A 144179-nucleotide genomic window follows, 5' to 3' on the forward strand; every position below is an offset into this window, starting at 1 on the left:
AACGCCTGTAGAACCTGCGATGATGCGTGGCCATCCTGACAATGCCTGAGAAGGTTGCTTCGCACGTGGTGGACCCTCTTTCACACAAGCCGGTGGCAGAAGGTGAGCAGAGAGGCTTCTTTCTGCACCAGCCAGAAATCACCTCTGGGCAGTGGGAGTGGATAGTGTGCAGCAGCCTGAGTGTACAGGAGCAGGCAAACACCTCTAGTACTCTAGGCAGTGAGAGTGGATGGGGTACAGCAGTCTGGGTGGGCAGGAACGGACATTCACCTCCGAGCAGTGGGAGTGGATGGGGTGCAGTAGTCTGGGTGCGCATTACCGGACAGTCACCTCTGGGCAGTGGGAGTGGATGAGTGCAGCAGTCTGGGTGCGCAGAAATGGGAAGTCACCACTGGGCAGTGGGAGTGGATAGAGTACAGCACCCTGGGAGCAAAAGAGCACGCAGACACCTCCTTGCAGTGGGAGTTGATGGGGTGCAGCAGCCTCGGTGCGCAGAGGTGAAACAGAGAATTATGCGTGTTCAGTTGTATGTACTCTGTAATTACTAATTCTATACTATCTTTCAGATCACTAAACTTGAGGGTGCACTATGTCCCGGCACGTGGTTGCAGACACACTGGTGGTAGAAAGGTGAGCTGCAAATATTTTCTCCAGTGTCAACACTCCCTCTCTTCCTTTCTCTCTCTCACACTTTCTCTCTCTCTGTCTCTTACTCTCTCTCTCATTCTTTCTTAATTTATAGGGCCATATTATCAAGAACGGCGATAACACTGGCTCTAAGTTGTGAGACCTACTCTTGTCGAAAGGGATCCATAAGGTGCACACTTTCCTACAATCAACACTCCACTTGAATTGTGAGCACTGCTGCCTGTAGTGTTTGCTCACACAACAATGACAGCAGGTAAGCAGAGCGGCCTAGGTGCACAGGGCCTCCAATTGAGTACGGTGCGGCAAGAGGGATGGGGTGCATCAGCCTCGCTGCACAGGTGGGAACAAACGATATTGCTGTGCGCAATGATGTGATCTCTGACCTCATTCAGTCTCATCTCTGTTTTATTTTAAAGACCTGCTGGACCGTACTGTAGGCATGAGCCAGCGGGCAGCGCTACCCTACAGACACCTCTTCAGCGCAGTGCTGTGAGAGGGGTGGGATGCATCAGCCAGACTGCGCACGTGCAAACAAGCGATATTGCCATGCGTTATGATGTGATCTTTGACCTCATTTAGTCACATCTCTGTCTCATTTTAAAGACCAACTGTACCATGAGGTAGGCGTGAGCCTATGGGCAGCGCTGCCCTACAGACACCTGTTGAGGGCAGTTCTGCTGGACGGGTTGGGTGCATCACCCTGAGTGCGCAAGTGTGAAAAAGAGATGATACCGTCCATAATGATGTGATCTCTGACCTCAATCAGTCACATTTTTCTAATTTTAAGGACCTGCTGGACCATACTGTAGATCTGAGCCAGCGGGTAGCGCTGTCCTACAGACACGTGGCATTGGCTTTAAGGGCACTGTAGTGAGCTCCTTACTAAGTGTACATGCACACAGGCTCCCACCACTGCATTACACGCGAACATTATGCTTCTAGCATGCACTCTATTCCTTTGTATGTGACCCTTGCCATAACATATTATTATTTACCCTTGTGTATTCTTGTGCACTCCAACTCCTCTTCAACTACAATTACCACTAACAGTTGGTTGATCATACTTCAAAAACGAAGGATGCACTCAACTCCTATTTTCTATCAAGCTTGAAAAAAACCTTCATTTACCTCCAGACATTTCCTCCCTTAAATTATTGCTCCCTTTACAGAAATTCCATGATTGGCTCAAGACGGGCTGAGCGGGAGCTCTCCCGGCAATGATGCCCTGAGCATTCTAACCCTTTCCATGGCAATATCAAGACACCGTCTTTGGAGACCTGGTCTACCATACAAACGTACCCCGAACTAAGAGCTTGCACCAACACGTCATGGTACATACCAGTGATCGCAGGTGAGCAGTGAAGCCTTGGTGTGCATGACCTACAATTGAGCAAAGTGCAGGGGAAGGGGTTGGGGTGCAGCACCTGGGTGCATAGGTGCATGCAAGCAATTTTCCCGTAGCTAATAATGTAGGACTATATTATCAAAGAACGGCAATAACATTATCACCACTTTAGTGACAGGAAACTGCCACTAAAGCAACGATAAGGGGTTAATAATATGCCCTTGTGAATTCCCATAGAAGCCTAGGTACACACCAAAACCAGAGCTTCTAAGGGAATTCACAAGGGCATATTATCAACACCTTATCACCGATTTAGCAGCAGTTTCCTGCCGCTAAAGCGGCGATAATGTTATTGCCCTTCCTTCATAATATGGCCCATAATCTCTGGCTACATGTATTTAATTTTAAGGACTTCCTAAACCACACTCTTTCTCACAGACCCCAGAGTCCTAGACAAATGGGTGACGGAGGGTAAACACTAATGACAGAGTGCAATAGGCCAACGCTCTGTCTCCTCCTCCCTCTGTTCTTTTGACTCTCCCTCCCCTTCTCCCTTCCACTCACTCCCACTCCCCCTCCCTTCCATTTTCACTATGGTCCTTTCATTCGAACTAGCTTTCTTTACCTCTTCCACATAGCACACATACTTATGTTTAATTTTTTTCTTGCAGGTTTCCTTCGCTGCTTCCACTGGAGTGCAACCCACGTTTATTTTATTATACTGTTCTATTAAAGTTACATTTCGATTTATTTCTGTTTTAATAAAGGTTACTTAAAAAAAAAACTGAGTGTATAGGTCTTCTTTTTCTGGCATCCCTTGTCTATTATTTATTGTGATAATCATCCATCTGTTTATAGGAGATTTTTAAGACAACATTATTTAATATTAAAGTGCACCTACAAAACATAATCTAACTAACTGTTAGACAAATGAAGCCTGGGTAATTGTACAACTGCAAGTTCTATGAGTGTATCACTTTATAACTCCACTAGCAGCCGTCCCGACGTTGTCTGTGGATCAAATGTTATGTGTGTAATGTTTGTAATGGTAAATTGTAAATTATGGTAAGATTTCACGGTATACAACATTTTTGGTGTCATTTGAATGTGGCCGTAGAATAAATTGATTTTGCACATCGCTGAACCTAGAGAGTGCGACGTATAACTGTCCATGAGTGAAGCAGTCTTCTCATAAGACTACGCCTATGACTTTGTATGTTTGACCTTGAGATTTGTTAATGGTAGAAGCAGAGGCAATGTTAATAGGGAACTGCAAGCATTTAAATTGAAATGGTAGATCAGTAGGGATCATGGGGATGCAGGAAATGTGAGCTAACTGCCCTGCTGCAGGCCCAGAGAGAATAGTTGCTTAATGACATATGGAAAAAGATTTGTAACTTGTAGGCGTGTTCCATTGCATAGATTGGGCGGATGTAGGTTCCGCAACAACATAATAGGAATACCAACTTTAATTTGTAGTACATGAGGTGGAAGTCCGGAAGGGTTAAGTGAGTTTAGGAATTCTTGTGGATAATGTACGGCGTCTTGAGTATCTAATACTGTATCAATGGATTTATAGACTTTTGCCTCACCCGGGATTTGTAGTAGTATGTGTTCATTGATATGGTTGACAGTGCAGTTTCTGGGTGCAACTATAGCTCTTTCGCAAATCCATCGGTAGTATTTAGTAAGAATATGTTCAATGTCGGGGTATACATGGTGTATGAGTTCATCTAAGTTAGAGACAGGCGTACCAAAATTTTGAATATTTATAGTCCCATTACTGTTAGGTACTTCTCCATTACCAACTTGTAGTAGAAGATCTGCAAGGTGAGTATCTCCACCTCCCAAATGTGTCCTCATGTTAGTGCGTAAGGTCAGAGTTTGTACTGAGTCCCAGAGGTGTGATGCTTTTAAACATGCTTTTAGTATATCAGCACGTGTTCTTCTTGGAACAACAGGAAGAGTTTGTCTGAAGTCACCAGCAAACACAAAAGTGACACCACCCATTATTAGAGTTGAACTTCTAATATCTTTTAGAGTTGTAATCATGGCATCTATATGTGCGCGGTATGTCCTAGTACATTCGTCCCATATGATAAGAGACACCCTTTGAAGCATCATGCCTAAATGGCCGTTTTTGCATACAGAGCACGTAGAATCCTTTTCAAGTGAAACACTTAAAGGCAGTTTAAAAGTAGAATGTGCTGTTTGGCCTCCACTAATCAAAGTAGCTGCTATTCCTGACGATGCAAAAGCAAGAGCCAATAGTCCTAAAGAGCGTATTTCTGCTAGTATGAGGTTGATTAAGAACGTTTTGCCAGTTCCTCCTGGTGTGTCTACGAAGAATAGTTTGCTTTGCTTTGTTTCTACACTCTGAACAATGCTGTTGTAGGTGACAGTCTGATCAGCAACTAAGTTTGGCAAATGTTGCGCAAGGTATTCATGTAGGTTGTGTATTGAATCTCCGATTTCTGTTTGGTTGTATGGTGTATGGATTGTCCACTCTGTTGCCTGCAGTTTGAAATCTGTTAATGATTTCTCACTTAGGGCTAGATGTAGGTAATTGTAAATTACCGATTCGAAAATACCGAATTTTACCGATTCGTTATTTTCGAATCGGTAATTGCAATGTAGACAATAATTTGGTTAAAAATACCGAATCGGTAAGATTCGGAATTTACTGAATCGGTATTTACTGATTCGGTATTTGCCATTAATTCCTATGGGCCTGGAGGCCCATAGGAATGAATGTCAATTACCAAATCGGTAAATACCGATTCGGTAAAATTGGAAAAAAGTCAAGGGTGGCAGGGTGTCACTTTGACACCCTGCTGCACCCCTGATTAGTGCTTGTGTGCACATGTGGCACACATACATGCCCTAAGGGTAAGTATGTCTGTCACATGGCACAGGTGTAAATGCACATTTATGCATCTACATAGGAATTCCTTTTTTCCCACCAACTAATAGTTGGTGGTAAATAACAAATTTTTAAAGCCCAGTAGCACTGTTTACAGTGTTGCTACATCTCATTTACCGATTCGGTAAATACCGAATCGGTGAATGATGATTCGGTAAATACCGAATCAGTAAATACCGATTCGTTATTTACCGAATCGGTAATATAGCCTTCTACATAGAAAAAGGCTTTTATCAATCAATCAATCAATCAGAGATATTTATAGAGCGCACTACTTACCCGGAGGGTCTCAAGGCGCTTGGGGGGGGGGGGGGGTTGTGCTGCTACTGCTCGAACAGCCAGGTCTTGAGCTTCTTCCTGAAGGAGAGGTGGTCTTGGGTCAGGCGCAGGTCGGTCGGGAGGGAGTTCCAGGTCTTGGCGGCCAGGTAGGAGAAGGACCTTCATCCTGTTGTCGTTCTTCAGGTGCGGGGGACGGCGGCGAGGGCCTGACTGGCTGATCGGAGTTGGCGTTTGGGAGCATAGAAGTTGACGCGGTTGTTGAGGTAGCTCGGGCCTTGATTGTGTAGGGCTTTGTGTGCGTGGGTGAGGAGACGGAAGGTGATTCTCTTGTTGACGGGGAGCCAATGCAGGTCTCTCAGATGTCCGGAGATGTGGCTGTGTTGTGGGATGTCGAGGATGAGTCTGGCTGAGGCGTTCTGGATCCGCTGGAGTCTCTTCTGGAGCTTCGTGGTGGTTCCGGCGTAGAGGGCGTTGCCGTAGTCCAGTCGGCTGGTGACGAGGGCCTGGGTGACCGTCTTCCTGGTCTCGGTGGGGATCCACCGGAAGATCTTCCGTAGCATGCGCAGGATGTTGAAGCCTGACGAGGAGATGGCGTTGACTTGTCTGGTCATGGAGAGGGAGGAGTCCAGGATGAAGCCCAGGTTGCGTGCGTGGTCTGTCGGTTTGGGTGCGGTGCCCAGGGCGGGGGGCCACCAGGAGTCGTCCCAGGCGGAGGGCGAGGAACCAAGGATGAGGACTTCCGTCTTGTCTGAGTTCAGTTTCAGGCGGCTGGTCGTCATCCACTCGGCTACGTCTTTCATCCCTTCGTGAAGGTTGGCTCTGGCGGCGGCGGGGTCGTTGGTCAGGGAGAGGATCAGCTGGGTGTCGTCAGCGTAGGAGATGATGTTGAGGTTGTGTTGGCGTGCGATGGCCGCGAGGGGGCTCATGTAGACGTTGAAGAGGGTGAGGCTCAGCGATGATCCTTGAGGGACGCCGCAGATGACTTCAGTGGCCTCTGACTTGTACGGTGGTAGGCGGACTCTCTGTGTTCTTCCAGCGAGGAAGGAGATGATCCATTCCAGAGCCTTCTCCTGGATTCCGACGTTGCTGAGGCGCTGTACTAGGGTGCGGTGGCAGACAGTGTCGAATGCCGCGGAGAGGTCTAGGAGGATGAGGGCCCCTGTTTCTCCGTTGTCCATCAGGGCTCGGATGTCATCGGTGGCAGGGATGAGGGCGGTCTCAGTGCTGTGGTGGGTCGAGGGATCCATTCGTCTCGAGGAAGGCGGCCAGCTGTTTGTTGACGGTCTTCTCGATGACTTTGGCTGGGAACGGGAGGAGCAAGATGGGGCGGTAATTCTTGAGTTCGGTGGGGTCCGCTGTAGGTTTCTTTAGCAGGGCGCTGAGTTCTGCGTGCTTCCAGCTCTCCGGGAAGGTGGCGGTGTCGAAGGAGGTGTTGATGATGTCCCGCAGGTGGGGTGCGATGACAGCGTCGGCCTTGTTGAAGACGTGGTGAGGGCAGGGGTCGGTTGGAGAGCCGGAGTGGATGGAGTTCATCGTGAGGACGGTGTCCTCGGTGCTGATCGGAGTCCAGGCGCGGATGGTGGTGGTGGGGGGCGGTGGTTCGGTCGTGGCTGGCGTCGGTTGCGTGCTGAAGCTGTTGTGTATGTCCACAATCTTGTTGTGGAAGTAGGAGGCGAGGGAGTTGCAGAGGTCTTGCGATGGGGTGATGTCGTTGTTTCCGGCGTTGGGGTTGGAGAGCTCTTTCACGATGTTGAAGAGTTCCTTGCAGTTGTGTGCGTTGTTGTCCAGCCGGTCCTTGAATGCAGTTTTCTTGGTGGCGCGGATCAGTTGGTGGTGCTTCCGGGTGGCAAGCTTGAGGGTGGTCATGTTGTCCGGTGTTGGTTCCCTTCTCCAGGCTTTCTCGAGGGCTCGGCAGTTCTTCTTGGAGCTCTTGAGTTCATCGGTGAACCAAGGGGCCTTCTTGCTGCCGGGTCTGCTGGGCGGGGTCCTTAGTGGGGCGAGTTCGTCCGCGCAGCTGCTGATCCACTTCGTGAGGTTGTCGGCGGCCTGGCTGGGGTTCGCTGAGCTGGCGGGAGGGAGCTGGCTCAGGGAAGCGGCGAGCTGGTCGGCTGTGATCTTGTTCCAGCTTCTTCGAGCAACCTGTTGCTGGTGGTGGTGGATCGTCATTTTTCTGAAGGTGAAGTGGACGCAGCTGTGGTCCGTCCAGTGGAGTCCAGTGGCGTGGCCGAAGGCGATGTGTTTGCTGGACGAGAAGACGGCGTCTAGTGTGTGTCCTGCGAGGTGGGTGGGGGTGGACACCAGCTGCTTGAGTCCGAGGTTGGCGAGGTTGTCGAGCAGGGTGGTGGTGTTGCGGTCGTTGTTGTTCTCCAGGTGGAAGTTGAGGTCTCCCAGGAGGATGTAGTCAGCGGAGGGGAGGGCATGCGGGCTGATGAAGTCGGCGATGTCCTCGCTGAATTGTGTGCGTGGTCCCGGGGGTGGGTAGATCAGGGTGCCTCTGAGGGTGGTGTTCGGGTTTATGTGGATCTGGAAGTGCAGGTGTTCGGCGGTTGTCAGGGTGTCATCGGTGTTGGTCGAGATGTGGATGGTGTCCCTGTGGATGATGGCGATGCCTCCTCCCATCTGGTTTACCGGTCGGTAACGGCCGATTTCGGCCGTTACCGACCGGTAAAAGCCTACCTACATCTGGCCCTTAGTACACAGAGCGAGTCTTCTATTTCTATTAGTCCTTGGTTAAAAATTTCATTAGTCATTGCCATTGAGTTATCATGTGTTTGTTGACGCTTAGTGTGTAGTATATCTTCACATACATTATGTTTGTATTCGTCCCATAAAGCCATAGGATCAGATGGGTTACAAAACAACAGAATAGTAACAAACAACTGACATAGCTTTGATGGCTAATCTGAAAGTGCAGCATCACCTAATGTATGTTTCCAATGTTCGTCGTCTTCAATGAGTCCGAGTTTTTTACACACTGCCTGACATAGGTAGGCATTAATTGGTCATAAACGGTTAAAAGACTGTTAAATCCTGTAGGTCCCCGAACATGTTGTAAAAGAATGCATAAGTGGAAGCACTCTGATTGGTTTGAGTGAATACTGTACATTCTACTAAGAGCTGAGTCTTTTTTGACCCCAGGGTGTCCTAATACCTCTTGGCCACGTTTCCTACGTGTAAATGTTGAATTAGCCCACGTATAGTATTGCTGTACTTCTTGGTATAGCAAGGTTTTAGCAAAAGTATCTGTGTCACACAATTTGAAGAAGGCAGTAAGTGCTGTGGGTGTAGGGTTTTGTGCTACGTGTTTCATGTTTTTTTCATGGAAGTATACTCTTTGTCCATTTGGTAGATGAACAGCTAGATGTGTGACAGTGGGATTCCTTTCATGAATGTGAAACTCTAGAAAGAGCCACACTGCCTCAGAAGTGCTAATATAGCGTCCATTTAGATATGTTCCTATCTCATTGTGGTTGTTTTCTATAGTAGCAGTTGCTTGATCTGATCCTTTGTTAATATATTTGCAAATATATTTTGTAGCTTTAACTGAATGGCAGTATTCAATATTAATGTGAGCATTAAAAGTGCGAGACAGTACAGGTGAATATGGAACCACCCACTGATTATTGACAGTGAATTCCTGTCCTCTAACAGTCATTGTGACTGTATGTCCACCTTGTTCGGGGCTCCTCCTCCGGTAAATGGGATAACCATTAACACCAGTTTCAGTTTCATTAGTCAGAGGGCGTGGGTATTTCTTAGTACAAATCCCGTTTTTCATACATGGTGAAAGAATGTTGTGTTCACCACATGGACCATGTAACATGTATTTCACGATCATAAAGAGTTGTTGATCATTGACAGGATCAGGCAGCTCTGCGGATATAATGAGATCAACCTCATCTGGCTGAATTTTTGGTTCAAGCCACAATAAGATGTGTATGTGAGGCAGTCCTCTTTGTTGCCATTCAATGATAAATATGTAAGCTTTAGCAGATCCAAATATAGCTTTTTGTGTTATTATATTCATGAGTGCTTTCACCTTTAAATTGAAAACACGTGCGACAATGTCATGTCTATCGCATGATCTTTGTTTAGGAAATAATTGAGCTTTAATTTCTGGCCATTCTGGATTGCATGTGAAAGTGATGAACAAATCTGGTCTGCCATACTGCCTGACGTATGTTATAGCATCTTGTGTCTTTTCGTGCATGTACCTTGGTGAACCTGTGAAGGTAGCTGGTAACATAACGTGTTGTCCAATATCTAAAGCATGAACGATTTGATCTTGATTTAGGGCATCTTTTAAATTGATGTAGTTGTCTGCGCGTAGTTGTGTTTGAATGCGCAAGGTAAAGTTGAGTCTTTCGGTGATCATCTTTGCCATCATAGCCACAATGTATTGATTAAAGAGATTTCTGAACCAATGCAAGGTATTGAAACTTTTGGATCTAACCGTAAGAGTATAGGCATAGTACTGCATGCATGTTACCGTTTTGTTAGTAGCAGAGTGCGCTTGGGGTATATTGAGACAATAACCACCTTCCCCTCTAGGGAATAGAAGTGGGTATTGTAAAGGATCATATGATCTATGCAATCCAGACACTTCACGTAATTGTCCGTATCGGGTATGTAAGACAATGTCACCTGGGCCTTTGTTTTCGTTGACTAAAAGAACTGCAACCTCATCTGTTGTTGGTGCATTATATCTTCCAGGATGTGTATTTGCAGGACGTTGCTCTGCGTGTATAATAATTTTCAACTCTTCTTCATACAAATTCATCTCATAGTTGTATTTCAGTGACTGAATGTAGGTGTTATGATTGTGCAATGTGTCTTGTAGTGCTTGAATAAGCTGTCTGTTTAAATTTGGCCGCATGTGTGAACGTGCGTCTAGTTGTTGCTGTTGAGATAGGAAATATATTTGTAGGAACTGTGGAGGCTTACCTTGTTGTGGAACCAGACTGCCAATTAAGTGGTATGTTATGTTATGTTATGTTACGATCTTTTGTATTGCGCACAGCTGCCCCAGCTAAGGGGCGTCCTAGCGCATGGCAAGAAATAAGCAACACTTACAGGGAACATAACAAAAGGGGAAAACAGAACAAGCTATTCAAACAGAAAGGTCTTTAAAGCTTTACGGAAAACTAAGAGGTCGGTGAGCAGCCGCATCTCAACCGGAAGAGAGTTCCAGAGCTCGGCCGCTCTGACCCGGAAGGAGCGGCCACCAACCCAACACAGCCTGTATCGGGGGTCACCGTAAGAGCCTGGCCCAACGATCTCAGGGACCGGGTAGGGACATACCAGGACAAAAGGTCTGCAAGAATCTGAGGGCTCCCACCCCTCAAAATCTTGAACGCCAGACACAGCACTTTAAACTGTATTCTTGCCCTGATAGGTAACCAATGCAGCGATCTCAAAGTGCCGGAGACGGAACATGTTCGGGGTAGGCCAACAATGGCTCTCGCCGTGGAATTCTGAACGCGTTGGAGGCGAGTAACCTCCGCCACGTTGACCCCTGCCAGGAGCGAGCTGGCATAGTCCAGGCGAGATAGCACTGTGGCCTGGACTATCAGCTGCCTGGTTCGATGGTCAAAGAACTTCAAGACGGGACGCAGCGACCGTAAAATACCGAAGCAGCAGGCCGCGGTTCTCTTCGTGTGGCCCACAAAGCTGAGGGAGGGGTCCAACCATACTCCTAAGTTCTTTAGTTCCGTAACCGGAGTGGGGGCCGGCCCCAGCTCCGTAGGCCACCACCTGTCCCCCCATAGCTCCGACTTCCTACCGACGATCATGATCTCCGTTTTCTTTGCGTTGAGCTGGAGACAGTTGTTCTTCATCCAGCTCGCCACCGCCCTAAGTCCACTCTGAAATCTGGGGGCATCCCGATCCGCATCCCCGCTGATCGTAACCGCTAGCTGGGTATCGTCGGCATATGAGACCATAGTCATGCCCCATTGCCTGACGACCTCAGCCAGCGGTCTCACGTAAAGATTAAACAACGTGGGGCTCAGCGAGGAGCCTTGCAGCACCCCCTGTTTCAGAGGATGGAATTGGGACTGGAACGGTGGGATGGCAACGCTAAAGAAACAATCGTCTAGGAAAGACCGGAACCACTGGAGGGCCAAGCCACTCGGCCCAATCTCCTCCAAGCGATGCAGTAGGATGGGATGCGAGACAGTATCGAACGCGGCGCTCAGATCTAATAGTACGAGCGCCGCTGTCTGCCTCGCATCCATCACCATGCGAAGATGTTCAGCCATGGAGAGAAGGGCGGTCTCCGTGCTGTGCCCAGCACGGAACCCGTTCTGAGTGGGATCCAAGATGTTAGCATGGATAAGGCGGGCCGAGAGAACCTTGTTGACATGGGCCTCCAACACTTTGGTCGGCCACGGAAGCAAGGAGATAGGCCGATAATTTTCAGGTTTCTCTGGGTCCAAGGAGGGTTTCTTTAAAATAGGAGAAACCACCGCCCGCGTCCTGCTAGCGGGTACCGTGCCTGACTCCAGCGAGATGTTGATCAAGGAGTGTACCACGGCCCGGCCCACAAACGACTGGTCTCTAAAGAGAGTCGGTTTGAGCGGATCAGCGGGGGACCCTGATTTAACCTGCTGGGCCAGGTGATCAAACCCCTCGGATGTCAATGGGGGCAACACGTGCAAAGAGGTGGCTCAATAGATGTTAATAGGAGACTCAGCTGGAGGCCCTGTGTAAGGGAACGTCTTGTAGATGTTTTGGACTTTTTCCAAAAAGAACAGAGCAAGGGCCTCACAGTGAGCGGTGGAACCAGTCGTCGGGGCACAAGCTCGCTTTGCTAAGAGATCCTTCATCACTTTAAAAATGGTTTTGGAGGGGTTAGAGCTGTTGCCGAATTCAGCAGCATAATATGCTGCCCTTGCTCGGCACACAGCCCGATGGTAAGTTTTGACGGAGGCGAGATAAAAAGCTTTTTTTCCGTTATCGTACGCCTTCCGCCAAGCCCTCTCCGCTCGCCTGCAACTCCCCTTGAGTGTGCGTAAGGCACCATCGTACCACGGACTTGATTCCCTGGAACTGATCTTACGGGCGGTAATAGGTATGAGGGCGTCAAGCGCCTTGGAGATCCAAGAGCAGAACCTACCGTATAACTGGCCTTGTATTTTAAAAGTAGGCATGATATTTCCTTCCCTTACTTCATTTGCCCCGAAGGATGTCATTTGGAATAGAGTATTGTAACGGCGTGTGTTTGTTAAGAAATGATTCGAAAGTTGGTTAGTGCCATCAAGTAGTTGTCTAATGAGTAGAGGTGGATCTTGAATGTTGATGATAACTACCTTTCCTGATGAGCAGCAAAGGCCTTGAGGTTCAGCTTTCCATTTAAGCGCGTAGCACTTGTTACAGACATTGTCCATATTCCCAATGTTTACCTGTGGATTGTTGATGTAGTCAGTAAGTGGGTTGTATTGGAATGCAGACCTGAGAGTGTGTACAGTGTGCGGTTGTTGTAATAAATGGAGTTGTGTTACTTGTGTTTGAGCTTGCAGTGTTGTATGTTGTAAAGTTGTTGTTTGAGGTATGTTCTGTGTGTTGTGCTGGTGAATATGAGTGAAAGTGTGAGGTATGTGCTTTGGAATGTTGTTTGTGTCTGTAGTAGTGGATGTTGTTGCGTCTGCACTCCTGTGAGCAAGACCTTCTGAATAGCGCCTAGTTTGTTCATTTGACACAGCAGATGTTGAGGGAGCAGAGATGTTTGTAAACATTTATTCATTTGTTGCCATGTTTTGCGTATGCGCTTATTCCTCTGTGCCCGTGTTTTATATGTTGTCCTTGAAAGTTGTGGTTTCCTCTTCACCATTTTTATTTTTTCCTTGCAGTACAGTTGAATTAAAAAATATGAATGATACTGCGGCTGAACTTAAGTGTTGTGTAATTTCTATTGTTGTGTTAATGTGTGTATCATGCAGCGTAGCAACTGATCCCTGTGCTATACGTAATTCTGAATGAGCGCCTGAGGAAGTGTTTTTTTAAATAGAATTTGTTTGTACTAATTGTTATTGTTAGTTGTATTTGTAATGCCTACATTCATCCTACAAGGATATCACGGCGCTGCAAAAAATAACAGTAAAAAAACCAAGGCAGTAACCTGGGAGCAGATTGATTATTCTGAAGTGGGGAATAGTGCAGTTTTTAGTTTCTTCTTGAAGGTGGGGTAGGAGTCTGTGAGTCTAAGGTTAATCGGTAGTTCATTCCAGCATTTCGCAGCAATATAGGAAAAAGCATTTCCGCCCTATCTGGAAAGCTTAATCCGAGTAGTGGCTGCTTTGGCAGAGGCTTGTGAACGTAAGTTCCGCGCTGGGGCATAGAACTTAATTCTATTTCGAAGAATGTAAGGGCCTGTATTGTGAAGCGTTTTATAGGCAATACATAGCATCTTGAACGTGACTCTTTGTCTCATGGGCAGCCAGTGTAAAGCTCTCAGACAACTTGTGGCAGAATCGTACTTTTTTTATTGCAGACAGCTTTTGCTGCGGCATTCTGGACCAGTTGTAATTTCCTAAATAAGTAGTCCAACATTCCTACAAATAGTGAGTTGCCATAGTCCAGCCTGCTAACTAGGAACGACTGGACTAGGATCTGTCTACATTCAAGTGGGATCCAGGGGAAGACCCTTTTCAATCTTTTTAATATGGCAAATCCTTTTCCACATATTGAAGAGACATGGCTTTTCATAGATAGAGTGGTGTCCATCGGAATTCCTAAATTTCTAGCAGACGATGTGGGGATTGGTGGAGAACCTAAAGAAGTTGGCCACCAGGTGTTGTCCCAGAGCTGTTTGGCCCCGCCAAAGAGTAGAATTTCTGATTTTTCAGCGTTCAGTTTTAAATAATGGCCATGCATCCAGTTGGATAGCTCTGACAGGCAGTTATGTAGTCTACTTTTGGCGTTGTTATCTCCATTTAGGGTAACCATCAGCTGAGTATCGTCAGCATAGGAGCAGATATTAATGCCCCATTTCATGCCAATCGATGCCAAAGAGGAGACATATACATTGAACAATGTTGGGCTTAATGTAGCTCCTTGGGGAACTCCATATTTAATCTTACGGGGGAGGAGGTAAAGTTGCCTAAACAAATAGACTGGGATCTATTGGATTGAAAGGACTCCAGCCAGTTTAGGGCTTTACCCTGTATTCCTTTTGCGGCAAGTATGTGGATTAGCAGTTTATGGGACACAGTATCAAATGCCGCTGATAAATCGAGAAGTATCAGGGCGACCATTTTACCTTTATCGACCTGCATGCGAATGTCGTCCATTACAGCTAGTAGCGTTGTTTCTGTGCTGTTATTAGATCTAAAACCTGTTTGGGAAACATCGAGAAGTTTGTTGATCTCTAGATAACTTGACAGTTGTTTTGTTACCAGTCTTTCTAAAACCTTCGATAAAAAGGGGAGCTGTGAGATGGGGCGGTAGTTTGCTGGGTCATTTATATCCGCACCCGCCTTTTTTAGTAAAGGAATTACTGCCAATTTTTTCCAAATTTCTGGAAAGACAGCTTGCTCCAGAGACTGGTTAAGCACTTTTGTGACTGCGGGGCCAATTATGGGAGTCAGTTGGGAAAAAATAAAGTGTGGGCAAACATCCCATGGTGAGCCAGATTTAATTTCTGACATGGCTTTAGTGACCTCGTCTTCAGAAAATGGGCCAAAGGTGGAGCAGTTGGTTTGCAGAGTAGGGTCAATCCGATATTCCACAGGAGCCTGTCCATTGTTTATGAAAGAGGTATATATTTTATCAATTTTATCGCAAAAAAAATCACTGATTTTTGTGCAGTTCTCTTGTGATGGTATCAAATTGGATGTAAGACAAGGAGGATTACACAGTTCTTTTACAATTTTAAAGAGCTCCTTAGACAAATTTTTATTCTGTAGAATTTTTTGAGAAAGATAGTCTTTCTTTGCTTTGCGTATGGCCGTGTGATAAATTTTCAACTGAGTTTTATATATGGCTCTGTCATCGGCGTTTCTACTTATTCGCCATTTATGCTCCAGTGAGGTGCATTTTCTTTTTTCAATTTTTAGGTCTGGGCCATACCATTTCTCTGAGGTTTTTGATTTTAATCGGTTGGTTGCGCGAGTTCGTGTACAGTGGTCAAGTGCTTTCTCTATGTTTTCTCGTAAGAGAGAAATTTCTTCTTCGCATGTCATTTCAGAGCTAGAAGAAAAGGAAAAATTTTCCTTGAATTTTTCCAAAGAGAATTTGCTCCAACATTTAGTAGAGTTGGCCGACTGGGCTAGCGATCTGATGGTTTTTAAATGTAGGTTTAAGGTAAAATCTATCCTGTAGTGGTCAGTCCATGTCAAAGGGGTTATATCCGTAATGTTGGTTTTCGATATGTTTGTAAATATGAGATCTAACATGTGCCCCGCTCTGTGTGTGGGGCGAGCTATTTTCTGTGATAATTGTAGGATTTCCATGTCTGTGGTAAGTTGTTTAGTTAAAGAATTATCAGCTAAATCGAAATGAACATTGAAGTCCCCAATGACTACAATGTTTTTGTGGTTGAGGCAGAATGGAAGGATTTGTTCGAGGAGTTGAGTGCTAAAGTCAGTTGTGCTGTTTGGGGGATTGTAGATGATTGCACATCCAAGGATAACCTGAGTATTGATAGAGATGGAGATGGTTAACACATCGTGTTTACCTAGTTGAGTGACTCTTTCTTGGTGACATGAAAAGCAATCTTTAAATATCATGGCCACTCTGCCTCCTCTCTTAATTTGTCGATTTAGATTAAAGATTTTGTACCCAGTAGGAAGGGCTGCGGTAATATCTGGGGTATTATGCTCACCGAGCCAAGTCTCCAAAATGAAGGCAAAATCAGGTCGACTATCATGTAACATGTCCCATATCTCAGTAGAGTGTTTGGGGAGGGACCTAGCATTAACATAGATGCATGTGTAGTCCTGTGTAGGTGTGACTTCCAAAGAGGGTGTCTCCGAGAGGATACAATTCCATCTACAATAGCGGCAGCTAAAGGGCCCCATGGTGTTGGAGGGTCCAACTTTGGCACAATGGGGGGATGTTAAAGGAGTATTATACATAAGCAACTCACCACGCGAGTATACCATTGAAGGTTTGCCTGGACTACCTGTAGTTGGGGAAACAGGGGTTGTGGCCCCTGGTCCCGGCCTGTCGCGGACGGGCGCAGACGGGCTCGCCTTTGGCGAGCCTTCGGCGTGCATTCATCGCGCCCGCTGCGCTCGTCCGCTGCGCTTCCTGTAGGGACACATCTTTTATATAAGAAGTAGAAGGAGGGGCGTGTCGCTAGGCAGGGGGCGTGGCCATCAATCGGCCAATGGCGATCTCGTTTTAGCTTCAGAGCGAAGGCAATGCTCGTTTGTTAAAAATAATGAAGGATCACAACTATAATACAATTTTTAAAGAATAAAAGGACCAGAGGATCCTACTCCCGGCTGTGCCTCAGGAGGGACTGCAATTTCAAGCGCAGCGCTCGTGTTCAGCGCGCGCTTTTCTAGTGCAGAGGGGCGTGTCGCTAGGCAGGGGGCGGAGCGACGCCGGGAGGCCTTCAATCGGCCAATGGCGTTCTCGTTTTAGCTTCAGAGCGAAGGCAATGCTCGTTTGTTAAAAATAATGAAGGATCACAACTATAATACAATTTCTAAAGAATAAAAGGACCAGAGGATCCTACTCCCAGCTGTGCCTCAGGAGGGACTGCAATTTCAATTCCATTAACGCAAAGTGTGATTTATGCAGCATTAGGTAAGTATGCCAAAATGGCAGAGTAATTGTATGCGTATTTTAACCTTGATGTTCCACTTGGTGTTTTACATCTTGGTATAGGCAAAGGTCAGTTTTTAATGTTTTGGTAATGTCTTTGTCCGGTTGTGCATGGAGTGTTAGTAACAGCGCTCTTTATATGTGCCTCCTTAGCTGTCACATATTTGCAGCTCCTTCGTTCTGTGTGCATCCTCAGCTTTCAGCTTGAAGTTTTTGAGCTTTTGTGTGTTGTGGAGTGTGTTGGTTATGTGATTTCCAAGCCTGTTGTATGCTGACAGTGCCTGGTCAGTTTGTGATGTTTTTGTAACACCTTTGTCCGGTTGTGCATGCACTGTTATTAACAGCGTTCTTCATATGTGCCTCCTTAGCTGTCCTGTATTTGCAGCTCCTTCGTTCTGTGTGCGTCAACAGCTATACGTTTTTGAGCTTTTGTGTGTTGTGGAGTGTTTTGGGTATGTATTTTCCAAGCGCCTTGTAGGCTGACAGTGCCAGGCGTGATTCCGTGCTTGCAAGGGCTGGTTTGAGGCCCCGCGCGTTGTCTTTCACGTTAACGTGTGTACGCTGACAGTGGCCTGCGTGATCCCGTGCTTGGGAGGGCTGTTTTGAGGCCTCGTCTGAGCCCCGGAGTAAATGTAAATTGTGAAGTGGCTTTGATCGTGTTGTACGCTGCCTGCCTTCAGTGTCCACTGGAGGTGTTTGAGCGCGAATGTTGCGGTCAGTGAATGGCGCGCTTGTGCGTCCCTTTCTTATTTTTTTTCCTGCAGCCATTTGTGAGAAATGTACTTGACTAAATGAGTAAAGTCAAATCAAGTCAGAAGATTTATATAGCGCGCTACATACCCGGAGGGTCTAAAGGCGCTTGAAGAAGGGTGGGGAATTATTTGTCGAATATCCAAGTTTTAAGTTGCTTTCTGAATGCTAGATGGTTCTGAGTGAGACGAAGGTGAGTGGGGAGTGAGTTCCAGGTTTTAGCTGCGAGGTAGGAAAAGGATCTACCTCCCATGGTGTTTTTATTGATGCGAGGTACGGTAGCAAGGGCTTGGTTGGAGGATCGTAGCTGACGGGAGGGGGTGTAGAAGGAAAGACGTGTGTTGAGGCATTCGGGTCCAATTTCATAAAGTGCTTTCTGTGCGTGGGTTAGGAGTCGGAACGTAATCCTCTTATTGACGGGGAGCCAGTGGAGGTTTTTCAGGTGACTAGAGATGTGGTCTTTACGCGGGATGTCTAGTATGAGTCTGGCTGATGCGTTCTGGATGCGTTGGAGTTTATTCTGGAGTTTTGCAGTGATACCGGCGTATAGGGTGTTTCCGTAGTCCAAGCGGCTTGTAACCAGTGCATGGGTGACCGTTTTTCTTGTTTCGGTGGGGATCCAGCGAAATGATTTTTTGAGCATGCGAAGAATGTTGAAGCAAGATGATGAAACGGCGTTTACTTGTCTGTTCATAGAGAGTGAGGAGTCCAGGATGACGCCCAGGTTCCGTGCGTGGTCCGTCGGGATGGGTGCTTTTCCAAGGGCCTCTGGCCACCAAGAGTCGTCCCAGGCAGAGGGGGAGGTACCTAAGATAAGGACTTCTGTTTTGTCTGAGTTCAGTTTCAGACGGCTGTGTTTCATCCACTCGGCTACTTCTTTCATTCCTTCGTGTAGGTTAGTTTTGGCGGTGCTAGGGTCTTTGGTGAGTGATAGGATCAGTTGAGTGTCATCCGCGTAGGAGATGATGTTGAGGTTGTGTTGGCGTGCGATGGCCGCGAGGGGGCTCATGTATACGTTGAAGAGGGTGGGACTGAGTGAGGACCCTTGGGGTACGCCGCAGATGACTTCAGTGGCCTCTGAGATAAATGGTGGGAGGCGGACTCTCTCGGTTCTTCTGGTGAGGAACGAGGTGATCCATTCCAGTGCTTTTCCTTGTATTCCGATGTTTCTGAGGCGCTGTAGAAGGGTGCTATGGCAGACTGTGTCGAAGGCTGCGGAGAGGTCAAGGAGGATGAGGGCGACTGTGTCTCCATTGTCCAGGAGAGTTCGAATGTCGTCTGTTGCTGCGATGAGGGCGGTCTCCGTGCTGTGTTTGGCTCGGAAGCCGGACTGTGAGGAGTCGAGGGATTTGTTTGTTTCGAGGAAGGCGGCAAGCTGGTTGTTGACAGCTTTCTCAATGACTTTGGCCGGGAATGGAAGGAGCGAGATGGGGCGGTAGTTTTTGAGTTCGGTGGGCTCCGCTGTGGGTTTTTTCAGAAGGGCGCTAAGTTCTGCGTGTTTCCAGCTTTCCGGGAAGGTGGCGGAGTTGAGGGAGCAGTTGATGACGTGTCGAAGGTGTGGTGCTATGATCGAGTCTGCTTTGTTGAAGATGTGGTGAGGGCAGGGGTCTGTGGGGGATCCTGAGTGGATGGAGTTCATCAGACGGATGGTGTCTTCAGTGGAGATTGGGTTCCAGTCATTTAGGATGTTCAAGGGGGGTGAAGGTCCTGCAGAAGGTTGGGTGGGTTGGTCTCCGGGTCGGTTGTCGAAGCTGTTGTGGATGTCTGTAAGCATGGGCGAATTTTGCGAATCTCGCGTTCGCGAATTTTGCGGATTTGCGAACTCGCAATCCGCAAAATTCTTTTTGTGTTCGCGCGGGTTTCTGCCAGGTCGCGAGGGTTTTTGTACAATTTCGCAAACGCAAACTTACCTGTCTGGTTGCAAGTTTTGCGAACTTGTTGTTTCTACGTGTCCAGCCTGTTTGGTACACTCTTCTTCATCACTGCCACCCTCTGTCACCACATGCCACCCTCTGGCTCACCCATGCCACCCTCTGTTTCATCACAGCATCCTCTGGTTGTCCAGTGTACATTATTGTGGCAAAGTAAAGCACACCTTCCCTGCCTCAAGTGACCTGAATTAATTTGGGGCTGATTAATGTGTCACAGAATATTTTTTTAGCTGGCACCTGCTTCCTTAGTGCCTCCTGATTAGTGATCTTTTGCACTTGCTAAGTGCTTTCATTGTTGCAAAATTAGTTACAACACCTGCCCTGCCCCAACTGACAATAATGAATTAGGGGCTGATTAATGTGTCACTGGATTTGAACTTCCAGCCTGGCTCCTGCTTGTCTCCCTTAGCTGTAATTCAGGACCTTTGTGGCATATGTGTAACTATTCTGAGGGTCAGAGCAGGGTCACATAATAGTTGCAAGTAGGCAACTGAACTCTGGAGGGGCCCCTCAGGAAGCACTACAGGAAATGGCTACTAATGATGAGCTTGAACTTTTGAACCTGGTAAGTAGTTTCAGTTTTGCTAAGATCGTATTTCTGCAATTTAGCGCTTATTCGCGGGGCGCGAAGTTGAACTGGGAAGCCGCGAACTCACGCGAACAGTGCGAGCAAGCCATAAAATCCGCTGCTCGCGGATTTGCGGATTTTGCGGGAAATTCGCGAATCTCGCGGATTGCGAATTTACCGAAAATCCACAAAATCCTCGAGCGGAATGGATTTTCCGCCCATACTTAGATGTCTGCGATTTTGTTGTGGAAGAACGAAGCTAGGGAGTCGCAGAGGGCTTGAGAGGGGGTGATGTTGTTGGAGTTGGCTGAGGGGTTGGTAAATTCTTTGACGATGTTGAATAATTCCTTGCTGTTGTGGGCGTTGTTGTCTAGTGGGTCTTTGAATGCGGCTTTCTTGGCAGATAGGATAAGTTGGTGGTGTATGCGGGTGGCGTTTTTGAAGGCATCCCTGGTGCTGGTGTTTGGGTCTTTTTTCCAGGCCTTCTCGAGGGAGCAACAGAGGTTTTTGGATTTCTTAAGATCCTCGTTGAACCAGGATGCGTTTTTGCTGCCTAGTTTGGTTTGACGTTTTTTCAGCGGTGCTAGGAAGTCGGCGCTGTTGGATAGCCATTGGGTGAGGTTAATGGCTTCCTGGTCGGGGTTTGAGGAGTGGGCGGGGGGGTTTTGGAGAAGCGATGAGGAGATCTGGTCGATGGTGATTTTGTTCCAGTTTCTTCGCAAAGTAGGTTGAGGATGGTTGTGAGTTGTGGTCTTTTTGTAGATAAAGTGAACGCAGCTGTGGTCCATCCAATGGAGAGAAGTGGTGTAACTGAAGGAGACATGTTTGCTGGAGGTGAAGATAGGGTCGAGTGTGTGCCCAGCGATGTGGGTGGGCGTAGTGACAAGTTGTTTGATCCGAGGTTGGCGAGATTGTCCAGAAGGGAGGTGGCGTTGCTGTCATTGCTCTTTTCTAGATGAAAGTTGAGGTCTCCCAGCAGAATGTATTCCTCGGAAAGGGAGGGCGTGTGGGGTGATAAAGTCAGTGATAACGTCGCTGAAATGTGCACGGGGTCCTGGAGGTCGGTAGAGGAGGGTGCCTCTGAGTGTGGTTTTGGGATCGGTGTGGATCTGGAAGTGAAGGTGTTCGGCGCTGGTAAGGTTGACGTCTGAGCTGGTTCAGATGCGGATGGAGTTCTTATGGACGATAGCGAATGCCTCCTCCTGTTTGGTCGGTGCGGTCCTTACGGATGATCTTGTATCCTTCCGGGATGGCTATGGTGATGTCTGGAGCTGATGAGGCGTTCATCCATGTTTCTGTAAGGAAGGCGACGTCGGGAGAAATGGTGTCTAGAAGGTTCCAGAGATCGATGGCGTGTCTGTGGACTGAGCGGGTGTTGAGCCGGATGCATTTTAGGTGGTTGGAGTCAGATCTCGGTTGTGTGATCGTGGATGAGGAGTTTTTCTTGGTGCCATCGAACTTGCAGGAGTAGCAAGTGAAGGGTCCATGGGTGTGTCCAGGAGCGGCTTGGACGCAGTTGGAGAGTCGGCCGGGGTTAAGGGCTAGGAGGGTGGAGGCGTCGTAAGTAATGCGGGTGGGGTGGGTGGGAGGGGGTCTGGCGCTGGGCGCGGGCCAGGCGCGGACGGGCGTAGACGGGCTTACCTTTGGCGCACCTTCGGCGCGGCCGTAGCGCGTGGACGCTGCACGTTGGGACATTGGTCATAAATGGATAGTGGAGGGGCGGAGCGTGGGAGGGGCAGCAGCTGGGAGGCGGTGGCGGGAGGAGGGGAAACAAACAACAAAATGGAGGGTCAAAGGCGAACAGAGACAGGGGCAGCAAATGCACAACAGCGCTGAGTGTGCAGGCTAATTATAAGTAAACACACCAGCCTCAGTGTAGCAATATTAATTCAACCAGCCCCAGCAAGGTTGCGCTAATAATTAAATAATTAAATAAAATAGTGCGGCGCTACGCGAGCAAAGCGCTACAAGGCTGCGAGGGTCAGCCAAACAGAGCTGTAAATGCTACTGGAATAACGATACCGCCAGGAGACAGAGCGAGGCAGCTGCAGTTCAGCAGGACCGTGAAATGAATGCGGCGCCCGTTGGTGTTTGTAGCCGGATGTGTGAGAAGTGAAGTGATGACAACGGCAAGGCGGAGCTTGAATGTGCGTGCACATTGGTGGCAAAAGCTGCGCCCCTTTTTTTGTGTAATGTTAGTGCAGCCCCCTGTGACGACGCTGACGCCCACAAAGTTAGCGCCCCACTATATATGATTAATGTCACATCATCAGAACGCCAAGGTGGATCGGGAATGTGCGCACACATTGCTGGCGAAAGCCCCGCCCCTTTTTATTTTAATTGTGGTTTAGCCCCCTGTGACAACGCTAACGCTTATGCCCTTATGCCCACAAAGGTTGCTTTACACTATAGATGATTAACGGCGCCTGAATGCCAATTGCGGCGCAGCTTGGATGTTTGTAGACGGATGTGTGAGAAGTGAGCATAACGGCAAGGTGGAGCATGAATGTTCGCGCACATTGCTTCTGAAAGGCGCGCTACTGAAGTACGCGGCCATTTTTTAGATTTATTTGTGGCACGCCCCTCTGACAACGCTGTTGTGCCACGCCCCTCTGACAACAGTGCATGCCCACAAAGTAATAATGTGAAGTGTTTGACACGCCCATGCCCACGCCCAAGTGGATTTTGACATGCCCACGCCAACGCCCACAAGGGACTACTTTACCCCTAAGGTTCTTTGACCTTTCTAATGTATATGGTGGCCAGCTGTATAGCCAAATCCATCTGCTGCAACTCCCCTTTACAATGCTTTATTGGGAGTTGTGATTGGTGCTGTACTTCTTGAGTTCACCCGCCTCAAAGGTTTCAGCTCTCTCTTTATAATAGTAGTATAGAAGATAGGTACTGCCCGTGTGATTATAGAACAAATAAGGCGGTGCCTAGGACCACCGAGGCTTCAGGGACTACCGAGGCCCACCCTGCATATTTGAATAAAGACCCAGAGTATGGCGATCCCCAGACTTAAGTTGGCCTCGAACCCCCCAAACAATTCGTAAACAATACCCGGTAAGGAGACGCTCTCCTAGACTGCAAAACGTCTCTGAGCCCTTCCGCGCCCAATTCACATTTGACATTAGCAGCCTGATTCATCATTCTCCCGTTTTGCGAGCCCCTAATAGCGATTCATAACAAATCGCTATTAAGGACTTGCAAAACGGGATTCATGTAGGAATTGCAATAATTATTGCGATTCCTACATGTTCCTTATTTGCGATTAGCTAATTGCTAATCGCTAATAAGGAATAACTCCCCATGCATTCCTATGGGCCTACAGGCCCATAGGAATGCATGGGGAGTTATTCCTTATTAGCGATTAGCAATTAGCTAATCGCAAATAAGGATGCGATTTCAAGGGTGCAGGGGTGTCCAAAGGACACCCTGTAGCGCCCCTGAAATGTAATCTACATTGGTGTTGCGCACACACATGTCCAAAGGACATGTGTGTGTGTAACATGCAACGTAGAAAAATGCATTTAAATGCATTTTTCTAAGTTTTTGCTATTTACCGAGAGGTCTGACCTCTCGGTAAATAGCGGCCCAAAATTGCCATTTCGCAATTTTAAAATGCTTCATGAATTGCATTTAAGGAATCTCAAATAGAGATTCCTTAAATTCAATTCTTCGCAAATGTGCGAATTCTTAAATAGCGAAATTTGCATTTGGGATGATGAATCCCAAATGCAAAAATTGCACTCGCAAAAGGCAAGATTCTGAGAATCTTGCCCTTTGCGAGTGCAATTTAGCTTGATGAATCAGGCGGTAGGATCCCCAATCCTACAGAGACCCCACAATACAATAATTGTATTGGCAACAAAACATTACGCACCAGGGGCCTCATTTAAAAGAACGAGTGGGACCCAGCTTTTTTGGTTCTTTTCTCTCCAGTTTTACCATCTGCATCCCGTCTATTACAGTGATACAAGGTTTTCTTCCTCTCGCTTCAAGTAGCCGCACACATATTTGCTATCACAGGGTGGAAGCCATGCACCCGCCCTCTAATAGTAAACACAAATGTCCAGCGAATGCACACCCTGAGACATTGTATGAGCTGCGCTTGAGAGGTTGCCCTCCCTAGGACCATAATGCATTTGTTAGTATAAAGGAATACTAACTACTTACACACATGTAGTACAGTGACAAGAGTGTAGTGAAGAAACAGAGGAAGCACAAAATCTAAAAATATAAATCGTACCAGAAGTCGGATGACATAGTTCAATGAGCCGACGACCCTGGCATGAGTAGAAACAGCTACACGAACAAAACGGGTCTTCGGTACAACGTCAGCAATTTCAAAATATGGGTGAGTGGTGCGGTCTTTTTGCCTTCTTTCGCTCGTCGCCAAATTGATGTACTGAAGAGGCAGACAGCAATGGATCCAACAAGTAAATTTATTAGAAGAAAACAAGACACCTGAAACAACCACCACCAGGAGTAGACAGCAAAGCAACCGTCTAATCCAGCACTGTGCACAAACTCCGCAAGGTTTCCCTCATGACAGCCCAACATTCTAACATTACATACTGAGGGTCATATTATCAAGGAACGGCCTTACAATTATGGCCGCTTCAGCGGCAGGAACCTGCCACTAAAATGGCGATAATGGGCATGATAATTAACCCTGGGCGAAGCACTTCGCTACGCCCACGGAGTGGGAGTAGTGTTGCCTACTGCACCCTTTGCGAGAAATGCCCATGCGCGGGCGGCCACGCATGCGCATTGGTGTCCAAGACGGCGGCGCGATTAGAAGAGGGAGCCCAGGGACGCGACGGACAAGGTAAGTGCTTTTTATTTACTTTTCTAAGACTATGTAACACAAATTAGGTATGTAGGGGAGGGGGGCAGGCGGCGTGTAGTGAGGCTACGCGTTGTGCATAGGTGGCCGTAGTTTCTCGTCCATTTTGCAAAGCTTCACGTAGCCCCACTATGCATACTACGCCCAGGGTTAGTGATAATATGCCATAGAGAATTACAATAGAAGCCCATGTTCTGGTGTTAACATGGGCTTCTATTGGCAGTTTCCTCCCGCTAAAGCGGCAATAATTTTAACACAATTCCTTGATGATATGCCCGTTAGATTCTAGTAGAATTACATACTAACTTTCTACTATGACTTACAGTGACTTACAATACACAGAGCACATGACTTTACAGCAATGAGCTCATGGTTTCATCCACGAGTTTTGAGATCAGTAGGGGTAAGTCTTTCGCTTCCCACTCCCTATATTATATAAACGTAAACTAACACTTCTTCCAGAGCACATCACTTTACAGCATTGAGCTCACAATTTAGGCTCACGGTTTAAACCTGAGTCTTCACACCAGTAAATAAGAAACATGCTTTTAAAACCAGAAACAAGCACCCTATTTTTCAGTGTATAATGTTCTCAAACAGCCAATCATTTCTCTTCTTTTTTCAAAACTGCATCTTATCCACCATTTAAGAAAAATCTTAGTTTTCAAACTGCCCATTTCACATACAGACACCTTCTGAGTGCATCCAGACCTCCCTTCAAGATGCTTAGAGTGTGGATTTTGGGTCACAGCTATATTTTGTGGCGCTAAAGGTATGCAGAAAACAGAGGTATTGACAAAGACCTAGCTTTGTCAAATGTAGACATTAAATGGATTGGACAGAGAGGATTAAAGTGGCACCAATTGATACCATTGGTTAAATCCTTTTTGCATCTCACACACCCTGACCTCATAATTGTGCCCTTTGTTGGCAATGACCTAGGCACTTTGACTGAGGCAGGACTGGAAATACTAATTAAGGACACCTTTGGAGAATTGATGTCACTTCCCCCCAATCTGCCTTTGTCTATTCTAACATTTACAAAAGACAGAAATGGAACTGGTCCAATCAATTTTGTCCACATATCAGTGATGTCATTTGAGATGTCATCAGTGATGTCATCAGTGATGTCACTGACCATGTAATGAATGATGTAATATGTGACATCATCAGCAGTGGATTGCGGGCACGCGAGTTATAGTTATTACAACTAACTAAAACGGGGGAATTTCAATAGTTTTATACGAGTGAAATGTCTAGCTAACTATAACACCCCCAAAACCGTTGTTTTTTTCAGTGAATTTCTAAGGTTTTTTAAATGCTAATTCCTAACTATAACATATCTGAAACCTATGATTTTTTTCAGTGAATTTCAAAGGTTTTTTAAATGCTAATTCCTAACTATAACATGTCTGAAACCTATGGTTTTTTTCAGTGAATTTCAAAGGTTTTTTAAATGCTAATTCCTAACATATGTAAAACCTATGTTTTTTTAGTGAATTTCAAAGGTTTTTTTAAATGATAATTTTTAAATATATTTATTGTTGTTTTTTAAAATATTTTTAACAAAATTATTTAATCTTTTTATTTTTAGCCATGTTATTTTTTTTTATTACCTTACACATATTTATTTTATATATTTTTTTAAATAAAAATAAATATTTTTGTTATTATTTTATATTGTTTATAAGATACAAATTATTTGTATTATTTGTTTTCCTTTTTTTTGGAGTCGCACAACCAAAGCGCACCCTGCTCGTTCACTGCCCGAAACGTGGCCGCCATTGCTGTATAGGATCCGCGTAAGGTGTGAGACGCGTAGGACTTTTCCAACGCGGTTTCTATGCGACTTCTACGCGACTTCTGGCGCTTACGCGAGATATATGTATTACGCGACGTGACGGACACACGTAGCGCGTGACGTCAAAGACAAGACATTATATGAGGTTATTATAAAAATAAAATTCTTTAACTTTCTTAAAAAGCACATTACTTTTTAATGCAATTTTGGGAAGTCGCTCTGGGTGCGAGTACGGTGCGAGCAGGGTGCGTCCCCCATGTGACCTCCAAAAATGAGATTTGATTGGTTCATTAGACTTCCTATTAAAACTATTGAAGGACCCCACCCATTTCAATCACCCTTCTTAGAACTTTTCTTAGGGAAAGACCTGCTATGGAGAACCGCTGTTCCTTCCGGATTGGAGAAGACATGGACCTGGTTCTACAATGGCGACAAATGAACCATCCTCCTCTGAATCAGAGAATTCAACAGAGGAATTTGTTCCAGAACCTCCCGCTAAAGAAAGATACTCAAGTATTTTGTGGAAATTTTTCACATTTCCTCCAGGGCTCAAGAAAGTAAATGCCACTAAAGTTACTTGCTGAATTTGCAAGGAAGTGCTTTCTAGAGGAGACCCCATGAAGAAATACTCGTGTGGTACTGCGAGTATGCAGAAGCACTTGCAACAAAACATCCCGTGAATTTTCCCAGGGAGGAATTGAAAAGACTGCGGGAGAGTCCTCCTGATCCATCGGCGGTGCCAAGTACTAGTTGAGCAACTCCATCAAGCTCATCATCACCTTCAGACATCCGTCCACAATTTGGTAAAGTCCGGATGACATGTATAAAATGCGGTCGTCTCATTGCGTATGGGGAGCAGTCGGTGGATCTGGTGTGTCGAGCCATTGACAACCACCATTGTTAATTTTCTTTTTTCCTCGCCTCCCAGTTTTTAGTTCTGTTTCTCCAGTTCACATTTTTTCCCCTCTTTTAAAAAAACTAAAATACAAAATTGTTAAAAAAAATACAAAACAACAAAAAGAAAAAAAAAGTTATTTGCAGAACTAACTACTCTGGTTGAAGAAAGAGCTCAACTAGTATGCTAGTGTATGAAAGTTTAGATGTATGTATGTGTAGTGCATAATTGACTAAAAATACATGTGTGATGTGTGGGGAATGCACAAGTGCAGAATTATAAGGAAGCTCTGCAGCATGACATTGTAAACTGTTTAACTACAGCATGCTGTGGTACTTCCGAAGCACAGGGATGCAACATATGTATATAAATATGTTGCAGGTCTGTGCTTCCCTCTGCACAGCTGCTTAAACTGCAGCCATGTGGTGACACAGGCACCCTTGCACCATGGTGCAAGGATGTCCGTGTCATGTGGAGAATGTTTTTGTGCAAGAAGGGAAACCTTCCTGCACAAAAACAATCAGTAAAGGCATTTTTCTCCTTCAATATATGCTGTGCATTGTAGCATATATTGAAAGTGAAAAAATAAGGAGAAGTGAAAATTATTTTCTCGTTGTGGGTTGCTACACCAATTGGAGGATGGTGTAGCATTCACAAACATGTCCAGATTTATGATTTCTGATAAATCTGGAGATGTGTCTTGTTCTATGAGTGTTCGGTGCAAACACGCACAGCAAAACCTATGGAAAGCCTTTTTAACGCAAAGTGGTGTGCAAGAAGAGATTATATTTACATGGAAAAGAAAGGTATACAGAATGCCTTTTCCTCACCTTGTAAATAAGAAAGAGAGTTAATGGCTAGGCCAATTGTTATTATAGGAGTACATTTCTGTACTGTTACCAGGAAAAAGATACATTTATAACTACTTACGTTTTAGGCAACTGATAAGACATGTTTATATATTACTGAAGGGAAAGGAAAGGGCCTGATATGACATGTGCAAAAACACTCAGTGATGTGGTTTAAGTTAAAGAGTTTTATTTCTTTTAATTCTGAAATTACCAAGTGTTCTGACCGGTTTTTTGGCTCTACTTCTGAGTGATGTTGACTTTAAGCTTGCTACCATCTTGAATCTCTATTCTTCCCTTGTGTTGGTCCTTTTAAGGCCTTTTTCCAGACCTAGAAGCATAAACTAGAGGATAGCTGTTTAATATGATGATAGATCCCTTATTCTTGACTCTAAACCATCTATTGCCTATTGGCTTTGACATAATTATGTGTCCTTTCATCATCCTACCTATAGTAGAGGGTGGATCCTGTAGTCCTGACTTTATATTACATATTGGTATGGTTTGTGTATGTACTCTGACAGAGCTAAGTGTTATTTCATCCTTCTCAGGCCTACAAGGCCCAGAACTAGAGAGACTCCATTTTGCTTTCAGTCCCTGCAGACTGAGATGCTTGCAGGGTAAAGGTAATGTTTTAGTTATAAGGTGTTGTTCGCTAGGGGAAAACCAGCCGAGGCTGGTTCTTATCGGAAGAATGTGTTTGTCTCCTGGGCCCAGACGTAACATGCAGATGCGCACTGCGGTTGCGCGGGGAGCCATGGAGCTGGCACAGGAATTCGGTGGGTGGCAGCCCTCTGTTGGAAATTTCCATGAGGGGAGAGGATTCCATATTAGCAAAGTGCAGGAGAGGAGGTGTGTCAGTTTGTTCTTGGAGAGAGAGAAGTAAGATGGTTTTTGGAGCTGAAGAGAACAGTTCAGTTCAATTGGTTTTCTGGAATGGAGAGAGAAGGCAGATAATTGCTGAAGCTGGAGAGAGCAGTCAGATGAACGAAGTTGGAACTGTCAGCTGGAGCTGCCAGCTTATCAGGATGCATTAAAGCAGTTACCAGTCAGATGGAGGAGTTGAAGCTGCCAGCTGGAGAAGTTGAGCCAGAGGAGTGAAGCTGTGGTGACGGAGGGAGAGAGAGAGCCCTGATTCCACCAGGCTAGAGCCCCCTATTGTGTTGCTAATCCTTTTTCTTTCAGCGGTGTGCAGTCTATTTACAGTCCCTGTTAGTTACATGTAGGTGTGCAGTATAATCCATTCTCTCTTTAGCTATTTACAGTCAATTACATGTGAATGTGGTATAGTAATAAAGCTTTACAGAGACCCCGCAGATCTGTGTTTGTGTCTATTCCCCTTTTACTCTTCAGGCTATGTGTTATAGTATTGTTATTGTTATTGTAATAAAGATGCCCCAGTTCTTAGTAAACCAGCGTATGCCTTGTTCTTATATAGTGCAGGTAACCTTTTCTTCTAGTCAGGTGTCAGTGCACGAACGGAAGCGACCCCCGATCAGGTAAGTGACCTCTGAATATTTAGGGAGAGAGGAGCCCTTGAGCTAAGAGAATAAGTTATACACTGTGTAATTCGGCCATTCCATAATATTATTGTACCTCTTGTTCTTGTATAGGAAAGGTAACCTTGTCTTCTAGTCAGGTATTACTGCTGGAACAGATGCTACCCCTGATCAGGCAGGCAAGAACTGAATAATTAGGGAGAGAGGAGCCCTTGAACTGAAGGATAAGTTGTATACCGTGTAATTCGGCCATTCCATGATATTATTGTAGTAGTGAACCTCTAGTGAATAGTGAGAGAAACTTCCCAACATAGAGAGAGAGAGCTGAAGGTATTCATAGGAAAGTAATCGTCGTTGGGATGCAGCGTTATACCCACAGGATTGTGGCTTGTTAATGAGAGCACCAGGGAGGACACTGGTGTGTAATGAGATTGTCTCTAGAGAAAGAGGCGTTAATGAGAGCACTGACTGAGGTTAGTGTGTATACCCACAGGATTGTGGCTTGAGGGAGCACTGGTTGTGGCCAGTGTGTAATGGTATATAATCAGAACTGCCCCAGGGTAGATTAGTCTGGGCCCATGTGGTCGCGAGACTATGAGGTATGAGTGTGGTGTAGGGCATGGACGTCCTTAGTAATCAGTGAGTATTCCTAGTAATCCCTATAGATTTAGTGGTGTTTCTAATGATATGAGCTTGTATATTGCTAATTCCCCATCCTCAGGTAGGTACCCAGGTGCCTGGATAGATGGGTCCTGAGGAGGGAGGTGGTTACGTTTTGGCCGGGTTGGTGGTGCTCTGGTGAGCTGGTCCTATCTGGTCTGAGAATCCGGTCATAACACCAAGACCAACAAAACCCCCATATGTGCCAATTTTAGACTGTTTGACCTTACTGGCGCCTTGATGCCCTTGGGCTAAGTTGCACTGTATAAGTCTCCCCTCATTCATTCATATTGTGTACTATAAAATTATCTTGCAGACATGTGTTCTGAAGCTGTCCCCTATTTCATACCTGTCTGCATTGGAATTTTCTAGCACAACTCTAGTCCATCCATCTTCCTTTATTTCAACTGTATGGAAACACAGTCCATTGTGCATTTAAAGACTTACTTAAACTTACCTCAAAAGTAATACACATAAAAAAACACTACACATTTTATTCACTTGTTTTTTTATAATCTAAATTGTGGTCAATTCCATATATTAAAATTAGGATCTGTAAAAGAAAAGAAAAAATAGCTTTAACGTGTAATAATACATTTTTATTAGCACAGCATAATTTTAACATTTTACAAAGTAATTTCTTTGCCTTTTTTGCTGTTCTCAGAATATATTGAATTTCACTAGAAATAGTGATTTAAATCGTACTCATCACATAACAGCGGGCAAAAAAAAACAATTAAAAAAAACAATAATCCATCTATAGTAAAATACTAGATAATACAAATCACACATATATAAAATGATTACTGCTAAGAAAATGTTAACTTAAATTTATAAACACTATAAATGATGCCATTTAAAATTATAAACCGAGACAATGTGCAACAAAAAGTCCATGATTCAAAGAAATACATTTCCTTGAGGCCAAATTGTATTTTTGCTGTCATTTTTATGTAAATTGTCCAATGGTAATGCTATTAAATGATAATAATAAATTCCTCAGACCTTGAATTATCTTCCTAAAACGTTGGCTTTCAAAATATTAGGTAGGAATTTGGTAATTCGAAAGGCAAACGTTGTTTGAAAACCAACTCAGCATCATTACAAAGACTTCAGCCTGTCTTACTTTTTAGATAGGCAGTGTAATGTCCAGAAGTTGTTGAAGGACCATAGTGAAAAATGATTGCTACTGCTACAAAAGTCCTTCCTGATATTGATAGTTGTGTAGCTACAAAATGTTTTATTAAAGTGTCCAATTTTCTTCCGTCGGCTGTACAACGTTGCATCATTAAGATTTTATATTTTTCATATCTTTGTATAAATAATGTTGATACCATTTCTGATTTGCATTGGCTCCCATCTATGTTTTGATTTGCAGCTTTAACTAATTTACTGAAAGACACTGATCAGTCCGTTAATGTCAAATATAGAAATCTTTCACTATCTACATTAGTGCTACATGTATACATACAATTTTCACATTGATGTTCCCATTTATAACAAAGGCCAAAAATATTCTCTATGTCTACACCTTCATTTTCCAATACAGTAAGCATATACATTAGAAATTCTTGAGCATCTTGTTGGATAATTTGTTTAAAAGATGTAGAACCAGAACACACATCTAAAAGATTACGAACATCAGAAACGCTTTGTATTTTACTTTTATCAGTTCTCCATTTTTCATGAACAGAATGCAACAAGGAACAAAATCTTTTTTCCCGATTCTCCATAATATGCTGTTGCAAACCTTCAAGAAAAAAAACAACATTGACAATTACATTAGCACAGTAGTTGACACCAGAACTATTTTCAAACTGATAACCAACAATCTCTTCAACAGTGTTATTTTTCTTTTTGCTTGCAATTACATTATCTTGTTTTTTTCACCTTCCTACACCTTCACTACAGATATTCTCATACCTTCTTTTTCGACCAACCACACACTTTTCAGGCTATTGACCTAAATTAGGAGCATATGTTCTTCTTAACCTATTGTACTTTTTGACACAGTTGGCATCTGCAGTAACCTTTGTATCATCAAAATCAATCAAAAACAACCAGATAATGTTCTGACTCGCAACAAAGCAACATATGCCATTCCCTCTTCAAAACACAGTATGTCCAATGTTTACCAAAGCACTGTCAACACTTAAACCTTGACATTTATGAATAGAGATTGCATATTTTAGGATATTGATTTTTCTAAAGATTCCAATTTTGTCTTAAATTTTTTGGTCGGAATAATAGTGATTCCTTTATGCTCTATTTTATCGATGGCTTCCATTTTTATTATTTCTTCATTTTCCAGTTTCAAAAGTTGTTCGTTGAATATATAGAACACTCCCGCAGTGTTGGCATTAAGCAGATTACAGATTTGTTTTCTGCAATTTTCATGTTTATTTTTTCAGGAACTTTGTTTTCATTTGGAAACGAATTAGAAAGTAATCGAGTCTTCAAAGCTTGTTTGCCATGTTCAGTCAGTAGTCCAATTCTTATATCTTGGAGAATAGTTCCATAATCAACAAAATTTGCCTGTCGCATATTTGTAATGAGTTCTTTGTATTCAAAATATGACCAAATGTTCAAGTTTCCAATACTACCCAGAGACTTTCTAGTGTCTTCATGCACAAGTGTTTTAAATACTGATTGTCCTTTTACAGGAGTCAGTTGCAGTAGATCTCCAAAAACGATGACATGTTTTCATCCAAATAAGACATCATACTCCGTTTTAAGAATTTGCTGCATTCTTAAACGCAAGCATTAAGTTTGATACCATTCTTACCTCGTCAATAATGAGAAGTTTCATTTTCTTCAAGACTCTTGAAACTTCACAATAAGCTTCTCCAGATATCCCAATTTGTTTTCATGCTCTACTGGTAGCATTAGTAAACAATGTTAAGTATTCCTTTAATGTTGTGTGCTGCCAACCCAGTTGAAGCAGTGACAACACAAGACAAATGCGACTCAGTTGTGTTTTTGTAGATAACTAGTCATTTTTTTAAAATTAAATAACTTTTTCCTGTTCAAGCTTGTCCACTCATGTACATTCGGATAGGTTGAAATGACGTGATTGAGCACTCTTTCTTTTCATGAAGTAATCCATGGTCAATCTGTTGTGTCACTTGCTCATATATTTGTTTTTGCTCAACATTTAGTTGTTCTTCCAAGTTTGCTAAGTTTATTACATCTTCTTGTACTTGATGCATTGCTGTATCTACCTCATTCGTGGTGATTGCTGCTTCATTTTCAACAATTGGTTGCCTAGTGGATCTTGACTCAGCGCAGCAGAACTTTGACTGTCTTGAGAACTGTCTCTAGCAATCTCAGCTGCAATTGTAGCTTCCTGATCAATTTCATCGTTCAACATTTTCACATAATTTGCAAAAGCACTGCATTTTTAGCTATCTTTACAAGCATTTCATTAAATTTCATTAAAGGAATCTTCATAGCTCTGGAAATCTCCAAGTAATTCTAGTTCTGAATGCCCTGGTTTGAATAGTTGTAAAAGGGCTAAATAGTAAAATTTCCTTTTACAGCAGTGTTGCAACCCAGCTTTCTGTGATTAATCAAATTTCCTTTCGTTTGTTTCACCAAACATCCTTCGGAACCAATGACTCCATAATTTCCATCATTGGTGTTCTCTGTAGTATTTCATTTAAAAGTGTAGTTTTGCAGCACTTCATAGACACACATGCTCTCAAGATGATGACTTCTGTTTGGGTAATCTGTGTCCAACATATTCATTTCCAAAATATCTGTACTTTCTGGATCTTTTGCTGCTAAATATTCAATTTCTTGTACAGACTTCAGTACTCGATTTCGCATTGCTGCAAAACCTAGACTCACATAAAGGATTCTTCTAGATTTGGAGTATAGACTTGCAGATGATAACCTTCATGTGCTCCAATTTCTCAATGCAATAACATCATCAAACTGAATCTGTATAATTTCTTACTTAGAGTCTTCTAGTGAGAAATCTCTTCCCACATTTCTTTCAATTCTGTCTTTTCTGATTTTGTAATATAGGATGTTACATATCGAGCAACAGCAATGGAATTGTCCGCAACATAGTGAATATCCATGTTAGCATTCCTCATGGACAAAATAACTGGGTTGTAGTCATTTATGTATTTTGACTCTTCATTTCTTCTAAAGTTGTAGGTATTTTTGGAGACTTTCTTGCGATAGTATGTCACAAAGATGGCATAAAACTGTTCACTCTTCCTTTGGACATTACAGGACATGGAAATGCAAAACGACATTTGGTGTAGAACTTGTCCTTAGATTTGTACTTTCGTCGACAGTATTTTCCACATCGGTGGCTTTGGAATCGTAACACTTGTGCTCTTAAGTTGTTTTCTTCTGTGCTTTTGGGTACAGCACATGTTGCATATTGTTCAATAAAACTCAAAACAGTATCATCTGCATCTGTTCCAAATTTGGGAGCATCCTTAATCCATAACAGCATATGTATATGAGGAGCACATCCTGCTTTTTACTCCTTTCTCCAAAAGAAATCCAGAACGTCTCCAAGAGGAGGATTTTTTTTATTGCAGATAAAATACATCATAGCCTCAAATCTATGATTGAAATACCTGCATACATTAACATGATCCAAACAGCACAATTCTCCAGGTGTCTTGTATTCAATATTTTTTGTATTGGAATTGACCTCTTGAAGAAATTCTAGTAAATCATCCCAAGCGTACTCAGCACAGTTTAGGGTAAGGAACCATGTTGGAGTTCCTAAGTTCCGTAGCATATATTTCTGTTATCCATGACGACGGTACCAATATTCATTAGTCCCACGCTGACATGCCATTACATTAATGAGCTGAGATTCGAGATGATCATCTCTCTGGTACACTTTAGCCATCAAATCTTTTGCAGATACCTTTTGCAGATGTATTCTAGTTTTTAGAATATGATTGACTGCATATGAAAGTCCAGACAAGTCACTTTCAAACAAAAGATGAAATATATAAGGGATACATTGTCGAAATCTTGGATCTTCTGCATATATTCTTGTTGTCCGATATTCAGATGCTGGAATCTGCACAGGACGTTCATCATATCTTCCTCCTTTTCCAGTTGGGAACAACTGTGGAAAACAACGAGCTCCCAAGCTCTCTTCCCATACACTCATGGGAGTTCCTTTTGCTTTTTTCATTTGGAACAAATCAATAGAGTTCCCCATCACTTCTTTTGAATGAAGTGGATGCACACTGTAATGCTCATAGATTTCATCACATCTTAACATATCCACTTTTTCAATTTGTCCACTTGATGTTTCTTCTGCTAAAAATATTTCTTCTTCTCCCATATAAACATTCTTATAGTATGTATTGTTCTTTATCAAATACAATGTTGCCTTTTGCACTTTCATAACATCCACTAACTCCTGCCAGATTTTCTTATTCTTAGTCGGCACACCACTTACAAGAATAACTAAGACTTAGCTGAAGAACCGGCAGTAGGGGATACTGGAAGGCCGCACCGCCTAGCTATACACACTTATTATTTGTCGAACACAGATTCAAAGTTGCCTACCTCTTTAGTCCACTGCCACAGGACTCAAACAATTGCTAAACAACATATAACACATAGCGAGGCAACACATCAAAGTTTAAAGCATCAACGGTGGTGAAGTGGTTCTCTTCCTTCCTACAAGACCGAAGACCGACGTCTGGAACCCACCTTTCTCCTCCCTCATGCCTCCCACAGAGGTGGGGGTTCCTCAGGGCTCTATCCTGAGCCCATTATTATTTAATCTATACATGGCTCCTCTCGCCCTGCTGGCCGAAGCGGCTGGAGCCATGATTATATCCTACGCTGACGACACCCAGCTTTTGTTCACCTGTAAGAAGGGAGAGGCTCTGGATGGCAACAAAATAAGGAACTGTTTGAGACAGGTGTTTTCCTGGTTTAGTCACAACCAGCTTCAGTGCAACTCCGCTAAATCCGAAGTTATTCTTTTCGGAGTTCCGGACCAGGATGTTTGGAGACATGTCCCCCCCCCGCAAACCTCGGTGGAAGTAGCCAAAAACCTAGGGGTCAAACTGGACAACTCACTGAACATGAAGACCCAAGTTTGAGCTGTGGTTGGCACCTGTTGCGGAACCTTGAAAATGCTCCGGAGGTTTCTTCCCCTTCTGTCCCTCTCCCATAGAAGGACCGTGGTCCAGGCCATTGTCACCTCCAGGCTGGACTACGCTAATGCCCTCTATTTGGGTCTCCCAGAATGCCTCCTCAGGAAACTCCAGGTCGTGCAGAATACGGCCGCAAGAGCCATCCTTATGGTGGGCCCCAGAGTCCATATCTTGCCCCACCTTAAGAAGCTTCACTGGCTTCCCATCCGACACAGAATCAAGTTTAAAGCTCTATCCACCTCTGGAATGAACTACCTATAGCAGTCAGGCAAGTGCCGGATATTCTGCACTTCAGGAAATTTCTGAAGACTTGGTTGTTCCAACAGTAATTCGGACTTCACTCCGCACTTGTGCCTCCTCCTATTTGCTCTGTTCACTAGCGCCGGGATACTCATCTGAGTAGCTGTGCGCTCTATAAATATGTTAAAATAAAATAAATAAATGCACATGTGGTAAAAAGATCCAAATTCCTTCTTCGTTTCTTAGTCACACTTCTCTTAATCTTGTCTTGTCGTCATACAGAGTGCCAAGAGATGTTACAAGCCCAGCAAAAAAAACGGCCTACGCGTTTCGCCCCACAGGGGCTTCCTCAGGGCAGACTTAACAAAGTTCCCACTCAAAGGGTAAGATATCTCCGATCCCCCTTAAATATTTCTATTAAATCTCCGCAGTTCACACCCTGCAGCCAAGGCTTCAATGACAGCTAAATTGCTCTTAGTTCTCGTATTGTGCTTCCTATTTTCAGGTATTCTTCCCATATAATAGGTTGACGTCTTCGTGTTCCCTCACGTCCACACCGATATGAAGACGTCATCATATCGGTGTGGACATGAGGGAACACGAAGACGTTGTAGCTATCGAAGCACTTTTTCTGGAGTCAACCATCGCAATGACCCGACATCCTACTATGGATTACTGAAGCACTTACGTCCATTTTTGATTGTCAACCTATTATATGGGAAGAATACCTGAAACCAGGAAGCACAATACTTCTTCTTCAATGCTCTTCTTCTGGACCAAAGTACCAAAACTCAATATCATCACAAACCTTTTTCACATCTGATACTGACCCTCGCAAAAGAGCAGTGTTCAACTCATTTAACTTTAGTGCTGGACTTTTTGCATAATACCATCTTCTCACTAACTTCCGCATTTGAGTATGATGAACTGCCAACATCCTGAAATGGTGAAAAACACTTTGACATACTTTCCTAGAAAGACAAGCCAGTGAATGACCATGCAAACCAGTATGTTTTCTCACTCTGCAAGGGTCTAGTCCTTGCAACACTTTAATCTTTTGTTTAACACTTTTTTTTACAATATGCATGTAAGAAATTGCATAGTTTATCACTAGATTCTTGTTGTACACTACAAATGCTACTACAATCCCAAGTGTACACTGGGGCTTTAGGACATCTGCCTAGAACTTCATCAGCTATCACTTCTTCTGCATTTCTAGGAACCATTTGCTCTTTCTCAATTGGACAACCATTTCTAACCTCATAAGCTCGACCACTGATTTCAACTGCATGCAACAAATCATTGCGCTGTAAATAACACTCTTTATTAAAAAAAAGGCTCAGAACTTGAAGTGTGTTTCTATTCCCCTTAGAAAATATCACAACAATTACTTCTGTTAATTACTCTTTTCCTCTTTTACTCTTTCCTCTTACTTGTGGCTTTCATTAAATGGATTGGTTTATCTAGTGATCGAATTATCTTTAATACTAAAATGAATAGTTTCCTCTTTACTTCAAAAGCCTTTTCAACAATGGATTCGATATGCTTCTTCTTTTTATAAAATAGTGTTCTCTTTCTACATTTCTTTGAATGTTTTAGTAAATTATGGAGTACTCTGTTGTAAAAAAAATTTGTGTGCATTTCTTTATATTGATTTTCTCTTGTTTTACTATAAGTTGTATCCTTTGTATGTACATTGTAATTTTTTCCTTTCCTATTCTTTGTACTTTTTTTTGTGTTTGGAACGTTTCAACTGCTTTGCACATTTCCATTTTTTTTCTGAATCTAGTAATATATTTGATGAAATCCATTGTGCTCTTACCAGAAATTTTTCTCTTTTTAGACACATTGGGGCCAATTCCGTTTCGGGAAAAACCACTCCGAATAGCCGTATGGAGCATTTTTCCTGTTCGAATTGTACCCTGCAACGTCCCCGTACATACGATGAAGTACAATTCGTACCAGGAGCAGGACTCCGTACGAATCGTACAAAGACCGTACAACTCTAATCTCCGCACGATTCTCCCTCGGAACATGCTGTACGTGACATCAGTACAGTTCGAAGCAGGTTTTCCCGACCCAGCAAGTACGATTTGTGTCGAGTACGCACCGTACAACGCTTTTTTTATGGGAGCCCAAAACGTCCGGAGAAGCAGAGTTCGCCTCGAAACAGGTACAGAACGCCTCCCCCCGGTACGGTGTATACACCCCATGTCTGCAGGGGTGTACGCACCGTACCCCTGTGATCATGGAGTGTACGTACCGTACGGTGTGTATGTGATTGTGTGGTTGTCCATACAAATCTCCCTTACCTGACGTGGACCGTACGAATCGTGTCCTCATACCCCGGTCCGGATCGTACTCGTCGGGTCGTACAGCATGTTTACAAATCATATGGTTCACTGTGAGGGTCCGTGTCGTACGGTTTCACCCTTGCAATTCGGACGGTGCGCGATGATTTGGACGGATTGACAAGATACGGATCGTACTATGCGATTCGGACGGCCATATACGATTGGTTCGGAGAGGGCTCCGGATATGATTCGGACGGACGCTTTTTTTCCCGAATCGGAATCGGCCCAATTATGTTGGTCTTCCAATACTTGTGGTTGAGTTTTTTCAAGTAAGTATCCTTCTTCTGAGCTTTTCTTCTTTTTTTCTCTGGCAGGATAACTTTTTTTTAATGATGATAAACAGTATCTGTAAAAAATAATCATAAATAAGTATTTATTAATAACTGTAAAATTATACTTTTTTATTACTATACAAACACATTCCATATAAATTCTAACTAAGAAATTTTAGACCTAAAGCACAACTGTGAAGTTGGTAAGAGCAGTACATACATATTACATAACAGTTTGAAGCACTCCATAACACGAAAACCTGAAGCACTTTATGAGTACATGCATATTAAGGAAATTATCACAATACTATAAGGAGAGACACTGAGTGAATTCATAATTTGGTTCACTTACTTTAGTAAATAGATTACTACATGGTATATAAACAGTCATTATCGTTTAGCAACAGTACAGATTTAGAGTTTAGAAGAGTGCAGTGGTGTTTGTGTAGTGTAGGGGGTCGTTGTGCAGTACTGTTCTAGGGTAGTGCAGCAGTGTTTGAGTAGTGTAGGAGGTTGTGCTGGGGTAGTGTTTTAGCGTTTAGGTTAGTGCAGTGATGAATGGGTAGTGGAAGGGATCATGCTGGGGGTATATTTAAGGATTAGGGTTGTGCAGTGGTGTTTATGTAGTGTAGGGGGTAGTGCTAAATTACTCTTTTGGGGTAATACAGTGCTGTTTGGGAAGTGTAAGGGGTCGTGCTGGGGTAAGTTTAACGTTTAGGGTAGTGCAATGGAATTTCAGTAGTGTAGGAGGTTGTGCTAAGATAGTGTTTTAGAGTTTAGGGTAGTGCACTGGTGTTTCAGTAGTGTACAGGGTCATGCTGGGGGTAAATTTAGAGTTTAGGGTAGTGCAGTGGTGTTTCTGTAGTGTAGGAAGATGTGCTACATTAGATTTAAGGTTTAGAGTACTGCAATGGTGTTTGGGTAGTGTAGGGGTTGTGCTGGGATAGTTTTTTTAGCGTTTAGGTTAGTGTAGTGGTGAATGGGTAATGTAGGGGGTCTTGCTGGAGGTAGATTTAGTATTTATGGTTGCACAATGGTGTTTATGTAGTGTAAGGGATTGTTCTGAATTACACTTTGAGGGTAGAACAGTGGCGTTTCAGTAGTGTAAGAGGTCGTGCTGGGGTAGGTTTAAGGTTTAGGGAAGTGCAATGCTATTTGGGTAGTGTAGGGGGTCATTCTGTGGTAGTGTTTTAGGGTTTAGACTAGTGCAGAGGTAAATGGGTAGTGTAGGTGGTCGTGCTGGAAGTAAACTAATGGTTTAGGGTAGTGCAGTGGTGTTTGTGTAGTGTAGGGAATCGTGCTGGGAATACTGTCACTGCAAGAGTAAATGTACTTATATGTCTCCAAACACATCAAAAAAACCAAATCATTCTCTCTCAATTTTCCCAAATGAACACTGACTCACAGTGTGATTCTAGACAGATAACGACGATCCACCACCACCAGCAACAGGTTGCTCGAAGAAGCTGGAACAAGATCACAGCCGACCAGCTCGCCGCTTCCCTGAGCCAGCACCCTCCCGCCAGCTCAGCAAACCCCAGCCAGGCCGCCGACAACCTCACGAAGTGGATCAGCAACTGCGCGGACGAACTCGCCCCACTGAGGACCCCGCCCAGCAGACCCAGCAGCAAGAAGGCCCCATGGTTCACCGACGAACTCAAGAGCTCCAAGAAGAACTGCCGAGCCCTCGAGAAAGCCTGCAGAAGGGAACCAACACCGGACAACATGACCACCCTCAAGCTTGCCACCCGGAAGCACGACCAACTGATCCGCGCCACCAAGAAAACTGCATTCAAGGACCGGCTGGACAACAACGCACACAACTGCAAGGAACTCTTCAACATCGTGAAAGAGCTCTCCAACCTCAACGCCGGAAACAACGACATCACCCCATCGCAAGACCTCTGCAACTCCCTCGCCTCCTACTTCCACAACAAGATTGCGGACATACACAACAGCTTCAGCACTCAACCGACGCACGCCACGACCGAACCACCGCCCCCCACCACCACCCTCCGCGCCTGGACTCCGATCAGCACCGAAGACACCGTCCGCATGATGAACTCCATCCACTCCGGATCTCCAACTGACCCCTGCCCTCACCACGTCTTCAACAAGGCCGACGTTGTCATCGCACCCCACCTGCGGGACATCATCAACACCTCCTTCGACACCGCCACCTTCCTGGAGAGCTGGAAGCACGCCGAACTCAGCGCCCTACTCAAGAAACCTACAGCGGACCCCACCGAACTCAAGAATTACCGCCCCATCTCGCTCCTCCCGTTTCCAGCCAAAGTCATCGATAAGACCGTCAACAAACAGCTGGCCGCCTTCCTCGAGACGAATGGATCCCTCGACCCCTCACAGTCTGGCATCCGAGCCAACCACAGCACCAAGACCGCCCTCATCGCTGCCACCGATGACATACGAGCCCTGATGGACAACGGAGAAACAGCGGCCCTCATCCTCCTAGACCTCTCCGCGGCATTCGACACTGTCTGCCACCGCACCCTAGTGCAGCGCCTCAGCAACGTCGGAATCCAGGAGAAGGCACTGGAATGGATCATCTCCTTCCTCGACGGAAGAACACAGAGAGTCCGTCTACCACCGTACAGGTCAGAGGCCACCGAAGTCATCTGCGTCCTCCCTCAAGGATCCTCACTGAGCCCCACCCTCTTCAACGTCTACATGAGCCCCCTCGTGGCCATCGCACGCCAACACAACCTCAACATCATCTCCTACGCTGACGACACCCAGCTGATCCTCTCCCTGACCAACGACCCCGCCGCCGCCAGAGCCGACCTTCACGAAGGGATGAAAGACATAGCCGAGTGGATGACGACCAGCCGCCTGAAACTGAACTCAGACAAGACGGAAGTCCTCATCCTGGGCTCCTCGCCCTCCGCCTGGGATGACTCCTGGTGGCCCCCCACCCTGAGCACCGCACCCAAACCGACAGACCACGCACGCAACCAGGGCTTCATCCTGGACTCCTCCCTCTCCATGACCAGACAAGTCAACGCCGTCTCCTCGTCGTGCTTCAACATCCTGCGCATGCTACGGAAGATCTTCCGGTGGATCCCCACCGAGACCAGGAAGACGGTCACCCAGGCCCTCGTCACCAGCCGACTGGACTACGGCAACGCCCTCTACGCCGGAACCACCGCCAAGCTCCAGAAGAGACTCCAGCGGATCCAGAACACCTCAGCCAGACTCATCCTCGACATCCCACGACACAGCCACATCTCCGGACATCTGAGAGACCTGCACTGGCTCCCCGTCAACAAAAGAATCACCTTCCATCTCCTTACCCACGCACACAAAGGCCTACACGATCAAGGCCCGAGCTACCTCAACAACCGCATCAACTTCTACGCTCCCAAACGCCATCTCCGATCAGTCAGTCACGCCCTCCCCGCCGTCCCCCGCATCCGAAGAACGACAACAGGGGGAAGGTCCTTCTCCTACCTGGCCGCCAAGACCTGGAACTCCCTCCCTCCCGACCTGCGCCTGACCCAAGACCACCTCTCCTTCAGGAAGAAGCGCAAGACCTGGCTGTTCGAGCAGTAGCAGCACCCCCTCCCCCCCCCGCCCAAGCGCCTTGAGACCCTCCGGGTAAGTAGTGCGCTCTACAAATGTCTTTGATTGATATTTCTTATAAATGGAGTAGTAGGATAGTACAGTAGTTTGGGTAGTGAAAGGAGTAATGCTGTGCTAGGTTTAAGGTTTAAGGTAGTGCAATGGTGTTTGTGTAGTGTAGGAGGTCATGCTGGAAGAGTGTTTTAAAGTATTACAGTGGTGTTTGGGTAGTGTAAGAGGTCATTCTGTGGTAGATTTAAGGTTTAGGGTAGTGCAATGGCGTTTGGGTAGTATAGAAGGTTATGCTGGGGTAGAGTTTTAGGGTTTAGGGTAGTACAGTGTGATTCTAGACAAATAAAAATATTTCTTATAAATAAATGTAGTAGGGTAGTATAGTGGTGTTTAGGTAGTGTAGGGGTCGTGCTGTGATAGATTCAAGCTTTTGGGTACTGCAATGGTGTTTGTTTAGTGTAGGGGGTCATGCTGGGGTAGTGTTCCAGTATTGTGCAGTGGTGTTTATGTACTGTACGGGGTCATGCTAGGGATAGTGTTTTAGGGTTTAAGGTAGTGCAGTGGTGTTTGTGTAGTGTAGGAGGTTGTGCTGGGGTAGATTTAAGGTTTAGGGTAGTGCAATCAATCAATCAATCACGGCATTTATAAAGCGCGCTACTCACCTGTGAGGTACCAGGTTTTTAGGGGCCCGGCGGTGCCATGGGGAACATCCAGAGACCTCTTGAGTCCTTCCTGTTTTGGACCACAGAAACACAGAGCCTTCTAGGTGATGTCAAGGATCGAGTTTACTGGCTGCAACCAAGTAACAAGCGTCCTAGAAGTACAACAGCACGGTGTGTATATTCTCAGGAGACTGTTCGTTTTTACAGAACCAGCCTTCTCATTTTATACAAAAATATCAGCTTCAGGCAAGAATTCCTAGTTTTACAGTTTGGCCATATACATATTTTCACAATAAAGAAAAAGCAGAGTCATGATGGCAAGCCCATATTTAGGTTTGTCCAGTTCGTGATAGATTACCCAGCAAGGCCCAGAACTTCCATCAGATATCGATGAACCCCCAATAAAATCGGGCACCTCCTCCTCGTAAAACAGACCATAAAGAAGAAACAGGGACAGGTGTGTGTGTGATAAGACATGGCTTGTATGTGATGAATGGTTTATGACATGTTGTGCCTTGATGCTAATCTCGCTCGGCCATTGGGATGGGGACTGCCCGAACAGGTTTGGCTTGAGGCAGTGGAGTTAGCTCGCCCAGGTCACAGAGGAGTCAGGAAAGGTGTACGTGTCCTTTCAGATCGAATTCGGCCTTGGTCAGTTGACTATGTAAGGGCAACCACAAGATGGATGCCGCTCACAAAATGGAACCAGAGGGTTCAAGACAGAAACTATGATTTAAGGGTGATTTCGTCACTCAATCATGACGCAAATGCACAGGTATAATGTCCCAATCATTACCGGTCTGCCGATACCAAATTCGTCATGGTATGATGATATTTTTTTGACACGATTGTAGAGCCTCGGTACCATACAATAGCAGGGTCCAGAATTTTCAGTACCACACCCGGGAGGGTCTCAAGGCGCTGGGGGAGAGGGGTATGTTACTGCTCAAACAGCTGCTTCCTGAAGGAGAGATGGTCTTGGGTTCGCCGAAGGTGGATGGGGAGGAAGTTCCAAGTCTTGGCTGCCAGGTAGGAGAAGGATCTTCCTCCGGCGGTGGCTCTGCGGATGCGTGGTATGGTGGTGAGTGCGTGGCTGGTCGATCGTAGCTGGCGGGTGGGCGTGTAGAAGGTCAAGCGGTCGTTGAGGTACTTGGGGCCCAGGTCGTGGAGAGCCTTGTGTGCGTGGGTGAGGAGTCTGAACATGATTCTCTTGCTGATGGGGAGCCAGTGCAGGTCTCTCAGGTGTCCGGCGATGTGGCTGTGTCGGGGGATGTCCAGGATGAGTCGTGCGGAGGCGTTCTGGATGCGTTGGAGTCTTTTTTTAAGTTTGGCTTTGGTTCCGGAGTAGAGGGTGTTCCGGTAGTCCAGTCGGCTGGTGACGAGTGCCTGGGTGACGGTCTTCCTGGTTTCAGTGGGGATCCATCTGAAGATCTTGCGGAGCATGCGCAGGGTGTTGAAGCACGAAGATGAGACGGCGTTGACTTGTCTGGTCATTGACAGGGAGGAGTCCAGGATGAAGCCCAGGTTGCGTGCGTAGTCCGTTTGTTTGGGAGCGGTGCCCAGGGCTGGGGGCCACCAGGAGTCGTCCCAGGCGGAGGGTGATGATCCCAGGATGAGGACTTCCGTCTTGTCAGAGTTCAGTTTAAGGTGGCTGTTCCTCATCCAGTCGGCGAACTCTTTCATCCCTTTGTGTAGATTGGCTCTGGCGGTGGTGGGGTCGTTGGTGAGGGAGAGGATCAGCTGGGTATTCTCGGCGTAGGAGATGATGTTGAGGTTGTGTTGGCGTGCGATGGCTGCGAGGGGGCTCATGTAGACGTTGAAGAGGGTTGGACTGAGTGAAGATCCTTGTGGTACGCCGCAGATGACTTCGGTGGCCTCGGATCTGAATGGAGGGAGGCAGGACTCTCTGGGTTCTTCCGGCGAGGAACGAGATGATCCACTCCAGCGCTTTCTCTTGTATTCCGATGTTGCTGAGGCGCTTCACTAGGGTGCGGTGGCAGACAGTGTCGAACGCCGCAGAGAGGTCCAGGAGGATGAGGGCCGCTGTTTCCCCGTTGTTGATCAGGGTTCCGATGTCCTCGGTGGCTGCGATTAGGGCGGTCTCGGTGCTGTGGTTGGCCCGAAACCCAGACTGCGAGGGGTCAAGGGATCCGTTCGTCTCAAGGAAGGCGGCAAGCTGTTTGTTGACGGTCTTCTCGATGACTTTGGCCGGAAAAGGAAGAAGCGAGATGGGACGGTAGTTCTTGAGGTCAGTGGGGTCCGCCGTTGGTTTCTTCAGGAGGGCGGTCAGCTCGGCGTGCTTCCAGCTCTCCGGGAAGGTGGCGGTGTGGAAGGAGGAGTTGATGATGTCTCAGAGATGGGGTGCGATGATGGTGTTGGTTTTGTTGAAGGCGTGGTGTGGGCATGGGTCGGTTGGTGATCCGGAGTGGATGGACTTTATCGTGCAGGTGGTGTCTTCGGTGCTGATCGGGCTCCAGTTGCAGAGGGTGGTGGTGGCGGGCGTTGGTTCGGTAGTAGGGTGCGTGGCCTGTGCGTCAAAGCTGTTGTGTATGTCAGCGATCTTGCGGTGGAATAACGAGGCGAGTGAGTTGCAGAGGTCTTGCGAGGGAGTGATGTCGTTGTTTCCGGCGCTGGGGTTGGAGAACTCTTTGACGATGCTGAAGAGTTCCTTGCTGTTGTGGGCGTTGTTGTTCAGTTGTTCTTTGAGTGCCGTCTTCTTGGTGGCGCGGATCAGCTGATGGTGTTTGCGGGTGGCGTGCTTGAGGGCGGTCCTGTTGTCTGTGGTCTGGTCGAGCCGCCAGGTTTTCTCAAATGGTGTTTGAGTAGTATAGGTGGTCGTTCTGGAGTATTGTTTTAGGGTTTAGGGTACTGCAGTGGTGAATGGGTACTGTAGGTGATCGTGCTGGAGGTAGATTAAGGGTGTAGTATAGTGCACTGGTATTTGTGTAGTGTATGAAATCAGGCTAGGGATAGTGTTCTGCACGAATACATGTATGTATATGTCTGGAAACACATAAAACAACCAAATCATTGTCTCTCCATTTTCCCAAATAGACACTGAATCCTAGTGTGATTCTGGACAAGTAACAATATTTCTTATAAATGGAGTGTATACATACTGACTGGAGAAATGTAGGCCTAAAAGACAAGTGTGAAGATGCTTAGACTACTACTTGCATAGTGCATAGAAGTTTCAAGCACTGCATGCCCTAAGGCCTGGCTCACTGCAACAGTACGTGTACTTATATGTCTGCAAACACATCAACCAACTAAATCATTCTCTATCAATTGTCCCAAATGGACACAGTGTGATTCTAGACAAATAGCAGTATTTCTTATAAATGGAGTGTATAGATACTGACTGGGGAAATGTAGGCCTGAAAGACAAGTGTAAAGATGCTTAGACTACTTCTTGCATAATATATGGGAGTTTCAAGCACTGCATAACCTAAAGCCTGGCTCACTGCAACAGTACATGTAGTTAAATGTCTGCAAACACATCAACCAACTAAATCATTCTCTCTCAATTTTCCCAAATGGACACTGACTCACAGTGTGATTCTAGACAAATAACATATTTCTTTTAAATTGAGTGTACAGGTACTGACTGGGGAAATCTAGGCCTGAAAGACAAGTGTAAATATGCTTAGACTACTACTTGCATAGTGCATAGCAGTTTCAAGGACTGCATGCCCTAAAGCCTGGCTCACTGCAACAGAACATGTACGTATATGTCTGCAAACACAGCAACCAACCAAATCCTTCTCTCTCAATTTTCCCAAATGGACACTGACTCACAGTGTGATTCTAGACAAATAACAGTATTTCTTATAGATGGAGTGTATAGATACTGACTGGGCAAATGTAGGCCTGAAACAAAAATGTGAAGATGTTTAGACTACTACTTGCATAGTGCATAGCAGTTTCAAGCACTGCATGCCCTAAACCCTGGCTCACTGCAACAGTACATGTTCCTTTTTTGTCTGCAAACACATAACACATCCATTTCACATTTTTCATAACTGAATTTTACTATTAAAGCTAAACTCATTTTGAAAACACATAACCAATGACTATTTTCTAATTCTACCACAATGTGAGAACACAGTACGTTTTTAATCAATTACATGTCAGGAAACACATGAAGTACCAAAATGCTTCTCTCAGAGTGATTCCTAAATGCACACAGACTCACTGTGTGATTCTACTCAAGCAACTCTATCCCTTGCATTTTACCAAAACACATTTACCAGTCAACAAGACTTTAGGTGACTACACATTGCATACAATTTTCGACTACAGATTAGTATAGAGTGCTTCTATCACAATGATTCCTAAATGCACACAAGACTCACTGTGTGATTCTAGACAAACAACACTATCCATTGCATTTTACATAAAAACACATTTCATAGTCTAGAAGGAGTACTGCATTTTAATGAAGTAACTTGAGTCATTTTTCCTAATAAATAAAAAAGAACTGGGTTCTAATTCTACCAAAACATGAGAACAGCATAGTTATCTGTCTGCAAACACATAAAAATACACAAATGCTAATCTCAAAATTCTTTTTAAATGCACACACACTCACAATAAAATTCAAGAGAAAAAAAAGTATTCCTTGCACTTTAGCCGGACAAACACAATAGTCTAATTAAAATCAAAATGCACCACATACATTACCTGACAAATTAATAACTCACCTTTCCAATTGTTTTGAAGAATAAGAAGTATATAAGTCACACTACAGATTTTCTTATACAGAATTTCTGTTTTCTACAGCTCTCACCAGAACCGAAGAATGGCCAGTTTCCCTCTCATTTTGAACACATATACACCTTCAAATCAAATCACATTGCTTCCCACATTATTTCAAAAGCAAACACACATTTCTATTGGTTACACATTTCAATCCTTTCCAAATGACATAAATTTCAACCCTACCCCCAATCTGCCTTCTGCCTGTTACCATAGAAACACTTCACCGAACACTTAACTGAGCACACAGGTCAAAAGTTCATCACACAATCAAAACAGCAAGTGTGCTTGACTTTTCAGCATATCAGCTTATCTTATGTAACATTCCTTTCTATCAGTTGTTGTTAACCAATAAGAATCACACTTTTAAAAAACAGAAACATGCACCCTAGGTTTTAGTGTAGATGTAGCGATCGCTACCATCAACAAGGTACAAGGTAAAGGATTTCGTATATCCAGTCTATGGCGGAAACACTACAAGTCCCAGAAGGCCGTCCGGCGCTGGGGGTTGGCTCAGTGGGAGGACATTATATAAGCTCCACCTCCGGAACTCAACGGGGCTTGTCAATCGTGTTCTGTACTCGCTCATTGTAGATGAGCCTTCCTTTGCTTCAAGTAAAGATCCTGGAGAACAGCGCCGATCAAAAGCCTGCGTGGTCAGTTATCTTAGTCTGCACGATGCCGAGCAACAGCCAGCGTGGTCAGATATCCTGGATTGCACGACGCCGAGCAACAGCCAGCGTGGTCAGATATCTTGGTGGAGAACCTTTGGTCCACAGCCTTTTCCAGTCGTGCAAGTATCAAGAGGAGTGCGGGCTCGCCTCCTCTTTCTTTGTGTATTGTTACTATTTCATACGGCGTCTCTGCCGCCGCCATTTCTTGTTTACATTCCGGGGAAAACCTTGGTGCCTGTTGTCAGTGGCTACTGACAATTTCTGATAATGTTATATTTGTAACCACAAGGAAACAGTGTGTTTATTACGTGGTGGTTCCACGTTACGATAGTGCGTATTTCAAAGGTTTATTTGAGATTACGAACTGAGAGATAGCGGAGTGACGTTAACTCCTCTGTACTTCTGGTCACCTATTTACTAGGGTTCTATGTCTATGTTGAGGATTCCTTTAAGGATACATGGGGTGGAGAAACTGGTGAGTAGAGATAAGAGGGAAGGGATCTTGGGTTCCTGTAATTCTTACTGCGGAAATAATCCTTTGTTCTCTGTCTCCCCTGCCTGCAGTGTCCCGGTACCAGTCACCCCATGGTAACAGACCAGACGATACCTGACGTGCCATTCCCCGATGTCAATCTACCTCCCGGCCCCTATTCGTACAGACTCAAACAGTGGGTATATTCCATTGTAGGGGTTTGTGCGGAGCGGAGTTGGAAGGACTATCGTCTATCGTCTCTGCTGGCCATCAGAGTAAGGTTAGTGGCGCTAGCGTACTCTTGCGCTACTCTCAATCCTGACAGATTGACAAGCCCAAGAATACAGCCCAGCCTAGACGATGGATACGAATGCCACTCTCACCGCCCTGTTGGAGAGCTTTACAGGCCTTCAACAGGAAGTCCAGAATTCCCGGTTAGAGAACCAGGCCTTATATAAAGAGATCTCTGATCTACGTAAAGACGTATCAGATCTAGCCATGAGAGAGCCGGTGGCGAAACCATTGATTCGGCCGGCCACTCTGCAGCCTCCCCCTTCTTTCCAAACCGGGGGTTCACTAGCAGCCCCTTCCACTTCTGCGGAGGCCACACCGACTGTACATATCATCCAAAATCATGGTATACCCCTGGCTCCTCCCGAAAGGTTTTATGGGGACCCACGAAAATTTGAAACCTTTTTGAACCAATGCCGTCTGCATTTTTTATGCAAACCTATGGTCTTCCAGGACGAAGCATCCAAAACGGCTTTTCTGATGTCCTATATGGGGGGGAACGCGTCCAGCTGGACTATCCCTTTGTTGGAAAAAGATGATCCTGTTTTACATGATTTCGCTGCCTTTTGCATAGAACTCAGGAAATTGTTTGACAGGAAGTCTCACATGTTGTCCTTGGATCATGAATTAATGACCTTGAGACAAGGGTCCCAAGATCTGTTGTCTTATATCACGACCTTTAACCGTCTCATCGTGGAAACAGACTGGCCGGCCCAGAAACGGATCTCCTTGTTCTACCAAGGACTCCGGGGTGAACTAAAAGATGTCTTAGCTCAGGTGGTACAATTACCAACTACCTGTGAGGAGTTAATAGACCTGACTGTCCAACTAGATCACCGGCTGTTGGAACGAAAGGGGGATAGAAGAGGGGGAGATTACCGATACTCCTATCCTTGATTTAAATCCCGACAGGGGGTAGATGACAAAGCTAAGACACCGGAAGGACCGGAACCCATGCAAATAGGGGGGATACGTGGGCCCCTTTCCCGGGAAGAAAGAGACAGGAGAAGGAGGCTGAAACTCTGCCTCTACTGTGGTAAAGGGGGGCATTTCATCAATGACTGTCGGGCTAGGAATTACGTCCCTGGAAAAAATCCCCTTCCCCGAGGGCAGGCTGTTCTTAGTTCTGATGAACCGGCGGAAAACTGTCGGTCTTGAATCAGGTAGAGACCTCTGGTTTGAGACGACCTCATGATCCGGTCTCTCCTTTTGTAGCCAATACCTTACACCCTGCAGTCGCCCATATGAATGTGAATGTCGCTCTATGGGTTGCCAACCAGAAACCTGTAAAGGTAGATGCCTTGTTGGATTCGGGGGCAACAGGAAATTACATAGACCAGACCTATGCCTTTCGTATGGGTATCCCCTGTGAGAAGAAATCGATACCTGAAACAGTTAAAACAGTGGATGGTACCGTACTAACGTCAGGCCCAGTGACTTACCATACGTTGGCCCTCTTAATGAGATTCGGTGAAGATCACTGTGAATACATTCAGTTTGACTTGATCGATGCCCCTCAGTTCCGGCTCATTCTAGGCATGCCCTGGTTGACACTACATGATCCGGTGGTGAGTTGGGCTTCCCGTACAGTGAACATGACCTCCGAGTATTGTAAGGAACATTGTCGAGAAGGAATGCATCACGATGTTCCCCTTGTTCCTTCGATCGCGACCTTCTTGGCTCATGAATGTGTGGTGGATGCCTATTGTTGTGCCAGCACTCTTCCTGAAGAGTACATATCCTTTCAGGCCTTGTTCGATAAACAGACCGCTACCCAATTACCTCCACATCGTACATACGATTGTCGGATTGATCCCATTCCAGGCGCTGATATCCCCTGTAGTAGGGTGTATGCCCTAACGGAAAAAGAAACATTGTACCTCAAAACCTATCTGGAGGACAATATCGCATCTGGGTTCATCAGACACTCTACCTCCCCGGCCTCGTCGCCCATGTTCTTCATACCAAAGAAGGATTGCGATGAATTGAGACCATGTATAGACTACCGCGCCATTAACAGGGTGACCATAAAGAATCGCTATCCTCTCCCCTTAATTCCGGTGTTGATGGATCAGCTGAAAGGGGCGCGCTATTTTACAAAACTTGATCTCCGCGGGGCTTATCATCTGGTCCGCGTGATGAAAGGAGACGAGTGGAAAACTACGTTTCGAACAAAGTTCGGTCTCTACGAATACCGCGTGATGCCCTTTGGCCTCTGCAACGCCCCCGCCGCCTTCCAGTTTTTCATGGATGAAGTGTTAAGGGGGTGTTTGGAGACATTTTGTGTGGTCTATATTGACGACATTTTGATCTATTCCGTGTCTCTAGCTGATCACATCACCCATGTGAAAATCGTACTGGAAAGACTCCAACAGAACTCCCTGTACGCCAAACTGGAGAAATGCCTTTTTCATGTCCAGCAAGTAGCCTTCTTGGGGTATGTTATTGACGCTCACGGATTTCGTATGGACATGAGTAAAGTGGATGCTATCATTACATGGAAAACGCCACGGAACGTTAAATCGGTGCAAAGCTTTCTCGGATTTGCCAATTACTATCGGCGTTTCATACAAGATTTCTCCAGAATCATCCATCCCATCACAGCCCTCTTGCGAAAGAATGCTCCCTTCAAATGGGGAGAGGAAGCCGATTCCTCCTTCCAACTCCTAAAGGAGAAGTTCACACAAGCCCCCATCCTTCGACATCCAGACCCCACAATTCCGTTTGTCCTGGAAACTGATGCTTCTCAGTTTGCTCTAGGGGGAGTCCTTTCTCAACGCCATCCTACCTCTGGTCAACTCCACCCGGTGGCTTACTACTCTAAGAAACTCTCTCCTTGTGAAATAAACTACTCAATCACCGACAAAGAGCTTTTGGCCATCAAAAGAGCATGCGAAGAATGGAGACATTACCTTTTGGGAGCGTTACATACCGTGGAAATCATCACTGACCACCGCAATCTTCTGTTCCTAAAGACGGCTAAGGCCTTGACTCCTCGACAATTGAGGTGGACACTCTTCTTTTCGGATTTTGATTTTGTGATCAAATATAGACCGGGAACTCGTAACGGGAAAGCAGATGCGCTATCCAGGTTGGGTGAAGAAGACACAACTACCTTTACGGACCCCCCTTTTATATTGCAAGGAGCCGACTCCACGGATAGAGCTATCGCCTTGATCACCTCCGAAGATTTCCTGGACGACGTTCGGGTTGCCCTAACGGACCAAGATATTACTGCTTGGGTACAGAAAGAGCCCGATAAACGATGTGAAAAAGATCAATTGGCCTATCATTTCCATGCCTTATATGTCCCCAACCCTGCATTACAACGCAAAGTCCTGGAATGGTCTCACGATTCTGTTCTAGGGGGACACATGGGCATCTTTAAGACTATCGCTAATGTGGAACGCTCCTTCTGGTGGCCTGGGGTCAGAAGGGATACCAAGGAATACGTGAAGAACTGTGCTATCTGTGCCCAGGGGAAAGCCAGTCACATCAAACCACCGGGACTGCTACAACCGTTGCCCATTCCACCCAAACCTTGGCACACGTTGTCCATGGACTACATCGTAGAGATGCCCCCGTGTGAGAAACAAACAGTGATACTGGTGGTAGTGGACCACCTCACGAAAATGGGACACTTCATTCCCTTGCCTGGACTACCTTCCTCCAGTGAATTAGCCAAAGTCTTCCTCCAACACATCGTCCGTCCACACGGATTACCGAGAGTGCTGATCACAGATCGGGGGACACAATTCACTTCCCGTTTCTGGAAGGCTCTATGTGCCATATTACAGATTGATGCGCGACTCTCGACGAGCTTTCATCCGCAAACAGATGGCAAAACGGAACGTCTGAATCAGACGTTGGAGCAATACCTGCGGTGTTTCTCGCTACAGAACGCCACAGATTGGACCATTCTCTTGTGGTTGGCAGAGTTCGCCTACAATAACGCGGTACATACCACCTTGGGATGTTCCCCATTCTTTTGCCTCTATGGATTCCATCCTAACATGTTCCCTTTTGAATGGCCTGCTGAATCTTTGGTCCCTGCCATTCATGAACACCATGCTCATCTTCGAGCTATACTGATTGAGGCACGGAACAATCTCGAACATGCCCAAGACTCCCAGAAAACCTACGCAGATAGGAGACGTACTCCTGAGCCTGAATATAAGGTGGGGGACAAGGTATGGCTTTCTACGCGTAATCTACATATCAAAGGACTTACGAAACTGAAACCAAAATATGTGGGTCCCTATGGCATTTGTGAGAGGATAAACGCTGTGGCCATGAAGCTCTCATTACCTGTATCTTGGACGATTCATCCTGTTTTTCATGTGTCACTCCTGCGTCCGTGCCTTCCGAGTGTGAGATTGCCCGATCGTCCCCTTCCAGTGGAAATCGAGGGCCACGAGGAGTATGAAGTGAGTTCTGTTCTGGACTCTCGTTTGGTACGAGGGCGCATACAGTACTTGGTGGATTGGAAAGGGTTTGGTCCCGAGGACAGAACCTGGGAACCCTTGGACCATCTGCATTGTCCCGAGTTGGTGGAACAATTCCATGAACGATTTCCAGGGAAACCAGGACGTCCGCCGGGACGGCGGTCCACGAGAGGGGGTTCTGTAGCGATCGCTACCATCAACAAGGTACAAGGTAAAGGATTTTGTATATCCAGTCTATGGCGGAAACACTACAAGTCCCAGAAGGCCGTCCGGCGCTGGGGGTTGGCTCAGTGGGAGGACATTATATAAGCTCCACCTCCGGAACTCAACGGGGCTTGTCAATCGTGTTCTGTACTCGCTCATTGTAGATGAGCCTTCCTTTGCTTCAAGTAAAGATCCTGGAGAACAGCGCCGATCAAAAGCCTGCGTGGTCAGTTATCTTAGTCTGCACGACGCCGAGCAACAGCCAGCGTGGTCAGATATCCTGGATTGCACGACGCCGAGCAACAGCCAGCGTGGTCAGATATCTTGGTGGAGAACCTTTGGTCCACAGCCTTTTCCAGTCGTGCAAGTACCAAGAGGAGTGCGGGCTCGCCTCCTCTTTCTTTGTGTATTGTTACTATTTCAAACGGCGTCTCTGCCGCCGCCATTTCTTGTTTACATTCCGGGGGAAAACCTTGGTGCCTGTTGTCAGTGGCTACTGACAATTTCGGATAATGTTATATTTGTAACCACAAGGAAACAGTGTGTTTATTACGTGGTGGTTCCACGTTACGATAGTGCATATTTCAAAGGTTTATTTGAGATTACGAACTGAGAGATAGCGGAGTGACGTTAACTCCTCTGTACTTCTGGTCACCTATTTACTAGGGTTCTATGTCTATGTTGAGGATTCCTTTAAGAATACATGGGGTGGAGAAACTGGTGAGTAGAGATAAGAGGGAAGGGATCTTGGGTTCCTGTAATTCTTACTGCGGAAATAATCCTTTGTTCTCTGTCTCCCCTGCCTGCAGTGTCCCGGTACCAGTCACCCCATGGTAACAGACCAGACGATACCTGACGTGCCATTCCCCGATGTCAATCTACCTCCCGGCCCCTATTCGTACAGACTCAAACAGTGGGTATATTCCATTGTAGGGGTTTGTGCGGAGCGGAGTTGGAAGGACTATCGTCTATCGTCTCTGCTGGCCATCAGAGTAAGGTTAGTGGCGCTAGCGTACTCTTGCGCTACTCTCAATCCTGACAGTAGAATGTTGTCAAACAACCAATCACTTCTTTTCTTTTTCCAACCCTGCATCTTATCCACCATTTTAGAAATATCTTAGCTTTCAAACTGCCACTTCATTTACAGAGACCATCTGAATGCATCCAGACCTCCCTTCAAGATGCTTAGAGTGTGGATTGTGGGACACAGCTATATTGTCTGGAGCCAAAGGTATGCAGAACACAAAGGAATTCACAAAGACCTAGGTTTACCAAATGTAGACATTAAATGGATTGGACAGAGAAGGTTAAAGTGGCACCAATTGATGCTGTTGTTTAAATCCTTTTTTCATCTCCAACACCTTGACCTCATAATTGTGCACTGTGGTGGCAATGACCTAGGCACTTTGGGGTAGGTCTGGAAATGCTTATGAATGACACCTTTGGAGAATTGATGTCATTTTTCCCCCAATCTGCCTTTGTCTATTCTAACATATGCCAAATGCAAAAATGGAACTGGTCCAATCAATTTTGTCCACAGATTGAGAAAGCTAGGAAACATGTGAATAAATCTGTTTCTGCTTTTCTCTGAGACTATAGAATGGGGTCCATATACCACAACAATCAGCATTTCAATATGCATGGCATCTATAGGAGAGATGGTGTATATTGTACAGATGAAGGGAACAGAGTTTTCCTCTGGAACTTTAGACTCTGCATCGGTACTTACTTGTAGGTACTAAAATCTCTTAATAAACACAAGTGCTCTTTTTAGAGCCACCTAAGAACTAAACACATAGGCTTGATGTATATCTGAAAAATATTATTTGTTTATTGGCTCAGAGTCTCGCACACAACATGCCAAATTCGTGCAGACAACGCATGCAAGTTGTGCACCACAGGTGCTGGGGTAGCGCACCCTACGGGTTAGATGCTGTGCATCCAAAGCTTGCACACCAGGGGCCCACTGAGCGCCGCGCTGGGTGCATGACTCCTAATTTCACTGTAAACAAAAATAGCCCCTATCACTAATTTTTATTATCCCGGGGGACCCCATCCACTGGGGCTTATAAAAAACATTGGGGACCCTGGGGGGAGTCCCAATGCCCCCACCCCCAGCTGGCTCCCCACATCCAGCGGGCCCGGCATTGCTTTTCCTCTGGGGGAACAGCTAACATGCTGCTACCCCTGAGGAAAAGCAATCTGCTTTCCTATTTGGAAGAGAGAGCAGGTTAGCCTGCTCTCTCTTCCAAATAGGAAAGCAGTTTGCAATGACAGGGTGGGAGCCACGAGGCTCCCGCCCTGTCATTGCAAATGGCAGTGTCCCGGGGTGGGCACCCAGGATACTGCAGGAGCTGGCCCTGTGGGGTGGCAGTCCCCAGGGCCAGCTTGGGCTCCAGGAGGTGGACCATGTGGCCCCCCTCCCAAACTTTCAAGAATCCCCAGGGGGTGGTGGTCCCTGGGGCTGGGGGCCTCAGAGCCCCCCTCAATTAATGTTTTGAAGCCCTGGGGGTGGCAGTCCCCAGGGCTGGGGGGGCCTGAGAGCCCCCAACCCATTTTAAACAAGCCATGGGGGTGGAGGTCCCCAGGGCTGCGGTTGGCCCCGTGAGCCCCCACATATATTAAGTTAGAGCCCCCACATATATTAAGTTAGAGCCCCGGGGGTGGGTTAAGGCTTTCCTTTGCTGCGCGCTGCGCTGTGGCATTTAGGCGCTGTGTAATATTTTAAAATACCCCGTTTTTGTCTTTTAATTTAAAATTATTTTGAAACATTTCCCCTGCTTTTAAATTACTGTCACTTACTTGCACCATAATTGTGCCTTTCACCGCGGCTTCAGCGGGTCCTTCTTAGCGCGCTTCGCGCTCTCTGGGAAAATCGGCGCCATCTTGGGGGTAGGTAGGGGACGCTGACAGGACGCCATTTCAGGTAGTGCTCTACCAGTCAGGCTGACTGGCTAGAGCCCTATGTAGGCTCAACATGCAGGTGCGCAGCGTATGCGCACGGCGTGTGTGCCGCAGTAACGCCGGAGTCACGCCAGAGTCCAGCCCGTCTGCGCCCGTCCGCGGACGGGCTAGATGGCTGGGAGACAGGGCATACCGAAGGTGAGTACATAGGGATTAGGTTTTCTTTTTTTTTTTTTTTGGAAACCTTTATTGACATTTCACAGTTACATTCAAAGTCCATCAACCATCACGGTTGAACAAAGGTACAGAGGTAGTGCAGTCAAACAATGTAGATCAGGATTAATGAAAAAGTACACCTCACAGTATCAATGCGCAACTCAGGAGAGCTGAATAGAACATGGTCACAGGATTAGAAAGGTTTGTTTTTTAAATAAGGGAAAGCAGGATCTGATATCACACAGTTAAGCCTTGCCAACACTAGGGTTACACTTGAGACAGGATATTTACGGCAGGACCATCTTAGGCAGGGTATGCGTAGCAAAACGTAAAATCAGGATATTCAACAAACAGTGCAGAACCCTACCCAAACAGTACCTGACCGCCACGTAATAAAGCAATAGAACAGAAACCCCTGTACTGAACTAGAGAAACGCACAGTGAGTTACCTCTAACCAGACCCACAGAAAAAAAGGAGAAGAAGAAAGAAAAAGGGAAAGAAAAGCCAAAGTAGTAACATGAAAAATAAGGCTATAGAACTAAAAAACGTATCAAAAACAATACCCCACCCCTATCCCCCCACCCTGCACCCCTGCATACGGCCACGGCCTACCCCCCTAGCAGCGTGCCTGCCGCCCACTGTCTAAACCCGAAATATAGAAAGAAGAGACAAAGAGGAGAGAAAGAGACAATATTCAACACAAAATGAAAGGAAAAGAAAAGAAATTAACGAAGACCCCACAAAAGGGGAAAAGAAACTAGGGGGGTCCCCAACACAGGCACCCGACCCCCCCCCCCCGCTGCCCCGCACCCCTGCAATAATATCGTGGTGGATGATGAGATATAAAAACATAAGCAGAGTCAAAATCACTTGTACAGCCCATCCCCGCAAACTATCCAGGCAAGATGGAAAACTCTCCGTGCTGGGGCAAAGGAGCCGAGTGTCATCGTTGTACGTACAGTTCGCCGGCCCGAGTCAGAAACATAGCGCAAAGTTATAAGCGGAAGAGGACTAGTAAAACAGCACAGTGAGCGGGCAGGCCAACTCAAAAGGAACAGGATGACCTGCAATGTTCCAAGTAGCTGCACCGGCAGGAGCGCCCGCCGCCATTTTGCGTATGCATTCCCAAGCGCATTAGATAGGAGAACCAGGACGGCCATTTCGTAGTTGCAAAGCCCAGCATCAGGAAAGACAAGTGAAAGGAAAATGTATCAAATGTGTCCGGCGGACACCCCGAGTACCCGATGTAGGCTTATGATAAAATGTCAAGTAAGCAGTCAATGAAGAGCATACAAGAAGTGATACTTGCGCAGACATTCTCCCATGCCGCCAAGAGAATCAGAGCAGGGTCCCACCACCAAACCTGTGCAATAAAGTCCAAACAATGGCTGCATGAACAAAGTCTCGCACTCAAAATGCCTGCGGCAACGTGTCCCTCCATTCCGGTGGCATCCGGCGCCCCCCTGCATGAAACCATTTCCAGCTCCTTCCCGTCAGCGCACGGGGGACATCCACTCCACTCCCCGGCATTCACCGTGCACACTTCCAACGCATACTGTGGTCTCACCATTTCAAATCACCACTCGCAGGGGAGACCCCAACTCCCAACGCCGCTGAGGCATGGGTCATGGCCGCCTGCCCCAAGTCCGATAAAGGGGGAGTGGAATCAGTACCCCCACACCACTACCCATTAGTGGCTGTGGTCCACTGCGAGGTGAATAAGCATTATCGGGCCCCCATAATCCAAGAGGCGCCTTGATGGTACTGCGCCGCATCCAGTCCCACTCAGCGGAGATATGGAGGCCAGGCACAAGTAGGGGACGAATAAGTCCATCAAGGGGAGAGGGAAGGGGGAGATACCAAACCGGCGCTGAAAGCAGCGTGCATTCTGTCCTCCCGGTGCATGGGTAGTGCTGGAGCCAAGTCCACAGGGGCGGGCTGACCTGTTCAGTTGTGGGGCGGTTCCTCCTGGAGCTCTGCAGCCATTGTTGTCGATCTCGCTGGCGGCGGCGTAAGCACGCTAGGGCCCGGCTGGAAGTCGCGCGCAGGCCAGAGACACAAATGCCCGTAACTCCGCTTCCAAGGCACGGAAAGCGCTCGGAGTAAAACACATCCACTCGGCACCCCCTCCGACACACGGAAGCTCCGGATCTGTGTGGGGCGGACGGGAAATTCAGGCGGCGGGAGAGGAGAGCCGGCGGAGCCGGGCACTCGTGCGGCCATCTTGGTCGCTGGCCCGGCCCCGCCCCATTGGGATTAGGTATTCTTGGCAGGATATGATCACTCTTATGCCTCCTAAGCTGCCATGCCACCATAGGAACGCCCAGGAGTCGCTTCTGACTTCCCTCAGCTGCCGCTGTTTTCGAAATACTTCTATGGTGCCGGTTCCGTCCTCGGACGCTACACTGGTAGGTCCGAATGTTAACTCGGGTAGCAGCAGAGTGATAAGGGATTTCTCGTAAATGCGAGGTCATTGATTAAAAACAATCTTGCATTTAAGGATTTTGTACTGGCCAGAAAACCCTCATGGGTCTTCATTACGGAAACGTGGGCTAAGGACACCTTGGGACCTGATTTGGTGGAGGCTGTACCAGAAGGCTATATGCTGGTGAGGGAGGACAGAGTGGGACGCATAGGGGGGGCACTGGATATCCTTTATAGAGACTGCTTTTCCTGCCATATTATCCCACTATCAGAACCTCAAGACGCTTTTCAGGCCCTTCAGTTTTCGATTAACGGATCGTATGTAGTTCCGTTTACAGGCTTTCTCATCTATAGACCTCCGGGGACCAGAGCAGATTTTGGCCATCATATGCTCAACATTCTAGAGCCACACTTTGGCTGTGAGCACTTTACCGTTCTGGGGGACCTGAATTTCCATTTGGAAAATTTGGAGTCAAATGAAACTTATTAGATATTTTCTCTGGCTGCGGGATGCAACAGCTGGTCAAGGGTCCCACCCATCAGGCGGGCCATACGCTGGATGGGGTCTTCTCGAATGATACCCGGTTGACCATTGAGACTCCCATCCCTCTCTCCTGGTCGGACCATTACGCGGTCCCTATAGAATTAATGATTGCCACTGTCAATAGCAAGGGGAACGAGCCAAGTAAAATGGAATTGAGGCGTAACCTCAAAAGCATAACTAATGATGTGCATGCCCCCAGATTGCCCAGTCTGGCGATCTCCCCAGAGGAGGATGTAGGCTCTGCAGTACTGAGGATGGATAGTGCCATCAAAACAGCTATTGATGAACTTGCACCAGCTTCATTGCGCTACTCCGCTAGGAAAAGTCCATCGGCCCCATGGTTCTCGGAACCGTTAAGACTTCTTAGTCAGGGAGTACGGAGACAGGAACGTCTCTGGAGGACTAGTTGGGATAGGCACGATAGGGATAGTCATAAAACCCTCCTGAGGAACTATAAGGCGGAGGTGATAAGGACTAAGCAAGAGCATTTTACAACTCTTACCACCTCACTCTCTTCGCCGAAAGAGCTGTTCAAGTTCGTAGACACGCTCACTTCATTGAAGGTGCCAGATCCCGTTGTCAGCTCACAGCAGCTCTGCAATGATGTTGCACAATTCTTCCAATCTAAAATTGTGGACATATACTCGCCATTAGAGCTACAGAGGACGTCACTATCTACCTCTCCCTGTTTACCTGTCCCACCGCTAACATCATCCGAGGAGGTGTCCTCAGGGTGTCTGTCCAATTTTCCACCTCTTTCCCTCCAGGAACTTGAAGTCCTTTTGATCAAGACTAGGTCTGGGTCTCCCCTAGACCCTTGCCCCTTGAAACTCCTTAAACAATGTAAGGAGACTCTTCTGCCTCCGTTATTAGAGATCATGAACAGGGCAATGAGGGATGGTACTTTCCCCTTACAATGGAAAAGAGCGGTGGTTAAGCCCACATTAGACCCGGGGGTTCTCAAAAACGTCCGCCCCATTTCGCTGCTCCCAGCCTCTACAAAGATGCTGGAAAACCACCTCAACCAACATCTTGCAGCCTTTCTAGAAACCTCTGGCCTTTTGGATCACTCGCAGCATGGATTTCGGAGAGAGCCTAGTACGGAGTCGGCCCTTACCATTGTGCTTGACAACATCCGCACTAGAGTTGATAAGGGCCAGACTACCCTCCTTATCCTGTTAGATCTCACGGCTGTGTTTGATACCCTGTCTCCCTCGGTGTTAACATCTCGACTGAGGGAGATAGGGGTTGAGGGGCCCGCACTTAGGGGTTCATTACGATCGCGGACGGACTTGAGTCCGTTATTTTAACATTGCCGCGGGTGGAGCTTCAAGCTGTACCCGCAGCAATGTTAAAAAAGCATGCACAGTATTTGCGTGCACAAAGCGGCAGGCACCGCGCGGTGCCTGCTGCATTGTGCACGCAAATGCAGGGGGGTACCATAGGTACCCCCCATGTGCACCCCCCACCCCCCACTACACCTAGGGGGCCCGCAACGGGCCCCCGCAGTGCAGTTACACATGCTTTTCCACGGCGGAAAAGCCGCCGCGGAAAAGCATGTTCAAAAGCACATCCTAATCTGGCTGACGGTGTCTGAGAGACACCGTCACCATTTTAGTGCTTTTCCGCCACGGTTGTATGCCAGCCGCGGCGGAAAAGCTGCGGACCTAAACCATGACCCACCAGCCATCCTAATGTGGCGGTGGGTCCTGGTGGGTCCGCAGAGGATTTTCCGCATCCTCCGGGCCGGCGGTGGCTTCCGCCGGCCCAGAGGATGCGGAAAATCCTCCATCGTAATGACCCCCTAAGTTTGCTGGCCTCTTTCCTGGGCCAGAGGGAACAGAGAGTTAAGCTGGGGGAGTTCCTATCTCCATCCCTTCCTGTGCATTGTGGGGTCCCTCAGGGGTCGGCATTAAGTCCGACCTTTTTTAACATCTATATGACCCCACTTGCCAGGCTCATTAGATCATATGGGATGGAGGTAGTCTCCTATGTCGATGACACGCAGATACTGATGTCTCTCGCCCAACCTGTCATCTCAGCAGCCTCCACTTTTAGACACTGTATGGAGGCAGTTGCTCAATAGATGAATTGCAATTCATTGAAGCTTAATGGCGAGAAGACAGAAATTCTGGTGTTCAGAGGAAAGGGGGACATTTGGTCGGCGGAATGGTGGCCTACATCCCTGGGCATCTGTCCGACACCCACTGCGCTGGCCAGGAACTTAGGAGTCATGATTGACCCTACCCTGGGGATGGGTCAGCAAGTTAACAGGACTATTTCCACATGCTGGGGCATAATAAACATCTTGCGGAAGATTAAACATTACCTGTCCCCACAAGCTAGAAAGCAAATTGTAATAGCATTAATAGGCTCAAGACTCGACTATTGTAATGCCTTATACTTAGGCATTAACAAGGGTCTGCTACTGCGACTTTAAATGGTGCAGAACACCGCTGCCAAGTTTGTATTGTTTCTACCTAAGCGGGCCTCTGCCACTGCTGCAAGAAAGACACTGCATTGGCTTCCGATTGAGGCCAGGATCTCTTTTAAATCCCTGTGTTTGATCAATGGGGCTTTGGCTACAAATAGATCTGGAGGCCTAAAGGACCTATTGGTTCCTTATACCCCCGGCCAGAACTCTGCGCTCCGCCAATAAATCCCTGCTATCAGTCCCCCGTGTTCGTAGAGCCAAGTGGGGTGGCAGAGCCTTTTCAAGTCTGGCTCCAAAGCTGTGGAACACTCTGCCGGCTGAGATTAAATCCCTTCCTTCAATGCAAGCTTTTAGGAGGGCCCTCAAGATGTGGTTATTTGCCAAAGCCTACTCTTAGCTCTGGATTTGCCTTTTATGATTCCTTTTTTGGTTAGGCGCCTTGATGCGTTCAGGCTTAGTAGCGCATTTATAAATTTCATTTCATTCATTCATTCATTCATCCCGGCGAAGTGCGGGGGAGATTGGGTCCCCCCACACTATTTTTTGAAAATGCCCCCAGGATTTGGCACCCCTGGGGGCTAATAACCTTTAAAGCGTGGGCTTTGTTTATTTTTAGCAGCAGAATGCGCGGATCGTACGCACATCCCGTGATTTAAGTATATATATTTATTTCGGCCTCGGGGGTACTTCTGGGACCCCCTGAGCAGACCTAGGGGGTCACGGTGTGTCTACCCTGCACCCTTTTCCCATTTTGCACACATGTTTCACAGACTTCTTCAGCCTCGCTTCTACTGAGGCATAAAATGGCTGCCAGTGTTCCTAGTTTCGAATATTGACAACCACTTGACAGCCAATTAGCATTCAGCGCGTGATCGGGAGGGTACGCTTATGGTGCGCTCACGTTGCACGCAGGGTGGTCGGATCCATCGCAACCATAGATACATAAATGGTTTTAACTGTAATTTTCTCAGGTACTACTGAACAGATCTACATCAAATAAGCAAAAGGCACGAGTCTGAACCAAGGGCTACTTCTTTGCCAAATTTGGTGCAATTCTGTTTAGCAGTTCAGGCTGTAGCTGCGGCTAAAGATCCTACGGGAAATCGCATGGGGAAAACACATAACAGTGACATCATGTATCACATAGTCATAGAAAGGGATAACATACTATGAGTGTTCTAATTTCTCATATACACCATAATGATATACTGATAAGAGTGACTCCGTAATTATTTCTTCCTAAATGCAATACACTATATATATATATATATATATATATATATATATATATATATATATATATATATATATATATATATATATATATATATATATATATATATATATATATATATATATTACCTACTGGCTATCGCCAGTAGGTATATATAGTTAGGATTAATTCCCTATGGGATTTTTGAAAATTCTATGTCTAATAACTTTGGCGTTTGTGGACGGAATCGGCTGAAATTTTCAGGAAAATGGCACATTTTTTCTGAGCAGCCCCTGAAAATTTGGTGGGGTTTCGTCAAGGGGGGGCTGAGAAAAAAGGGGGGTCTCAAAACACGTTTTTAACATTGAGTTTTCCATAGGGCGGTTGGACTCACTTTTAGCTCGAACGGCTGAATGGATTTGCACGAAACTTGGCAAAATTGTAGGGACTGTTAGCCCGATGTGCCTTTGCTAGGTCTCAATATATGTGCTTCAGTGGATTTTGAGAAATTAACGTTTAAATCAAGATATATATCTGTAACAGCGCTCCGGGCAGCGATCCGGTCCGCTTACATTTCGCGTTTCGGAACTTTGCGCGCAGAAAGCTGATTGGCTCTCCGGTGTCTGTCAACATTCTAAACAGTCCGGAGCGGCCGCCATCTTGTCTCTCGGTAGGATCGAGAGAGAAGAAGAGGTGAAAAACGAAGGGGGAATTTAATGAAAGGGGGCAAGGTATCCCCCTCTTGACCCCCTAGGAATGTTGTTGGGGTTATTAAAGGGTCCCGTGGGGAAAAGAAAAAAAAAATGATTTTTCACGGTAGAAGCGCTTCACGGGCCGCGAACTGGGCCGCAAACTGGTAGCGAAACGGGAATTCGCCATTTTGTGCTTCGTTAATTAAATTACTAGGTATAAGGGGGTGCGGGAGACGTATCCTAATCCCCTATGTTTCCTGAGGGTGGCTGAGGAGGCTGATATATGTTGATACATCTCTTCCAGCGGCTGTGCGTGAGCTTTTTTTTTTTTTGCTGCGTGACAGTCCGGAGCGGCCGCCATCTTGTCTCTCGGTAGGATCGAGAGAGAAGAAGAGGTGAAAAACGAAGGGGGAATTTAATGAAAGGGGGCAAGGTATCCCCCTCTTGACCCCCTAGGAATGTTGTTGGGGTTATTAAAGGGTCCCGTGGGGAAAAGAAAAAAAAAATGATTTTTCACGGTAGAAGCGCTTCACGGGCCGCGAACTGGGCCGCAAACTGGTAGCAAAACGGGAATTCGCCATTTTGTGCTTCGTTAATTAAATTACTAGGTATAAGGGGGTGCGGGAGACGTATCCTAATCCCCTATGTTTCCTGAGGGTGGCTGAGGAGGCTGATATATGTTGATACATCTCTTCCAGCGGCTGCGCCATCTTGCCTTTTTTCCAATGCCACAATTTTGTCGTGCACGGCAGCCATTTTAGATGCCAGGCTGGTCCCAGGCTATCACCTACCCCTGCGGATGTAGTTTATGGCCCCAGCTGTAGAGAATTCAGACATGCCAACCCTCCCGATTCAGGCGTGAGACTACTGATTTCAGTGCTAGTCTCCCGCCTCCCGATTTCTGCAAGCAAAAACCCGGGGGCATATTACGAACAACTAGCGATAATTTTTGTCTCTAACTTGTTTAGAGACAAAAATTATCGCCGCACATCGGCGATTTTTATCGCAGATAAACCTTGCTATTATCGCAGAAAAGTCAGCGATATTCATGTATTATCGAGCAAATGCTCTTAGCCATGTTATCCACCTCCCATTGGATAACATGGCTAAGAACTGCTCAGGGCAGGTGTTAGATTTTGGAGATATTCGCGCTTAGCGCGAATATCTCCAAAAGTTGGTAATAGGAGATAGCGATGTTAGGGACTGTTTCCAGTCGCTAACATCTTGGCACGCCACTTTGCATGTCATTAGTGATAAGTATCACTGACATGCAAAGCGGGGCCCAAGATGGTCGCTATCTCCTTTTAGCTGTCACTAACTGGTGTTAGCGACAGCTTGGTAATAGGGAGATAATTTTATCTCTGCTTTCATGGCTTTTAAAGCCAAAAAAGCGGAGATAAACCCCCTTGATAATATGCCCCACGATTCCTTGGGGGTTTCAGCTGACAGGGCTTGGTATTGTGTTACATGGTAATTTTTCCAGGAAACGTCAGAGGGTCGATGCAGGGGTTCTAGAAGAGGTGATAAACCATTTAAGCCTCATGAACAAGCGCATGGTCTTTTAAAGATTTGTGAAGTACTCGGGGCGGCGGTGTGTGTGTGCCCTCTTTCAGGAGCGGGCGGGGGGGCACTGCCAGCAACTTGCCAGGTCAGGTAGTGTTCAACACGTGCATCACCCTTTCTCTGCCTGCTATTGCGCTCCATGCTTCGGAAAGGTAAGAAAAAGAACGTGCATTTGAGTTTGAAATCTCCGATCCTGCAACAGCACACTTCCAAAGCCCACACATGACAATAACCCGATTCAAGGCCCCATTCACCCGTTTTAAAAAAAATAGATAACACTCCAACAAAGTAAGATTATAAAACTTTATTAACTTTTAACTATAATGAACGGAACAAAAACTAAAAACATTTAAACATTTTTCAACCCAAAAAGCAACAATGGTTAGAAGCTGTCTTTTGTGCGAATAGTCCCAAGGCAGCACAACGTGCAGAGTTCTGGACGGCACCCAGGTGATGTCGCCTGGGTGCCGCACTGGTTTTGGGATCCTACAATGCAGCACAGAAAAACAGCGTGGGGCGTCCCGGGTGGTGCGGGGGGAGGCCTCGTCAGTAGCGGTCTGTTGTGCGAATAGTCCCAAGGCAGCAGAACGCGTTGAGATGTTGATGGCACTGTGTCCAGTGTCCCATGGCTGACACAACATGTACGACAGGCACCCACGTGATGTCCAGTAAACTGCCGCACTGGTTTTGGTATCCTACAATGCTGCTCCGAAAATTGGCGTGCGGCGGCCCGGGGGAGGGGGGGGCGTGGGGGAGGCGGCGTGAACGGGCCTCCCCAGGTGGCGGCCATCCAGCTGAGTTGCGCCCGCTCTTGCGGCTACAGCGTCTCGCTCACCATGTTGTTGAGTTGCTCCCACTCTTGCAGTGCAGCGATAGGCGGCTGCCACATGACTCTTAAAATGGCGGACGGCTCCTCGGTTTTGGGCCTGGTCCACTGAAATGGCCCTGGGACACCTTGGAACTCGGACGCTTGCCTGCTAGGGCTTGGGCTCCATTCTCGAAAAGCGTCCCCTCAGCCGTGAAGATTCTACAAAAGTCTTGGGGGCCCCCGACTCCCGCAGGCTTCCGGTGGGGAGCGGCTGCCATGATTGCTCGCGGAATGACCACGACGGAGCCACGAGATGGTGGTGCTCTCATGCTGACGCCAGCTTCAGTCTGAATGATCCAGAAACAAGGTGGGGCTTTCATCGTTTGGGAAAAAAAAATGTTCTAAACCAATGAAAAGTGTTATTTTTAGGTCATATGACCAAGCCTTCCATCTTTAGGAAACCAAAAGTAAAATGAACCAATGAAAAGTTTTATAAACAAGTCACATGACCTGTTATGCGGCATAGGGCTACAAAAAGCGTAGAAAATCCGTTGGCACGTGAGGCGGCGTCAGTAGCGGACCGATGTGCGAATAGGCCGAAGGCAGCACAACGCGCCGAGATCCGGATGGCACCGAGGTCCAGCTGAGTTGCGGTCACTGTTGCGGTACAGTGACTCGAACGCGCCGAGATCCGGATGGCACCGAGGTGGTGTCCAGCAAATTGCCGCACTGGTGTGGCCATCCTACAATGCTGCGCCGAAAGACGGCGTGTCCAGCTGAGTTGCGGTCACTCTTGTGGTACAGTGAGTCGAACGCGCCGAGATCTGGATGGCCCCGATGTTGTGTCCAGCAAGTTGCCGCACTGGTGTGGCCATCCTACAATGCTGCGAAAGTCGGCGTGGGGTGCCCCGTTGGCTTATGAGGTGATGTCAGTAGTGGACCGATGTGTGAATAGGTCGGAACCAGCACAAGGCGCCAAGATCCGAATGGCAAGTCCTGGACGTTGAGTGCCTCAGTTGAGAGTTCTGAGAAGTGCTTGTAAGACTGTCTGAAGCTTATTTGCACCTGCTGCAGCTTCACTATTGCCCTGGTGTGGCCAAAGGTCGCACATGACATAGGCGGTCGGCTCCCGAGGTCCGGCGGAACTTTTTTCCTTTTCCTTTCTGCTTCTTTTCCTACAATCCGTTTCATCTGAAGACACGACCAGGTCCCTGAATGTGTGCAGGGGGACGCTATTGATTGAATGAAATTGGCGGCTTGACACAAAGCTGACTCAAGCGTTACTGTTGATGCTATACAGACAAAAATTGGTTTTCAGTTTGTACATTCTTCAGGTTTTTTTTTTCCATCCAAGTCTGATTGAGAGTTTGTAGAAAAATGGCTTCAGATTTTCCACATACTACTCTTCAACATTCTTCCTAATTGTAACAATGTGAAACTCACTAGGAGAACGGCTGTTTCTGTTTCCTTTCAAAATGCTGCCAACAATATTTTCTGAATGGAAGACACCATCTTGTAGCATAAAGGGCCGAAAGGGGTTCTGGTCTGGCCGATGGTTGGTGGAGACATTTTGACTATATCTTGGACCTGCCCGGCCTCGCCCAAAATGGCGCCGGTATAAATGGGACTCGTAACTCCTTGCCCGCAAATGTATATCTACAAAATGTTATTGTAAGTGGCCCTGTCTTATTTTAATTAAAAAATGTACGTCCACCGATTCCGCAACTGTTAGACACCTTTGTTCTTGCAACCTAATGGCCCGCTCGTTACGTTCTTCTACAGTGTAAATGTCTCCTCATCATATACGATTTCAGTTTGCTCCGTGGCCGGCCCACGTGGTTATAGGCCCGTATTTGTATACTGACATTTTCACAATAAAGGTTTTTAAAACAAAACACGGTAGTAGTATTTATATTGGTAAAGTTTTTACTTTTAGTCACTGTTTTCGAATCAGTAAAAGGCAAGTGAAATAAAGCAGTCCAATTACATGACGGATAAAAGGTATAATATGTAGGAACGCAGTAAAGATAAATGGTCAAGGGCAGTTGTGTTTTTCATGTCTGCAACATAAAGTGATCGATAAGAATCTGATAATCAGGCGTATCGGCGACTAAGACAGCAGGCGGAATCTCTTTTACTCAACGGCTCCGTCATGGAAGGAAGAAACGCCCTTTTTCTCGAAAAAGGAATATATTTTACTTGCAAGACAGTTGTAAATTTTCCGGGAAAGTACATTAGCCTGGAATATTATAACATATGTTTGAAAAAAAAATATTGTTCGAAAACAATAAAAAGCATAATTTTTAGGTCATATGACCAAGCTTTTCATCATTAAATTAACAAAAGTAAAATGAACCAATGAAAAGTTTTATTAACAAGTCACATGACCTGTTATGCTTACGTTACGCGCTGCGCGCCGCGCCTCGGATCACTTCCGGGTGCGCTAACGCAGCGTGTCATATAACGCATTAAGCGACAACGTAGGTCAAGAATATAGTCAAAATGTCTCCACCAACCAGCGTTCGGAACACAACCCCTTTCAGCAGTCCAAAAAGTTCTGTTAAATGACAATAGAGGGGACAGGCAACAAGAACCATCAGTCAAAGAGGGGAGGGCAAGTTCTTCTCTTCCGGGTCATGTTGGGGCGCTACCGGAACTGATCGAATTGGTAGTCTACAGTGTTTCTGGATGTTTCAGACTAAAGCTGGCGTCAGCATGAGACCACTACCATCTCGTAGCTCCGTCGTGGCCATTCCACAAGCAATCATGGCAGCCGCTCCCCACCAGAAGCCTGTGGGAGTCGGAGACCCCCAAGACTTTGGTAGAATCTTCACGGCTGAGGGGACGCTTTTTCGAGAATGGGACCCAAGCCCTATCAGGGAAGCGTCCGAGTTCAAAGGTGTCCCAGGGCCATTTTAGTGGACCAGGCCCAAAACCGAAGAGCCGGCCGCCATTTTGAGAGTCCTGTGGCAGCCGCCTATCGCTGCACCGCAAGAGCGGGAGCAACTCAACTACATGATGAGCGAGACGCTGTAGTCGCAAGAGCGGGCGGTAAACAGCTGAATGGCGGAAGAGGCACAGTGTAGCAAAAGCGGGCGGAATGGCAACTGAAACGGTAAAGGGGCGCCCCACTACAGCGTGTCTTCAGGTCAAACGGATTGTGGGACAAGGTTCAGAATTGAAGAGTCATCAAAAGGCAAAAAGTTCCGCCGGACCCCGGGAGCCGGCCGCCTATGTCGGGGGCGATCTCAGGCTACACCAGTGCTATAAGACTTGGGGAGGGTGTCGGAGCCAAGCGTCTTCTCCGAGTCCATGGCCATCACACCGCCCCTCAGGGGCCTCCGTCAAGCTGTTTAGGAAGGTAACATATCACATTGTTTTCTAATGCAGTCAGGTCCACAAACGACACTCACTTACTTTGAGAATAGTGAAGCTGCAGTAGGTGGAAATAAGCTTCAGACAGTGTTACAAGCACTGCTCAGAACTCTTAACTATGGCACCCAACATCCAGAACTTATGCCATTTGAGAATGGCAGTGACATCGAAGCAACTCAGGGACCAAAACCATTAACGTACTTTCACGTATGAAAATCTTACTTGGGGAGGGGGCAGGAGCGAAGCGCCCCCCTCCCAGTCAGCGCCACCACACCGTATGTTGAAAATTTGAAGCCATCGTTCTACAAAGTCAACCAAACTTGGATTGAAAAATCTAGAAAAATGTACAAACTGAAAACCAGTTTTGGTCTGCATAGCATCAGTAGCAACGCTTGAGTCAGCTTTGTGTCAAGCCGCCATTTTGATTCAACAAAGCACAGGCATTGAAAAAGGCTCAAACTCAGAACTCTGAACTATGGCACCCAACATCCAGGAGCTTGCCATCCGGATCTTGGAGCCTTGTGCTGCTTTCGACCTATTCACACATCGGTCCACTACTGACATCATCTTATAAACCAACGTTATGTAAATAGTTTTTTAATAAAATGTTTTACCCTGTTTCTTTGCTGGTGTGTTGTCTATATTTTTAATATTTGCATAGGGTTTGTCGTTATTTTGTGCGGGATGGGTGATGGAGCCGAGCTGTCTTGCAGCCCTCATGGTGTGGAGCTCAGTTCATCTCACTATTTTCGTATTTCTCATGAAGGGTTGTTCCTAATATTTCTATTTTAGCGAGGTCAAAAAGAGATCCAATTAGTGGCCTACTGATTTTGCTCGATTACTATTATTTTTTTACACGATTTTTCACTATCTGCAAAGACTAAACAGAGTATTGCGACTTTGTGCTTGTTTGTAAATAGAGAATGATCCAAAGAGAACCAATTCTAAAACAGTAAATGCTTGGACAACAATCAATCAAATGGAGAGACAAGCAGGCACGACGGATTACAACGGGGGCAAAGGCTTGCGTTAACTACCGTTCACTATCTGCAAAGAGAGAGTACTACTAAGACAAAAGAGGGGAGGGGGGGGGTGCAGCGTTCAAAGCACATCAGCGTGCATAAATACGAAAATGTTTTTATCTATCACGTACTTGACATTTTAAAGCTTTTCATATTTGCTATTAAAAAACCAATGAAATTCACAGAAAAAACCATAGGTTATAGTGGATATATAGTTAGGAATTTGCATTTACAAAACCTTGAAAATTCAATGAAAAAACCATTGGTTTTAGGCCATATATAGTTAGGGATTTGCATTTACAAAACCTTATTTTACTCGCATAAAACCATTGAAATTCCATATATAGTTATAAGCGCTAACTATATATCGCGCACCCGCAATCCACTGCTGATGATGTCACATATTACATCATTCATGACATGGTTAGTGACATCACTGATGACATCACTGATGACATCTCAAATGACATCACTGATGACATCACTGACATCTCATTTGACATTACTGATTACACCACTGATGATATCATTTATGTGATAATACATCTTCAGACTCTAATATAACCTTAGATACACTCAGTGTAAACAGGCACTCACAGACTGTCACACATCCATGGAGTTACTCACACACCTAGTCAGTCATGCAAAGAATCAATCACAACTCCATTTCCTCAACTATATAGTTATACACACTTTACTTATTCAAACATATAGTAACACATATTTACTCTCTTATACAATCCCTGATACAAGCTCACAGTGATTCATACAGCCACTCACACATTCACTGGCTCTTATCCACAGTTATTTATATATGTCAACTCTCACATGTATTGTGTTTTACATACATACTTACTTGCACATGTAGCACTGAGATATCCATTCACTCACCAACACACCCATGCACAGTCAACCGCCCATATAGCTGTTTCCACATGCACTCTTGAACTCATACACCTAGTGAATCAACTGCTTACACATCTATGCACAGAGTCACACACCTCCCAGCCACCCACACACACACTCAGCCTCCCATTCAAATACTTGGGCAACCAATCAATAACCCATATAGCCACTCTTATAGCTACTGATCAACACATGCAGCAGCTTACACAACAACAGACATACTGATGCACAAATTAAGACAGTTTAGTCACTAACCCATGCACTCAGTGAGACACATTTAATCACTCACTCATACAGTCAGTCATGCACCTACTAAATCCTTCATCCAGACACTTATACATCCACTCATTCTTCAATATGTAAGACATATTTTAACTTTACAGAAACATACAGTCACTGGATGTTGTCATCAGTGATGTCATCAGTGATGTCATTTGAGATGTCATCAGTGATGTCATCAGTGATGTCACTAACCATGTCATGAATGATGTAATATGTGACATCATCAGCAGTGGATTGCGGGTGCGCGATATATAGTTAGCGCTTATAACTATATATGGAATTTCAATGGTTTTATGCGAGTAAAATAAGGTTTTGTAAATGCAAATCCCTAACTATATATGGCCTAAAACCAATGGTTTTTTCATTGAATATATATATATGTATGATATATATGTATGCTTACTCAGGTCACAACAATTTCATATTAATGGATAAATCCCATATTAACCTTATCAGTCAATGTCAGTATAGATACAAAACAAATTACTTCAAAAACCTTGTTAATGAAGATCACTCATACCCTCCCTAAATGTTCTATACATAGGTAACTAATATATACTATTCTATATGACCATAATGAAGTGAAAAATTTAGCAAAGCACCAATCAATTTAAAGTGCAGATAGTTGTGCAAATTTAAGTGCAAAGAAGACATATTTTAAATGTAAAGTGCAAATAACTGTTTGATTTAAGAAGCATATCAATATTTATAACTGTAGTCCATTACAGAGCCCTGTAATGGATTAGTTAAAATCATATAAATAACCTTCTAAAATTCATCAAAACAGTACGAATATATATATAAAATATACACACATATATATACAAGGAAAACATTTCATAAAATATTTCATGTAACAAGACAAGAAATACAAAAGGACATCAAATTTAATACTATATACACATCAACTAATTAATATCGAAGATATCACTTATGGTGCAAAAATAGTATAAATATAGATGTTGAAACATCTTGAAAGAATTATATATATATATATATATATTCACTGAAAACACCATAGGTTTCAGGCCTTATATAGTTAGGAATTAGCATGTAAAAAACCTTTAAAATTCACTCAAAAAACTATAAGTTTTAGGGGTAATAGAGTTAGCTGGACATTTCACTTATACAAAACCATTGAAATTGCTCCTATATAGTTAGTTGTACTAACTATATTTCTCGCAATCCACTGCTGATGATGTCACATATTACATCATTCATGACATGGTCAGTGACATCACTGATGACATCTCAAATGACATCACTGATGACCTCACTGATGACATCATCCAGTGAATGTGGTTTGCTTCGTTATTGGAAAGGGGCGACCACTCGATCCCCCCGAACGTATGGTGGAGTACCCCGATCCCCCCGGGAGGCCATCTTGGGCGGGAGGCGAGTCTCGGCTGGTATGCCCGAAGCGGCGTAGCCGGGGCACGCTTTTTTCCCGCCCTGGAGTGGGTTGTCCTAGACACTGAAGCCGCCAGCCACGCCCCCGGAGGCGGGCGGAGGCGGGTTTAACCCGCCCGAAGACGGATAAAAGGAGCAACAAGCCAAGGAAGCATCCTCTTGTTCCTGTGCTCTGAAGCTGCACCTCCCCGCTGCACGTGAGCTCGAGACGGAACGAAGAGCCAATTTTGAGCGTTGTAATTTTGTTCTTGTTCTTTCAGATATCTTCGTTGGAGAATGCCGGGCAAGAAAGTCGGAAAACGGGTCGGTACCGATCAGATGCTCCGCATGCTTGTAAAGGACATGGCCGAGATGAAAAAGCAGATGGCGGCAATGAACGGGGTTGGAGGCCCGAAGCGAGTCGTCGGACCAGCATTGCCGGGAGTAGTCCCCAGCGGGAGAGGCAAGAGGTCCAAGAGGGGGGCACTTGGGGGGGAGGCCCCGGTTCCCGATACACCGATAGAGGAGCCAATCACGGTTCCGAAGGAGGGGCAACCGATCCCCGTTGTAGTCACCCCGTGAACGGGGAAGATATGCCTCCCGAGTTGGCTGCACAACTGGCAGCGTGGTTGGGAAAAGATAGTGACGGCACCACGGCAGACGACGCCAGGGCAGTAATGAGGCAATTGCGAGAATCTAGAGAGGCTGCGAAGGCACCATCTTCTGTTCCCCCACAGGTTCCGGTGGGTGAGACCGCAGCGGGCACGAGTTCGGCAGCAAGTACAGCTCCTAGTTCAGGTAAGCGGCTATTGCCGATTGCGGGGGAGGGGTCTGTACCCTCACGAAGGGAGAAAGTGGCCCAGCATGTTCCACTCGAAGTTAAGGAAAAGATTTGGGCTGATAAGTATGTGAACATGTTTTCTTTGCTGACCGACCATTACGAGATCGAACATGTGAAGGGCCAAAAAGAGCTGTTTGGCGCGCCAAAATGGCCGCCTTTAAGGTTGATGAGAACATAGGTACCTGGGGCAGGGCGTTTGGCATATTCACCTCAATTATGGGGGAACGAAGGCCTGAGTTGTTGCCCGAGTTGCCCATATATCAGACACGTATCATGGAGTATTCTCAATCATACGAGGGCAATCAGTGGTTTTGCTATGAGAATATTTTTAGGAAGGCCAAAGAGCACGACCCAGCTCTGACCTGGGATTGTTATGACTCCATTTCTTGGCAAAAAATGGAGAATTCAGGCATGTTAAAGGTACCATTGTCGGGGGGTAACGGGGGTGAGTCTTCCCGCCAATCCTCTGGCACACCCTTTCGGACGGGTGCAGGTAACGAGCATCACTCGAAGTCGAGTGGCAACGCAGGTAAAAAGGGGATTTGTTGGAATTTTAACAGGGGAAAATGTACAAGGCCCCAAGGGTCATGCAAGTTTAGACACGAATGTGGGGGGTGTGGACAGTCCTCCCATCCCGAGACCATGTGCAGAGCCAAGACGGGTGATAACGGTGGTAGGGGAAGCGCCAAACAGGTCTGAAATAGTCCGAGAGGCGCCTTTACCTACCCCGGTTGACACCATGGCAATGATTCCTTGGCTCAATGTATACCGGGATCATGTCTCCGCTGGGGTGTTGCGAGACGGGTTCACGTATGGTTTCCGCATTCCAGTGGGGGATTTTCAGGGTAAAACAAGTTGTAAGAACCAACTGTCGGTCCTGCAGCATACGGCGGTGGTACAAGTAAAAATTGAGAAAGAGGTGACTCGAGGGCGGGTTGCCGGTCCGTTCGATTTACCACCGGTTGCTAACTTTGTTTGTTCCCCCTTAGGGGTGGTCCCTAAGAAGGACCCGGGTGAGTTTAGGCTAATACATAATTTGTCAGCCCCACGAGGTCTTTCCGTGAATGATGCGATAGACCAGGAAGTGTGTTCCGTGCGGTACGCATCCTTCGATGAGGCCGTCGCCATGTTGAATCGCCTGGGGCCCGGGGCGCTGATGGCAAAATCAGACATCGAGTCAGCGTTCCGGTTGCTCCCGGTACACCCAGACGATCAGCGTCTCATTGGTTTCATGTTTTAGGGTCGCTATTACATGGATAAGTGTATGCCAATGGGATGCTCTATATCTTGTGCTTATTTTGAAAAGTTCAGTTGTTTTCTGCAATGGGTATTCACAAGAAAGACGGGTTTTCAACATGTTATGCATTATCTCGATGACTTTCTGTTCCTAGGGGCAGCCGGGGATCCAGAATGTGGTCAGGCTTTAAAGGAATTTTGTGGCTTAATGAATCATTTTGGTGTGCCATTGGCACCAGGTAAGACTGTGGGTCCCTCGACTTCACTCGAGTTTCTTGGGATAGAGCTCGACTCGGAGGAGGGTTGTTTTCGGTTACCCAAAGAAAAGGTGGTAAAATTCAGGGCCTCCCTTGAAACATGTATTCGAGCGACTAAGGTAAACTTGCATCAATTGCAGCAAACGGTGGGCCAGTTGAATTTTGCCCTTAGAGTAATGCCAATGGCCCGCCCCTTTTCCCGCTCGATTGCACAAGCCATGGTCGGTCTTAAGGAGGGACACCACCGCACGAGGCTCTCGGCAGAGATTCGCCAGGACATGCGCATTTGGTTGGCATTCCTGGCAGATTTCAATGGTCGAATTGTCTGGAACAAGCCGGCGGTGTCCTCTGAGGAGCTGGGGCTGTGGACAGATTCTGCGGGGAGTATAGGTTTTGGCGCCATATTCGGTACACAATGGTCGGCTCAAAAATGGCCGTCATGGTGGCACGAGTGCGGGCTGACGAGTAACATTGCTTTTCTGGAACTCTTCCCTATTTTGGTGGCCCTGAAAACATGGCCTGAGGGGTTCCGGGATCACTCTGTGGTGTTCTGGTCCGATAACATGACCGTGGTTGAGTGTATCAATAGTCAGGCAGCACGTTGCAAATGGATTCTGAGACTGCTCAAAGAAATTGTGTTATTGTGTATGCAGTTGAATGTGCTCTTTAGGGCAAGACATGTCCCGGGGGTGCTGAACCAAGCGGCTGATGCGCTTTCTCGTTTCCGTATGCAGGCCTTCTGGGGTTTTCTGCCCACAGCGGACCCGGTGGCGGCACCCTTTCCCGAAGCTCTCTGGTCTCTCGGTGCCCCGAACTACAAAACCTCGTGGGAGAGAGTCTAGCACCCAGGACGAGGAAGGCATATGAAGGGGCGTTCCGTTCCTATTGGTCCTTTTTGGGTTCTGCTAGGGGGGAGCTTTGGGGCCAGGAAGAGCTTGTCGTAAAATTTTTGCTGTCTTTACATCAGGCAGGCAAATCAGTAGCTACGGCCCAGAGGCATCGGGCCGCCATTTCCTTTATGGCAAGGGCTCATGGGATCCAGGACCCGACAGCGTCTTTTGTAGTGCAGAAAGCGCTGCGTGGGTGGCAACGCCTTGAGGGTCGCAGAGTAGATGAGAGGCACCCGATAGGTCTGGATAGGTTGGCCCTGTTATTATCCGTACTCCCTGCGACATGTTCATCCCAGTATGAAACCGTGTTATTCCGGACCGCTTTTGCGTTAGCATTCCATGGGGCGATGCGGGTAAGCGAACTGGTGGCGAAGAACAAGCAGGATACGGTGGGGGGACTGTGCCGAGAGCACATTCAGGTTAAGGGGGAGACGATGATTGTCTCGTTTGTCAGGTCCAAGGCCGATCAGGGTGCGATCGGGGATTGCGTAGGCATACATCGGATTCCCGGATCTCCCATGTGCCCTGTTGTTTGTGTAGAGGAGTATCTAGCGCAGAGGGCGGCATCATGGGGGGGGACCTTGTTGAGACACGCTGATGCCACCCCACTGACGAGGTTTCAGTTCCAGCGGGTGCTTACAATGGCAATTTCGGCCGCGGGCTTGGACCCCGGCGAGTTTGGGACCCATTCCTTTCGGATAGGGGCTGCTACTGAGGCTACAGCCAGGGGTCTGAGTGTAGAAAAAAGTGAAACGTTTGGGGCGTTGGTCCTCGAATTGTTACAAAAGGTATGTGCGGTTGCACATGTTGTAAAGCTGCTATCATGTACTCACGCTTCTTGTTTTGGTTTGGTTTACAGTTTCGCAAGCTTACGAGGCGGGGCAGACTGTGCAGTCGACCCGACACCTGGGAACAAGCGGTCAAACATCACCGGCTGCGGAAAAAGTGGTGTGGGTCGTGGGCCACTCATACGTGAGGCGTGCCGCGGACGTATTCAAAGCAGGTGACATGATTCACATGGCTGGGGAATACGGGTACAGGGTGACCTTCTACGGAAGGGGCGGGCTCTGTATTGACCAGTTTCAATCCTTTTGCGAGGGTTTGTTAGGGCAGACAAGGTCACCGCCATCTATAATCATAGTCCATCTTGGGGGCAACGATTTGGTGACCACGGTAGACGACTTCTTCTCGAGGCGATACTTTCCACAGTAAGTTGGTTGGCGAGAAGGGTTCCAGGGTGCACAATTGCATGGTCCCATATGATTCCACGTAAAGTGTGGCGGGGGGCGAATTCGGTTTCTGCTATAAATCATTCGGTGAAGAAAGTGAATAACAAATTGGGTAGATTGTTTCGTTCAAATGCACTGCATTCTATTCCTCATGGTTGTATCAAGGGAGACAGTATGTATTTGGGGGATGGGGTCCATTTGTCCCGGGTGGGGAATGAGTTACTCATAGGAGACCTCATAGCTTGGCTAAAGAGTTTAAACCATGACCTTTAGGCAGGAGTTTTTTGTGGGGGGTCCGGATAGCCGGTCAACTATCCGGCCTGTGGCGGTAAGGTCATGATCGGTGAGCAGTAATTGGAAGATCCCTATGGGGGGGCGTCACCCATTACGGATGGGAGCGCCCGGGGGAGGTGGCCATTGGCCCCTCAACGGGGAGGCGGTCCCTTCTAAGGATGGGCCGCCGGAAGGAAAGGGAAGGCGGTCAAGGCCCCTTCCTGGATAGGAGGGGCTACGGGCCCCTCCTGGGAATTTCCCGGGGCCAGGACACCTGCGACGGCAGATGTGGTAAGTTGTGTGGGGTGGGGAGGGGGGTTTACGCTACCTTCTAGACACCTCACACGAGTCCTCGGACGACCAATAAATGGCGTCGAGTTCATTGGGGCCCCCGTCAAGTCAAGGGAAATTGGTAGATGCACATGAGGTACAGCCTCTGTGCGGTCGCCCCTCGCAAGTGGGGGGGGGGTAATTCTGGTTTAGGGATCTGACACCGGTTACGACCTTGCCGTTGGCCCTTAACGTTAGGATGTACAATTTCAAGTTAAAATGTTTTGAAGGATGTTAGTTTCGGCTAGGAGAACCTTTGTATTAGAAATATGTTAAGGTTAGCCAAACATCGTAATGTGGAAAAGAAATTGTACATAATATGAAACTGTTATTTTAATGTTTTCATTTTGTTTCATATTTTTAATAAATACGGCCGGGAGGGTCACTCCCTCCCGCCTTCCAAAAGTTCAGAACTGTTTCCGGTTTCCCATCCTTTGGGATTGTGTCGAGAGGGGGTGGCGGGTATCTCAGCCATATGGAAAGGGGCGACCACTCGGTCCCCCCGAACGTATGGTGGAGTACCCCGATCCCCCCGGAGGGCCATCTTGGGCGGGAGGCGAGTCTCGGCTGGTATGCCCGAAGCGGCGTAGCCGGGGCGCGCTTTTTTCCCGCCCTGGAGTGGGTTGTCCTAGACACTGAAGCCGCCAGCCACGCCCCCGGAGGCGGGCGGAGGCGGGTTTACGCCCGCCCGAAGACGGATAAAAGGAGCAACAAGCCAAGGAAGCATCCTCTTGTTCCTGTGCTCTGAAGCTGCACCTCCCCGCTGCACGTGAGCTCGAGACGGAACGAAGAGCCAATTTTGACCCACCCACCAGCCCCTGAAGACAGCAAGTGGTTTTGAAATAAAGTTTTGATGTGGTAACTCTATTTTTTTCAGGTTGTGATGATTAAAGTGTTATTTGAGTATGCAATAAAGCGAAGATTTCTTTACAGTATGTTTTTAATTTTGAATAAAGTATTATTGCACGAGTGTTGATCAGTAATCATACGTGAAGCAGTTATGGTTGTTTTAATTTAGTTATCTCAGTTAATTGTCGTATTTATTTTGGTCGGGCGGTAAGGTCATGATCGGTGAGCAGTAATTGGAAGATCCCTATGGGGGGGGCGTCACCCATTACGGATGGGAGCGCCCGGGGGAGGTGGCCATTGGCCCCTCAACGGGGAGGCGGTCCCTTCTAAGGATGGGCCGCCGGAAGGAAAGGGAAGGCGGTCAAGGCCCCTTCCTGGATAGGAGGGGCTACGGGCCCCTCCTGGGAATTTCCCGGGGCCAGGACACCTGCGACGGCAGATATGGTAAGTTGTGTGGGGTGGGGAGGGGGGTTTACGCTACCTTCTAGACACCTCACACGAGTCCTCGGACGACCATTAAATGGAGTCGAGTTCATTGGGGCCCCCGTCAAGTCAAGGGAAATTGGTAGATGCACATGAGGTACAGCCTCTGTGCGGTCGCCCCTTGCAAGTGGGGGGGGGTAATTCTGGTTTAGGGATCTGACACCGGTTACGACCTTGCCGTTGGCCCTTAACGTTAGGATGTACAATTTCAAGTTAAAATGTTTTGAAGGATGTTAGTTTCGGCTAGGAGAACCTTTGTATTAGAAATATGTTAAGGTTAGCCAAACATCGTAATGTGGAAAAGAAATTGTACATAATATGAAACTGTTATTTTAATGTTTTCATTTTGTTTCATATTTTTAATAAATACGGCCGGGAGGGTCACTCCCTCCCCCCTCAACGGGGAGCCGGTCCCTTCTAAGGATGGGCCGCCGGAAGGAAAGGGAAGGCGGTCAAGGCCCCTTCCTGGATAGGAGGGGCTACGGGCCCCTCCTGGGAATTTCCCGGGGCCAGGACACCTGCGACGGCAGATGTGGTAAGTTGTGTGGGGTGGGGAGGGGGGTTTACGCTACCTTCTAGACACCTCACACGAGTCCTCGGACGACCATTAAATGGCGTCGAGTTCATTGGGGCCCCCGTCAAGTCAAGGGAAATTGGTAGATGCACATGAGGTACAGCCTCTGTGCGGTCGCCCCTCGCAAGTGGGGGGGGGTAATTCTGGTTTAGGGATCTGACACCGGTTACGACCTTGCCGTTGGCCCTTAACGTTAGGATGTACAATTTCAAGTTAAAATGTTTTGAAGGATGTTAGTTTCGGCTAGGAGAACCTTTGTATTAGAAATATGTTAAGGTTAGCCAAACATCGTAATGTGGAAAAGAAATTGTACATAATATGAAACTGTTATTTTAATGTTTTCATTTTGTTTCATATTTTTAATAAATACGGCCGGGAGGGTCACTCCCTCCCGCCTTCCAAAAGTTCAGAACTGTTTCCGGTTTCCCATCCTTTGGGATTGTGTCGAGAGGGGGTGGCGGGTATCTCAGCCATATTAAATATGCATTATATATATAGCAATTTGCATTGAAGAATGAGTGGATCTATAAAAATAAATATTTGGATGGAGGATTTAGTAGCAGTGTAATTGACTGTTTACTTGACCAATTTATAGTGTCTCACTAAATATAGTGGATAGTGACTAAACTGTTTGAATATCTGTATCACTTTGTCAGTTGTTGTGTAAACTGGTTCTCCAGTTGGTTACTAGCTATGTGAAAGTCTATATTAGTTATTGATTAGTTAACTGAGTATTTGTATGGGAGAGTGAATGTGTGTGTGGTTCAGTGGGGGGTGTGTGACTGCCCAAAGATGTGTGAATAGTTGATTCACTAGATATATGAAGTTAAAACTTCATGTTCTAACAGTTGTTTGGGTGAGTGAATATCTTTATAGGTGTGGTGATGAGCAAATATATTTCTCAATGGTACATGTCCAACAAACTAGAAAAATAAAAGGCATGGTATAAATACGTATACATAAGACTCAATGATTGTGTGAGCGACTGTATGGATGACTTTATACTTGTAATGATGATTTTATAATTCACTAAGTATGACTTACTATCTAAATTAATAGATGAAGTTGTGTTTTTATAAGTGTGTAGCTAAGTAAATATGTAAGTATGATCCATTGTTTGCATAAGTGAGTAGGATGACTTCATATGTGAATAGGATGTGTGCTGGTGTGTAATGTCAATTTAGGTGTATAAGTATTTTTGATAGTGTTCTATTGTTCATTGACAGCATGTATGAGTGAATCTACAGGTAAGTGATTGGATGTGTGTATACATCTATGAATCACTGAGTGGGTTTCTAGATACTTGTATTGCTGTAACAATGGATTCAAATATGATACTCTGTATTTTACAAAGAGGGATGAAAGATTTTACTTGTGTACGAAAAGGTGTATGTGATTGTCACTTGGATGATGTAATCAGTGATGTCATCAGTGATGTCATTTGAGATGTCATCAGTGATGTCACTGACCATGTCATGAATGATGTAATATGTGACATCATCAGCAGTCGATTGCGGGTGCGCGAAATATAGTTAGTACAACTAACTATATAGGAGCAATTTCAATGGTTTTGTATGAGTGAAATGTCCAGCTAACTCTAATACCCCTAAAACTTATAGTTTTTGAGTGAATTTTAAAGGTTTTTTAAATGCTAATTCCTAACTATATAAGGCCTATGGTTTTTTCAGTGAATTTCAAAGGTTTTTTTAATGCTAATTCCTAACTATATAAGACTTGAAAGCCCCCCAGGAATCTCCAGTATGCATCAGGGGACTGCATTGCAGAGAGGTGTAATGAACCCACGCCCCTTTTTACACCTCTCTGCAAACGCAGCCCCCGTGCATGTTTGAAGAGGGGGAACTAATTCCCCTTGCATACTGGGGGTCCCTGGGTGCCAACTAGTCCACCTGGAACCTCCGGTATGCGCCAGGCGGCTACATTGCAGAGGTGTAATGAGGCTATGCCCCTTGTTACACCTCCCTGCAATGCAGCCCCCTGGCGCATTTGCAGAGGGGGAACTAATTCCCCTTGCATACTGGGGGTCCCTGGGGGCCAACTAGCCGACCAGGAGCCTCCAGTATGTGCCAGGGGGATGCATTGCAGAGAGGTGTAATGAGGCCACACCCTTTTTTACACCTCTCTGCAACGCAGCCCCCATACATGTTTGAAGAGGGGGAACTAATTCCCCTTGCATACTAGGGGTCCCTGGGGGCCAACTAGCCCACCTGGAATCTCCAGTATGCGCCAGGGGGCTGTATTGCACAGAGGTGTAATGAGGCTATGCCCCTTTTTACACCTCTCTGCAACGCAGGCCTCTGACGCGTTTGCAGAGTGGGACTAATTCCCCTTGCATACTGGGGGTCCCTGGGTCATATCTGCCCAAACGCCGATATTCCGAACGATTGAAAATGACTTTTCTTGAGAAACATTTGGATTTGGATTATCATGTCCTATACTTTTGAATTTTTGCAAGACTGACTTTGAGGATGCTATAAATTACTCAAGTCTGCCCGAATTGTGTGGGTAAAATTGATACCTAGTCACTTTGAATAAGAATGTACTTACGTCTTGTCTAACATCTGGAAGAAATATCTAGTTATATGACAACAGGATACCGACATAACTTGAAGGAAATAAGAACGCCCTGAAGAAGTTCTGTTGTACAGAACAAAACGCGTCGGCTGGCTGTGGTGCATAAACTTAAGGAAAATAAAAGCATTTGAATATACACCAAGATTCAGCACTTCAATAAGGATTCTAAGTGATATGATTTGATTGGACTTATTGTGCAAGTGGTGCTGTGCCAAACTTTGGAATATTCTCCACTACTCTCTACTACTTACTCTCTACTACTCCACTACTCTCTAATACTCACTCTCTACTACTCTACTACTCTCTACTACTCTCTCTCTACTACTCACTCCCTACTACTCACTATCTACTACTCTCTACTACTCACTCTCTACTACTCTCTACTCTCTACTACTAACTCTCTACTACTCTCGCTCTACTACTCACTCTTTACTACTCACTCTCTACTACTCTCTACTACTCACTATCTACTTCTCACTCTCTACTACTCTCTACTACTCACTATCTACTTCTCACTCTCTACTACTCTCTACTACTCACTCTCTACTACTCACTCTCTACTACTCACTCTACTACTCTGTACTACTCTCTACTACTCACTCTATACTACTCTCTCTCTACTAATCTCTACTACTCACTCTCTACTACTCTCTACTATTCTCTCTCTCTGCTACTCACTTTCTACTGCTCTCTACTACTCACTCTCTACCACTCTCTACTACTCACTCTTTACTACTCACTCTCTACTGCTCTCTACTTCTCACTCTACTACTTACTCTCTACTACTCTCTACTACTCACTCTCTACTACTCACTCTCCACTACTCTCTACTACTCACTCTACTATTCACTCTACTACTCTCTACTACTCACTCTCTGCTACTCTCTCTACTGCTCTCTACTACTCTCTACTACTCACTCTCAACTTTCTATTACGCACTCTCTACTCTACCTCTCTACCTCTCTCTACTTCTCTCTCTACTAGTGTCTACCTTTACCTCTCTACCTCTCTACCTCTACCTCCCTACCTCTCTCTACACGCACACATATATACATATATATATGCATATATATGCACATGCATTTATATATATGTATGTGTATATATATATATATACACATACATATATAAACATATATATTCTGCATATCTATATAAATACAAATATAAATGCATGCATACATATACATATATTTATACATGTGCATGTTATTTACACGAAAGTTTTAAAAACACTAATAAAAGCAAAGCTAAAAAGCCATCTCATTACAAACAGAATGGCTTTACCTTAAACGAGGGCGAGATCTATTGCATTTTCAAAGCTTGTTTAATTCTGAATATTGGATATCAAGAGAGGGTTTACCCAAAGAAAGTCACTGGGAACTAAGTCACAATAGTACTGAGAGGGAAGGGGTCCCAGTGAAGAATAGCTAATTACCACAAATTAAAAAAAATTAGTAGTACACTTAATGAATCTACAATGTTTTATTCACAATGTAGATATAACCAGGATACAGTATCCAACAATAATCATTTCAAAAAGGTTGAACAGTGCCCCTGGGAGTAAGGGAGAAGTGATAAAGTGAGGATGGTGCAGGTAGGGATATTTTACAGATGTACAGACGATCATGAAACTGTCCTCCTTCTACCAGCCCCGCATTTAAAATTGTTACATTAATGTAGTACGTGGGGCATGTGGTTGTTCAAGTGATACGTTGATATTCATGATTGTCTGTACATTTCAATTGACTTATACATGTGTCAGATTACTGCCTGATTTTATTGTCACAATATCCCTACCTACACCATCCTCACTTTATCACTTCTCCCTTAGAAGAGGATTTGAGAAGTCACTCAATGTGCCCTAATTTTTCTTTTTGCAGCACTAATCATACTTTCTATGGCAAAATATACCCCCTCATTTTGTTCCTTTTTAAATTAAATGTTTTAAGAGTTACCACTTTATTCCAATCAAGATGGCTTCAGGTGGGACATACCATTGTAATAAGTGGGACTGTTAGCGCTCTAGTTGTTCTTTAGAACACTCTAGGAGGCTGCAGTAGAACACAAAGGAATCAACTGACAGTCTCTGTCCTTGTTGGATGTACATGTTTTACTGAGAATGTCAGACTTCATTCTCACATGACTGAGAAAGATAATGTAAATTTACGGAAAATATGCTTTCAGTTTAGCTTATAGATCCCCTTCCAAACCACTGTGGGAAAAGCATGAGATAATAGTTTTCTTTCAAACATGATTCATGATATCCCAGCAGAAGGATTTTTCACATGGTAAAATCACCTTAGAACACACCACAATTCCTAAAATGAGTATGGTACCATCAACAAATGATTTATAATGTAACTAAAGTCCTAAAACCCTCTATTAACTACAATGCTTTTTAATGAGGTGTGTGCAGCGCAGCAACTAAAATTCTTTATAAATGATGTCACAATCCACTATCACACTTACCAATCAATACCAGGCCCATAAGAAACATAGAGTAACTGAATCATGAGGCGAATGGATACTATATGTTGAAATTGAACTCTTTTCAATAAACAAGACCAGCTTGTCATTTTAAAAGTTTATTAAAACATATTCAAGAAAATTTAGGTTTGGAACTTTACTAAGCAAGCATTAGAAAAAGTCATAAGAAAGTTTTATTCAGCATTTTATAAAGAGAGCTTAATTCAAGAAAATATTATTCATTAGCAGAAATAAGTGAAAAGAGCATTTCCAAAATCCTAACTAACTCTCTGTCTCTACCCTCATCGCCTGAAAACAAAGTCTTTAAAGTTACCTTTCCTAACGTGTATTCATCGGACAGCAGAACGTCCCTCTGGAATCAAGAAGCGTAAGCCAAAAAATCTGCAGCTAAAGCCTATTCTTATACCCTAAATTAAGCTGAGCTAACTATTTTTCACATTCCATTAGCTGAATTCTGGCTCTCCATTGGCTGAATCACCTCACGCCACAGTAAACTGTGACATCTTCCACCACGAGATCAGGTTTTACACAGAGCCATTGTTCATGCACAGAATCCTGGCGACAGTTCCTTAGTCTGCTACATTTTGTAGCAAAGATGTTCAAGCAATACAAAATCTGTCACGTCTCTTCCTTTCAACCTTGAGCCTGTCCGTTCTGAGCTTTCCGTGGCACATCCAAACCCACTCCACAGAGTTGTCATTAGCAGTGCATTTTTTAAAACTTTGACAATAAAAGTTTGTAGGCTTGTCATTTTTTTAAAAATAAACTTTCTCCTGTGGCTTAGCATCAGCAGGCCTCTTTTAGAATTTTCTGCGCCACTTTTTGCTTGCGTCACTGCGCCACTTTTAGCTTGCGTCACCTTTTCAGAAAACTATTATTTAAACAAACACAAAAGAATAATTAATTCAGGTAAAACAAACCCTTCTGTACCACCCAGCCCTTGCTAATTATTAATTAACCCACTAATAAAAGACATTTAGCAAAAGCAAACAAATAAAGCAACACATAAAATAACTACCATTCTTCATGTAATCCAACTTTATGTTTCTGAAAGAGTAAAAAGATGATTAAATGATACACAGACAGACAAACACAACATAGGACATACATGTAAGCACATATAAAAAGCACATGCCATGAATGATCAGCCGCATATTAATAGTGACAAAGACAATAGGACAGACATAACATACAAAACAATATTAGTTATGTGTTACAAAACAGACTTGCAAATGCAACAAGAGCACATGTAATTAGTTTCCCGCGTGAATATGTGTGGTGCAAACTTAATCTAGGTTGAGCTAATTAAACAAATCATGCAAACACTCATTAATATATTATTTCAAGTTATGAGAGTATGACATCACGAGCTAGAAAAAAATATTTTCTAAAGCTCGCTCCATCAGGTGCTATCATGTATATTGGTCCCAAGATGGCTGTCAACACTTCTTGGATGAAGTGCTGACAGTCAATCAGATCTCACGATGAGATGTGTGGTTAGGCTCCGTCCAGATATATATGTGTTTTTTAAGTTAATTTTCATAAAAACCACTGGAGCAATTTTCACCAAACATAGCAAAGGCACATCTGCGTACCAGTCCCTACAATTTTGCAAAGTTTGGCGTTATTCCGTTCAGCGGTTCGGGCTGTAGACTTGTCAGACCGTCCTATGGAAATTAACATGGGGAAAACACGTTTTGGGACCCCCTTTTTTCTCAGCCCCCACTTCACGAATCCCCCGAAACTTTTAGGGAAGGAGCGGAGTGGAGCTGGCCAACATTTTGGAAAATTACATGCAAATTCCTCAACCGGTGCCAAAGTTATTCCCAATAGAATATTGCGGATTTCCTATGGTAGCTAATCCTAACTATATATACCTACTGGCGTTCGCCAGTAGGTAATATATATATATATATATATATAGGTATATATAGTTAGGATTTTTTTGAATAGGGATTTCTGCAAATTCTATGTTGAATAACTTTGGCGTTGATGGACGGAATTGGCTGAAATTTTCAGGAAAATGGCACATTTTGTTTCTGCGCGTCCCCTGAAAGTTTGGGGGGGTTTCGTGAAGTGGGGGCTGAGAAAAAAGGGGAGTCCCAAAACGTGTTTTTAACATTGAGTTTTTCATAGGGTGGTTGGACTCACTTTTAGCTCGAACGGCTGAATGGATTTCTATGAAACTTGGCAAAATTGTAGGGACTGGTAGTCCGATGTGCTTTTGCTAGGTCTCAAGATATGTGCTCTAGTGGATTTTGAGTAATTTAGGTTAAAAAAAATATATATATCTGTAAGCGCGCACCGGGGAGCGTCCGGGCGCGCTACGCGACTTGCACGCGGAAAGCTGATTGGCTCCGGGGTGTCTGTAAACATTCTAAACAGTCCGGAGCGGCCACCATCTTGTGTCTCGGTAGGATCGAGACACAAGAGGTGGCGAAAACAAAGGGGAAAATGACTATAAGGGGGCAGAGTAGATCCTCTCTGACCCTCTAGGTTTGATGTGGGGGCTTTAAAAGGGCCCCGCGGGCCAAATTTTTTTTTTTCTTTTTCGTTTTTTTTGCGGAGGGAGCGCCCGGTACGCGCACCGGGAAGCGGACCGGGGAGCGTACTATGGGGAAAAAAGAATGATAGACTTTTCAAATATTGTATGTTTATTGATTGTTCTTTTTGTTGTTTTTTTTATTTTTTTATTTAAGTACCGCATGTAGGTACCAATGCAGAGTCTAAAATTTAATATACACCGTCTCCTTTGTAGATATCTTGCATGTTGTTTCAGAAGTTATTGTGGTATATGGAATTTATACCATAGTCTGTCAGGAAAGCAGAAACAATATGGAGGCAGGAGATGATAAAGAGATGTTAAATACACATTGGAGATAATATAGTTGGAGAAAGGAAGTAACTATGAGCAAACTTACTATGTAACACAAAAAAGTTGCACAGTATATTGTAAGTCTCACTTTATATTATATCTTTTTGGGTACTATTTCATAATTTTCATATAAAAAGAATAATGTCTCAAACTATTTTAACGTTTTAAATTTAAATTTATTGTTGCGATTTTTCAAAATCTAAAAGAATTTGCAACATTAATTCATCTGGTATGTCCTCCTTTTCATTCCATGATTCAATTTCTTCAACACATTTAATTAAGTCTTGGTCTACAGTGTCATCCAAAAAGTCTATTTCTTCTTTGTCTTTTTTAGGGTTGTTTTCCATATTTATTTGAAATGAAATATTATTTTCATTTTGCTGTGCTTCCATTTTCTTGCTGTAAATTGCATAAAAAATAAATATATCTGTAGAGATAGGGCACTGTTAGGTTTAGGTTCAGACAGGTACTTGTGAGTTTTTAACAGTGAAGTTATCTTTGGGCAGTGTATGGTTTCAGGCAGGAAGTAGAACTATTAAAAAGTGCCTGTGATGAAGCCTAAGTAAATTCATAATTATACCACAGAAGCCTAACTCAATCAATAATTTAAATAAATAAGCCTTTCTCAATGTCTAACTCTTATTGAAGGACAGTATATAACTATCTGAAAACGTTTTCCCAAATTAACTTAAAGTGCATAACATAGTTCTCCTTTCAAATTAACAACTTACCTTCTTCAAAGTAGTTGAAGTTTTCTGTCAAATTCTTTTCCAAATGTACCTTAGGTAGTGTTAGTCAAAAAGGCTGTGTTTCTCTCTCATTTTTTATATATATTCAAGTACTTAACCAATCAAATGTCAGCACATAAAAGTACAAAATGTAAGTAACATTTTAATTGGTTGAACATTCAAACAGTTTCATATGTGTTTTTGTCATGTAATTTACCTCAGGATATTTAGACAGGGCTACATCCCAAATGGCTCAATGGAATACCACCAAATTTGGGTAAATGGTAGGGACTGCTATGTAGTAGGGCCTATTCTATATTTGATGAAAGTGTCTCCAGTGGTTTTTCTGTAAATTACTTTCCCACCTTTTTTTAGCGAGCGCTTACCGGTGCCCGCCCCGGCACGCATACCGGCAGCGTTACGGGAGTCCTCCATTTTGTGTTTTGGTAGAATTGAGACACAAGTTGGAGGGCAAACAATGTTGGGAATAGGTAGAAGGGGGCACGGTAGACACTTCCTGACCCTCTAGGTTTTCTGAGGGGGGCTTAGGGCGCTCATATAGGCAAAAAATAAAAAATAAAAAAAAATTGCGGGGGAGAGTGCTCGGTACGCGCACCGGTAAGCGTACCGGGGAGCGTACTTTGGTGAAAAATAGTGAAAAAAGTTAGAAAAAGATAAACGTTTTGAATGATCAGAGGTAGGGTAGCCTCGAAAAGAGCTTTTGGGTTCTGTGGCTGATTTAGGTACCTACAAGTAGGTTTCAATGCACAGTCTTAAATTCAGGAGGAATATTCTATTCCCCTCATCTGAGAAGAGCACACCATCTCCTCTGTAGATGTCTTGCATGTTGTAACGCATGTTGGAATCAATTGGTGACATCTCAATCCTCTCTGGCCAATCCAGTTGATTTCCACATTTTGTAAATTGAGGTTGTGTAAATTTCTGTTATCAGCATACCTGTGAGCCCAGTGTATGTAACTATAAAAAACTGTATACATAAAAAACATTATATTAAATACATATAAAATATATTTTTACTTTAAAAGAAGAATACATTTTACAGCTTTTGATATTTGCTATTAAAAAACCATTGAAATTCACTGAAAAAACCATAGGTTATATACCATATATAGTTAGGAATTCGCATTTACAAAACCTTCAAAATTCACTGAAAAAACCATAGGTTATAGACCATATATAGTTAGGAATTAGCATTTACAAAACCTTGAAAATTCACTGAAAAAACCATAGGTTATAGACCATATATAGTTAGGAATTAGCATTTACAAAACCTTATTTTACTCACACAAAACCATTGAAATTCGCATATATAGTTAGTTGCACTAACTATATATCGCGCACCCGCAATCCACTGCTGATGATGTAACATATTACATCATTCATGACATGGTCAGTGACATCACTCATGACATCACTGATGACAACTCAAATGACATCACTGATGACAACATCCAGTGACTGTATGTTTCTGTAAAGTTAAAATATGTCTTACATATTGAAGAATGAGTGGATGTATAAGTGTCTGGATGAGGGATTTAGTAGGTGCATGACTGACTGTATGAGAGAGTGATTAAATGTGTCTCACTAAGTGCATGGGTTAGTGACTAAACTGTCTTAATTTGTGCATCATTATATCTGTTGTTCTGTAAACTGCTGCATGTGTTGATCAGTAGCTATATGATTAACTATATGGGTTATTGATTGGTTGCTCAAGTATTTGTATGGGAGATTGAGTGTGTGTGTGGGTGGCTGGGAGGTGTGTGACTATGTGCATAGATGTGTGAGCAGTTGATTCACTAGATGTATGGATTCAAAACTGCATGTGGAAACAGCTGTATGGGTGGTTGACTGTGTGCATGTGTGTATTGGTGAGTGAATGGATATCTCAGTGCTACATGTCAAAGTAAGTACATATATAAAACACAGTACATGTGAGAGTTGACATATATAAATAACTGTGTATAAGAGCCAGTGAATGTGTGAGTGGCTGTATGGATCATTGTAAACTTGTATCAGTGATTGTATAAGAGAGTAAATATGTGTTAAAATATGTTTGAATAAGTAAGGTGTGTATAACTGTATAGTTGAGGAAATGGAGGTGTGATTGTTTCTTTGCATGACTGACTAGGTGTATGAGTAACTCCATGGATGAGTGACAGTCTGTGAGTGTCTGTTTACACTGAGTGTATCTAAGGTTATATTAGAGTCTGAAGATGTTCATCGTATTATCACATGAATGATGTCATCAGTGATGTTATCATTGATGTCATTTGAGTTGTCATCAGTGATGTCATGAGTGATGTCACTGACCATGTCATGAATGATGTAATATGTGACATCATCAGCAGTGGATTGCGGGTGCGCGATATATAGTTAGTGCAACTAACTATATATGCGAAATTCAATGGTTTTCTGTGAGTAAAATAAGGTTTTGTAAATGCTGAATCCTAACTATATATGGTCTATAACCTATGTTTTTTTCAGTGAATATATATATATATATATATATATATATATATATATATATACATATGGATGTATTTGCTAAAAAAGCAAAGGTTTAAGTAACATTGCAGTTAGGTGTAATCTTCAGTAACAGTGTAACATTTTAAACTCTAAATATGTAATCTGTTATTTGTTTAAACCTTGGTGTGCAGAATCTGAATTACTTGGAGTCTATGACTCCTATGAAAATTCATTTAATGCTGTAAAAGACAGTTTTCAGTGTTTAGTCTTCCAAAATTATATGCAAATACTAGGTGATGAGACTCAAAAAGAAGAAGTAATGCTGCATAGGTAGCTAGGGAGAGTTCTCAAAGCAGTCAGAGTTCTGCACCACTCAGTCAAGATGCTCTTGGAGCACCCATTATTCAAAATGAAGCTGCAATAGCAATGAATGAGGTGGAATCTGCAATTGAACAGGCTAGACAGGAAACTGAAGATCTGGAACAATTACTTGCACAACTCATCATCAAACAGAAAGACATCTCTATGGAAGTAAAACAGATAATAGAACATGCATTTCTCTATGACAATAAAGAATGTACTTGAATTTCTTTAAACCAATTCTATTATGCATTAGTGGTCAAGCTGGAACTGGAAAAAGATTTCTTATTAAAGTTCTGACTGCTTTCCTACAGAGGCAACACAATCAAATTTGTTGTGTGTAGTGACAGCACCAATGGGATCACCTGCACACTATAATAAAGGAATTACTCCACATCAACTACTAATGTTATCTGTGGAACATGACAATAAACTGAAGTACTAGACCTTATCTGGTGAAGCATGTCATGAGGTGGCAAGAGTTTTAAAGAAAATGGAGCTTTTTATCATCGATGAGGTAAGAATGGTCTTAAACTTAATGCTTGCTTTCATTCACTTACTACTACAACAAATTGTAAGAACTGAGTACTATGGGCCTCATTTACGAAAAGTGACGCATCGTTGCGTGAAAGCAGCGATGCGTCACTTCTCAGTGCGCACTCCTTGCAACATACCTGATGCGTAATATTTATTGTTTGACGCATCATGTCGCAAGGAGTTACAGATACGTCAGTATTTCTGACGTATCTGTAAGCGCAAAAGTGACGCATTGCTGGAGTGTGTCAGAAAAGTGACGCAACTCCAGCAATGCATCCTTTCACATGGAGTAAGCCCCATGTGAAAGGGCCTGCGTCAGTCTTACGCCTGCTGTGAGGCAGGCGCAAGATTTTGACGCAATGGCGTCCTTGAAGTGACACAGTGAAATCTCATAGATTTCACTGCGTCATTTCTACGAGGCATTTTGCGGGGGATTTCCCCCCCAGCATACATTATACCTGATGCAGGTATAATGTAGCGCAGGGGTTTACAAATTGACGCATCTGCTCAGATGCGTCACTTTGTAAATAGTGCGCAACAGGAGGCATGTTTTTACGCCACCGATCATAAAAAGTGACGCATCGGAAGAGCAAAACTGACGCATGGCCTCATAAATGAGGCCCTATGTTCTCATCAGAGGACAGCATTTAATTGTGTTTGGTGACCTACTCCAGCTAACTCCTTTAAAAGGACAACCTGTTTTCAAGAACCTTGTCCATGAAGAAACACATAATTCATTAAGAAGTATTGGTAATGTGAGCATATGGATGAATTTCCAATACAAGGAATTGTTGAAAAATATTCGTCAAGCGTCTGATGAGGTGTATGGAAATATTTTGAAGGACATTAGAGTTGGATTTCTGAGCAAGGAAGCTAAGAGTACCTTACAAAGTCAACTTATCAAAAACAATTCTCCTCTAACAAGACAACCGCACAGCTCATGTTCTATTTGATTGAATATGGGAAATCTGTACTGTGTTTAATTCCTACACTTCAAGAGTGCAGCAAATTCAATGAAGAATTACTGAAACTGGAAAAAAAGGAAATATTTGAACTAACAGCTATTGACAAACTGGAGCACCAGGGAGTAACAATACTGCTGAGTGAGAAACTGCAAGCAAAATTGAATTCTTCAGAGAAAACTGTATTTGGACTGCTGGATTAGAAAAGTGTTTACATGTTTGTAGAAATTGTGTAGCAATTTAGCATCCGATTTAAATGTTGAGGAAGGTTTAGTAAATGGTGCAATGGTTAAAGTAAGTGATTTTCCACATTTTCTAAACAGGAATGAAGTTGTGTATTTAGTTGTAAATTTTGATCAGATTAATGGCATGAAACAGATTGGATGCTGGGTTGTCCGGTTTTTGCTTAGGAAAGACTAGCAATCCCTTGCTGACCCTGGCAGATATTCTTCTGTTGTGTTGTTCGGATCATCATGCAGTCCGATTCAATGTAAAAATTACTTGGGCCAGAACTGTGCCTACCCGATGTAGGTCCCCTCATACTTATCAGGCTTGGTATGAAATTGAACCCGACTAATTCGGCCAGTGTCTAATTGACTCTCAGCCTAACAGATCTAAAGATCTACAACTACTCACTAATGATTATGATAACTCTGCATTAGCTCCTACTAAGACAAGTAACCATGGCGGAGCTAAACCCTTTGTCCCATGCTTCTCAGCTAGACTGAAAAATCAAAAGCAGGTCTACGAATACAGGAAAGAATTTGGAGGATAAGCAATAGTCAGGTGTAAAAAGATAATTATAAGCAATGTATTGCAGCAAGTCCAAGTTAAGGGAGGAAAATCCCATTATTTCATTCAGGAAATAGAATCAGCTAAAAACGCCATGAAAGAACTGTTCTTGACAGTAAAGAAGCTCTCAAATTTCTCATTCAACGGAAGTTGGCTGTCATTTTGGAATTTTTTGGCTACTTTCTTCCAGAATAAATGTAAACTTATTTTTCACAAGTTCTCCGCATCTTCCACTCTCTTAGTAAAGAATGTAGGTTGATCCCCCAAAATACTGGAACAGCCTTTTACAGAGTTCACTTTCCTCAATAATCAACAGGTGATAGATTTGATCAAAAGTACTAAATCACGTTCACCCTATCACCCATGTCCTGTGGCCATTGTGCAATTGGCCCCAGAAATCACTGCTAGTCACTTTCCTATAATCTTTAATGAAATGATTACCACTGGAGAATTTCTTACACTTTGGAAAAAAGCATCAATACTACTCTTATTAAAGAAACGTAGCTTAGACCCCAGGGATCCTAACAGTTAATGCCCAAATTCTAGGCTTTATTTTCCTGTGAAAATCATTTAGGAAAATCTAAATAGCCAATTGGCCAGCTTTATTCAGCAGCAGGAACTCCTGAACAATACTCAGTTTGGTTTCAGGAGCTGTCACTGCACTAATACCGCAATGATAATGGCCACCAAGGAGATCAGATGCATTCTGGACAATAGTGGGAGTGCCGCTCTTATACTCTTTGACATACCTGCGGCGTTCAATACAGTCAACCATGCACTTCTGGTTGACCATATGGAACATATCGGAATTAATGAAATGGCCCTGTCCCTCCTGAGATCCTTTTTGAACAAGTATAACAGAGAGTGTCCTTAAAGGAGTTTGAATCTAGATCCTTTTCTTTGCCTTGTGGAGTCCCGCAGGGGTCTTCACTGAGCCCAACATTTTTTAATGTATACGTTGTGCATCTTGCTGCTCAATCAATTTATTTGGGTTTTCTCTGGTATCATAAACCGATGATACCCAGATTGTGATTGCCTTCTTTGACTCCTCTGACAGCACCAATCACAGGTTTCACACCCTTAACCCCTTCCATGCTCATGACGAGCTCAGCTCGTCATGAGGCACAGTTGAGCTGTGCTGATGACGAGCTGAGCTTGTCATGAATATAGGAGCTTTCCAATTTCCAGCACAGGGGAAAAATAACCACAGCAGCGATGTGGTTAAGCTTGCTATTGACGACTGAATGGATAAGAACTGTCTTAAGCTAAATTCCAACAAGACAGAGGTTCTCCTTTTTGGAAAGTATACCTAATTTTGAACACCATCCTGCTGGCCACTGGCGCTAGGTCCCTTGCCCTCACCAGCCAAGAAAGTAAAGAATCTGGGTGTTCTTATGGATAGTAGACTTGTTTTGGGGGATCAAGTGAATGCCTCTAGCTCTGCTTCTTTTTATACACTAAAATTAGTGGAGAAGATCATTCCTTACACTACCCCATCTCTGCAGAAAACAGTGGTGACAGCCTTAGTGCTATCAAAACTGGATTACTGCAACAGGCTTTATCTCAACATACAACTTCAGTTCATCAACAGGCTTCTGTCACTTCAAAGTGCTGCTGCCAGGCTTTTGTTGGGAAACGATAAGTTTCAGTCAGTCAAACCTGCTTTATGGATGCTTTATTGGCTTCCAATCAAACAACTAGTTAACTTCCAAGTCCTCTGAATCACCTTTTGAGCTTTGCATGATCTTGGCATGAAATTCCTTAAAGACAGGCTTAATTGGTACAATCAAGAAAGGCTCCACTGCTCAAGTGGGGCAAAGTACATTGTTGCTCAAAATTCAAGCACTCCTCCTGGGGTACTAGGTGTTTTATGACTGGGTTAGCGAAACTGTGGAACACCCTTCACCTGCACATCACATCAGTGCCTGACCTTCTGTCCTTTCAAAATGCATTGAAGATGTGACTTTTTATGTATTAGTTTAGCTGGCCTTTTTCCGTAAGACAGTAGCACCTAGACACCTCCTGGCAAATGTTTACACTTTACAAAAGTAGTTAACATAATGTAAAATATGTGAGGTGGCACCAGTTCCCATTCTCTCTAGCGTATGCTGTAACTATCCATAAATCTCAAGGCTTAAGTGTATATAGTGCTTTTATTAATATATGGAGTAGTGTATTCAAAGACGGTATGTCATACATTGCATTGTCGCAAGTTAGAACATTATCCAGTTTGTTTTTAGCTTGGTCTGATGGAAACAAAGTTTGTGCTGATACTGGCTGTGTTAGAGAGTATAATCAGTGAGAAGTGAATATGATCCTTACTCAGGACAGTATCCTATATGTGAGAACCAGACAATCTGTCCTAAGTGCAAACTCAGTAAGCAATTAATAGATGTTCTGCAAAATAGGCAGACAAAAGATAATATGAGGATAGTAAAAAAACTGCAAAATGAAGGAGAAATTGTAGAGTTTCAGTTGAGAAACAGAAATAGTATCAACTGCTATGCTGATATAGTTCTAAATGTAGCCTTTCACTTACCAAATTTTGTAAATGCAGTTGAGCATAAAGGAGCCAGCAGGTTATGCTCAGAACTATATAATTTGCTGCAATGTTTACGTATTGGTAGGACTATACTACATTCTGCCTCAGGAAAACGACATGTAGTGGACACAATCAGTTGATCTGTAATATTTTCTCATAACTCTTAACAAGATTCACAAGTTATTTATGGTTATCCATGGACTTTTGGAAGAAGAAGAAGTGTACATTGAAGAGTAATTTGGTCTAAGTAACAAGTGGGATCATGATTGTATGGATTGCTATTTTATATCTACTACTAATATAAATTCTGAAAGGTTTATCTATTTAACATTACAGGATTTGAAAACTGTACCATTTGACATCTTGATAATAAATGCAAACCAGAACATGACCTGCCCAAATTGGAGATCTGATTGTATGTCTACGTCACAGATACACATATGTGGTAAATACATCATGCTTCAATGAAGTAGAGTAGATGGATCAAAAATAGAAACTGAAATTTGAAACTTTAAAGCCGGACACATTTCAATTTCCAGAAGAATGTGCACATCACTAGCTATAATAGTTCATGAAGGAGTACATATAACTTCAGTTCAGTACACTGTGTACTTAAAAACTCTACGTGGATAGACGGAATCCAAGAATAGTAAACTGGCACTTAAACATGAACTTCCAAATTCATACCTTTTTTTTTTTGCAACCAAAGTTCCTAAAAGGATTTATCTTAAAAAAGTTGTTTACTGTGTTTGTACTTTATGGATTATTAGTCTTTAAGACATCATTCGGCCTATAAAGGGAATGTTTTCAAAATTGACTTTTACATATGGATGCATGATACATATATATTCATAAATGGACTACTTGAATATCATTTTTATTTTCCGATGTATTTATTTCTCATAGTTGAGTAGGTACAAGTTAAATGGATTTTTAACAGTTTGTAATGAGTTCATGCATAGTATGATATATTTGCAGTATTATACTGTGCACGTCTGATTTTTTCTACAATCTATGTGATTGTTTTTTTCAAAAACTGATCAACCATGAGAATTCATATAGTACATTGTTTAAGGTGTACTAGTATGAAACCTGACAACAGCAAAAAATACAAATGAAATATTTAAGATACTTGTTCTATTGTTTTAGAGATTTGCAGCTGTGTGGTGTTTCTTTATTAACATGACTATTTATATTGCAAAAACATAAACTTTTCCATGTGAATCTATAGCGTGTAACAGGACCTAGTTACTCGGTATGAGCCTGCGCGCGCCCTGCGATCTTCTGGCTCAGGGCTACTGAAGGTCCCCAAAGTAAAAAAAGCGCGTATGGGGGGTAGGTCCTTCAGGTACTTGGTTGCCAAGAGCTGGAATGCTCTGCCAAAGGTACTGCGCCTGGAGCTCTCTGAGCCCAGATTCAAGAAGAAACTTAACCGCATCGCTGCGGCGGTTATTTTTCCCCTACGCAGCTTTTTTCTAAAAGCCGCGTAAGATGACGAGCTCAGCTCGTCATCCGCACACGCCCCCCGTGGCTGATGACGAGCTGAGCTCATCATCAGCATCGAAGGCGTTAAAACATATCTGTACACCCGGTAGGAAGCGTCCGCTGTCGGTTGGGGTAACCCTGCCACCACCACTTACCATAGCGCGGGGACACATCGGTGCGCGTAACCAGGCGCTTTATAAATTTCCCTTATTATTATTATTATTATAACATTAACTATTCTTTATATATTCTCTCTTTCATCACAGATCCAAGGAATGATTTATTGCAGTAATGTAGGTACCTAATAATATACTTTGAAAAATTAACAAAAGAGACTCTTCTGCTTCTTCAACAAGAAAATAATGTCCTCATATTTTCAAATGATGTGCTAGGACAACTATTATTTAAACTTAAATGCTGGTTATTATAGTTTCAATTTTTAGAGATGGTTGGCTGATGATACATCTTCCTGCTTCTCCGTTACTTGGGAAACTCCAGTGCCTTTGACAACTATAACATTAGCACATCGCCATGCGCTTTTATAACAAAACAAAACAAACAAAAAAGAATTAACAACTGTACTTCTTTACTTTCTCCAAAATGGTGGCAAGGTCATCATTTTGTATCAAAACAAATGATTAGCATTTAGAACAGTGAACAACCATTTCTTTCAAATCTGCCCAAGTTGCTGCAATGCTAATATGATAAGAAGGGCAGTAGGGACGATCCCGCTAATTATAGGCCTATTAGCCTGATAGATATAATGCAAATGGTTTATGCCAAACACATCCTAGACAAGTTAAATGACTGGATGATCGAAAATGATGTGCTTCCCCATGTCAAGCGGGTTTCAGAAGGAGAACTAGTACCATTGATCAAATGTTCAGGCTTGTAACTATAGCCTGGAAATACACAAAGTTAAGATTTGGTCATTTATATGTGGCTTTTATTGATTTAAAAGCTGCATTCGATTCAATTCCCAGATATCTGTTATGGATAAACGTGTTGCAGCAGGGGGTACCAAAAGATATCCAAGTCCAGTTGATTAGGCTTCACGAAGACAACTTTGCAAAAGTTCGCTGGGGTAAAGGGGGTGAACTCACAGATGAGATACCAGTCAAGAGATGCGTGCGCAATGGCTGCGTCCTGGCGCCAACCTTGTTTCTCTTATATGATAATGACATGGTTCCCAGTGTTGTTTATCCTAGGGTAACCATTGATTCAGAACTCTCATGGAACCCACACATAAAAAAATCAAGATCTATTTTTTTTGCAAAACTCAGCACCAGTTATAAAAATACACCATGCAACTAGGACAAAGGCCATTACACAAGCCCTCGAAGTTCACAAGTCTAGGGTTCAAACTGCTGCCTTGTATGGCTCAGAGTTGTGGGGGGGAACTACTCTCCACCCTAACTGTGGGGGAAAACAATGTTCTAAGAAGGCTGATTACCCTCCTCCAAAACACACCTGTGATCCTTTCAATGTTTGATCTTGGTATACAACGGATTGAGCAAAGAGCAGTTTGAATGACTTTGTCATATTGGATTAGAATATGGACCACAGAGGAACTGCAAACTTATAGATAAGCTTTGAGTGAACTATTGGCATTAGATAGTCATGTCACCTCTCCTTGGTTGGCTCATATTCGCAAATGGCTTCTGGAGCTGGGCCTGAGTAGATTCTGGGAACAACCGAGCATGCTGACCCCAGATTCAAAAAGGGAAATTAAAACCATCTATTGGAATTTTATAGGCACAGAGTCACTTTAAATAGTAGATCCGGTACACTTACAACTCAATTTCTGATGCTCAAAAAAGTACCCTGTTTTGAATCGTTTTTAGATAAAATTGAACCCCAACTTGCAAAGGTATTATATCTGAAATTCAGATATGGTATTCTCCAGATAAAGGCTTTTACATCTAAGTGGGGAACAACACAGAATGTGGAGAAAGACTGTAAATGTACCCTGTGCCCTACAGGAAGCAAGGAGGATATTTCACATGTCCTCTTTTTCTGCCCTGCTTATGCAAACGCTAGAAGAAAACGGATAAAACCCTTGGGCAGGAATTTGAGAATTAGGAAATTTACTGACATGTTGTGTATCTTTAAAACTGATAGCTCCAAGCTTATTGTTTTTAGTGTCAGTAGATATTTATTGGCCATTAATTTTATGAGAAGGAAGAAAGGGCTCAACTTTTAAAATGTTATAATATAATTTTATGGGGGACATATAAACTGCCTAATCGTATTAATAGCACTAAAGGCACTTTCTTATTTCAACCGTATACTGTTAAAAGCCTTGATGACATTGCACATCGTACATTGCACACTATGGAATTTACTATACTGGTGTTAATTGTAACTAATAGGAGAACTCATGTATTGTACTGTAATTAACTAGAGGATTAATGTGCTGCTCATGTTTTTAAAACATTTTTTTATATTTTGATGCTTTAATGAGTCTATGAATCGAAAAAAGATGTTTTGACTTGAATTTGCAGCAAATTGATTGGGCATAGATGACGATCCCCTTATGTCAGTAGATGTTGCTCTTGATAAAGGGAGATAAATTGGCCTTCTGGTGTGGTCAAAAGCCATAGAAACACCTCTTATCTGATAAACAAGGAACACAGTTGTGAGACAAAAGAAATGGTGTTGAAGTGGCACTTTTATTCATTAAATAATTATCTCAACATAAAATATATTCTTCTACTCATTAGCTGGAGAAAGAATATTTAGAAACCCTGACTTCAATCCATCACAAATGAAACACAAGTACACATTTATAATGTGTAAGAGCCTAGGCAAATCTTAACTGAGAAAAACAATCATGCAAGAACTACAATTTTAAGATAAATTAAATGCAATGAATTGGGTGAGAACCTAGAATAAATGAAGAGATCAAAGGGTAAAAAGGGTTATCTAAATTGGGATGTACCACCTGAGAGAAGGCATAGAAGTCCCAAATCAAAAAACGGCCGGCTGGAGAACCCACACTTGTGCTAGGCACTTGCAGGAGAGTTCTGGGCTCCTTAGTGGGGTGCAGGACATATATACCTGGTTAATGCAGACTGCTTAAACCACATTGACATTGATACTGGAGTCATACCGGCTCAGGTGGTTGACCGCATGCCTACAGTGGCGTTGCTACAACCCTAGGACACAGAAGTGGTGACCCATTGCGTCAGGTGTTTGAGCGAGTGGCCGCAATTTATAAACAAAGAACATTTGTGGCATAGATATCTTGAAAAATATATGTGAGAGCGAAACTTAGAAATGATGTTCTCATTGCAAGATGCCCTCGTGGTTTCTATTTGAGCAAGCTTGGAACATTTCAAAATACAAAATGAAGCAAAATGATCAAAGACGTATGAACTGGTCTTGTGTGTGTGTGTGTGATGCGCTGGTCTTGCAACTGTGGAAAGTTTCTGTACTTTTGTGGTTACCCAAGCTGCCTCATTGTGTTCAGCACAAAAGAAATGCATGTTTAAGAACATCAGGCCTGATAGATTTTATTATTAAAGGATGATAACAGCCAAGAAAGCTGGGACAGGGTGCGCCCTCGCAATAACCACATTTCTCTTCTCAGGTTTACATCGTGTCACTCTCATACTAGTGTCCATATAAATAGGATATTGAGCTCTACTGCATGTATAAAACGTGATCCTTCAGCATTCTTAAATATGTACGTTTATGGCTGCTCTTGAGGTGCTTCCACATCGAGAGTGTGCCATAACTGTACTTTTCGTAGTACCACTGGAAAGCTGTTTCCCACAGAGTTTATGTTCAACGTATCTGGCAGTGGCTTTCTTCTCTCCAGAAGGTACAGCAAAACAGTTCCACAGGATCAAAGTGACAGATTTGGGTATGGTTTTCCCTTCATTTGGGTGTGATTAAACAGGAACCAATACAACAGAAGCTTTAAGTTATATTATTGAGTGACTCCTTGAATTCTGCTGTTCATTGCACCAGGAGATTGCAAATATACCTTTAAAAAGTTTTAAATATGTTATAATTAGTCTTTCCTGTTTTCAGTTTCTATTTTTGGTAAATTCTGGTGGGGGGTTTTCAGTGTTTTCAAGTGATTCCAATGCCAGAAAGAAACTGTGGTTTTCAGTGTTAACACATTTTTGCGCTATTAAAAACAACAGAAACAGTGTTTTTCCAGTGTTTATGCTTTTATTATTGCTTGCTTTCTACACTGAAAGTGCATGGTGTGTATACACAGTGTGCATACATGGTATATGAGGTCCAAATACATTTTAAGAAATCAAACTTATTGTAGTATATTTTACAATATTTCTTCAGTGAGTATTTGGTCATGCTCGCTTGCTCTTTCCTTCCCATATAAACTTGTATCTGTGAAAAGGCCCTCTCAGTATTGACACTAGAGATTGGCCACACCAAAAAGCCACTAACCAATTTGCTAATTCAATCCAATGACATAGCTTTCCATGCCGTTACTGGTGCACCTGAAGATTGAGATACTCTGGGACAGGTTCTGCAACATATGCGTTGAACTGGGCCCATATGCTCACAGAATTATTGAAGAGGTCAAAAATTAAGCAGCACTTTTGAAACTCCAGAGAAAATTCCCCTTTACAAAGGGATCTAGAACTTATGCAGAGTACCACGGTGAGTTTTCATTGACTTCAAATGCCATGGTTTGTGGAGGGACATTTCCATTCATCATTGCAAGCCATTTCTCATACTTTGTAAAATAAAAGTTCCTGAATAGCTCCTCAACATGTCTTTGCTTACTAAGTGGCAGACACTCTAACATGGAACATGTTGCATTGTCAAAGTCCCTAAACGAGTCCCCCAGCTTACTCTCAAGGAGATATTTCACATCTACTCCAATTATGCTGAACACTTAGTAGACAAGAGTGTTTTCAGACTCTGTTTTTTTTTTATGTCCACTACAGAAGTCATGTTTTCCTGTAAAAATCTAAGAATGCAGTAGAGTGAACTTTTTGTCATATCAATATGAATATGTGACCAAAGATACTTTCATTTCTTGGCATCATCACTCAGCAAAAATTCTGAACGGTTGAGAGAGAGAGAAAGAGACTTATAATAGTTATATGTAAAATATTCATTGTGTTCAATTGTTTTGTCCAAATAAATGCATTATTATTGTTTTGTGTCATTGTCACTACGTTGTCATATATTTTCCAAATCTATCTACAACATTGTTTCCTACCTTTCCCATGATTGTCACTACTTTTGTGTCATTGTTTTTGAGGTATTTACAATACTTTATAATGTATTTTTCCCAAACTCCAATACTTTCTCCTTTCCAGACACACATTAATGTATACATTGACACACCCAGTTAAACACTGAGGAATACTCTAACAGACCTAAGTACTCATTGAACCCTACACTGACACACCCAGACACACACTGATGCATTTACTCACATATTCACTCACTCACACACACACACACACACTCACACACACTGAGACATTATGGGACTCACTCATACATACACTGGCACAACCATAAACACCATCAAAAAAAGAAGGAGCAATAGAGGGATAATGACCAGGTCGCCCTCCACTCACTGAAAAATAAAAAAGGGACTTGATTATAATGAGCATTGTACACTTTCAAAATACCAGGGACAGTCATTGTAACCAATCTCTGCCAAATGCTGGCTCCACCACTTTACCAGTCATGCCCAGTTTCAAGTGTTCTGTACTCTAAGTTGTAAATGTTTGTCAGCTCACCATAGATACTCTCACATCATAGACAGAGCCAAAAAAAGGTTTGAAAGGTCAGAAAGTACCTCATGTTAGCATCACCAAACGAGCTGCTGTTTGATGCTCACCATCTTTCTCATGTTGTCATCATTGGTAACTTTCATGACCAAAAGGAACATTTTTTATTGTTCCCAAGTTTTATAGTTTATGTGAGAGAAGGTCAAGAAAGAAACAGATTGTAGTGTCAATGCTTGTGGCATCCATCACTCAACTGGACCCCATAACATGAAAGAAGAATATTGCTTCTCCAAGCTAAAATGAGTTGTGACTCACTTGCAGTTGTACATACTTTATTATTTGCGGTGATCACACTCATATTAAAAGAAAGGCATGTTTTAGACCACTTGAGTTAGAATGGCCGACATGTTGCATTGCCTAATGTTTTTCGGCAATTTCTTCAGGGCTCAGGGACTGATCTCCACCTCACCGATGCTTCAATCGCAGTCTATGGTGGTTGACAAAAAATATAAAAGAAAGATTGTGGCAAACATGTAAACACATATTAAAATGGTGTACAGTGGCAACTTTTCCTAGACATTTTTGCAGGTAAACATGCGTGGTTATGCTATAAACCCGGTGGTTGTCAACAGGACTCGTATCAGCAACACACTCGTAGGGGAGGACACACACACATTTTAGCCACGTTTCCACTTCAGGAAAATAGCAGCCAACGATCATCAGCCTGTGGATATATACACATATGAATTCATCGTGAGCCTTTAGTTCTACATAATACCTGTACCTGAATAGTTCTCTCTTCTTCTCTCGATACCCATTGAGTGCCTTTCTCATTTCTTCATATGTATGCTGATGAGAGATATATTGCAATCTGGCCCCAAAGTAATTAACTAATTTCTCGATCTTTCTCAGTGCTATTGCCGTCAAGTTGCTGGGAAATCTGTGCAATGTTTAGCCTGATAGTTCCCAACTCTGTTCCCACCACTTTCACAACGCTGATTTCAAACCTATAATGTTGCGAGTAACAATTGAGCGGCAGCACATCCTTTCCATACACCGTTTCCCCCTCTTCTCACCTCTATACCGGTCGTCTGGGCCGTGGCCCGGAGGGAGAGCGGGAAATTGCCCCCCCGTGCCTGGGTCAACGGCCTGTTCCTGCCAATCCCTTGAGACCGGGAGATTGTGCAGTGCCCTCTGTTTGTACTGGTTAAACGGGGGTCTCAGCGAGCGCCACCTTGGATTTGTTACTCCCAAATATGGCGATATCTGCAATAGCTGCACATCAAGCCCCTAAGGTGGTTACAGTGTAGTAAAATCTGGGTGCACAGTATTTTAACATCTAGGTACACAGTATTTATTGAAAACCGCCCTGCATTTGTCAAATTTCTTGACAAACCCGGAGACACGTGCAACTCCCAAGGGGTGTGTTTAGGTGTTGGGATGCTTATCCAAATATATACCAGAAGATGTGTATAAATATTGGAGGTACCTAAATAGTCAAGGCCACTCTATACCTTCCGGCACCCATGCATGTAGGCTCAGTGTGCTGCGCAGTGCTAGCAAGGGAATAATCAGGATGAAGATAGTCAGATGTGGTGGAATACTGCACCAACAACCCTTCCTGATTTAGCGGTGTTTCTCATGATTTAATGACCAGGATAAACTTGGTCAAAAGTATTAAAGTGGGTACAAAGCTGCACAAATAACCTTTCCTGATTTAGCTGTGTTTCTCATGATTTAAGGATCCCTATGCCAGTGCCCGTTTTCTTACTTTTCTAGCCCTTGGGTTTAGCTAACACAGACACATACTGGTATATCTATCTCCACATTGCCCATCCCACACCGAACCATAAACACACCAATCCATTGAGTAATACATTCACACACTCATTCATACACACCCTGACACACCACAGAATTGACTGATACATACAATGAGACAGTCATTCACACACTCATGCATTTACTGACTCACTCAGTCACCCATAAAGAGACATAGACTCCCCATGAAATACTAATAGATACACTAACACACCCCTACTGAGAGATGCAAAAACACACTGACTCATACAGTGTGACACGGAGACATTTACTGACAGATAGACTGACACTCCCATATACATACTTTTATCTGCAGAGACACATAAAGATAGTGTAAGACAGTGTAAGAGATACACTGATACATCAAGGCAAACACTTATTTAAACACTGACATATGCAGCAACACACACAGGCATACACTGACAGATCCAGGCATACAATTACTACATAGACACCCCCCAAGCACACACTGACGCATAGACTTAAACACACAGGCACACCGTAACACATACACTGGCAAACCCATTCCGAGATTTATTCATATACTAACATACTCTGACGCACATTCACGCTTAATAAAACATTGATTCAGCCATAGAATAATAAGAACATTGACACAGCTCTTTATGGAAAATGTGATGTTTTGGGTTTTTTTTAAAACATTTATTTTGCCAAAAAATGCATTACCTGCCATTGAAAAAGTGCAAGGAGTCAAATTCTTTGTGAAACTGTTACATATTTTAAAAAATCTACTGTTTTTAAAAGTACAAAAATGAAACACATTAACAAAGAGACTCTTCTATTTCATAAACAAGAAAATAGTATCCTTACATTTTCAAACAAAGTCTTGGGAAACCCAGTATTTAAATTCAGAGATGTTTGGCTGATGGTGCATCTTCCCGGTTCTTCTTCACTTGAGTAACTTCCAGTGTCTTTAACAGGTGTAACATTAGCACATGTCCTTGTGCTTTTACAATGAAACAAAACAAACAAGATTCATTGGAGGCAAGATGGCGGCTGCGTGATTCTTGCGGGTAGCTGCCTCCCGTCCACGATCCCTAGATGACTGCCTAAACATCGTTGGAATTGCCCTGGTGGCCTCAATGTAAAAAATAATCAAATATAAACTTACTCTGCTGGAGTAGCTTGTTCCGGGCTGATTCTGATACAGATGCGTCTCTTCTCTGCGGGGCTGACCCTCGCAACACGAGCCTTGTGAGCACCAAGAGCCTTTCCATCTGTTACTACTGCGGACAGACGTGTGGAGTGGCGATACCCTGTGTTGAAACTCGGGACGGACGACTCTGCAAGCTGTCACGGCGTAGCCTGCATCTCTTCTGGAATGCCACCAAAGGGGAAGCCGGTGGGGAAAGACATTACCGAGACCGGAGGGATCGGGCCGGCATCCATGACTCGTCGCACCGCTGAAAGCAAATCACTGGACTCCAACACGGATGCTCTACAACCTGGCCTGTGCAGGGAAGGCTCTCAGGGAGGGAAGGATGACGAGCTGAGCAAGCGAGCAGAAATCGGAGAAAGGAGCCGGCATTAAGGGACCAACTGTGCCGGTGATGTTTGCCTTCAAAAGATCCAATCTTGCTTCTTCCTCAATTGCACCGGCTACACAGAGTAAAGGTAAAAGCGCAAACAATTTAAATGTCAAAATGATTAAAGTCACTGGTGGAAGAAAGAAGCCAAATGAGGGCAAGGAAACACAAAAGAGCCTAGCAAACAGTCCTGGGAGGCCTGAAAGCACGTCTGCAGGGGTAGATGAGATTAATGGCCTGGCTACTGAACTGGCTAATATTTTCCCTAGTGGGCCCCAGAATGCAAGCATTTCGCTAAAAAGTAAAGACTAGGAGGTGCTTCTAGTCGAGGTCGATTCACATTCAGGGGCTGAGAGCTACAGGCCTCCACTTACCTGTGCAAAAGAATTACACGATTTACCTGGTCAGGCTCAAGCTGAAGCGGGTGTTGCAGCAACCCCGAGGCGGATAACTTTTACTCAATGACAGATGAATCTGATATCTCAGAGGACAGCTGGAAAAACAGGTTAGACGGGAACTCCTCAGACAGCGTAAGGCTTTTTCTGAAGCCTGACACACAGAGGCGTATCCCCTTTTGTAGCAAGAAGAAAAGCTCCAGGCTTTACTAATGACGGCAGCCAGTCTAGCCAGCTGAGATGGGATTACTCCGCTTCACATCTAGAAGGACTACAAGAGGTACTGATAGTGCTACAGGGGCTCAAGTGGGCCAACCATCTATGGAACTGATTTATGCCACATTAAAGCAAATACAGACTGAGGCCAGACAGGAGCATAATAGGGCCCATTTGGAAACCAGGAAACTTCAGGCCGCTGTCCGCAAAGTCAATAAAGCTTGTTCAGAGATTAATGAATGCACCACCGCGCTTGAGGAGCACATAGTTCAATTGGAGGCAAGTGTGGAAATCTCTGATACACAGTCCACGTCTAACAAGAGCAGAATGACTGTTGTCCTCTGGAAGCTAGAGGACTTCGAAAATAGATAACGACGAAACAACCTGCACTTGATAGGAATTGCGGAGAAAGAGGAAGGAGATGATATTCGTGGTTTTGTGTTGAAGCTTTTGCGAGAGGCCTTCCCGGAGCTGGCTCACTGGAACTGGGACGCAGAAGTGCAAAGGGTGCATAGATTCCCCTCAATGCTCAAGAAAAGATCTGGCCAAAAAGAAAATCCCAGAGCCATATTAATTTTATTCGGCAAAGTTTTTTTACGCCAAGCTATTTTCGAGAAAGCCAGGCCAGATGCAAGAAGATCTGCAGCAGGACACTCCTTCTTCGTCCTCCCTGGCTTTTGTCATCCTACTGTAGAGAGGAGATTGAGACTTCGCTCTCTTATCTCTCCCTTTCAGCAACAAGGGTGTGAAGTATTTTTGCTGAGTCCGGATATATTAAAAGTTATCTGTAAAGGCATGACCATAGTATTCACTTCTGAAATCCAGGCCCAGGAGTACTTGAATGAGCTTTCGAGCAGGTAAGTTAGGAAATGAGGGCTAAGAAAGGCAGCATCACCTAATGTTGGCTTTATTTTTCTTCGTTTTTTTTCTGGGTTTGGTGTAGGGTCGTGGTCGGGAGAGGCTAGGGGCACAGCCACATGCAGGAGGCATCACAAGTGGCCTTGGACCTATTTTGCCTTTTTGAAGGGAGGGGGAGGTCTGGGCGGGGGAGAGGGGGGGTCCGGAGCCATGGGAGAAGCAGCGTGTTTAGGGTTTATTGGGATGCACAATGCTACATTTGGCTGACTTGTAAGCTTTTGAACGTATTCTTATTTTCTAATGAAGAAAAGAAGAATTGCATCAGTTAATATTTGTGGCTTAAATGATCCCCAAAAGAGGAGGCGGGTTGGTGTGGACATTCAATTTTTAGGAGTGGATGTTTTATGCCTCCAGGAAACTCATATTAAGGGAAGCAGGAAAAGGCTTCTGGAGCTGTCTGGGTACCATATTGTAGCTAATACAACACAAGAAACTTGAACAAAAGGGGTGGCTATTTTGGTTCGGAATGGGACGAGCAGCTTTCTTAGCTTTCCTCGATGCCTGGCAGATAGCCTGGGCAGATGGGTGATTGTTCAAGGGTGTATTTAAAACAAAATGTTCACCCTCTGCTCAGTATATGGATCTGTGCTAGACGACCCAGCCTTGTTTGACTGGCTTAGAACTGAATTAGTAGGCTGGACCTTACCTCTGATCTTTTGTGGAGATCTAAATATTAGTTTGATTAGCCAAGTGGCTACCGGTAAAACTCTCTATCATGGCAGGAAGTCCAAAGTGTTTAATTCATTGTCTCAATTACAGGCACTACATGGGTTAGAGGATGTATGGGCCTCGAAAAGGGGAGGCGATTTATCATACATGTATTTTTCCGCTCCACACAGGGTATACGCTAGGCTGGATTATTTTTTAGTCTAGCAGGAGCTTGCCTCAAAAAGTACTATTGATCCATTCCCTAAGGTTATGTCAGACCACAATCCCCTGGTGATTGAGCTGGATATTCAGCTCCCTCTCTTGCAGTCACGGTGGTCCTTTAATAGGGCTTTTTTTAAGCGATACAGAGTACATCCAGCAGATTGGCGAGGGAATTCCCAGATTTTTTTAAGTGAATTATGGTAGTACCAACCTAAGCAATGTGTGGGACATTTTTAAAGCAGGGGTGGGAGGAGGATCAAACAGGTTTGGGTGGGAGTCATCGAGACAAGAGAGAAGCCTGATGCAAGCATTGTATGAGGAGTTAGATGTGGCAGAGGCGCAATTGATAGAGGTACTAGCTGCTGGAGGAGATTCAGAGGCTAGCCAGCTTAAAGTTATGTTTTGCCATATCTGCAATCACGCAAATTTCATCCATATGTTGCGTGGAAAACCTGTGCTTATGAGAGTAGTGAGAGAGTAGGGCAGCTTTTAGCAACACGCACCAGGGAGAAAACAGTGCACGCCAGGATAAGAGAAATCAGGTATCCGGATGTGGGTCTGGTGACTGAGACGTAGGCTATTATTTCTGCTTTTCAGAAGTTTTACCTAAATTTGTATACCGAAGATATTCAGGGTGGGAGCCGGGAAAGTCAGGATTACTTATTGAGGGTGGCCCTGGGTCAGCTCTATGCAGAAGAAAGAGAGAGACTAGATGAGCCTATCACCCTGGAAATACTGTCAACTGCCTCTACATCTTTCTCCCTCAGGCAAAGCTGCAAGCCGAGATTTAATTCCAAGGGAATTTTATAAAACATTTAAAAAACAGATTCTGGGCCTGCTTTTGGAAGTGTTCTGACGTGCTCAATGGGATCAGGTTATGCCAGATTCGTGGAAAGGGGCTAATATGACAGTATTCCCCCAAAAAGTCAAGCCTATTGTGGAACTGGGATCTTACCGGCCAATAACCCTGCTTAACAGTGATGTACAGTTATATTAAAAAATTCTAGCAAACAGGTTATCTGCAGTCTGGGGAAGCTAGTCTCTCCGTTCCAGCATGTCTTCGTACCAGGCAGGGGGACTACAGATCACATTAGAAGGATAATCATGTTGTTTGACCTTGCTGGAGTGTCAGGAGACCCTATCACTGACATTTTTCTTGATGCAAAGAAGGCTTTTGAAAGGGTCTCCTGGCCCTTTCTCTGGGCTATCATGGAAAGGCAGGGACTGGGTAGAAAATATATCAATGCAATAGGCTGCATGTATCAATACCCCGAGGCTAGAATCACTGTGATGGGCGCCTCTTCTGATTAAATAAAAATTACTTGTGGGTCGATGCAAGGGTGTCCTTGTTCTCCACCATTATTTGCATTATATATAGACCCTTTTATCAGGATAATTGTGGAGAACAACGACATTCGGGCAGTTCAAACCTTGTTACTTAAGACCAAATCCGACTTCAACAGTATGAATAGTTTACACTTGACATTGCTGGGCAGATGTAACGTTATTAAGACTTGGCTCTCTGGCCTTAACCAAGTTATTTCTACATTTTTATGGGCTGGGAGGCGCCCGTGTAGAGCTTTGAAGTACATGACCCTTCCCAAGGATCGGGGTGGATGGTCGGTCCCGGATATTCAGATCTTTTACTAGGCAGCAAACCTTCAGCAGATGACAGATCTGTTGGGGAAAGGACAACCCAATACTCTAGGTGGAGTCTACCCCTCCATTTACAGCTTACTCCTTGGGGGCGAGGCCCATGGGTGCATGTTGCGGCATATCGATTACGCCTACTTTAAAAGAGTTAAGTTCAAGGTTTTGCTGGGTGCGTTTAAAATTTGGACTTCAATCAGGAAAAAACTTAAATTGAATAGGATACATAGGTATACGCCTCTGCTTAACAATCAACTTCTACCAGAAATCTTTCACGTTGGCTATATGGAATCTTGGAGGGAGAAAGGGATCAGACACATTGGGGACCTAATATGGGACAATACTATACTAACGTTTGAGTTAATTAAGGAAAAATTTGGGGTTGGAAATAACTACTTTTTCAAATTCTTACAAATTAGGGATTTACTTTCTAAAAAGATGATTCAGGGTCACAAATCCCCCTTATGGAGGTGGCCTTGGGAATACAAGGGCCATCAATTTCCAAGTTGTACATACTCCTAAGTGATATAATGGAGGATGATCTCGCGAAATACACGGAACGGTGGCAGGACCAGGTCCAAGCGGATCCAGGGGTTTGTGAGGACGCTTTATTGTTGAGCTCAACAGCAGCCATCTCTGCTAACATACAGGATCAATGTTTTAAGACGTGGCTAAACTTGTATAATACTCCTTCTCGAATTTTTAAGTGGGGAGGGTCAGAAGGTATTCATTGCCGCAGACAATGTACAAATGTTTGCAGCATGCCCCCGATTAACTGGATTGATTGGTAAAATGGGGATTTATGTTAAACATATTTTGGATTGCAAAATCGAATTACCACCACAAGTTATATTGCTGGGGGTAAGCAATCAGGCTCTGACAGTTCCTAAGTAGACCTTGCTTTTTATCACGATGGCCATATTTAGGCATTCCGTTGCCAAGGTCTGGCTGGATACAGAACCTAACTCAGTTCATTGTTGGCTGGGAAAACTGTTAGCTACATATCGCTGGGAGAAGGAGATATATAAACGCAGAGGGCTAAGAGCTAGGAAAAAAGGGGGAGACATCTGGTCTCCAATTAGCAAGTGGATTAATGAACCTGTGTTTTAAGTTTGTGGTTGGGGAGTTTTTTTGCCCTATGTGATCGAAATTAACTACTGTGTAGAAAGCATATCGGCCACAGGATAGTTTTTGTTGAAATGTAAAAATGTAAATTAAAGATCTGCTATGGCTCCGGGAAGAGGGTGGGGGGGGGTGAAATGAGAAAAAGAAAAAAATAATGGTTATACGACTCTTACGTTTGTATTGTTGTCAATTTATGTCTATTTTGCAATGACATATTCAAACTGGCTGATCAAATAAAGACTTTTTTTAAAAAAAAGAAACAAAACAAACAAAAAGAAATTAACAACTGTGTCCCTTCATCTTCTTCAAAATGGTGATACTGTCATCATTTTCTTTCAAAACAAGTTCTTGGCACTTCGAACAGTATAAAACCACTTCTTTAATCTCTGCACAAGTTGGTGCAATGCTAATATACGCAGAATGCTGGTTGGACATAGATGATGATGCTCCTGCACCAGTAAAAGAAGCTGTTTTCTTCTTTAGCTTTTTAAAATATGCAGGTTTGTGGTTGCTCTTGATGTGCTTTCCCATTGTGAATGTGCCACAATTGTACTTTTTCATAGTACCTCTTGAAAGCTGCTTTCCACGCAACTTGTTTTCAACCTTACTGGCAGTGGCTTTTTTTTCTCCAGAAGGTACAACAGACCAGTACCACACATCACTCTTCTTTTGTGTGGAAGTAACTTCTTCTTGTTCCACAGCTCCTTCTTTCTCTACTGCAACTAAAGGAGCTGATACATTTGTTTCTACCATATTGGAAGGCACCAATCAGCTTTGCAACTTTCTCCACCAATAGCCAGATTCAAAATGACTGTTTTGAGTGTGGGTTTCCCAAAATTTGGACATGGCTCAAGTTGAACCACTGCTTTGGTTTTTATTATCGAGCTAGTCCCAAAATTCTGACACAAATCCTCGGATTCGTGCAATAATAAAATAGCTCATTTTCAGCAGGAAATTGAAAAGAAAGATTTAAAAAAGTTTTGAATATGTTCAGCCTAATACAATATTATAATTAAAAGTTTCTTTACCCCTAAAATAAATATTTAGTATTTCGGCCAACCCAATGATCGGATCTGCAAGTTTGTGGCTACCACGTGATCGGAACAAAAACCATCGAGGTGGAAACGGTCAAGCATGCAGTTCCGCTAGAAATCCGTGGGTCCCAAATTGTATTTAAAAAAAATGCAGTTATAATACTTACATATAAAGTATTTAGTGTTCAATTGTACTGTGATTATGACTCATCTGTCATCCCTTTTTGAACTCTATGTACCATATGGATTCTTTCCATTTTTCATCATTGTAACTGCTTTCACTTTACTATTTTTGTATTATTTAAACAACTTTCTGATTGGATTTTTCTTAAAAATGAATACTTTCACCTTATTTTCTCATATTTTCATCTGCATAGTCTTCTGTTGATTCAATATTGTGTAAACTAATATTAATCTACGGGACTGGCCAACGGCTGTGGTTGTAGCAGACTTCCTGTGAATAATCTATCACAGCATTTCAAAATCATAAAAATTGACTTAAAAAAAAGGAGATGCTATACTTAGTAAACATAATTTAAAAACTATATTAATTTAGTAAACACAAAACAAAGATTACAAGAATATTATAGTAATGAGAATAAACATTTTAAAACCATGGAAATTCACAGAAAAAAACAAAGGTTACAAGGACTTTATAGTTAGTAAATAGATTTTAAAAAACTTTAGAAATTCACTGAAAAACAAAAGTTTACCGGGATGTTATAGTTAGCCTGACATTTCACTCGTATAGAAGCAGAGAAATTCAGCAGTTAGCTAACTATAACTTCGAGATGTCATCAGTGATGTCATGACTGATGTCACTGACCATGTCATGAGCTCAGCTAACTTCTGAATTTCTCTGCTTTTGTATGAGTGAAATTTCAGCCTAACTGTAATGTCTCAGTAACCTTTGTTTTTTTGCAGTGAATATATATATATATATATTACCTACTGGCGGTCGCCAGTAGGTAGTTATAGTTAGGATTTTTTTCAATGCAAAATCTCAAATTCTATTGTGAATAACTTTGGCGCGGGTTGACGAATTTGCCTGAAAATGTCATCAAATTTGCCTTGCGAAGCTCCCGTCCTTCCATGAAAGTTTGGGGGGGATTCGTCAAGCGGGGGCCGAGATAAAAGGGGGGTCCCAAAACATGTTTTCCCCATGTTAATTTCCATAGGGCGGTCGACCTCACTTTTAGCCCGAACGGCTGAATGGATTTCCACCAAACTTGGCAAAATTGTAGGGTCTGGTAGCCCGATGGGACTTTGCTATGTCTCAAGAAATGTGCTCCAGTGGTTTTTGAGTGTTTTAGGTTCCAAAAAATATATATATCTATGGCCGCGCCCCGGTACGCACACTGGGGCGCGCTCCGGGCGCGCCACGCGAGGTGCGCACGGATAGATGATTGGCTCTCGGGTGTCTGTAAAATTCAAAACAGTCCGGAGCGGCCGCCATCTTGTGTCTCGGTAGGATCGAGACACAAGAGGTGGCAAAAACAAAGGGGGAAATGACCATAAGGGGGCAGAGTAGACCCCCCTGGAACCCCTAGGTCTGATGTGGGGGCTTTTTTTTTTTGATTTACGCGGGGGGAGCGCCCGGTATGCGCACCGCTGAGCGTACCGGCGCGCGTTCCATGGGGAAAAAAGAATGATAGAGTTTTAAAAAAAATTTGCCTTTTTTTATAATTTGGAGGTAGTTCTAAAAAGAACCGTTTTTTTTCTTCTTTTTGTTGTTTTATATTTTTTTATGTTTTTTGTAAATTTTTTTGTACTTTTTTTGGCTTTTATGAACTATTTTGTATTTTTTTTGTTATTTTTATGGGGAGAAACAAAAAACAGGGAATTGAAAATGGCTCAACTGGAGCAAAAATAAGGAAAAAATTAGGGTTTTTTGGGGCAATTGTGGTTGTCACCAGCAAGGAGGATGAGCTTTAGGCTCTGCTAACCATAGGAGATGGTCTTACCACAAAAAATACAGGTGACCCTAAATTCTCCAAACCGTGGTTGAATGCAAGGGATTGTCCTAGGTCCCGATGGAGTGGGTTGTTTCGTTTGGCGGTGCTGGGTGTAGATTGGGGAGGGTTGCTGGCCAGTTCTCTCATCTCTGCGGCAGCATAGTTGTTCGGATGCTTGCGCTGCATGTGCCTAATCATGGTATTATTCCCAAATGAATATTTTTTATTTGGGTTAACCCTTGAAAGTTCCATGTCACAGATAAGGCAAGTCACCTTTGCCGCATTCACTTTCTTTTTTCCCTCAGGGATGGGAAAAAACTCCCATACAATGTGTGGCTTGGGTTTCTATGGGGTATTGTGTTCTTCCAGCGACCTCCTCCTCGTCCCCTCCTCCTCTTCCTCCTCCTCCTCTTCTTCTTGACCACCAATGTGATGTTGTGGTGGTCCTCTTGGTGGTGGTGGTGGTGGTGCAGATGCTCCAGCTGATGCTACTACTGTAGCCATTTCAAAGTACAAAATATACCTCAAAGATTTCAATACAGGTCTTCCTCAGTCAAAGGACAAAGTCAGAATAAGGAAAAAAGGTGGGGTCTTTCATCATTTGGAAAAAAAATGTCCTGAACCAATGAGAAGTGTTATTTTCAGGTCACAAGACCAGGGATTTCATCATTATGAAACCAAAACTGTTCTGCACCAATTAAAAGTGTTATTTTCAGGTCACATGACCCGACGCGCTTACGCGTAAACGCGTCGGATGTTTACGTTGCGCGATCGTATTAGCTCGAGTGCTTCCGGGTGCGCTTAAGCCGTGCGTATCACGCGGACGCGGCTACGCGATACGTCACGATGATGTTTCCGTTCGCGGCAATAGCGCTAACGGGACGCTAACCGGAGCGCGCCCTGGGGCGCTTCAAAAGACTACACTTTCCGGGGCGCTACAGGGCAAAAAAAAAAATATATATATATATCATTTTTTTAATGTATATATATATATATACATATATATATATATAAACACACTCCACCAGCGTATTCCTCCCTTCAGTCTCGGAAAGAACAACACAGGAGCCGTGGCCTCTATTCGTGGTGCAGTTTATTGCAGACACAACGTCCTACGCGTTTCGGAGTAAGGCTACTCCTTCATCACGGGCAAACTTTGTGCATTTCAATGTGATTAATAAAGTAAAGTAATATGTCACACCAATTGAAAATTGTTTAAAGGCGAAGTATTTTGTTTATGTTTTTATCACGTGACATATTACTTTATTAATCACATTGAAATGCACAAAGTTTGCCCGTGATGAAGGAGTAGCCTTACTCCGAAACGCGTAGGACGTTGTGTCTGCAATAAACTGCACCACGAATAGAGGCCACGGCTCCTCTGCTGTTCTTTCCGAGACTGAAGGGAGGAATACGCCGGTGGAGTGTGTTTAGTAAGAAAGGGGGTGGCTACCCCTGCCGTGAGCCCGCCGATACAGAGGCAAGGGATCAGCTAAAATTTCGTGTTCATATATATATATATATATACATTAAAAAAATTGTTTTAAATACAAATATAATATAGTATTCATTCATTTTCAAAAATATTACATTTCATAGCTATAGACATTTGCAATTAACAAAATTTTGAAATTCACTGGAAAAAACATCGGTTTGGGTCCTTATATATAGTTAGGAATTAGCATTTAAAAAACCTATGAAATTCATTGAAAAAACCATAGGTTTCACACCAGTTATAGTTAGGATTTAGCATTTAAAAAACCTATGAAATTCACTGAAAAAAACATAGGTTTCACACCAGTTATAGTTAGGAATTAGCATTTAAAAAACCTATTAAATTCACTGAAAGAACCAAAGGTTTCACACCAGTTATAGTTAGCTGGAAATTTTACTGACATAAAACCATTGAAATTCCCACGTTATAGTTAGTTGGACTCACTATAACTTGCGCGCCTGCAATGCACTGCTGATGACGTCACATATTACATCACTCATGACATGGTCAGTGACATCACTCATGACATCACTGATGGCACCATCCAGTGAATGTGCGTATGTGTGTCTTTCTGAAAATTAAATATGTGTTATATATACATACGCAGACATATATATATATATATATATATATATATATATATATATATATATATATATATATATATATATACGCAAATCAACTTCTCCTCCTTAACGGTCAAAGAAAGCGAAGGACACTGCGGATTTCGTAGGGGCTTTTTATTTGGATTAAGCATAACTAGTTTTGGCTTTCGCCTTCATCAGATACTCCAAATGCGTGCTTCCAGTGTCTTTAATTTATGGGCTCCTACTCCCGGTGGTTTGAGGAACCCCACCTCCGGTTCCGCTTGTTCGCGCCAATTACGGGGACTACCAGTCCCACAGTGCTGCATACCAAACAGTCCGGTGCTTTAGGGATGCCGCTACGTTCTTTCAGTCTTTGCTCTCACTACCTCCATTCTCTCATTGCCTTGAGCTTCCTGGCAACCAAGATGGAAGACACAAAACAAACTGTCCAGTTCTCACCTAGTCGTCTAGGTCCGCCGTCCTCCAGCAGCTTTGTGGCACCAGGTAAGTATTCAAGGCCAGTCACGGCTTTAGTCCAGTACCCTGAATACATTCAACAATGATTACCCATGTAACTGTGTCCGCTTTTGGTGAGAGGGTCCTCCGTACGCTCCATAGGCAGAGCGATTAATATGCAAATCAACTTCTCCTCCTTAACGGTGAAAGAAGGACACTGCGGATTTCATAGGGGCTTTTTATTTGGATTAAGCATAACTAGTTTCGGCATTCGCCTTCATCAGATGCTCCACATGCGTGCTTCCAGTGTCTTTAATATATTATATGGAATCCCCATGGCCTTTCAAGATGTAGGTAGGGAGACAGGTGTCCCAAAATGGGCTCAGGAAGGGCCCCCTTTTCATATATTTAATTTGAAAAATGACAGCTGCCATTTTATATTTTGTTTTTGTTTTTGCTGTGATCCTGCAGAATTGCAACAAAACACAGAGATTCTTTTATTAGTTTAGCCCATGGGGGGCCGTCTGAGTTCTTCCCACAAGGCATGGGGGGGCAGGGTTTCCCTGCCCTGCCCCCTCATATTATTTTTTTAACTGCAGGTCAGCATGCTAAGTCCCTGAATCCTGAAATGGCGGCCAACAACATTTTTCTCATGTTGCCGGTAGCAAATCCGAACGCATGCTTCGCAGGAGTCTTCCTCCCCAAGGGGTGTGACTCCTGAAGGAGCAAATGGCCCAAATAAAAAGGCTCCCTGGGTGTTGGACCTAGATTATCCAAGCCTACATATGGTAGCTTGGCACAGTAGTGGTCTACAGCTAACTCCAAGCGTTGGCTAAGTACTTACAATTCTTACCCACAGTAACACAGTGATGAACCACTAAAATAAAGACACAACACCTCTGTTTGGAAAAATACCGTTACCTTTATAAAAATAAATGCTTTTCTTGTTATGCTTTTTAGTCAGGGATAAAAGACAATCAAATTACACCTCTACATGAAATTCAAATCACACTTCAATATTTTTCCTGTTCAGAATTTGAGAATCAAGGGTACATTTAGGTTCTGTAATTACTTAGGACACAAGACACTTCACTGATAACTTTTTTACAGGAAGGCAAAATACAGTCTAGCAGAGTAAGGTGTTTTTAAAGACACATTTGCAGGTACATTACACTTGTGATAAGAGGCTGTCTATGGTACAACCCACTACTCCCCTATGAGGTTACAGTTAGGGATTTGCACTCTACAGTTTCATTATGTTATTTAACCACTCTTAGGCATGTACATTACCCCTCAGCTCTTATCTGTCTTCTCACTCACCAGACCTCTACCACAGGGGTGGACCTTCTCAGCATAAACCCCCAGCCATGTGGCTAAAGGGAGACAAAGCAGAATCAACAATGTTCCCCCTCTGATCAATTCACGGGACGCACCTTATTGGTGAAGGTTCTGCTTCCTTAATTAATAACAGGCTATAAGGGCTCTTCCTAGTGAGCCTGGTAACTCTCCCTGCACACCGCTCTCCCCTCCCTAATCTAATTAGGAGCTAGATTTTAAGTGGTCTGGGCAGTTCTGTAACTCGGTTTCTTTGTGTGTAGTTCTGGCGGCTTTAAAGTCAATTGCCTGTCTTTAAGCTTCCCCGCTTTGATGCTCTCAGTCACCCGATGCTTCCGCCTCCCACACCCTCTCTACCCGGCTTACTTTCAAGTTCCGGTCAATGCAGCTGGTGTTGCCCGGGTCACGCGGTGCCGGGGAAGCCTTCCCACAGTTGTCGAGGCGTGTCAGGGAAGCCTACCTCAGACCGAGGCGCTTCACCGAGGTGACTGATGCGGCGCTTCTGCCTCCTCAGGAGGGGGGATGAACACGGGGAGCTCCAACGCTGACAGCTTCCTCCTAGACGCGATCGGCTCTCCTCAGGCGCACTGCTCCGCTGGGCATGCGCGGAAGCGCTCGCTCTTCTCCCGCCTCCGCACTCACTCGAAGGGAGGACGCTGGTCTACTGGTGACGCTGCTCTCCTGGGCCTGCCCGATCATAGGCCCCTCCTGCCTCACGAAAAGCGTCTGGCTGCCGGTCATGCGCGGAAGCGCCGATCTCTTCGTTTTGACGCGGCCGGTGCCCCCGGGGTCCCGATGCCGATCAGGGCAGCGTCGCTGCTTCCCTCCAGTCACCTCTCACTTGGGCTTCACAGGAAGGATGTCCACACACGGCGCCCTCGCTCCACAGGTCGTCAGGGTGCCACAGACCTCCAACCTCGCCAAGGCGCTTCCAGGGATCTACCACTGACTCAACACCCTGGTAGGTGCAGCGCTGGGCAGGGGATATGGGATTAGATTTCAGAAGGAAGGTCCTGTCAGTTTTTACAGGAATGCTGATTAAGAAGAGTCTTCCTTCTCACGTAGCTCGATTTCCTTATCAATAGTTGATGTCTTTGAGAGAGGGATCGGTCAAAGGCTGAAGGGGGAACAATCCTCTGAAGTAACTGTCAGCCTCAGTGACAAACTAGCTGCTCTCAGTGTGTCCACCTCCTCTCACCACTGCCTCACTCCTCTACTCTGGTCAACCCACAAAATGGCTGCTGGTCACTGGCCTTATATAGGGTGGCCTGAGACCTGCAGAATCCTCTAGTGTATTCTAGAAAGTTCCCTAATGTTAACCTATGGACCTGTCCTCCAGTGGTGTCCGTTATGGCAGTTGGTGGACACCATCTTAGGTCTCTGGAGATCCCTAGATTTTCAAGGGGGCTGACTAGGCCTCACAGGTTATGAGGGAAAAATGGCGTCATCGCCAAGGAGCACCTAGCCTCCTGACAGCATTAAAAAACTCCTGATGGTCATATGTAAAAAAATAAAAATAGAAACTCTGGGAGGCTAAGGGGGACAAAAATAAATCATGGTGGTTAGAGTCTTCCCAGAAGCAGACAGGTCTAACACGCGTCCCCCCCAGCTGAAAGTGGGGAGAACTACCCAACCCCTTGGGAGTCCTCATCACTAAGGCGGAAATACCTGGATAGACCGTCTGCATTGGCATGGTCTGCCCCAGGTCGGTGTTCCACCCTAAAGTCCATTCCCTGTAGGGAGATGGACCACCTTAGCAACTTGGGGTTCTCCCCCTTCATTTGCATCAGCCAACGAAGGGGGCGATGGTCAGTCTGAACTAGGAAGTGCGAACCAAACAGGTATGGTCGCAGCTTCTTCAGAGCCCAGACCACCGCAAAGGCTTCTCTCTCAATTGTACTCCACCTCCTTTCCCTGGGGAGTAGTCTCCTGGACAGGAAGACCACGGGTTGATCCAAGCCCTCATCATTTAGCTTCGATAACACTGCCCCAATGCCATGTTCTGACGCATCTGTTTGGACAATGAATTCTCTAGCAAAATCAGGGGCCTTGAGAATGGGAGCGGAACACAATGCTTGTTTCAAGGTCAGGAAGGCTCGCTGGCAAGCCTCCGTCCAGACTACCCGTCGGGGTTGCTTCTTGGAAGTAAGCTCAGTGAGAGGGGCCACGATAGTGCCATACCCCTTCACGAAGCGACGGTAATATCCAGTGAGGCCCAGGAAGGCTCGGACCTCTGTTTGAGTCTTGGGGGGCTCCCAGGCGATGATAGCCTCAATCTTTGCCTGGAGGGGCTGCACCGTTCCTCTCCCCACCAAGTGACCTAGGTACACCACCGACCCCTGTCCAATCTGACACTTGCTGGCCTTGATTGTCAATCCAGCCTGTTGCAGGGCATGCAGAACAGCTTGCAGATGCTGCAAATGGTCCTCCCAGCTGCTACTGAAGACAGCAATGTCGTCCAGGTATGCAGCAGAAAAAGCTTCCATTCCAGAAAGGACCCTGTTCACCAGCCGCTGAAAAGTGGCAGGGGCATTCTTGAGCCCAAAGGGCATCACGCGAAATTGGTAGTGTCCCTCAGGTGTAGAGAAGGCTGACCTTTCCTTCGCCTCCTCCGTAAGGGAAATCTGCCAGTACCCTGAAGTTAGGTCAAAGGTACTTAAGTATTGAGCAGCTCCCAGCCGGTCAATCAGCTCATCCGCCCGTGGGATAGGATGGGCATCAGTTTTGGTCACTGAGTTCAAGCCTCGGTAGTCCACACAGAACCTCAATTCCGGTGTGGTGCCTGGTGGGGCAGCCTTTGGTACCAAAACCACCGGGCTAGACCAAGGGCTTCCAGAAGGTTCAATCACTCCCAGTTCCAGCATCTTGGCGACTTCACCCTTGATGCTGGCCTTCACCTTGTCCGACAGCCGGTAGATTTTAGACTTCACAGGTGGGCTGTCTCCTGTGTCCACGTCATGGGTACACAGGTGGGTCCTACCCGGGACAAGGGAGAACAGAGAAGAAAATTGCTCCAGGATCTGGCGGCAATCACCCTGCTGTTCAGGAGTTAGGGATGGCGAGAGAATAACTCCCTCCACCGACCCATCCTTTTCTTGGGACGAGAGAAGATCAGGGAGAGGTTCGCTTTCTTCTTCCTCTGCTCCATCGGTTACCATCATCAAGACAACCGCGGGCCTCTCATGATGTGGCTTGAGGCGATTGGCATGCAGCACCCTGTGGGGCTGCCTCGGGGCCTTAAGATCCACCAAGTAGGTGGACTTCCCCTTCTTTTCCAACACCTCAAAGGGGCCTGTCCAACGGTCCTGGAGGGCATTCAGCTCTCCAGGTTCCATCACCCACACCTTCTGTCCAGGCTCCAGTTCCACTGGGTGAGCGTTGTGGTCATACCACTCTTTCATCACTGCTTGGCTGGCCTCCAAGTTGTCTGAAGCTTGCTTCCACAACTTAGCCATTTGGCTCCGGAAGGCCAGCATGTAGCTCACCACGTCCTGGGGAAGTTTTCTGGGAGTCCGTTCCCATCCGTCCTTCACCAGGCTGAGAGGTCCCCGTACAGGGTGCCCGTACAAAAGTTCGAAGGGGCTGAAACCCACTCCCTTTTGTGGCACTTCCCTGTAAGAAAACAAGAGACAGGGGAGGAGGATGTCCCATTTCCTCCGCAGGCTCTCAGGTAGACTCCTGATCATACCTTTCAAGGTTTTGTTAAACCTTTCCACAAGACCATTGGTTTGTGGGTGATAAGGAGTGGTGAACCGATAGGTAACTCCACACTCCTTCCACATAGCCCGCATGTACGCTGAAAGGAAGTTAGTCCCCCTGTCGGACACAACCTCCTTGGGGAAACCCACTCGGGTAAAGATCCCCATCAGGGCCCTTGCCACCACAGGTGCAGTGATGGTCCTCAGAGGTATTGCCTCTGGGTACCGTGTGGCATGATCCACCAAAACCAGTATGAACCGGTGACCAGCTGACGTTGGTGGATCCAATGGCCCTACAATGTCGATGCCCACCCTCTCAAAGGGGGTGCTAACGACAGGTAGTGGTTCCAGGGGAGCTTTGAGCTTCACTCCTGTTTTCCCACTAGCTTGGCAGGACACACACGTCCGACAGTATGTGTCAGACGCCACTTTCATTCGAGGCCAGTAGAAGTGGTGGACAAGCCGGGCAAAGGTCTTGTCCTGTCCTAGATGTCCTGCCAATGGTATCTCATGAGCCAATTCCAGTAGGAAGGCTCTAAAGCATTGAGGGACCACCAAGGCTCTGGCTGAACCGTGGCCAGGTGCCTTGGGCTCACTGTAGAGGAGTCCATCCTCCCAGTAAATCCGGTAGCTCCCTTCAATGTTTCCTGCTGCCTGGGCGTTGGCCTGTTGCCTCAGCCCCTCGAGAGTAGGACACTCCTTCTGAGCTGCACAGAATTCTTCCCTGGAAGGACCTCCCTCCACATGCCACTCGGTAGGGATGGGTAGGTTCTCCAAGGAAGCAACATTCTCCCCTGTGGACTCCAGATCCACCTCCGCAGGTGGTCCAGCTGTCTCACGAGGCGGAGATGTCGAGGCAGGGTCCTCCGGCCTCTTGTCCTTCTCCTCTCTGGCAGCCGGCTGGGCCATTGTTCCAGGCTCCAGCGTAAGCAACTTTTCCCTTCGGGCAGTTGCTGACCTTGTGCTGACACAAGTCCAGTCAGGGGGTCCCAGCATCTCAGAGTGAGTCTGGTACTCCACCCTCCTCCAAGCATTGTGCTCCATATCATTCCCTAACAGGCAGTCAACAGGCACGGCAGGGCTTACGGCAACTCGAAGTGGACCTGCAACCCCTCCCCACTCAAAGGGAACCTCAGCCACAGGGTAGTGGCCCAATCTGCCGTCAGCCATTACGGCGGGATGGAGTACATCTGGGATGACCTGCTCTGGAGACACCAGCTGACTCCTTACCATAGTCATGCTGGCTCCTGTGTCTCTCAGAGCCTCCCCTCTACGGCCATTGATGGTGACCCACTGCTCATACTTAGTAGTATTAGAGGGCAGCTGGGTCTTGGGAACCATCTCCTTATCTCCCAGGGACACTAAAGTGACACCCGCCCGCTCCCCTCCATTAACCAAAGGCATCTCCTCCCCGAGCACTACACTAGTGATTCCCGGGGCTTTTCCTCCAGTGGGAGGGGGTGGTCTTTTTGGGCACCTCACATCTCCTTTATAGTGTCCCACACCACCACACTCAAAACAATGAACAACCCTTGGCTGCTGGCTTTGGCCAGGGGTAGGGTTGCGAGGGGGGTTACTCTTGGGGATGAATCCTCTGCCCCTTCCTTGCGAAGTATTTTGTGGCCCTTTAGAGAACTCCCTCTTAGTTTCCCCTCCCTCTTTCTTCTGGGGGGCGCCCTGTCCTTGCTTCTGGGAATTCCCTCCAGTCCCCTTTGTCGACACCCGGGTACTAACCCAGATGTCCGCCTCCTCAGCAAGCTTCCTGGGGCTGGTCAGCTTGCTGTCCACCAGATGCTGTCTTAGCTCGGGAAGACACTTCTCGAGTAGGTGTTCCTTGAGTATGAGGTCATATAGTCCCTCATAGTCCCCTACATCGCTGCCTCTTACCCAACCCTCCAGGGCCTTCCTGGAGTAGTCCAAGAAATCTACCCAGTTTTGTGTGCCCAGCTTGTAGCTGCCCCGGAACTTTTGTCTATATTTCTCAGGGGTCAACCCAAACTTCTTAAGCAGTGCTAGTTTCATAGCCGGATAGTAGGTCTGTTCACTCTGGTCAAGGGCCAACAAAGTATCCCTGCCAGTGGGGGGCATGTATTTGTATAACCCACCTCCCCAGTGGACTTCCAGAATCCCATGGGCCCTCAGCGAGACCTCGTAGGCGGCTAGCCATTTAGCAATGTCGTCACTGGGTACATAACAAGCCATTATGTCTTTTGGTAGGTACGGTCTAGGTTCTCTGGTGTTGGTTTGGTTATCGCTGCCACCACTCTCTGGTTTGGGGGTACGTAAATTCAGGGCTTGCAAATCCATCTCTTTGATGGTCCGCTCATGCTCCAACCTCTTCTCCTCCCTCACCATGTCCATCCTGGCCAGTTCTATTCTCATCCTCCTCTCCTCCCTCCTGTCTTCTAACTCGGCGTCGGTCAAGCCCCTCTCTGACACACTACTGCCCACTCTAGAAGGTGTTCTAGGACCTGTTACTAGGTTCTCCCCTCCCGCCTGGTACAGTGTTGTGGTCTCCAGGACAGTGTCCTTGTCACTCTCTTCAGGATCTACCTCCTCCCCGGAATGAGCCTCTACCCATGCCCGAATACTGGTCAGCAGCTCAACTTTCCTGGCGCCTTTCTTGAAAAACACCCCCTGCTGCTGACACCATTCTTTCAATTGAGGCACAGTATAATCGTCTAGCTCTTCCACATTTATCTCCATCCTTGTTTGAAGTATAAAATGCTATACAGGAGAAATCCACAGAGTGACCTGAGGTCAACCTCCACCCACCGCCAGAAGTCAATTTAGAAAAACCAAAAAATGTAAATTAGGAGGGCCGCAGGGAGAAAACTCCAGGTGGGGTCTCGTGGTTGTCACTGCGTTACTAATAAGTAAGTGTAAGTACAGATCCGCTATCCCACCGCTGAAACACCAATTATGTTGGACCTAGATTATCCAAGCCTACATATGGTAGCTTGGCACAGTAGTGGTCTACAGCTAACTCCAAGCGTTGGCTAAGTACTTACAATTCTTACCCACAGTAACACAGTGATGAACCACTAAAATAAAGACACAACACCTCTGTTTGGAAAAATACCGTTACCTTTATAAAAATAAATGCTTTTCTTGTTATGCTTTTTAGTCAGGGATAAAAGACAATCAAATTACACCTCTACATGAAATTCAAATCACACTTCAATATTTTTCCTGTTCAGAATTTGAGAATCAAGGGTACATTTAGGTTCTGTAATTACTTAGGACACAAGACACTTCACTGATAACTTTTTTACAGGAAGGCAAAATACAGTCTAGCAGAGTAAGGTGTTTTTAAAGACACATTTGCAGGTACATTACACTTGTGATAAGAGGCTGTCTATGGTACAACCCACTACTCCCCTATGAGGTTACAGTTAGGGATTTGCACTCTACAGTTTCATTATGTTATTTAACCACTCTTAGGCATGTACATTACCCCTCAGCTCTTATCTGTCTTCTCACTCACCAGACCTCTACCACAGGGGTGGACCTTCTCAGCATAAACCCCCAGCCATGTGGCTAAAGGGAGACAAAGCAGAATCAACAATGTTCCCCCTCTGATCAATTCACGGGACGCACCTTATTGGTGAAGGTTCTGCTTCCTTAATTAATAACAGGCTATAAGGGCTCTTCCTAGTGAGCCTGGTAACTCTCCCTGCACACCGCTCTCCCCTCCCTAATCTAATTAGGAGCTAGATTTTAAGTGGTCTGGGCAGTTCTGTAACTCGGTTTCTTTGTGTGTAGTTCTGGCGGCTTTAAAGTCAATTGCCTGTCTTTAAGCTTCCCCGCTTTGATGCTCTCAGTCACCCGATGCTTCCGCCTCCCACACCCTCTCTACCCGGCTTACTTTCAAGTTCCGGTCAATGCAGCTGGTGTTGCCCGGGTCACGCGGTGCCGGGGAAGCCTTCCCACAGTTGTCGAGGCGTGTCAGGGAAGCCTACCTCAGACCGAGGCGCTTCACCGAGGTGACTGATGCGGCGCTTCTGCCTCCTCAGGAGGGGGGATGAACACGGGGAGCTCCAACGCTGACAGCTTCCTCCTAGACGCGATCGGCTCTCCTCAGGCGCACTGCTCCGCTGGGCATGCGCGGAAGCGCTCGCTCTTCTCCCGCCTCCGCACTCACTCGAAGGGAGGACGCTGGTCTACTGGTGACGCTGCTCTCCTGGGCCTGCCCGATCATAGGCCCCTCCTGCCTCACGAAAAGCGTCTGGCTGCCGGTCATGCGCGGAAGCGCCGATCTCTTCGTTTTGACGCGGCCGGTGCCCCCGGGGTCCCGATGCCGATCAGGGCAGCGTCGCTGCTTCCCTCCAGTCACCTCTCACTTGGGCTTCACAGGAAGGATGTCCACACACGGCGCCCTCGCTCCACAGGTCGTCAGGGTGCCACAGACCTCCAACCTCGCCAAGGCGCTTCCAGGGATCTACCACTGACTCAACACCCTGGTAGGTGCAGCGCTGGGCAGGGGATATGGGATTAGATTTCAGAAGGAAGGTCCTGTCAGTTTTTACAGGAATGCTGATTAAGAAGAGTCTTCCTTCTCACGTAGCTCGATTTCCTTATCAATAGTTGATGTCTTTGAGAGAGGGATCGGTCAAAGGCTGAAGGGGGAACAATCCTCTGAAGTAACTGTCAGCCTCAGTGACAAACTAGCTGCTCTCAGTGTGTCCACCTCCTCTCACCACTGCCTCACTCCTCTACTCTGGTCAACCCACAAAATGGCTGCTGGTCACTGGCCTTATATAGGGTGGCCTGAGACCTGCAGAATCCTCTAGTGTATTCTAGAAAGTTCCCTAATGTTAACCTATGGACCTGTCCTCCAGTGGTGTCCGTTATGGCAGTTGGTGGACACCATCTTAGGTCTCTGGAGATCCCTAGATTTTCAAGGGGGCTGACTAGGCCTCACAGGTTATGAGGGAAAAATGGCGTCATCGCCAAGGAGCACCTAGCCTCCTGACAGCATTAAAAAACTCCTGATGGTCATATGTAAAAAAATAAAAATAGAAACTCTGGGAGGCTAAGGGGGACAAAAATAAATCATGGTGGTTAGAGTCTTCCCAGAAGCAGACAGGTCTAACACTGGGCCAATGAGAACACTAAATCTTTTTTAAAAAAAGCAAATCTACACAAAATCAAAAGAGCAAAGTCCGAAAACCAAGATTTAGCTTCCTGCCAAATTAGGTGTAACTCCGTTCAGCAGATTTTACACTAGCACTGCCTAAAGAAGTTTCTGGAAAATGCATTAGAATTTTGATTTTTGGGACCCTCTTTACTCCACATGGCAGATCACCCTGAAACTTTTCATGCACAAACTAGGCGATGAAGAACACTTTTTTGAACGTTTTGTGAAGATTCGCTAAATGGTCCCAAAGTTATAAGAAAAAAAAAGGCATTTCCTATGGAAAAGGTGCTCTAACTATAACTACCCAATGCTGACCACCACTGGGTGATATATATTCACTGAAATAAACAAAGGTTACAGGGACTAAATAGTTAGGCTCACATTGCACTCATACAAAACCAGTGAAAATCAGCAGTTCTAGTTACCTGAGCTAACTATAATTTACGCCCCAGCAATGCACTGCTTAAGACCTCACATATAAATCACTCATGACCAGCACTCGCTACTCACTCACACACCCACTTACATACTCATTCACACATCCATACAGAGACTCACACATCGGCTCACTCACCCATACAGACATTCACACAGATACTTACTCTCCAATATAGCCACTCACACACTAACTCACTTAACCAAACACCAAAACAGCCACTCACTCACCCATTCAGCCATTTACACAATAAATCACTCACTCATACAGCCTTTCACACACTCACTCACCCATAAAGTAACTACACACCCTCTTACCTACCCATAAAGCCACTCACTCATTTCTGTGAATTTCTAAGGTTCCTTTAATGCTGTTTCCGAACTTTAACGTACCTGTAACCTTTTGTTTTTTGAGTGAACTTCTAAGGTTTTTTTAATTTGATTTCCTAACTGTAACCTGTAATCTTTGAGAATGAGTGTGTGAGTGAGTGAGTGCATGAATGTGTCAGTGTGAGTTTATCAATGGTGTGTGAGTGTCTGGGAGTGTCAGCATAAGTGTCTCACTTGGTGTGAATGTCTGAGTGGGTCTGTGAGTAGGTGCGTGAGCAGCAGCAGCCACTGCAGGTAAGCGTGGTAGGTTGGGGCAGGGAGGATATTGACAGATGACAGAATGTCATTTATTTCATCTTCCCTATTACATCGTATGTCGACATCTCCCCAACCTGCTCCACCCCACCTCCCTTCCACGCCTACCTGCACCGGTCGCTGCTGTGCGTGAGTATCCGTCCACCGCTTGGGTGTCTTTTACTTTCTTGCCCTAAGTGCGCTGGGTATGCCCAGACCCGGGCTCAGTGTGCCAGCTAGTCTTGCTGATGAAGGGTGATAACCCCAAAACCCGTCCCAGGATGCCTATTTCTGGTCCAGGGAGGGCCTAGCTTGGCAGTTCGGGCTGGACTGTTCTCATGAGCAGCAGGGTCAAGACTGATTTGCATACGGCTGGGTCTAAAAATCCTTGGCATTGTGAGCAAAAGAACAATGGATTTAACCTCGATCTCTTGACTTGGGGTGAATGTTTGATTTGTTCTTCATTCTGTCCATCATTTGTGTGTCTTTTGCTTTCTCACCCTAAGTGCGTGGGATATACTCAGACGTGGGTCCTGGGCTCAGTGTGCCTCTGGATTCAAGTTTGCCTGGCTGATGAGGGTGAATACATTGAGACCACTCACAGGATGCTCGTTCTGGCCCAGGGAGGTCCTAGATTGGCAGTTTGGGCTGGACTGTTCCCATGAGGAACAGGTCATTTGCATATGGCTAGGTCTAAACTGGGATGCTATGGTGAGCAAAAAACATGGATTTAATCCAGATGGGGATGCAGCTGGGGGGACAGGACTGCAAATGCCAACTCAATCTCCTCCATGCTGAGGAAGACTGTTTGTGCAGGCTGTTAGTATGACTGGTGAAGTGGGACCAGCAGCTCCTGAAGATAGGATCCATTAGTCTAGGAGATGATAAATGTAAATGTAAATGTAAATGTAGTTGAGCTTATATAGCGCACAGCTACCCGCAGTGGGTGTCCCGGCGCTTGCTTAGGGAACCCGTCCTGATATTCCCCTGTGTGATAGCCCCAGCAGGTATCCACAAGGTGAAAGTCAGGCATCCCGCAGCGAGGGGCCGTTGTGGAGATTAAGCAAGCTATTGCCCAGAGTCGCAGAGTGTGAACCCGTGAGTCAAGAAGGCACCGGAGCGAGAATTATCGAGTCCGTGGAATTTTTAGCCCAAGACCTGCCGAGGCGGGAGTTGAACCCTGGTCCAGGATCGATCTCAGCTTCCGGGTCTGCCGCCTCTAACCCCTGAGCCACACTTCTCCACACAAGAATATGCCAATATGGTCAATATGCCGGCTGCCATCAAGACCGCTTTTAGGGAGAGTTATCGGCCCCTCTATGCGGCTGAGGATACCTCACCCACGGACCGGATGCAAGGATTTATGCTGGGACTTCTGCTACCTCAACTGACTCCACTCCAATGAGCTCAACTGGATGAACCTTTCCAACTTAAAGAAATGGGGCAGCCATTGCTCAAATCACCTGTGATAAAGTGCCAGAAACTGATGTTCTGCTGATCAAATATTATGCCACCTTCAGTGCGCACCACACCCAGCGACCTCTGTAAGTGTTTAATGAAGCCAGGGCAAGGGGCCAGCTTCTGGACTCACTACTTGAAGCTCTAAATGTGGTCCTTCCAATGGCAGGCCAAAACCACATAGATGTCCACTCCTACTGACCACTATCTCTCTTAAAGTTAGATTGTAAGATACTAGGAAAAATCATGGCTAACAGGCCACAACCCATAATCGGTACTATCATAAACGAGGAACAATCCAGGTTTATACCCGAGCGCAACACCTTCTAAATATACGCTGATTACTTTGCCTAATGAAGGCAACTCCAGCTGAAGCCTGGGTCGTGGTATCGCTAGATATAGAGAAGGCAATTGATGTCCTGGGATGGGGCTTCCTATTCATAACAAAGGAGAGCATGGGTATAATACCAGAATACATCAGCTGGATCTATTCCCTCTATAGGAATCTGCCAACAATAGTATGAACGGGTCCCCTGATCTCTGCCAGCTTGGCCATATAGAGAGGCACCAGGAAGGGATGTCCCTTGTCCCCGCTGATCTTTGCTTTGGCCCTGGAGCGCCTGTCTTGCAGCTTGTCCTTCTGTGCACAGTACCTAAGGAATATTGATGCATGGCGATGCTCCTACTGGTAAACAATGCCCTTGTTTATCTGCGCAACGCCGCCACTTCACTTCTGGCATTAATGGATGTATTGAAAGAATTCTGAACTGTGTCAGGCCTTAGAGGGAACCTGACTAAGTCATACTTATTACCCCTCTGCCCAATCCCAGAGCCCGGCAGGGGAGTCCTGCTAAGGTACAGGCTCAAATTGTGCCATGACATGTTGAAATACCTGGATGTTCAGATCTGCCATTCAGCTAGTGGCCTTTCTGGCTGTCTTGGCCACTATCCCCCATGGGACGGGTGACAATATCTAAGATGCTCATATTGTCCAGCCTCTTGTACTTCTTTGTTGTGCTACTGCTCCTAAGTAGATTCTTTCAGGATCTACATGGCATCTTGCTGGAGCTGATATGGGGATTGGGCAAGCACTTGAAAGCTGTCTAGGTGCCTCCAATTACGAACAGTGTTATGAAGCAGTCCATCTGCAGTGGCCAGTGCAATGGCTGGGCATGGCCGCCTACCCTCAGAGGGTGACTGTCTGCAAGATCCTTGGGGTGACACATATATACATAGCTGTCAGACCCCAGAATCTGTCCACCACAGGAGATGCATCAGATGAAGGTAGCTCGTCTCAGCTCCCATTCTCCCTGCTAATCTCAGAGTGGCAGCTACCAGAACTTTGAGAAGCAGCCTGGAGATATGACTTGATGCCTTGGAAAGAGGTGAAAACTGACTATCATTGGGACCTTTTCCACCACAGAGTCCTCATTTCCTTTCAGGAAATCGTGGACCCCTATGATATGACAATAGGACAATTCTTGATGCACCAGGAAATACAACATGTGATCTGCACCACCCGGGGTCCCGGTAGAGCAGAATGACCCCAATCACTGGCACTATACATACACCTATCACATGGATGCACATGGTATGCAATCACTGCCCCGTATGCCGTGCTGAACTCAGCCCCTGTGGGGACGAATGTTGGGGAAAGGGCCAAGTGGGCAACAGACCTTCCATAGCCACTAATGGTTGAACTCTGGTTTTGGGTGCTCCAGCATGTTAAGGAGGTCTCTTGTAACCTATGTCTGCTTCGCGCAGTTTAACTACTTACATCGGGCATACCTAACACCCCAACACATTAAGCGCATGTTCCGAATGCATCCTTGAATTTCCTTGATGCAAAACATCCAAAGCCTGTTTCTACCATATGGTGTGGGAGTGATCAGTGGTGCAAATGGCTGGAGGGGGGTTCTGGGAATCCCTGCAGCAGTGGTGGAACACTCACTCCTGCTTTTGCCGAAAAATCATATTTACTCGGGCCCAACCCAAAGCTAAAGGGGATAAATACTTGCACAGGTTTGTTGACATGGCCTTTATGCACTGCAGATTGTGATGTCCTGTAAAGGCGCCTACATGCCCCTATGTTCCGTGTTGGCTATCTGCTTTACTGAAGTGACCATGCGCCGAGATTGACGTCTTCTCAGTGGTGCACACCGAGGAGGGGAGATTGCAAGAGGAGGGTGCTGGGATACTAACATCAGAAAAACAGAGGCGAAGCATGACCCCTGCCCACCCTGACTGCTACCCTTACTCCTAATGAGCTCTACTATGACATATTGGACATGCAACTATGATACAAGATGGATTGTTTGTGTACCTTCTTAAGCTCCAAGTCTTGGATGGGTAACGCAATAGCTTGAATGAATCCCCCTGGGCCTGCCGGGGGTAGGGACCCCTTTGGAGACCTAAGAGAAGACATAAGATTGACACACACACATATAGAGTGCGTCATCACACTATGATACAAGTCTCTCTTTCATTTCCTTGGGACATGTACACAAGGACAGTGGGTGGTTATCTGTGGGCATTACTCTCGGCTGCGCTTTAACTCTTGGGATTGATGTCATGATCCCTTTAGTTGGGACCACACCGATGCACAGGCCTCCTCCGCTAATTTACCCAACTACACCCCTGGGGGAGGAGGGATAATTATAGCTTATGATGACTCCACAATCCATGTTTTTGTTTGAAGTTCTTGTATGAAGTGTTGATATATGCGGATGATGCGTGGATATTGCTACCACCTCAAGATGTTGCATTTGCCTTAATTGGTACTAAAATCAATCAAGATATACATATATATTTATTTATATTAAAAAAAACATAGGCTGCCTGGCAAATAAGTTTGCGCACAAGCGCACCTCTATTCATAATATGCATTCCACCAAGCTTCATGCACATGTCTGTATTTATCTACATGTGTGATTTACATGGCCCTGCCCTCACTACAAATTAATGAAGCACTTTACAAGAGTTTAGTATACAATACATGCAAGGAGCACAGGTTGCAATAAGGGGAAGAGAGCTCAATGTTAGAAGGAAGCCTGCTATTCCAGGTAGGGGGAGGTGGGGGGATGAATACATGATCCTTAAATATAATGCCACAGTCAGTTTGTCAAAGATGATGTAATAATGATATGAATTATGACTGCGATAAAGAGAGTGTGACTGAGAGAAGTATGAGAAAACCAGTAGAATGATGACAGAGCGTCATGATAGGAAGAGAGTCACTGAAAGTAACACAATGTCTTTTGGCATTGTTATTTCTGTTTGCATAGCACTCATCTGTCATTGTAGCATGATCCTGAATCCAGACAGGGCTCCACGTACTTTAATTTGAATTAGGCCTCTCTTAATCTTCATCCTGCCCTGCCTTCCATTTTCACTGTGGGAACCCATTAAAATGTAGTATTCTGGGGATAATGTCTAATACCTAACTACCTCTGATGAAGACTGTTTGGCCTCAAACATATGCTGGGGATAAACAGACTAACAATTCAGGATTAACCTCTTTCGTTTGGAAAACATGATATTAGCAGCACGCAGAATGTGAACATCATGTCCTGGCACTAAGCGTTGGGAATCGCTTTGGGGTTGATCCCTACCTCAGGCTGCTGAGAAGAGCTTCACTTGTGGTCTGAGGCTTTTTTGTGAATAATGATCAGTGTGCATTGTGAACTGACAACGATTGTTATAATTATGAAAGTTAAATTAGCCTTTATGCTTGTGTTCTTGTGGGTGGGGGCATAGCTCAGTCTAACAAACACTGATAACCATGGGTGTGGTACTGATGAAAAGGGAACCCCTCTCTTTCCCTTCCCTAGTGGATCCATAGACAGGGATTGCAACTGCAGCAGGGCCGGACTTGCTATAGCAGGCATAGGAGGGCTAGAAGGGTGGGGGCACGTTTTGGAGGAGTGGGTGCCGTCTTTGTTACTGGTGGGTTGCTTTGCCGCAGTGCTGGAATATCAGACCCCTGTAACAAAAGCAGCAGTGCTGGGTGCTAGTTTAGTTGAACAGCAGTGCTTCAAAATAGAACACTCACCCTCCTCAGGCCGGTCCAATTGAATCGCCAGGGCTGCTTTGTGTTTTCAGTCCAGCTCTGAACTGAAGGCTACTGTAAGGTGAGCTTTGAGCAGGAATCTATCCATTAGACACCAGTGAGAGTGCAAGAAGGGCAGCCCGCAGGCTTGGCCAATTGCTCCCCTAGTCTTTCTACCCCGTGGTGGCAGATTAGAAGGTTTAACCACAATTTGCCCACCCAGGGGACAGGAAACATTCCTAGACACAGGCATGTATTAATTTACTGTCAAAAGGTATGGTGGTTGGCCCATCCTGTCATCGAGCTGCCCTCCAACCCCTACACAGTCTTTCAGTCTCCAAGGGGAGACAGATTGGAGGCTTACCTCTAGTCTCACCATGCCAAAGGAGAGAGAGCCCACAAGAAGACAGGGAACATATTGAAAATAAGGAATTCATGGGGGTCCTATCTCAACAATAATGCACCGTGTATAGTCCATGGTTGGTACATTCTGTGGGTGCTAGCCTACCCGAAGCTCATTACTGCACCTAATCCTCATAGATAGCGGGAAGAATTGGGGTGTTTCATGCATAGTTATGAAGTTTGAACACATTCTGAGTAAAATAACATAGTGGGATTCATGCGAGCCTGACAATTCTCTATGGTATCAGTTTTTAGGAAAGTCTGGGTTTGATAGATTTCCCTAGGTGCTGGCTGACCCAAAGCTATAATACCACAGCTAGTCATAGTCTCAGAATAACTAAAATTCCAGGGAAAATGTTTCCACACTGTATTGTTGTAAGTAAGTCTCAGCTAGGCCTACTTAGTGCAAGGGGTTCGCCCTTCTCTGCACGGAGTCCTCAGACCATAGGAAGAAGTTGTCAATGAAACTAGAAAATACAAAAGCAAAGTTTATTAAACCTTTAAAAGTGGTACTACAGCCCACACAACACCCTTCATTATTGTATAGAGCAGCACACCCACCTAAAGCACATGGCCCCTTTTATACACAATGAGGGGGCTCAAAAGAACGCGGTACAGAACACAAGAGCAGTTTCCTGACCATACAAGGACATATTGGAAAGCACAATCGATAAGTGGGCGGAGTTAACAGTCTTCGAAAACTAGTAAACACATTCCTATCTGGAACTAAATAGTAACAGCCGCAGACCCTACTGAGCATGTCTGGGCATGCTGGAAGTGGGGGATGCTAAGTATAGCCTGTTGCCGGGCAGACTTCAGGCGCAGGTAACAGGGGACAAAGCACATGATGAGCACATGGCGATGTATGGCATTCATGGGCCTACCAAACAGAATCTCATAAGGTGTGAGACCTGTTCGAGAATGAGGCACTGATCTAATAGACAACAATGCCAGTGGCAACGCATCTGGCCAAGTCAGAGAAGTAGAAGCCTGTATCTTGGCTAATTTCAGCTTCAGAGTAGCATTGTATCTTTCCACCAATCCTGCTGATTGTGGGTGGGACACTGCATGAAACTTTTGTTTGATCCCTAATCCTTTCAGGACATACTTGATAACGTCCCCTATAAAATGAGGTCCGTTATCACTCCACAAAAATCTACAAACACCATAGCAAGGGAAGAATTCCTTCAAAAGCACCTTTGCCGTAGTAATTGCAGTTTTGTCCTTTGTGGGGTACACCTCAATCCATTTACTGAAGGCACATACCACCACCAGGACATACTTCAGATTGTTACAGCGTTCAAGATGAATATAATCCATCTGCAAAACTTCAAAAGGTGCAGTCGGTGTAGCAAATCCTCCTGCTGGAGTTCGTGTCCCTTTTCCAGGATTGAATTGTAGGCAGATCATGCAGGACTTTACTACTCTCTTAGCTGTGCTAGCAATTTCTGGATGCTCCCAAACTTGTGTAAACAATTTCACTATTGCTGAAGCTCCAACATGTGTTAGCCCATGTGCCATCTGAACCATAGGTTGTAGAAAAGCTATAGGCAACTTCAATCTATCCATCTGTTTTGTTTCACCAACATCCTTCATCATCCAACTCTCCATCCTTGGACCATTGCTCCAGTTCTTTGTCAGAAGCAGTCCTCTGTATCTCTAATACTTCCTTCCTAGCATCGTGCCACCGCTCAGCTTGTGACTTCACTACATACATAGAAGTAGTGTCAGGCTGCATCGCAGTCTCACGTGCTACTAGATCTACAAAAGCATTTCCTTGTCCCACCTTATCAGTCACTTTCTTGTGCGCACTACATTTCACTATAGCTATCTTCTTCGGATATGTTAATGCAGTCAGAAGACTATGCACTAGTTCTCCGTGCATTATCTGTGATGACCGAAAACCTCTTTCCTTCCAGAGCAGGCCAAAATCATGCGCCACTCCAAAAGCATAGCGGCTATCTGTATAAATGTTCACACGCAAACCTGTACTAAGCTCACACGCTCGTGTCAAATCTATTAGTTCCGCTGCTTGAGCTGACTTCTGTGGTATGCGAGCTGTCTCCACTATTGTGTGAAGCATAGTAATTGCATATGCGGCTGAAGTTGTACCATCCGGTAACTTCAGACAAGACCCATCAACCCACAATTCTCCATCTACATCTGGAAGGGGCGTATCTTGCAAAACAATACAACCCTTTGTCTGTTCCTCAGTCAAGAAAATACAATCATGTGTTTCTTGCGCCTCAGGCTGAGTCACCGGAAATGGCAACAACGTGGCTGGATTTAGTGTTGCACATCTCTTCAGAGTAATGTGAGGAGCTAACAGCGTCAACTCGTATCCTGTCAGACGAGCGCTAGTTAAGTGCTGCGTCTTTGTTTGATTCAAAAGGGAATCAACAGCATGGGGTACCAGTACCAACAGCTTATGTGATAAGACTATCCTTTCACTCTGGCGTATTGATACAGCTGTTGCTGCAACCGAGCGAAAAAATCCAGGCAACGCTCGAGCAACAGGATAAAGCACTGCTGAAAAATATGCACAAGGGCATTGCTTATCACCATGTGTCTGTACTAAAACTGATAATGCACATCCATCTCTCTGGTGCACGTACAATGTAAAGGGCTTTGTGTAATCTGGAGTACCTAACATTGGTGCTGAACAAAGAGCTTGTCGTAACTGTTGGAAAGCATTCTCACATTCATCTGTCCAAGGAAGGGGTATTGGAGTACCTTTTGTCAAAAGTGCTAACAAGGGTTTAGCAATGTATGAAAATCCCAATATCCATTCCCTACAAAAAGAAGTAAGACCAAAAAGTGCTCAAACCTCTTTCTGTGTAGAAGGTACTGGTGTGTCTAGAATTACCTGAATGCGATCTGATGTGAGTGCACGCCCCTCCTTAGACAAAAGGTGACCTAAGTAGGTTACCTTTGGTCTACAATACTGCAATTTCTTTTTCAATACTTTGTGGTGATGTGAAGCAAAGAAAGAAATCAAAGACAGAGTACACTTTTCACATTGTTCAGGGGTATAGACTGCCAACAAAATATCATCAACATATTGTATGAGTGCCACACCTTTGGGTAGAACAAAAGAATCAAGTTGTCTTTTCAATGCTTGGCTGTAAATACTAGGACTCTCAGTATAGCCTTGAGGAACTCTACAAAATCTATACGATCAATTATTCAAAGTGAAACCAAACAGATTTCGGTTATCAGGATGAATAGGGATTGAAAAGAAGGCGTTCTTCAAGTCTATAACCGAGAACATAGTTGCAGTAGGTGGAACTAAAGTAAGAAGTGTTGTGATGTCGGAAACCACTGCATTTTTTGGCACCACTATCTTATTCACCTCCCGTAGGTCAATTATAAAACGATAAATCCTAGTGTCAGTATCTTTCTTCAAAATTGGGAGGATCGGACTGTTACAAATGTTAAATGGAACTTCTTCAACAACCCCAACTTAAATGAGATCTTGTACAATTCGGGTGAGTGCTTCCTCACCCTCCTGTGAAATTCGATATTGAGGCAAACGTGGCAACACAGCTCCCTCCTTTACACTAATATGCACCGGTGGAATAACCATCTCTCCCACATCAGTATCTGAAGTGGTCCGCAAAGTTTTAGGTATGGAGGCTAACGCAGTATCCTCTTGAACAATACAAACTCTGTCTGTTACTGGATAATTGTCATTCAAAATCACATGCACTCCTTCAGGGAAACATCTTATGGTGGCTCTGAAATACTTGAGCATATCAAGACCCACAATTGTCTGGTGTATTTGGGGAGAGCAAAAACGGGCATGGAGCAGCAAACTTATCAACATGAAATGCAAGTGATTGTGACAATGGGCTAAGGGAAGGTGTTCCATCGAACCCTATTGATGTAATCATTAAGACAGACAGGGTAGCCCTCGGAACCTCTACTGGAACTTCAACTGATTCCTTACCCCATCCTTCGCAATCCTATGCATAAACAGAATCATGCAAATCAGTCTGCACATAATCAGACATCTGGTATTGGTTGCACCTATCAAAAGTGCTGAACCCATTTTGTACCCGCAAATTAGAATCAAACCTAGCGCGATTGTTCGTAGTGCCTCTGGGTCCTAAATTTCCTGCGCGGTTTCTCATTGATCCTCAGGCACGGATATAGCTCTGTGAGCGCAGCAACGGACACTCATCTGCCCAATGGCCAAATTTCCTCCAATACACGCATTGATCAACAGCAAAATTCGAACGAGTGTAAGAGGAACTGGTAGTCAGACAAAATATTGAAATTAAAATATCGATATACAATAATATCAATGTTTTAATATCGATGGTATAGTATATCGATGTGACATAATATCGATAGACAGAATATCGATATTAAGGTATGTATGTTAGTGATATCGAAATTTTGTTGTTTAGTGTTATGTATTTTATTATGTTGTTTATATGTTTGCTAAATATGTTTAGAAATGTATGTTTGAAAATTAGTAATTTTGTTTACATTTTGCGTTTTAGTATTAGAGCGGGTTGTGGGTTTATAGGGGAATAGGGTGGGAAGTAATTTAATAATAATTAATAATTAATATATATTTGTAAATATATTTATTTAATAATTAATTGGTAATTAATTAAGACTAATTCGTTAATTACATTAATTAGATTTAATGTGCTAATATATTACATTTAGTGTTATTGTTAATTAATAATTAATTGGTAATTAATTAATATGAATTAGTTAATTAAATAATTAGATTTAATTTGCTAATATATTTAATTTATTGTTATTGTTAATTAATAATTAATTGGTAATTAATTAGTTAATTAAATTAATTAGATGTATTGTGCTAATATATTTAATTTAGTGTTATTGTTAATTAATAATTAATTTGTAATTAAATAATATTAAGTAGTTAATTACATTAATTAGAGTTAAAGTGTTAATATTTTTAATTTATACATTTTTGTTATTGTTAATTAATAATTAATTGGTAATTAATAATTATTAAGTGATTCAATGATGTGATTTATTTATGTGTAGTGGGTTGTGTGTTTATAGGGGAATAAGGTGTTATATAATCACATGTAATTAATTTAAGAGATTGTATTTATTTATTTGTATTCATTGTTAATTAATTTTTAATTAATAAGTGTTAATTAGTTCATTTATACTTACATCAATTTAATAATATTTATTGTTATTAATTGATTAATTGAAACTTTTATTAATTGTGTTTTTTTTATGTTTAGTGTGTTGTGTGTTACAGGGGGAGTAGTGTGGGAAGTAATTGAAACCCTACGCAATCCAACGCTTTCCCTACTGTTGCACCCTCTGGAGTGGGAATAGTAATTTTTACCCCTATGCTATCCAACGCTTTCCCTACTGTTGCACTCTCTGAAGTGGAAATAGTAATTTTTACCCCTACGCTATCCAACGCTTTCCCTACTGTTGCACCATCTGGAGTGGGAATAGTAATTTTTACCCCTACGCTATCCAATGCTTTCCCTACTGTTGCACCCTCTGGAGTGGGAATAGTAATTTTTACCCCTACGCTATCCAACGCTTTCCCTACTGTTGCACCCTCTGGAGTGGGAATAGTAATTTTTACCCCTACGCTATCCATCGCTTTCCCTACTGTTGCACCCTCTGGAGTGGGAATAGTAATTGTTACCCCTACGCTATCCAACGCTTTCCCTACTGTTGCACCCTCTGGAGTGGGAATAGTAATTTAAACCTCTACGCTATCCAACGTTTTCGCTACTGTTGCACCCTCTGGAGTAGGAATAGTAATTTTTACCCCTACGCTATCCAACGCTTTCCCTACTGTTGCACCCTCTGGAGTGGGAATAGTAATTTTTTACCCCTACGCTATCCAACACTTTCCCTACTGTTGCACCCTCTGGAGTGGGAATAGTAATGTAAACCCCTACGCTATCCAACGCTTTCCCTACTGTTGCACTCTCTCAAGTGGGAATAGTAATTTAAACCCCTACGCTATCCAACGCTTTCCCTACTGTTGCACCCTCTGGAGTGGGAATAGTAATTTTTACCCCTATGCTATCCAACGTTTTCCCTACTGTTGCACTGTCTGGAGTGGGAATAGTAATTTAAAGCCCTACGCTATCCAACGCTTTCCCTACTGTTGCACTCTCTGGAGTGGGAATAGTAATTTAAACCCCTACGCTATCCAACGATTTTTCTACTGTTGTAATATGTGGAGTAAGTATATTTATAAATGTATATGTAAAATTCTAAATTTATTTTAAATGTATATGTATTAGTTATAATTTTTTTAATATGTTTTAATGTTTTTATTTAATATTCTTACAATTATATGTATTTTAAAATTAATTTTAAATTATTATTAATACATTTAAAAAAACGAAATTTTTAATTTCGATATTTATGTACTACGATATTATTTTTTCGATATTTTTGTACTTACCATTATGTAGATATAACTTCGATATTTTTGATTTCGATATTTTTGAGTCGATATTTTTGTGTCGATATTTTTGTATGGAGATATTCTGTCTGTCGATATTATGTCATAGATTCAGAGGAACTATAAAATCCTCTAGGAGGTAAACAATAAACCTGAGATAACATAACCTTTGTTTTTAATTCTTGATGCTCATATTATTGAGCCATCGTCAGAAGGTATGCCGGAGAAGAGGTAGTCCAAGAGCTTTCACTAGCTTTCAAGCGGCTAGCCACTCCTAGTAATAGATTCGTAACATACTTATCTACGAACAAATGTCGGCCCGTAACGTCCGTTAGCGACTGGCCAAGCTTCCTCAAAACGCGTAAAGAAATCTGAAACTGATTCATCTGCCTTTTGCTTACAAGATGCTAAAATAGTCCAATCAATCTTTTTAGGGGAAATAATCGTTTTTAACTTAGTTAATATTGCACCGGGGAAGATCTAAAATCAACTGACAGGGCTTTTTCGCTTGTTCCATATCCTCATCTACCCCCTCTATCTCCTTCCATAATGCCCCATACGCTGCGCAATCATCAACTTTACGCACGGACCTCCACATATCAGGTGGCAATATTAGCCCGGAAAATAAATCAATATCAGCTAATGTCATGGTACAAGAATTTATAGCTCCCTCATCTTCCTCATAGAAAGCGGCTGGATTTTTACGCGGATCAGGCAATGCAGCTTTAAGTGCCATAACATCTGCCCTATTCCAGGGAGTATACACCCAATTATAAATAAAATAACCTTTAGCATCTACAGAAAACTTATCGATCCCGTCTGTCCTCGTGCTTTAGATTTCTGTTTCTCCTCCCGTAGACGAAGCGCCTCAGTTCGAAGTTTAAACAGCCGCCTGATCGTATCAATTACCTGGGGGAGAGTAAAAATAACTTTACGGAGTTGCTTACAATCGGTTGCTACATCATCAGGTTCGAAAGCGTCAGAAACTTTTTGGAACATTTCAACAACTTCTTCTGCAAAATGCTCAGTAAAATATATTTCCTCTCTCTCATGCCACCCCATTAAAGTATCTAAGATACAAGAAACACTAACAGTGTCCTGAAGTGCCTGACGGGCGATCTTTCTAAGTTTGGCCGTACGATCGGTCGACATCATGGAGTTTCGTTTTATCTGCCCCAGAATCCTCATCTTCACCAGATGGAGCGGACGGAACGGCATACGGAGGCGGAGGACGATCTAACAATGAAAAATCATCTTGTGGTTTATTAAGGACAGGATAAAGAGGTTGCCGAACAGCATATTGCCCAGATATCTGTAATCTGAGCTCCTTCTCC

The sequence above is a fragment of the Lissotriton vulgaris genome, chromosome 2_1 (genome assembly GCF_964263255.1).
Source record: "Lissotriton vulgaris chromosome 2_1, aLisVul1.2, whole genome shotgun sequence".
NCBI classification, from domain to species: Eukaryota; Metazoa; Chordata; class Amphibia; order Caudata; family Salamandridae; genus Lissotriton; species Lissotriton vulgaris.